A 144,179-nucleotide genomic window follows, 5' to 3' on the forward strand; every position below is an offset into this window, starting at 1 on the left:
AACGACCCGCCCTGTAAGACTGTCCAACTAGTCTACCCCTTTAGTGAACCCCTTAAAAAAATAAAAAAAAGCAAAAAACAATGTTTTATCATCATGCTGCCAAACAAAAAGTGCAATAACGCACAATCAAAAAGACCTAAATAAATAGACATGGTACCGCTGAAAACGTCATCTTGTCCCGCAAAAAACAAGCCACTACACATTGTCATCAGCGAGAAAATATAAAAAGTTATAGCTTGCAGAATAAAGCGATGCAAAATTAATTATTTTTTACATAAAATTGTTTTCATTGCAAAAAAGCGGCAAAACAAAAAAAAAAAAACAACGTAAATGTATCGCTGTAATCATACTGACCCAAAGAATAAAACACTATCAATTTTACCACATGTGGAACGGTGTCAACGCACCCACAAAAGAAATTCATGAAATGCTGGTTAAAGTTAAATGTTCATTTTTTTTAAAAACATTCAAAAAATTCCTGTGAAGCACCTGAAGGGTTAATAAACTTCTTAAATGTGGTTTTGAGCACCTTGAGGGGTGAAGTTTTTAGAATGGTGTCACTTGGGTATTTTCTATCATAAAGACCCCTCAAAGTGACTTCAAATATGATGTGGTCCCTAAAAATAAAATGGTGTAAAAATGAGAAATCGCTGGTCAACTTTTAACCCTTATAACTTCCTAACAAAAAAAAATGTTGGTTCCAAAATTGTGCTGATGTAAACATGTGGGAAATGTTATTAATTTTTTTGTGGCACATCTCTGTGATTTAAGGGCATAAAAATTCAAATTTGGAAAATTGCAAAATTTTCATTTTTTTCACAAATAAATGCAAGTCACATCAAAAGAAAATTTTACCACTAACAAAGTACAATATGTCACGAGAAAACATTGTCAGAATCATCGGGATCCATGGAAGTATTCCAGAGTTATTACCTCAAAGGGACAGTGGTCAGAATTGTAAAAATTGGTCCGGTCATTAACGTGCAAACCACCCTTGTGGGTAAAGGGGTTAAAGCTCTAAGGTTAATGATCATCCTGAAAGGACCATCCGGCTTTCGATTCAGAAAGAAGGGGGGAGTAAAAGCCCCTTTTTGGCCCAGGAACCTCCACCAGGACTGCTTTACGCCATAGTTCCAGGACCTCAGCCTCCAGGGCTCCCTGTTCTGAGGGGGATAACCGGGAAGGGGTTATGAACCTGTCCAGTGGGATAGAAGAAAACTAATTTCAGCCCTGATGATATCAGGCAACAAACGCAGTCACTATTACTAATATTTGACCAGGCTGGGTAGAAGGCCAACAGCCTACTGGGGCTGGCAGTCATTGTGGCAGTTTCTTACACTCTCGTGAGGCACCTCGTACCTTTCCTTTTCCTCTCATCCCACTTGGCTCAGTCCCTGGAAGGCTTCCTACGAAAACCTCCTCCTACTGAAGGGACACCTATAGGAAGAAGCCAACAGACTGGACCAGTCCTGGATGAGCTTCTGGAGAAGGCAGGGGATGATACAAAAAGAATCCCCAAAGAGGTAATCCCCCTCACATGGAATAGAACACAGTCTAGACCAAGCCTGAATATCCCTGGGCCAGGACTTGAGCAATTAAGCTCTCCAAGCCACATTTGAAAGGCCGGCTGCTCTAGCCGCCATCCTGACAGAATCTGCAGAGGCATCTGACAAGAACACAGCGGCACCGTGAATCACTGGTAAGGTGTTTAGAATAGATTCCCACGAGGCTCCTTCTAATTGGGTCTCTAGCTGATCTAGCCAGATCATCATTAACTTGCAGTACATGAAGATGCCACTGCTGGTCTTAGGACTCCTGCTGACATTTCCCATTCCCCCTTAAGAAACGTGTCCGCCTTCTTATCCATAGGCTCTTTTAGGGTCCCCAGGTCTTTAAAGGGCAATGAGGATTTTTTTTGGTGCTTTGGCCACTGCCTTGTCAAGTTTTGGAGCCTTATCCCAAGTGCTTGCTACCGGGTCCTTTTAAAATGCTGAGGGAAGGGAGCCCCTCTTCTCCGGCATCTTACATTCCTGGTGCACCAGAGAATGAATTTTATCATTTAAGGGGAAGGACCTGCGCTTCCTTTAGTCTAGCCCCCCCCAAACATGATGTCCTGCAAATAACACTCAGGCTTAGACTCTACAATCCCCATAGTGCTTCTGACCGCCTTAACTAATTTATCCACTCAGTCTATGGGGAAACAAACGGCCAGAGTCATCTTCCGAAGAGGATGCTGAGATAAAACTGGGGAAGGAAAGAGCGCAATAGGGTCTTATCTGGGTAACAGATGAAATAAATTCAAAAGAATCTACTCACCTTTTCCAGGAAGGATAAAAGCATGTAGGTCAATGTCAGCCTGCTGCACGCCCGAGGTACACGTCCGTGACCACAGAGAGAAATCCTTTTGGATAAATTATTTAGGCTTACTTGTGCGCTGCTGAGACCAGGATAAAGTCAGTCATGACATCCCCTGATGACATCCCCTGATGAAGAAGTGATTTTCCACTTCGAAACGCATTGGGAATAAAGAGTTAAAAAGTTTCTCATGTGGTGACTTTATCCTGGTCTCAGCAGCGCACAAGTAAGCCTAAATAATTTATCCAAAAGGAAGAGGATGCTGAAGGAGATGAATCGGAAGAGTCCTCATTCCCAAAAAAAAGTCAATAGAGGAGACTGACTCCAGGAGCTTAGTCCTCCGTCCTTTTTCCTTCCCCTTAGAACATTCTTCCTAGGATAGGCACATCATGGACTCCTTCACCTCCACACTAATAATTTCTTTTAGGCTTATGGCAAATTAGATGTCTCCTCAGCTACTGTCTGCTGGACACAGGACGGACAACATATTTGGACAGTAGTCCGGCAACGGGGACCTGCAAAGGGCACATTCCTTGTGTCTTGATTTCCCTGTGCACTTCTTTCCATGGCAGGATCAGGAGAAATAAGTGGAAGACCACATCACCGAGTGAACTTTCACGAAGATCACTTACCAGTGCAGCAAATGAATAGGTACCGAATTACGAAGAGGGCGCATCTCAGCTTATGCCGCCGACTTGTCCACTCCGGAGGAGCGCCTGCGCCTGGAACTTTCTGCAGACCGACTTTCACTTGCCTGGCTACCTCCCGTATCCTCACGGTCCTGCATGAGGCTTCTGAACGAGCTGCTGATGTTACTGCTGTGCAGGGTGTACCTGACTCCATCCTTCTTGAAACCAGATTAGGCCCAGAAGCACAGATACTTGTGCATGTGCTCATTTTAACCACCGGGCACGCACCCCCGGATATCCGGGTCTGCAAGTACCTGATCCCGGCGCCTTTTCTTCCCCCAGCGCCAAGCACCCGGACATGATGTGACCGCCCAAGTACACTGGCCCCTGATCACGCACTGACCAACTGCCCCGATGCTCCCCCGGACCCCAGCCACAGCCCGACTGGACCGAGCATGTGATCGCGGCGCACCCTTGAGACACCATCCAGCCTCACCGACCGTGACAAGCCCCCGGGATGTGCCCCCCCAGGCCACGCCTCCAACACATTGCCACAGCAATGCGGGCACGTGTGACCAGGGCATGCTGGCCATGTCATAGGGCCCGCCCAGGATGCGTCACGAGCCGAGCCCCCAGCCGGCCCCCTGGCCATGTCATAGTAGCCCCAGGAGACACCCCAGCTCACCACAGGAGACTCGCCTTATTCTGGCGCAGACCTTCTGGAGCTGGTAATCCTCCCCGGACACCATTCCACCTGCTCCACTCTGGACCCACCGTGGTGCTTCCAGGGATCCCGCACCAGCCGAGGCAGGGGATGCCAGATGCCTGAACCGACCGGCCGGCCGTGCCTAAGATCTGTTGATCTTCTTACAGTTATGTCTGATAAGAACAAGGTTCCACGTCAGAGACAGGAAACCAACTGATACATGGTAGAAGTGCCGCCCTTTTATATCTGTGTTTTTCCTGCCCTTGAAGGGCAGATCCCCTCTCTTGTGCTGTCATGGGAGACCGAATAAAAGTTAAGTTCCCATATATCACTTGTGTCCAGACAGTATTTTATGCAAGAGCCAAATAACAATGTTGTACACTTTGCATTGGTCCAATGGATTGTGGCTAGCGTCTAAGTGTGAGAATATCCCTTCAAATACATCTTGTGTTTGACTTGATGAACAGTTACGGTACATTGCTCATGTGTCAGTAAGTGAAGTCTTACATTATATCACCTGTAAACATTTGATGTATATCACCTGGAAACATTTGATGTAGATTACTGTTATTATGAATGGGTAAAATAAGTGTCATTTTATAAAATCGGATCTTTATTTGTAGTCTCAAATCAACCAATTGTAAAAATTGTCTTTCCTTTGTACAGGTGTCCAGTGCCATAATTAGAGGTCTAAGGGCCTCCCACCAACATGTTGGTCCGACGTACAGGCCCTTGTAATAGTGTCCTCCATTCTAGCCCCTTCCTATAATGTCCTCCATCCTAGGCCGCAATTCTTTAGTAATGACCCCATTCCTGGTGGTCTTTTCCAACACCTTAAATAAAATAAAAGGGGTGGGGATGGGGGAGAAATTGCACACCAAACATCAGATACCAAATCCTTAAATTGTTCAGTGGTATATGCTAGCTATTGCAGTGCAGGGAGCCAGCAGAAATTGATCTAGTCAGGTGATCCTCCACCAGCCGCCATTGTGAGGACAGGAGAACTGTGCCATCTGTGAGGAAAGCTGCACTAGCAAGAGCAGGACGAAAATTTGTCATATCTATATAATATGAAGTGTCACAAACAGAGTTGAGCGACTTTGGTTGGAATCGGGTTTCGTGAAACCCAACTAAAACAAAATTTGAGTCGGATGAAACTGGTCTGACTAGGGCAAAAAAAAGTCAGAGTTTCGTCTGAAACCCGACCCCAATGTAAGTCAATGGGGAATAAAAGTCGGAATTGAGTGGATGAATGTCATCCGCTCAATGCTGACTTTTATTCCCCATTGATTTGCTTTGGGGTCGGGTTTCGTATGAAACTCCGACTTTTTTTGCCCTAGTCAGACCAGTTTCATCCGACTCAAATTTTGTTTGTCGGGTTTCACGAAACCCGATTCCGAACAAAGTCGCTCAACTCTGTACACAACACAAGTGCCCAAACCTACTGAAGTTCATCCCAGCATTTGCCCATGTCTGCTCCATCACATTTCTAGATTTTTGCTCCATCCCTCTAGCTGGATCTACAGACAGATTTGAGCATGAGCAATCAATGGAGGAAAGACATGGTGATGTCAAGTAGGTAAAGGCATTTTTGTCCCTTTAATAAGATATTTATAAAAGGTTTTAGTGTAGTGGATGGAGAACAGGTTGAAGAGACTCCTGTCCTACAAGAAAGCTTTAATGTTAAAAAGGTACTATTAAGGATACACCATAACATTTATACGAACAAAGAAAAAAATAAAAAAAATCTACCAGATTGTTTTTTTTCCCCCCCATCTTGCTTTTTGTGCACACAAACAGAAAAAACTCATTTTAAGTGGAAGCAGCTTTGTCCAGGACTTGGGCCCAAGACACCAATGTGCATTTGAACCCAGTGCTCCAGGTACTATGGTCCCTTCGCTGGTTACATGACTCAACCACATCTTGTACAGCTGCTTTGGCCTATCAAATGACAGATTGAACTGCAGTACCAAGCACAGCCAGTCGTGTGTGTCACTTTAAACACTCAAGGGGCTGCGGCACTCAGCGCAGCTGATCGGTGGGGCTCATTGGGGTCAGATACACAGATATTACTTACCTGTAATGTGTTTTTTTGTAACCCATGATGGCACCATGAGAAAGGTAATCCACCCTTCAAGGACAGGAAACCTTCAAGATAGAAAGGGAGGCCCCTCTCTCCGCACCAGTTGTTTTACAGAGCACGAGTGAAAACTGCCAGGCTAGTGTACACACCTAAATCATACATCTATACTCCTATCTATCCACCAACACCAAAAAGGGTATATGAACAAAAAAAGATCCACCCATCAAAAAGAGTGATTTACCAGGGAGGGAATATAAGGGGTGCAGGCAGTCGTGGTTTACAAAAAAAAAAAAAAAAAAAACAACATTACCAGTAAGTAATATCCGTGTTTTTCAGTCACCCATAACAGCACCACAAGAGAATTATTTATATCTTAGGCAGGGACCACAGCTTGTAAAACCCTTCTCCCAAACGTGAGGTCAGAGGAATCAGACAGATCATGCCTATAGTGTTTACAGACGGTGGATGGAGAGGACCAAATCTGGTCGATGGAGACATCCGCCTTCTCTGCCCAAGATGCTGCCATGGCTCTTCTGGAATGTGCCTTCAGACCTTCAGTGATTGCCCTACCCGCACTCACATAAGCTACCTTAATAATAGCCTCTCTGACCCATCTCGCTAAGGTCTGTTTGAACACCTTAAGACCTTTTCTAGACCCATGGAAGGATACAAAAAGTGCCCTCCAGCTCCTCTAAATACCGAAGCAAACGTTCAACATCTAGGATATGCAATTTTTCTTCCTTAGGATTGCTAGGGTTAGAACAGAATGATGGCAATATAATCTCTTATAACCTGTGAAATTTTGTAACGAACTTAGGAAGATATGTGAGGTCTAACCTCAAAACTATCTGTTGACAAAGCTTGGATGTCACTTATTCTGTGGGCTGATGTAAGGGCTACTAGCAGAGATGATTTTAGTAAGATTATCCTATTTGAGGAAGAATTTAAGGGCTCAAATGGGCCTTCTGTCAAAACTAGACTTAAGTCCCATGGAGGGGATAATCTACAGGCAGGAATTGATCTAGCTCTACTACAGGCTTTGATGAACCTGGCATTCCTTTTATTACCCACCAGGTCACAACTGTATAGCGCCCCTAGCTGAGACCTGCACCTTAAGGGTGCCAAGTGAATGACTGAGCTCTAGCCTTTTCTAAAGGAACTCCAGGATAGATGTTAAAAGGGATCTCCCCCAATGCTTCTTCTCTCACCGCAAAAATAGTGAGGATTCCCCATCAAGGACAGGAAACTAACTGATGTAGACTGATCTTGATGGTTTCCTGTCCTTGAAGGGCGGAGCCTCTCTCTCGTAGTGCAGTCATGAGTGACTGGGAAAGTTAGAACTGTTTTTTTAACTTTCAAATTTGTTTTTCAAACTAGGGTGTGGTCAGAGCGGGATTAAATAAGAAATTGTTTAAATGGAAGTGGGGAATAGGGGAAAGAGACAAAACAGAGATAAAATATCTTGTTTTAATCCCAGAGCTCTGATTTTGCTGCTTTTTTTGGTTTTGCGCCATTGTACTTTTTTTTTTTTTTTTTTTTTTTTTTAAGCAAAATATGGTTGGAGGCCAACTTCTAGAAGGTATTTTCTGGGGGCCATGCACCTTCACTCCTCCCTGATACTACAGAGCCAATCTTAGATGCTGCATTGATTGACAGTTTTTGGTAGAGAGGGGTGCAACATCTACAACCCCAGGGAAAACAAATTGTTGACCACCTGGACATTCCGTCTAAAAAAGGTTTTACATCCTGTGCATTGATGTAACCGTGCAATACTGAAAAGAGCAGCATAACCAGGAGCTCATTGATTTTTAGAAGGTATTTAACGCCATTGATTTAATGTCATTGTTTGAGCAGGTGACAGGTCTCCTTTATAAAGAAAAAAACAAAACAAAAAACAACCCACCGATAACCAAATTTAGTGTTTGACAAAAGAAGCAGAATTATTCCATTGCACATGGTCTCAAATTTTTAAAGACGTTCTGTATTTCTCACAAAGTCATTGAAAAGTTTGTTTCACAAAGTATGAAAATATATATATTTCTATTCTTTTTACAATATAACATTGACTAAAGCTCATCGCTGGTCTTTGCTGAAGATATAGGGCTTCCTTCGCTATCCTGTAACACATGAAAGGCGACCAAAGGACATTTCTTCACATTGAGACACACCAGCTTCTCAATTGAGGCAGTCTTTACGATATTGAATCCCTCTTCTCCACCGAATGTGCTGGGTTTCCAGTATTCTGGAGAACATATAGGATTTCCCATAAGTCCTTTAAGTGAAAACGGTGCTCCAATTTCTATCATACTTTCCCCAAAAATAGAATTTGGATGCGTTTTTTCCAACATGAGCCCAGGGTAAAACTCCACTGCATCTATATCACCGTACAAGGATTCAAGTTGTGATGCAACTTCCATTTCTCCTGTGTTAAAAAATTAAAGAAAAAAAAAAAGCTTATTAGACCCAAAGAGGACTTTATTACGGTTTTTCACAGTCATGGATTCCTCGAATTGCCAAAATTCCCCTTCCATAATATCAGATTACCTCTTGTCCCAAAGTCAAGTTCTCATTTATACTCCCCTAGTTTAGGAAAATTGACAAGAGATCAGTCTCTGGTGGTCCCATTAAGAATGAATGGCGCAGAGATGTACGTGATCACGTAATGATCAAGACTGACTGCAGCATCCAAGCAATAAAAGGTGTGGTTCGTCCCATCACCATTCCTGTGCCGTCATCATGGTGCACCTTGCTACAGCGGCTGACATCTAAAAGTTATCCCCCAGGTCAGCAATGTGTGGCTTCCTATTGGACCTGCCACTACATTCATTCTTCATCTGGATGTAAAAGATGTTCATGGCTCTCCATTAAACATTCAGTCATACTAACAAGTTTGCGTGGCTTTTAAGATCATTAAAGGCCCAAACAAGCACGATCAACTTAATTTTTGCTAGACACATTTAGAAGGGATTAGGGGTTAATGTTGCATTTCTAATTAGTGTAGAGGAATTTAAATACAGGGTGGGCCATTTATATGGATACACCTAAAAAAGAGGATAATGGTTGGTGACCCAGATCGGCAAGCTAAATTTGCAGAATAGGCAAAACAAAAATTGGAACAGGACCCTCAGTTTACACAGATTATTATGTTCAGTGATGAGGCAAACTTTTTGGGGTGGGCCATTTATATGGATAGACATAAATAAAATGGGAATGGTGACCGTTTTCTTGCGTAGGGTGTGTTGCATTGAAATCTGCTGTAATGACCCGGGTACTGCGTTCACCAGACATCAACACAATTTCTATCCGCTCCTCACGTGTTAGCCTCTGTGACATTGTCAATGACTGTAAACAAAGAGAAACTCATAAATAACTTGTGAAAGAATAACGTTGCGTTAAAACTAAGCACACTATTGTTTTTCTTGTGAAATTCTCAATAAGTTTGATGTGTCACATGACCCTCTTCCCATCGAAAAAAATAAAGTTGGATCCAAAATGGCTGACTTCAAAATGGCCACCATGGTCACCACCCATCTGGAAAAAAGTTTCCCCCCTCCCATATACTAATGTGCCACAAATAGGAAGTTGATATCACCAACCATTCCCATTTTATTTAGGTGTATCCATATAAATGGCCCACCCTGTACTTGCTGGAACCTTGGGGGAAGATGGGACAACAGTGTAATACTGATCACCAAGTGACTTTGCCAGCTCATGCAGGGATCGATGTGCTACTTCCATGCATAAGTGCCTACGGCGCTTCAGAATGAGGCCTTCTAGACTTACATTGTGATGGCAGCTTCCAGTCCACATAAATCCGTGTGATAAGACTAGTCTGATGCAAGGTTAATGATCCAGAAGAGGAAAGTAGCAATGCTAAGAAATGGGCAAGATTGCGTTTGATGCAGATACACCATTTAGGCAAAAGGGATTAGGGAATAAAAGCCTTTGCTGGGAGTGCTTCTTTAAGAGAAGGGTGGGTGTTAAGGATAAAATAAGCCATGATTCACTTTAGAATTGTGACTGCTATATGTGATCACATGCCAACTAGACTCTCCAAGATTCTTTCAATGGAAGATAATTGCAGTCTAGTTAGCATGTGACTGCAAGTATAAATTACATCACATCCAGAGGCATTGTGAAAGTGCAGACTTCAGGTTGTATCATATGTGCACAAAGAACACCTGCTTTTTATTGTAGTGTGGACAAACAGTTTAAATGCAAGCGGAAAAAAAAAGGGTTTTATATAGATCACATTGATGATTTGTCCTTTGACACTAATGATTTATCCTAAACACCTTTTTATAATGCATATTTTTTTACTGGATTTTGCATTATGCTATTCTTTATCTTACCACACTATTCCATAACAATGTGCCCATTATACTCGCAGACTAGAGGCCAAAGGCAATCATTTGGCCTCCACCTGGCAATACAGGCCTCAGGACAAATTTAGAGTAGAAATTACCAAATATGTTTGGAACCAATCATAAGACATACAGTATTTTGTGGATTATAAGATGCATCACAAATTGAGAAAAATAGGAAAAAACAAAAAAAAAACAAAAAAAAAAAAAACTTTTTTTGATAAAATGGTGGTGCTGCTTATAATCCACCATCTTGGTGCCGAGATCTCCATCTGCATATGCGCCGGCAGCCATTTTTCTGGAGTCCATCACACAGTAAACCACGTAAGTGCGGGGACTCTGGGCTTTCACAAAATATCTGCAGAGCCCCCGCACCACCGAACACCCACAGTGGAGTACATCGGAACACCCCCTCATCCCTGTCTGCAGCAATGTTCCACTTTTGCCTCCTCCAGCAGCAACTCTGGGACCCTGCTCCACCGTGGCCGGTAAGGTATATGCGCATTATAAGACGCACCCCAATTTACCCCAATTTTTTTTTGTGAAAAAAAAAAAAAAAGTGCGTTTTATAATTCTAAAAATACGGTACATTCGATATTGTTTGAATATGGCTCGAAAATCAGATTCGGGGACAAAATCCGAACAAAATCGCTCATTTTTAGCCATGACATCAGATCCCATTCTGATCTGGATTTTGTTCAGTCTGGTCACAGCCTGACTTTATAAAACCACCATCTACAGGAATATCCAGTGTCTTAGAAGAATTGTCCACTACTCAGACAACCCACAAGTAAAGCAGCAGCTATAGTCACCTCCAGTGTGGGCAGCCTTGCCAAAGATGTCGAATATGAAAGAGGCTGCAGGGATAACTTGATATGTCTGGCTAGCCCCAGGAAAGCAAAAGCCAATACCGGAGGGGTAAAATAATATTAGCTTTAGGGCTTGAGAATGGATTGTTTGCATAGTGACACGGCCTTTAATCACATCATGATCTGCCTCAAGGTAAAAATTATAAGTGTTTAATTTCTCCTTAAAATCACATTCTTTTGAAAATATCTTTAAGTTGGTGTGCTAATGAGCTACAACTTTACAGTTGTGGCCAAAAGTATTGACACCCCTGTAATTCTGTCAGATAATACTCAGTTTCTTCCTGAAAATGATTGCAAACACAAATTCTTTGGTATTATCTTCATTTAATTTGTCTTAAATGAAAAAACACAAAAAGAAATGTCCTAAAGCCAAATTGGATATAATTCCACACCAAACATAAAAAAGAAGGTGGACAAAAGTATTGGCACTGTTCGAAAATCATGTGATGCTTCTCTAATTTGTGTAATTAACAGCACCTGTAGCTTACCTGTGGCACTGTTATGAATGAGTCACTGGAGGAGGGAAAAACAAAAACACAAGCTAAGTCCAGAAAACCGGAGAGGTTGGTAGCTAGCAGATTGCAGACCCCTGATCCTATTCACCACAACTAACAGTAGCCGTGGGGGGTTCCTAGGGTGCCCTAGACCCCTCGTCACAGCCGGAGAGCTAAATAAGCCTAAGGAAAGAAAGGGGAAATCTAAACCGCCCCAGAGCAGACCCCAAAGCAATAGACAGCCCCCCAACATGTATTGTCGGTGAAAAACGGATGAAAACACAAAACACAGACAGAAAAGACAGGCTGAGCAAATGAAGGGGCCCAACTAACTAGATAGGAAAGGACAGAAAAGATGCTGGCTGCAATCACGCAAAAAACCCTGCCAAAAATAATGTCCAACACGTCTGATAGAAAAGGCCCTGAAGTCACTAGACTTCAAAATCACTATATCAGCACTCAGGTATATTCTGAAGACAGAGCAAAGAGATCAACTGATCAGAGACAAAAATGGAGTTCAGCCCGTCCCAACCAGGGCAGGCTGAACACAAACACTAAGTAAACAGACAAAATCTCATGGAAAAATAGCAGAGCAAAAACTTAGCTTTTAGTAGACAGGAACTAAATTGGATGCCAGATCTCAGAGCAGAAACGATCACCAGCAACCCTGTAAGGGCGTCGGCTGCCTTATATCCACTCAGAAATTCCAGATGTCCAATCACACTCCACCTATTCAGATGACATGTTCTTCCCATCCAGATCAATTTCACTACCTCCTTTTACCAGCAGAGGGAGTTCATCAGACATCAGAGGTGAAGGAGAAAATGAACTCATAACAGGCACCTAACAGGTGTTGGCAATAACTAAATCACACTTGCAGCCAGTTGACATGGATTAAAGTTGACTCAACCTCTGTCCTGTGCCGTTGTGTGTACCACATTGAGCATGTAGAAAAGAAAGAAGACCAAAGAACTGTCTGAGGACTTGAGAAACCAAATTGTGGGGAAGCATGAGCAATCTCAAGGCTACAAGTCCATCTCCAAAGACCTGAATGTTCCTGTGTCTATCGTGTGCAGTGTCATCAAGAAGTTTAAAGCCCATGGCACTGTGGCTAACCTCCCTAGATGTGGATGGAAAAGAAAAATTGACAAGAGATTTCAACGCAAGATTGTGCAGATATTGGATAAAGAACCTCAACTAACATCCAAACAAGTTCAAGCTGCCCTGCAGTCCAAGGGTACAACAGTGTCAACCCGTACTATCTGCCGGCGTCTAAATGAAAAGGGACTGTATGATAGGAGACCCAGGAAGACCCCACTTCTTACCCAGAGACATAAAAAAGCCAGGCTGGAGTTTGCCAAAACTTACCTGAAAAGTCTTAGTTACTCACCGGTTAACGGTATTTTTCGGAGTCCATGACAGCACCACCTGAGAGAGGGGATCCGCCCTTTAGGAACAGGAAACCTACAGATACAAAAAGGGTGGCACCTCTCCCACACATCAGTTGGATTACAGAGCACAAGAGGACTTCCAAGGTTAATGCATGATTTATGTACAGTATTCTTTACAATTATAAACTTTTATCACCAGTGAGCATACAAGAAATAGATGTGCACACCCCAATTAAATTTAAGGGAGGGAATATACGGGTGCTGTCATGGACTCCGAAAAATACCGTTAACCGGTGAGTAACTAAGACTTTATTCGGTCGTCCATGACAGCACCACCTGAGAGAATTACAGAGAGTAATCACTACTTTAGGGGGGGGACTACAGCCTGCAAAACCCTGATACCGAAGGAGAGGTCTGCAGAAGCACCCAAGTCTAGCCTATAATGACTATAAAAAGTGCTCGGAGAGGACCAAGTAGCCGCCTTACAAATCTGGTCGATGGAGACTTCCGATCTCTCGGCCCACGAGGTCGCCATGGCTCTGGTGGAATGCGCCTTCAATTTCTCCGGAGCTACTCTACCTTTTGAGGTATAAGCTAACGAGATTGCTTCTCTAATCCATCTGGCTAGAGTACTTTTGGACACCCCAAGACCTTTCCTAGGGCCTTGGTAGGAGACAAAGAGGGCATTGTCCTTCCAGGGATCGGTAGCCGCTAGATACTCTAAGAGGCATCTCCTAACATCTAAAGTGTGTAGCTTCTCCTCCTTCTCATTAGTTGGCTTAGGGAGGAAGGATGGGAGGACTATTTCCTGCGACCTATGAAAGCTGGAGGCTACTTTTGGTAAATACACTGGGTCAGGTCTAAGTATTACCCTATCCTCTTTTACCTGAAGAAAAGGTGGGCGCCTAGACAATGCCTGAATGTCGCTTACCCTACGGGCTGACGTTATGGCTATCAGGAAAGCTATCTTGAGGGACAGGCTCCTAATAGAGGCTGACGAGATGGGCTCAAATGGCGCTTCTGTCATAGCTGTGAGGACTAGGTTTAAATCCCATGGCGTGAGTCTATTCTTTACTATTGGTCTGGACCTACTTGCTGCTTTGATAAACCTATTGACCCAGTAATTAGCCGCGATGTTGCAGCTAAAGAGGGCCCTTAAGGCAGATACCTGTACTTTAAGGGTACTGGTGGAGAGACCCAGGTCCAGCCCTTTTTGTAAAAATTCCAAGATCTGGCCTATAGGGACGGAATCGTCATTATTTATATTTGAGCTTTGGAGGAATCTTTTCCAAATTCTGACGTAAATCTTAGTTGTCACCACTTTCCTACTTTTTAGTAGAGTGTCAATTAGGTCTGGGGAGAAACCTTTACCCTTTAGGAGTGACCGCTCAAATTCCACGCCGTGAGATATAGGCCAGCCACCTGAGGGTGGAAGACCGGGCCCTGGGACAGAAGGTCCGGGAGAACCCAAGGATCGTCTATCGACATGATCCTGAGGTTCGAGAACCATGCTCTTCTGGGCCAGAACGGGGCAATGACTATGACTCTTGCCTTGTCCTTCCTGATCTTCCTCAACACCAGAGGAAGTAGAGATAGGGGAGGAAAGGCATAGGCTAGCCTGAAGTCCCATTTTATCAGTAGCGCATCTACTGCCAGAGGAATCTCCCTGGGGTTTAGGGAGCAAAACGGTCTCGTTTTTGAGTTCTTTGGTGGCGAATAGATCCACCTCTGGTTGACCCCATCTCTGTACGATCTGAACAAAAATGGAGGTGTTTAAGGTCCACTCTCCCTGTTTTAACAGATTGCGGCTTAGGAAATCTGCCGCGACGTTTTCTTTCCCTCTTATGTGAAGAGCCGTGAGAGATAAAAAATGCCGCTCCGCTAGCTGGAACAACTGTCCTGCCACATTCATCAGAGTTTTGGATCGAGTTCCGCCTTGGTGATTGATATAGGCCACGGCCACTCGATTGTCCGAGAGAACTCGTACGTGATGGCCCTGTAGATACATAAGGAGCTCTTTAGCTGCGTGTGCTACCGCTGTCAATTCTTTTAAATTAGAAGACATTTGTATTTGATCCCGTTCCCATAGGCCCTGGACCAGAATTCCCTCCATATGCGCCCCCCAACCGGAAGGACTTGCATCCGTGGTGACCACGCGGGTAATGTAATACTCCCAAGGGACCCCTCTAGACAAGTTATTTCTTTCTAGCCACCATTCCAGGGACTCTATTGTGTTTCTGGATAAGGTCAGTCGACCTTCTAAGTTATCCCCAAGAATCCTCTGATACCACAAAACTTCGCCCTGTAGAGTTCTCGTATGAACTTGGGCCCACTGGACCGCGGGAATGCAGGACGAGAGGGAACCCAACAGGGACATGGCTTTCCTGAGGGACATGGAGGGGTTGTTGAAAGCGTTCAGGACCCGGCCATGTAGGTGCAGCAGCTTCTCTGGGGGCAGACGGCATTCCTGTTTTTTAGAATCTAGGGTTAGGCCTAAAAATTGTTGAATTTTTAATGGCTGCAAACGGGATTTTTTGATATTAAGTAACCATCCCAACCGCTGTAGAGCCGCCGTTGTTTTCTGTAACTGTTCTAAACATTGCTCGGCTGAACTGCCTATTATAAGGAGGTCATCTAGATAGGGAACAACTAGAATATTTAATTCGCGCAGATGGGCCATCACCTCTGCCATCACTTTGGTGAATACTCGGGGTGCAACTGCCACCCCGAAGGGTAAGGCTGCGTACTGGAAGTGCTGGATTGACCCCTCCAACTGAACCGCCAGTCTAAGGAAAGGTTGGTGAGCTAGACATATGGGTATATGGTAGTACGCGTCTTTCAGATCTAGGACCACCATGAAGCAGTTTTGAAACAGCATTTTTATTGCGGTGTTAATTGTTTCCATTTTAAATGGTCGAACGACCAGAAATTTATTGAGGGCTTTGAGATTAAATATAGCCCTAAATGAGTCGTCCGGTTTACGGACCAAGAACAGGGGGGAATAGAAGCCTTTCCCCCTCTCTTCCTCTGGAACTCTCGTCAGGACTTTTTTGTCCAGTAGCTCGAGGACCTCGGTTTCCAGGGCAGCTTGTTCTAGCGGGGAAGATTTGAGCGGAGTTACCTTGAACCGGTCTTGGGGAACGCAGGAGAACTCTAGGTGCAGTCCTGTAGCTATTACCCCCCGTATCCAGCTGCTATTTGAGATTCTGGCCCAGGCCGGGTAGAAGGCAGATAATCTTCCTCCTACCGGAGCCACTAGTCATTGGGGCGGTTTCTTATTATCCCGTGATGGACCTTCTTGGCGCCCCCCTCCTCCGAACATGAAGCCCGTACCTCTGGTTTTCTTGTTGTCCCATCTGTTCTGATCTCTGGCCTGCCTCCTGCGGGAATACCCTTTCCTAGAAAAGGGACGTCTCCAGGATATATTCGGCAGACTTGGAAATTTCTTTTTCTCGTCCCCGGCTTTCTCTAACAGTTCGTCTAGGACGGGGCCGAACAAGTATTCACCCTCACAGGGGATAGAACAGAGATGGGACCTGGCTTGGATATCTCCCGGCCAGCATTTCAACCAGAGGGCTCTTCGGGCCGAATTAGACAAGCTTGCAGACCTGGCCGCCATTCTTACAGAGTCTGCCGAGGCATCTGCCAGAAAGGCAGCAGCATTTTGGATAATTGGAAGAGACTTACGGATGGAAGCTCGCGAGGTCCCATCCTTTAGCTGGGAGTCCAATTGATCCAGCCAGACCATCATGGATCTGGCTGCGCACGTGGCTGCTATTGCTGGCCTTAGGGCGCCTGCTGACATCTCCCAAGTGCCCCTTAAAAAGGAATCTGCCTTTTTATCTAGGGGGTCTTTAAGGGAGGCCATATCGTCGAAGGGTATAGATGACTTTTTGGAGGCCTTAGCTACCGCAGCATCCAGCTTGGGGGCCTTATCCCATCGACTTACTATTGGGTCCTCAAAGGGGTACCTCCGCTTGAAAGCAGGCGGCATAGAACCCCTTTTTTTCGTTTTTTTCCACTCCCTGTCTATCAGGTTCTGGACTTTTTCGTTTAACGGAAAGGTCCTCTGCTTTCTGGGGTCTAGACCCCCGAACATAATGTCCTGAGCAGACAGTTCTGTCTTTTTTTCTTCTACCCCCATGGTTGACCTTATGGTTTTAATTAATTTATCCATATGGTCCAAGGGAAAACAGAACCGGCTGGAATCTTCTTCGGAGGAAGAAGAGGAGGCCGAGGACTCTGAGGAGATATCTTCCCTCCTAGGGCCGACTGAAGAGTCTGAGCCTGAAACAGTAGCCCGTCCTCTTTTTGAAGAATCTTCTTTTGATAGGGCTTTTATTTCCGTCCTGATTAATTGCCTCAGGTCCGTAGCAAAGCTTGGAGCTTCTTCCGCTACCTGCATAAATAGGGAAGAGTGTAAGTCTGAAACTCCACTCACGTTCTACCCCTCATCTCCGTCCCTACCGTCTGTCTCACGCAAGACTGACAATCTCTTAGGGTGACCATCTGGTAAGGGGCAACTACGGAGGGCACATTCCTTGTGCTTCTGTTTCCCTGTGGCCTTCTTCCCCTGAGAATCAAAAAAAATATAAAGGGACACTGCATCAGGGTACATTCTCGCAGATCTCTTACCCTTGCAGATGAGGATAGGTACCGGATCACGGGGGGCTGCAGGAGGATCCTTTGGCCTAGAGGAGCTACTGTGGCTCTGTCCACTTCCTTCCGCCTCTTAGGCTGGTCACTGGGGTGCTTTGCCACGGGCTGCACCTCTTGTGGGTCCATGGGGGCTTCTGTTGTGTCCATCGCTGGGCCTCCAGAAGCACCTCAGCAGCAATGCCTTCTGCATCAAGAAGGCTTCCCCTCCGGATCAGCAGGCACTGCGTCCGGTGTTCGGGCCCCCCATTGGACCGCTCTGCGATCCTCCCCCTCCCCTTCAGGCCCGCCAGGCGGCGGGCGCGCATCGGCGCGTGTCCTCCACAACCGGAAGCCGACCGGCATCCGACTTCCGGTTTCGGCGCTAGGCCCCGCCCCCTCCGCCGCGTCACTTCCGCCGTGCGCGGGGACGCGCGGCAAGGGGCTAGCACCGCGCCGCCGGCTCAGAACCGTCGCTCCCTTGTGGGACACCACCGGCGGCGCCCGCCCGAACGGAGCGCTCCGGGGAAGGAGACACAGGGGGACCCCACTTACCTCACCGGTCCCATGGAGAAGGCATCCGCTGGACCCTGTCTCTGCCTGCTCTTACCACTGCCGTGGAAATCCTACCCGGACCCACCGTGGCGCATCCAGGGCTCCCAGCGAGACCGAGGTAGGAGAACCCCCCGCTACCTGAGCCGGTCCGCTGGCCTGGGTCTTCAGTTATCCATGACGGACAATCTGTAGGGAGTTCTGTCCTTGTTAGGAACAGGAAACCAACTGATGCGTGGGAGAGGTGCCACCCTTTTTGTATCTGTAGGTTTCCTGTTCCTAAAGGGCGGATCCCCTCTCTCAGGTGGTGCTGTCATGGACGACCGAATAAAAACCTAAAACGTTTTGGAAGAATGTTCTCTGGTCAGATGAGACAAAAGTAGAGCTTTTTGCGCAAAGGCATCAGAGTTTACAGGAGAAAAAAAAAAAAAAAAAAGAAGAGGCATTCAAAGAAAACAACACGGTCCCTACAGTCAAACATGGTGGAGGTTCCCTGATGTTTTGGGGTTGCTTTGCTGCCTCTGGCACTGGACTGCTTGACCGTGTGCATGGCATTATGGAGTCAGAAGACTACCAACAAATTTTGCAGCACAATGTAGGGCCCAGTGTGAGAAAGCTGGGTCTCCCTCAGAGGTCATGGGTTTTCCAGCAGGAAAATGACCCAAAACACACTTCAAAAAGCACTAGAAAATGGTTTGAGAGAAAGCACTGGAGACTTCTAAGGTGGCCAGCAATGAGTCCAGACCTGAATCCCATAGAACACCTGTGGAGAGATCTAAAAATGGCAGTTTGGGGAAGGCACCCTTCAAATATCAGGGACCTGGAGCAGTTTGCCAAAGAAGAATGGTCTAAAATTCCAGCAGAGCATTGTAAGAAACTCATTGATGGTTACTGGAAGCGGTTGGTCGCAGTTATTTTGGCTAAAGGTTGTGCAACCAAGTATTAGGCTGAGGGTGACAATACTTTTGTCTGGCCCATTTTTGGAGTTTTGTGTGAAATGATCAATGCTTTGCTTTTTGCTTCATTCTCTTTTGTGTTTTTTTCATTTAAAACAAATTAAATGAAGATAATAATACCAAAGAATTTGTGTTTGCAATCATTTTCAGGAAGAAACTGAGTATTATCTGACAGAATTGCAGGGGTGTCAATACTTTTGGCCACAACTGTAAGAGTTCACACACCAAATTCACCATGATTTATGCCACAAAAGGTGACAAATGACTGGCATACATTTCTTTTGCAGGATGATACAAGCTGAAAGGTGTGCCGCATTCCTCATGAGACAAAAGCCTTTTAGTGTGGTGCATTTTCCTCGGATGCACACTTAGTCTTGGTGAATCAGGGTTAAAATGATTAGAAAATAGACACTTACTAAAAGGGATTTTACCACTGAAAAGAACACATCCAGATCCCCCTATCCTCTGCAATGCACCACTGCGGCAAGGGGCCATAGTTGAGCATTGGTGCAGTAGATTCCCCAAGAGTCATGATGTACAGAGACACTACATCTTTTCTAATCATTGCACCTGTTAAATCCTGGAAAGACTTGTACGCTTTCAAGCCAAATCTTTTGCGATATTCATTGAAAGGTTGTAGTCTAAGTTTTCTGGATTCATCAATAATTCCGATAGCGACGTGCAAGAGACGAGGGTGCAAGTTCTTTCCACCACCCACCTGTTCAAGAAAAGAAAAAAAAAAAAAAAAAAAAAAAAAAAAAAGGTTGCGGTTACTGTTTGGGGTTTCCGTAATCACACACTGACCTGGTAAACCATGTTTCCAGTTCATTTTTACTACATAAAAACTATAAAACATGTTCCTTTTCAATCTCAGACTATGATAACACCATTGTTAATCCCTCATGGAATAATATAGCAAGTTGGATCCAAATCAAACCTACGACTTACATTACCGCATTCAAAATCTTACCGGTCATGTAAATCGTCTCATTAGGATGTAATTTGTATCCAGGTGTAACAAGATTTGCAGCCGAGGGCGACACATATACTGGGGTTGGATGATGAAATAAGTCTCCTCCCCGAGCAGCGTACAAACTATGAGTAGTGTGGCACGTGTATGTACTCGCTGCTGAGAAAAAGCCCACAGGGAATAAAAAGCAGCTTGGAGCATTGAAGATTAATCCTTAATGTATTGGCCAGGTAAGGGCGAGAACCATCCACGTTAGTAGGTTTTAAGAGGGTTTTCCCAGTAAATACAAGAATGTTCCAGCCACATGATCTGTAGACATCCCAATTGGTCAGATCCCCAGTGATCTGGAGAATGGTGTCCCCCATGTGAATGGAGCCATGATGCGTATGCTCAGCAACTGGGACTTGTCTACATTCAAGTCATAACGGGAGCAAAGATGTTCAAGCATGCGCGCCACCACCATTTACACAGGAGACCCTTGTTTTCTCTATGTCAGGCCCTCGGTGATCATACATCCTGTGGATAGCTGCAAAACCTCTAAAAAAAGGTGAATGATGTTGAGAAGGCAATGCCAGGTGGGAGAATATAGTAATTTTCTCTATCCAAGAGGAACACAATTTTATAGTGTAGGATCACTAGCGATGGCGATTTTGCCCACTAGTTACAAGCTGGTGTAGAGAATGTCGTAGACTTTTAATATCAGTTGGCCAAGAGTCGTTAATGTCTACCACCCATTACACATGCATGCTCAGCTCGGTTGAGCACATTTGTGTTCTTAAGGCCGGACCCCTCAGTCAGTAGGACAGTCCAATGAAGCGCAATTCCTAACTGGACAAATTACCCATCCAGAACATCTATCGATCCCAATTATAGGGCTGTGAAGTGCCCCATGACAAGAAACTATGACATATGCGCCCCACCGCTCCATTCACTGAAGGAAGTAAAGATATATTTTTTGGTCCCACAGGTCAAACCCCCAGCAATCAGGAAGGTATGACTCAATTTGTAGTTGGAAATGACCATTGTGTATCTGTAGATCGGTGCATTTACATACATGTCATCGGATAAGCAGTGTAGTCCCAGTTTACCTTTCCTGCTATCTGCTTTGTGAAGGATTCCACCAGAGCTTCCACCCCGTAATCTGTGAGCATTGTGGTGTTATAGATGAAGTTGCTATAGCTGTAATCCTGTCCAGAAATGTTAAAGCTGTCTGGCATGAGGGGATGCCAATGGTATAACTGGTTAAACTCAACAGCAATCCTGTTGCGGTACTGGAACTGGACGCCAAAGAGCAATTCAGGATCAAATTTCAGCTTTAAGTAATATCCACTGAGGTGTTGAACATAGTCTTCTATTACTATCTTAATGGTCTCTCCTACAAAGAAAAAACAAAACCATTTTGGAGTCTGTAGGACTAAATGTTCATGTCATTCTAGTCTAGTTTAGCAGTTTGTTTTAGGCAGGACATTCAGTTTATCTAAATAGGTCCAAAATGTTGAGATTACTTCCTTCTTAATTATACTCCTCCCCCCCCCCCCCCCATCTTAGGCAATGCCCCTGCATGGCTCTTCCCAGTCAGTCAGTCTCCCCCCCCCCCGCCCCCCCCCCCCGCCCCATCTTAGGCAATGCCCCTGCATGGCTCTTCCCAGTCAGTCAGTCTCCCCCCCCCGCCCCCATCTTAGGCAATGCCCCTGCATGGCTCTTCTCAGTCAGTCAGTCTCCCCCCCCCCCGCCCCCATCTTAGGCAATGCCCCTGCATGGCTCTTCTCTCCCCCCCCCCCCTATCTTAGGCAATGCCCCTGCATGGCTCTTCTCTCTGTCAGTCTCTCTCTTCTCTCTCCCCCCCCCCCCCCCTCGAGTCATATTTGGCTTCCCCTGAACCAGCTTTCCAAATTTTCCAGTGTGTTGGCAGTGCCCAGGGGGTTAGTCGACCCTTATAAAAACAGGAGGTTCATAACGAGTATAACTTGTAAAGACACTTAAGACCATTTTCCAGTACAGAGCTCCAGGTGCCCTGACTTGAGGGACCGCAAGTCAGCATTTCTGGTGTGTTAACACATACCCTTGCAAACTTTTTACAGCTATTAAAAACACATCTTATTCACTGCAGTCTTAATCTGTTAGAAAAATTAATTTCAGTCTGTCGAAGTGTGTCCAGTCTGTAAAGTGGAATGGTGTCCCCAGATGAAGCTGTGCTAGGCGAAACTAAATGGAATTAAGGGAACCAAATACTTTTAAATATTGAAAAAAAAAAAAAAAAAAAGACAGTGGATATCCCAACTTCTAAGATCCTGAGTAAATATTGCAGTACATAAATCCTTCATTGTTGCTGTAGGACATGTTATACAGTAAACTTATACATACATGATGTATCAGCACACTGACTAATACATGAACTCCAATATTGCTATTAATATTAAAAATGTAAGGTACATAGTAATGTACAGCACATAGTTAGCTTTTTTTGATCAAACAAAGAGTGCAAAAGCCTCCAACCATGTCAAGGTGTATCCAAATATGGATGGTCCCCAATCACTATATGTCACGTATTCATTAGTTGGAGTGTATGTATGCATATTGGCCACCCAGTACTTGGTGTACAGGTGCACAAACAATGCTTTTTTTCCCCCCTAGTACATCTGGATGGAGTGGGGGGGTGGTATCCTATAGGGCTCAGCATTCTTATCTACACATCTTTTCTATACAAGGTTTTAACTGCAATCTACACCTGGTTTACTTTCCACTCCCCCATTCAGAAGAGCCTGGTTTGGCACATGGAGAGGTAGGACTTAGTTGTTTGGGTCCTTCCATACTGAAGGTACACCTTGACATGGTTGCATGGCTTTTACATTTTATAAAAAAACAAAAACACGTTTTCTTTCTAAATAACCTCTTTATTTCGGAGATGTGCATGATGCTGATGTGAGGGGGCATTTGTACTCCTAACCGGATTATTTTCTTGCTTACCTATGAGGATAAGTCTTGCAGTCTGAAACAACTGTTCATCGCCCCACACGGGATGCTCCTTTTTTAAGACCTCACACACCCGATTGTGCTCACGAAGCCAAATGGTTGCGTACATCATTAGTCCAGGGAGAAGACCAAAGACCTCCTGTCCCATAGCCAACCTCTTCTCATTGGGAATAGTCTCCGGGTAGATCATGTGAACCGGAGCATCAACCACTGTTGGTGGATACACATCTCCATTTATTATCTGAAGTACAAAGACCCATGAAGAAAGGTGTTTTTTTTTAGCTCAATGTTACAAGTAAATTTGCAAAAAACCTAGAGAAAAATGGTATGAAAACACCGCAATACATATACATAAAAACAAGCGCCATCATGACAGCACTTAGACCAGGGTTTTTAAGTCTATTGCATTGATGGGGTGGGGGTGGGAGTGAAGAACTTTTCAATCTGACCAAAAAAAAAAAAAAACTTTTGAAGTGTGGGGGAATTTATATTATAAAATATAATTCTTATATGTCTGAAATTCATGTACCTTTTATACACCCAAGTTCACCCAACTCCCCCATGTCTACTTTGTGCATGATGCACACATTTATTGCTAGAAATCAGTTTCAAAACTAAAAAAGTGTTAGACCTGGGAATAAAACAAAAATTTGCAAATACCCCGCAGTATTTAGATGTAACGTGGTATTAATGTAGTTGACATAATTTTCATAGGAGGAATAAAAAAAAAAAAAAAAAAGTGTAAGTGCCATCCCACTGCAATCGGGTGTTCCCAACTCTAGTATTTCCCCTTACTATGTGCCAGCAGGTCTCACTAGATTGGGGCAGAGCAGGACCCAGGCCTGATTTTGCATCTCGTCTTTCCATGGGCAGCTATATCTGTGCATTGAGAGGTGGGTGGGGGTGGAACATGTCCCCAAATGTACAGAGAACAAGGAACTAAAGCAAAACAAAAACCCCTCAATTCTTCTAGATACACTTGTAGTTTTTGAAGGCACTCTGCAGAGGAGGTTCAAAACATCTTAACGAAAGAACCACAGAAGATGATCTGCGATTGGTCCACCAAACGCATCTAGAAGAAAATCGGTGATCAAATATTGATGAAATTTACATTTCTCTTTTGGTCACTTAACTGTATGTCATTAACTGATAAGAGACAACACTTCTATTTTTAAAACCTTACTTTGCAACATTTTTCCACACTCGAATATTGTCAAGTACTTTAAATCTGCATATTAGGTCATAAATCCAGAATCCCTTCCAGAAGCCAGCAGAGTTATTATACAGACCTGATACTTTAATTTGCCGTCTTTGAAAAGTCGCAGAGTATGTTGCCGCTCCAAAGTATCTCCATATACGTGGCTGAGGTCAACCTAGAAGAGATGAGCAAGCCCTTCATCATACTGATGCCACCAATTAGGAGAAGCATCATATTATGCTCCATCAGATTGTGAGAGTGCACTGTTAATGAGGATAAAACGGCCAGATAAAGCAAGCTAATAGATTTGGAGTGTCAAGACCGTCTACACAGAAGAGTGATCACAAATATCAGATGAACTTTCAGCATCACCGACTATGAAATATTTAACCATAAAAAATAAAGTGTGTGTGTGGTCCTCTTAACTGTTGGAATACTGCTTATTTTATATAAAAAAAAAAATCCTGCTCACACACTGGAGCACACTTTACTTTGCACAAGATTCTAAAGACCCTAAGCTATAAGGAACACTAGTTTAAAGCGGTGCTATCTTTGTTCCGGATTATATATTCAATGTTTCACGTATGGACAATACAGAGATTAATCTGCTGACAAGTTATATAAATGAACAAAGAAGTGTGGGAACAGCTGCAGAAAGTGCATGAAAGGATACATTTCAGCAATAAATTATTTAAATGAGAAAGTTTTCAGTCCATGCTAAAAAAGGGCCAAGATATGCAGGATTACATCAATGCTCTAGAAATTGTGGAGCACCTGTGGGGCATTGGGGAAGAGCTAAAGGATTTCCATGCTATGACACTTGTAAATGCACTAGATGAACGCCTAGATTATGAGTTTAAACTGGAGTAGGTCAGAGGAAAGCTTGTAGATGAGTATGAATGTAACACCTGCACAGGGAACTGTCAGAGCATCTACCGGCATACTGGAGCTTATAGACACTAAGAAGAGTTTTGCAGCGGCTGTTACAGGGACCTACAGACATTAATCGTTTTTCCCCTGAGTGGCAGTGGACTACAATTCCCAGGGACCCTTGTTTCAGTCAGATGATAGAAGGAGAGAGAGAGAGAGGATTGGAGGAGGAGGGACTTGGGGGAGGAAGCTGGGCAGAAAGTGAAAGTAAATGTGGAGAGAAGGAGAAGTGTGGCAGCTTGCTGTGAGAAACAGAGCAGTGGGGATCTGCATTCCACTACGCTGCAGAGTATGGCGGCCCCCGCTGAGAGACCCGCGCTGCTAGAGAGAGCAAAGATCCGGAGAGTTCTGCCAGCACTCCCACTGCATAAAGGCCTAAATCCTGCCGCCACAGCTGGTGTCCAGAGAATCCTCCGACCGTTTGAGACACACAGTGAGTGCCCTTCTGAGACTTGTGGTTCCACCAGCGCTATTTACAGTGAGTACACTACAACGCAGTGCACCGTGGTAGCCCTAAAAGGGGTGTTACAGTGGAGGCACTGCTGAGATTCCAGAACTAATACAGGAGTATTTACTATGGAGACCGTAACAGAGCAAGAAGTGTATTTGTGGTGCGAAGAGATGGATGTTACAGCTAAACAAAGCTTTGCAGTGAGTGGTGAGCTCCGTGATGCGTCTGATGAAGAGATACTGAAAATAGTTAACCGACTCACTGAACTTGCCCACTCTAAAATGGTCGACCGCAGGAAGGAAAAAGGGGGGACAGTTACCCACAGCCCTGATCTTAATCGGGCAGATCTCGAGGAAAGAATAATTTCCCATCCATGATAGCCGTGTCCCCAGAGTATGGTTGATAATGAAGGATCAAACGCCTTTCCGAGAGAGATCCCGAAGATGTCAGGCGGCATTTACGCGGTATGTTAGACACAGGAGTCAGAGTCTAGTAGCCCCTATGCTTCCCCTATTGTGATAGCTCAAAAAAAAAAAAAAAAAAAACACATGGAGCTATTCGGATGTGTGTGGATTATCATACTTTGCACAAATGTACGGTCCCTGACCAGTACACTGTGCCCCGAATCGATGAAGCTTTGGATTGTCTGCAAGGGAGCCAATGGTTTTCTGTGTTAGATATCCGGAGTGGCTACTATCAGATACCCATGTCAAAAGAAGATCAAGAGAAGACCGCTTTTATCTGCCCCACTGGGTTCTTAGAGTTTCAGAGACTGCCTCAAGGACTGACAGGTGCTCCGGCCACTTTTCAGAGATGTATGGACAAAGTAGTGGGCGACATGCATTTACGTGAGGTCCTGGTTTATCTAGATGATCTTATTGTTTTTGGGAAGACTCTAGAAGAACACAACCAGCGGTTGTTCAAGGTGCTGGAGCGGTTGAAGGAGGCTGGGTTGAAGGGTTGAAGGAGTCTGGGTTGAAGTTGTCCATTGACAAGAGCAGGATTTGCCAGACGACTGTGAAATATGTGGGGCACATAGTTAGCAGAGAAGGAATTTCCACTGATCCCGCCAAAGTGGAGGCAGTTGTAAACTGGCCTAAGCCCACCAAACTGAAGGAGCTTTGGTCCTTTTCAGGATTTTTGTGGATATTACTGAAGATTTGTACCCCAGTACTCTCGGATTGCGAAGCCGTTAACTGCCCTTACCCAAGGGTATTCCCCTTCCGGGAGGACAGCTCACTCTTCAAAGTCAAGAAAGAGGGTCTACTTCTGAGTTAATGAACTTTTTGGGGAAAGATGGACACCTGTATGCGATGAGGCATTTAAGAAACTGAAGTCTTGTTTGACCCAAACTCCAGTGTTGGCCTATGCAGACCCCAGTAAACCATATGTGTTACATATAGATGCTTCTCTCGATGGACAAGGAGGGGTTCTCTACCAGGACCATGATGGCTGTCTGCGTCCCGTTTACTACATTAGTCTAGGATTGACTCCTAGTGAACGCAACTACCCAGCTCACAAACTGGAGTTTCTGGCTCTGAAATGGGCAGTAGTGGACACGCTGCATGACTACCTCTATACCTCTATGGGGTACACTTCGTGGTTCATACTGACAACAATCCATTAACCTACGTGAGAACTACAGCAAAACTGGATGTCACGGTGCACCGGTGGCTTTCCGCACTCTTTGTACGATTTCAGCTTAAAATATCGACCAGGGATCAGTAACATTGATGCAGACACCCTCTCTCGCCTGCCTAGGGAACCCTCAATTGAGGAAGAAGAGGGAGGATTGATAGAGGTCCCCGCCTCGGAGGTGAAGACTTTGTGCCATGGACATCAAACTAATGCCCTCTCTATGCAGTGCTGTGCTAAATTCTTGGGAGCATCCAGTGAAGCGCACCCGTTGTTGTACTGCCGACTGACAAATGTAACCCCAGACTCTTCCTCAACTGACTCATAATCAAGTTAGAAAGGCACAGCAGGAGGATCGGTCGGTAGGGGTAGTCCGATGGTGGGTTAAGAGGGGCTGGAGGCCCGAAAAGAATGCATTAAGAACAGAGGAGTCTGTCCTGCTGACTCGGCAGCTAGAGTCGCTAGTAGTAAGAAATGGACTACTATACTGGGAGGCAAAGCGCCAGAAGGGAGGAGTCCTTAGACAGATGGTGTCCCCCCCTATTTCAGAGGATGGTCATGAAGTCCCTGCATGATGATCATGGACATCTCGGCATCGAGAAGACCACGGGTCTTGTGGCCGACCGATTTTACTGGCCTCGGATGGAAGCATATATTGAAGAATACTGCAAATCATGCTCCCGGTGTGTGTTGAGAAAAACCTTGCCTTTAAGAACAGCCCCCTTGTGAACATTACCAGCGATGGCCCACTTGAGCTAGTGTGCATTGATTTCCTCTCCATCGAGCCTGATGAAAGCAATGTCAGTAATGTGTTAGTGGTCACTGACCATTTCACCCGATATGCCCAAGCCTACCCCACTAAAGATCAAAGTGTAATTATCTTTGCAAAAACCCTATGGGAGAAGTTCTTCGCACATTATGGGCTGCCAGCCCGCATCCATACCGATCAAGGAAGAGATTTTGAAAGTAGACTCATCAAGGAGCTATGCGCCATTTGTGGGATCAAGAAATCCAGAACCACTCCATATCACCCCCCAAGGGGACCCTCAACCTGAGAGGTTCAACCGTACCCTTCTGAACGTTAGGCACTTTGGATCCCAGGAAGAAGGGACACTGGAGCAAGCATGTGAGTCAGTTGGTTCATGCCTACAATTGCACCACAAATGAGACAACTTGATACTCACCTTATTTCCTCATGTTTGGAAGACAAGCCCAGCTACCAGTGGATATTAGTTTTGGGGACATCCTTTGACAGTTCTAATGGGACGACCTACTTAAAATGTGTCCCAGCTAAAAGAAGATTTAAAAAAAAGCTTACAGATTGGCAGAGCTGGCCTCTGGTTGGTCAGGGTGGCGCAATAAGACTCGCTATGACTGTAGAGTTCGAGAACAAGTTTTACTGCCTGGAGATAGATTCCTTATCCAACTTCAGGGCCTTCCTGCGAAGCACAAGCTTGCTGATCGGTGGTGTCCTGACCCTTATGGTGTCCTGGCCTACAGAGTAAAGCCTGAGAAAGGGGGCGGAGCTGTCAAAACCTATCATCGACACCATCTGTTGCCTGTGGGGAAAAAACATCCCTTTACCACCATGGTCAAACCAAGGAGGTCATACCACCCTTCCGTGCAATAGGAGAAGTCGTAGGGGTGAACCACCACCCCAGCTTGGGGTTGCCTCAGGAGGAAGTGACAGTGAGTCTGGGGATGAATGGGAAACCGACAGTCAACGGAGCTACCGATGGACAGAGGACCCATGCCCCATAGGTTCGGGCCCTGTAAACCAGACTCCTGAAGTGGAAACACAAAAAAAAAAAAAAAAAAAAGGACATTTGTCAGGAGGCTAATGCGCTCTGCCCACAATTGGGGGAGAGTTCATGCAATAAATGTCCTTCTGAAGAGATCCATCCGGAGGGCCCGTTTTGGAGAGACAAGAGTCGGGGGCTCCCTCGGTACACACTCGTCCCAAACGGGACATTAGGCCACCCATGATTCTGACCTATGATAGAATGGGACATACCACTGAGGTCCCCAGGCTGATACACCCCAATTCAAATTCTGTTTGGCCTTATTTCCCGGTATCTCCCATGTGTCCAGGTGGTGGTTTGTGGGCATGTAAATTTGGTGTCAGTCAGGATGCCTTAACCCCCCTTCATGTTTCAGGTGGAAGGTCCTCATATCGTGACACTTTCAATGACTCACCTGGGGGAGAATTTAACACCTGCACAGGGAACTGTCAGAGCATCTACCGGCATACTGGAGCTTACAGACACTAAGAAGAGTTTTGCAGCGGCTGATAAACAGGGACCTACAGACATTAATCATTTTTCCCGCAAGTGGCAGTGGACTACAATTCCCAGGGACCCTTGTTTCAGTCAGATGAGAGAGAGGATTGGAGGTGGAGGGACTTGGGGGAGGAAGCCTAGCAGAAAGTGAAAGCAAATGTGGAGAGAAGGAGAAGTGTGGCAGCTTACTGTGAGAAACAGAGAAGTGGGGATCTGCATTCCTCTACACTGCAGAGTGTGGCGGCCCCCGCTGAGAGACCCTCACAGCTGGAGAGAGCAAAGATCCGGAGAGTTCTGCCGGCACTCCCACTGCATAAAGGCCTAAATCCTGCCGCCCCCAGCTGGTGTCCAGAGAATCCTCTGACCGTTTGAGACGAGTGCCCTTCTGAGACTTGTGGTTCTACCAGCGCTATTTACAGTGAGTACACTACAACCCAGCGTACTGTGGTAGCCCTGAAGGGGCGTTACATAAGTGAAAAACAAAGAATAAAATAGTGGGGTATCCAAAGCAGAATCTGCTTTGACCCCTTTCCGACATCTATGTCACACTCCCCCCGTTTGGTGCGGGCTCTGGCACCGAGTCTGCACCTTCCCGTGCACATGACAGCTGACATGTGCCCGCAACAGCCGCAGGTGGAATCGCGATCCACCCGCAGTTGTTAACCCGTTCAATGCCGCTGTAAATCTCTGACAGCAGCAGAGGCTTTTAACTTGCGCTTACAGCAAGTGCGCCGGAAATCCCGCATATCTGTGACCCTGTCACGTGATCACAGGTCACCAATGTGTTGGCATGATAACCAGAGGTCTACAGCACCTCTGATTGCTATGAGCGCTGCCCGGTGTGCCTGATAACCGCCTGTATGTAGCAGAGCCGATGAAAGTACTGCACCTTCTAGTCTCTCATGAAGACTAGTGAAGCATGCAAAAAGTTTTTTTTTTATTATATAACTTTAATAAAAAAAAAAAAAGTTAAAATCACCCCTTTCATCCCATTCAAAAAACACGTACATAGGCATTGCCGCGTTCAGAATCGCCCGATCAATATAGAAAAAAAATTAACCCGATCGTTAAAAGGCATAACGAGAAAAAAATTCAAAACGCCAGAATTACTTTTTTTGGTCGCTGCAAAATTGCATTAAAATGCAATATTGGACGATCAAAAGATCATATCTGCACCAAAATGGTACCATTAAATATATCAGCTTGGCGTGCAAAAAATAAGCCCTCACCCGACCCCAGATCACGAAAAATGGAGATGCTACAGGTCCGTTTTTTTTTTTTTTTTTTTTTTTATACTCTACACTACACAAAACTTTGGATTTTTTACCTCTTAAACAAAAAATAACCTAGACATGTTTGGTGTCTGTGAACTCGTAATGACCTGGAGAATCATGAATGGCTGGTCAGTTTTAGCATTTAGTGAACATGGTTTAAAAAAAAAAAAAAAAAACAAGCAGCCCTCGCATGGCCATTTTTGCCAAAAAATAAAAAAAAGTTCTGGCTCTGGGAAGAAGGGGAGCAAAAAATGAAAATGGAAAAACAAAAAATACCTCTGGTCGTTAAAGGGGGAAAAAACCCAAGCTCTTCCCAAAATTACAAGTCATTTGAAGGAACACATGAGCATTTTGTCTGCAAGAAATCAGGGCACCTAAAGGTTGACTGCAAAGACCAGAAAGCTAGAATGAACCAGTTGAAAAAGCAAAGGATTAATACTGCCATTACGGAATAATGCAACACTTCAGGCACTGAAGCTGAATTGTTAAAGCAAGTACATCAAAGCATATGTGACACCCCAGAGTCCGGTTGTCACAGTGACATCGCCTCCCTCTAAGAGGTGAAGTAATGCTTGGAGGCAGAAAAGGGACCCCCATGCCAGGCAGCATAGTTTTAATCACAATTTCCTGCTGCAGGTCAGAAAAGGGAGCTGCCTTATAAATTCTGGCCAGCAAAGGGGGTTGGTGAGTCAGCTAGAGGTGAGCTGAGGGGGTTGTCATGGAAACGAGGGGAGCTGTGAGGAGAAATAACAAGACAGTTAAAACGTGAGGACGTGAGGTAAAAAGACCTTTCTAGAATATCCTGTCAGATGAAGACAGGGAGCTGATCTGAGAGGAGCTCAATAGGCAGAGTTGATCTGTGAAGAGCGAAAGGACAAGAGCAGAGACTGAGAGACTCTAGGGAAGCTAAAATACTGCATATAGCAGACCCCTGAGTAAAGCGCTAATAAAGAGAAAAGGGACTTCAGAGTCCTAGGCTAACAGGAGCTGTATGTCCTGATAGCTGAATCTGAAAGTACAGGGGATGATAAATTCCTATGCACATTGAACACCTGAGGGCACGTCAGCGGATAAGGAGCCCGGGGCTGATGGTGAAAAGGACGGTACCCGTGGAATAGGCTCACACTGACAGCCGTACAGGTTAGTGAAACCATCACGAATAGAGGGTCAAAGCAAAGTTATATACAGCGTAGACCCACACACAAAGCGCAGAAAGGAAGGTCCTAAATCCCCACTTGGCAAGGTGGATCCCCTGAATGCCTCCAAGCGAGCCAGACTCATTCCATCACCTGTATGTTGTACTCCAGACTGCAACCAATTACCTGTAAAAGGTAAAGAAACTGCACCTCTCTGTGTCTCTCATTTATCTGCACCCCAACGTTCACAGCCATTTTTACTATTTATTTAACATCTTTGCCCTGGGACTACAGCCCTACCTGTGGAGGGCTACAACATCATAGCTGCGCCCAACATCCATCCCAGAGAAGCATCATCGCAGCGCTGGTCACCTCTGACTAGAATACCACAGGTGGCGCAACATAGTTCAACATCTAATAACTTTATTTTCATTTTTACCACATAAATACCACACAACTTTCCCCTATTTTATTACTGGATGCCTCTGGGCCACGGACCGGGTCGCCGTAGCCGTGACACCGTCCCCCATGGAAGTAGACGGGCCCGGTACCGAGTACCCCCGCAGGTCCCGCGGGGCGCTCCACATGCATGTTGTATAGACTCTGGGGCAACTAGCCATGACTAGAGTTGAGCGATACCGTCCGATACTTCAAAGTATCGGATCGGAATGGATCGGCCGATCTTAAAAAAAAAAGTATCGGTATCGCCGATTCCGATACCGGAAGTCCCATTCAAGTCTATGGGACTTCCGGTATCGGAATAAGAAAAATCCTGTTTTTCCCTTGTACAGCCTCTCTGGGGTCTGTACGGGCCTTTCGGGGGGCTGTGCCGGCATCGTCCGATGGGACTACAAGTCCCATCGGGCGATGCCTGCTACCATGACAGTGATTGACACATTAGCCAATGATGGGACAGTAGTAGTCCCATCATCCGGCTAATGTGTTGAATGTAAAAAAAAAAAAAAAAATTACATGCTACATATACATACAACATGCATACTACATACATGCTACATTCATACTACATACTACATACATGCTACATTCATACTACATACATACTACATATATACTACATGCATGCAACATGCATACTACATGCAACATACATACTACATATATACTACATGCATGCAACATGCATACTACATGCTACATACATACTACATATATACTACATACATACTACATATATACTACATACATACTGCATGCTACATACATACCACATACATACTACATATATACTACATATATACATACTACATGCATGCTACATACATACTACATGCTACATACATACTACATATATACTACATGCATGCTACATACATACTGCATGCTACATGCAAGCTACATGCTACATGCAAGCTACATACATACTACATGCTACATACATACCACATATATACTACATACATACTACATACAATACATTCATACAATACATACATAGACATACAGTACATATAACATAGAGTAACATACTTACCAATACTTGTCACATTGTTCCCCGAAGCCATTGTCTTTTACGGAATAAATATTAACATAACAAACCACAAAAATACTCACCCACGATCCGAAGCAGTCCACGAGTGTGTCCCACGACGATCTTGGGTAGAGAACTGCAGCATCAGCTGTTGCTGCCGTTCTCTACGGGCTGCAGGAATCCAATGACGGAAGGTAGGTATCCTTCCCACACAGCAATGGCATAAAGTGAGACTAGGGACTTTTTTTTTTTTTTTTTTAAGTGGCGGAGGAATACAGTGCGGAAGGATACCTACCTTCCGTCATTGGATTCCTGCAGCCCCTAGAGAACGGCAGCAACAGCTGATGCTGCAGTTCTCTACCCAAGATCGTCGTGGGACACACTCGTGGACTGCTTCGGATCGTGGGTGAGTATTTTTGTGGTTTGTTATGTTAATATTTATTCCGTAAAAGACAATGGCTTCGGGGAACAATGTGACAAGTATTGGTAAGTACGTTACTCTATGTTATATGTACTGTATGTCTATGTATGTATTGTATGAATGTATTGTATGAATGTATTGTATGTATGTAGTATATATGTGGTATGTATGTAGCATGTAGTATGTATGTAGCATGCATGTAGTATATATGTATGTAGCATGTAGTATGTATGTAGCATGCATGTAGTATATATGTAGTATGTATGTAGCATGTATGTAGCATGCATGTAGTATATATGTAGTATGTATGTAGCATGTATGTAGCATGCATGTAGTATGTATGTAGTATGTATGTGGCATGCATGTGGTATGTATGTAGTATGTATGTAGTATGTATGTGGCATGCATGTGGTATGTATGTAGTATGCATGTAGTATATATGTAGTATGTATGTAGTATGCATGTAGTATATATGTAGTATGTATGTAGCATGCATGTAGTATATATGTAGTATGTATGTAGTATATATGTAGCATGTAGTATGTATGTGGCATGCATGTAGTATGTATGTGGTATGTATGTAGTATGTATGTAGTATGTATGTATGTAGTATGTATGTAGTAGTATGTATGTAGTATGTATGTAGTAGTATGTATGTGGTATGTATGTGGTATGTATGTAGTATGTATGTAGTATGTATGTGGTATGTATGTGGTATGTATGTAGTATTTTTTTTTTTTTTTTTTTTTTTTTTTTTAACATTTAACACATTAGCCGGATGATGGGACTACTACTGTCCCATCATTGGCTAATGTGTCAATCACTGTCATGGTAGCAGGCATCGCCAGATGGGACTTGTAGTCCCATCGGACGATGCTTGCACAGACCCCCGGACATCAGCGCAGCCCCCCGGCAGGCCGGCACAGCCCCCCGGCAGGCCGGTACAGACCCCCACAGGGTGCACAGACCACCGGCAGGCCGGCACAGCCCCCCGGCAGGCCGGTACAGACCCCCACAGGGTGCACAGACCACCGGCAGGCCGGTACAGACCTCGGGCAGTCCACACAGCCCCCCCGGCAGGCCGGCAGAGACCCCCGGAAGGCCCGAAATGACGGCGCATCATGATGCGCACACACCGCGCATCATGATGACGTCAGGCTGTCAATCAACTTTGAACTTCCGATTCCGATGCCGACTTCCGATATTGAAAAAATATCGGAAGTCGGTATCGGAATTCCGATACAGCAAGTATCGGCCGATACCCGATACTTGCGGTATCGGAATGCTCAACACTAGCCATGACTCATGACAAATTTCTTCAGCAACTTTGAGCAAAGTCAGAGAAAGTGATATTGGCTAATGGTCAGTATATGAATTCAAAAGGAAAAAAATTTAAAAATTTGTAGCAGCTAAAAGGCAATGAAAGTGTATATACTGCTAAACATGAACAGCACAAGGATAGCATACATGTATGGCACAGGAGTTGTGCACATAGAGACCCAGAAGCAATAAGATAGTAAAAAACAATAAACAAAAAAAACAACAACAACTTGTGGATGCTATTACAGTAGATCTGTGTAATCAGACAATGAAATGTACAAGCTGTCTTAAAAGGGAAAATGTCAAGAAAACCACCATGGTTACTTACCGGTAGCCGGTTTTTCCGGAACCCATGACAGCACCACATGAGAGGGATCCGCCCCGCCAGGACAGGAACCTACTGAGACATAAGGGGCGGCACCTCTCCCCCGCTTCAGTTGGGTTACAGAGCATTGAGAGGACTTCCCGGTTAGTTACATGTTTATCCAACACCACAACACTCAAAACACCCTACTAATTGTGCACACCATACAGTGAAAAAGGGGGGGAATGTACGGGTGCTGTCATGGGTTCCGGAAAAACCGGCTACCGGTAAGTAACCATGGTGGTTTTCCCTTCACCCATGACAGCACCACATGAGAGATTTTTGGAGACTTCGAAACACCTTAGGGAGGGACCACCGCTTGCAGCACCCTTCTACCAAAGGTTAAGTCAGCAGAGGAGGATAGATTTAATCTATAGTGCTTAAAGAAGGTTGAAGGTGAGGCCCAGGTAGCGGCCTTACAAATTTGTTCGATTGATACCTCTGCCTTTTCAGCCCAGGAGGTCGCCACGGCTCTGGTGGAATGAGCCTTGATGCCGTCAGGAATCGGGATACCACTAGCTGAATAGGCTAAACTAATGGCTTCCCTGATCCATCTAGCAATAGTCCCTTTTGAAACCCCATAGCCTTTCCTGGCACCCTGAAAAGCTACGAATAGGGACTGTGACCTCCTCCACTGGCTAGTGGCAGATATATATTCTACAAGAGCTCTTTTAACATTCAGACTATGGAATTTTTCCTCCCCCAGATTTTTTGGATTTTCGCAAAAGGATGGAAGAACAATTTCCTGACCCCGATGGAAATCTGACACTACCTTGGGCAGATAACTGGGGTCTGTTCTTAACACTACCCTATCCTGAAAGACTTGCGTATAAGGAGGATTTACTGAGAGAGCCTGTAAGTCGCTTATCCTGCGGGCTGATGTGAGGGCTACTAACAGGATCGTTTTTAGGGTCAAAAACTTTAGGGGTAGCTGATGTAATGGCTCATACGGTTCTTTTGTAAGGGCTTCTAACACCAGGCTTAAATCCCAGGGGGCTATTCTAGGTATTGGAATAGGTCTAGCTCTATGGCAGGATTTAATAAATCTGGCTATCCACCTATCTGATGCCAGTTTGCAATTGTAGAGCGCCCCTAGTGCCGACACCTGAACCTTAAGTGTGTTTACTGCTAACCCCATCTGCAACCCAGATTGTAAGAACTCTAGGATGTCACTAATCGGAGGTTCTTTCCCTAACGGCTTACCCAAGAACTGTAGGAACTTATCCCATGTTCTGCCGTAGATGTTAGTAGTCACCGGTTTCCTGCTTTTTTGCAGAGTGGCCACCAGCCCAGGGGAGAACCCCCTATCTATTAAAAGCGACCTTTCAAATTCCACGCCGTCAGATGGAATCCTTTGACCTGAGCGTGTAATATTGGACCCTGAACTAGTAGGTCCGGGATTTCTGGCAGAACCCAAGGATCGGAGAGGGACATCTTCCGTAGCAGAGCGAACCAGGGCCTTTTTGGCCAAAATGGAGCTATTAGAATCACCCTGGCTTGATCGTTTCTGATTTTTCTTACCACAGTCGGGATCAGAGCTACTGGGGGGAACGCGTAAGCCAGTCTGAAGTTCCACTGGATGTGCAATGAGTCCACTGCCCATGGGTTTTCCCTTGGGTTTAGAGAGCAGAACCTGTTTGCCTGTTGTGCTTGTTTGCAAAGAGGTCTATCACCGGTTCCCCCCAAAGCTGAATTAACTTTTGAAAAATGGATCGGTTTAGTGCCCATTCTCCTTGCCTCAGGGTATTGCGACTCAGGAAATCTGCCTCTATGTTTTCTGCCCCTTTTATGTGTAGGGCTGTCACGGAGTGTAGGTGATCCTCTGCCCTGCTCAGAATGTTTGTTGCTGCTTCCATTAAGGAGTGTGATCTTGTCCCTCCTTGGTGGTTGATGTATGCCACTGCTACCTTGTTGTCTGACATGATGCGTACATCTTGACCCTGGAGTAGCGGAATGAAGTGGTTTAGGGCCTTGCCCACTGCCCACAGTTCTCTCAGGTTGGAGGATGCCTTCCTTTCTTGAGGTGTCCAGGAACCCTGACCTATGAGGCCCCTTAGGTGTGCCCCCCACCCCGAGGAGCTTGCATCTGTTAAAATTATATCTGTCGCCTGTCTGTCCCATGGTATTCCTAAGGTCAGATTTGTCTCGTTCAACCACCAGTTGAGAGAGTCTCTGGTTTTTAAGGAAAGCTCCAGCTTTCCTTCCAAATGCCCTCTTAGCGATCTTTGTGCTCTTAGTATCTCCCTCTGGAGTTGCTGGGTGTGAAACTGAGCCCACCTGACCGCCGGAATACAGGATGTTAGGGTACCTAGCAGGGACATTGCTTTTCTTAATGTCATACATGGTTGGTTTCGGCCCGCCAAGGCCAGATTTTGCACCTTCTCTATCTTGGACTCTGGGAGCAGACACTCTTGCCTTTCTGAGTCCAGTATAAATCCTAGGAAGGTCTGTTTCTTTAGGGGTTGTAATTTTGATTTTTTGAAATTGACTATCCACCCTAACTCTTGCAAGGTGTTGATCACCTGAGTCAGCTGTGCTGTACAGTGGTCCTCTGAACTGCCCACTATAAGAAAATCGTCCAGGTATGGTATTATGACCGTATCGTGAATCCGGAGAAAGGCTGTCACTTCCGCTATGACCTTGGTGAAGACCCTCGGGGCTATGGATATGCCAAACGGAAGAGCCCTGAACTGAAAGTGCCTTAGTGTGCCCTGAATATAAAGCGCTACCCTCAGGTATTTCTGGTAATCTGGATGGATAGGGATGTGGTAATACACATCCTTTAAATCGACTACGGCCATGAAGCAATCTTGATGTAGCAGCTTCACTGCCGTAGTTACTGATTCCATCTTGAAGGTCGGGTTCTTTATCCATAGATTGAGGCGTCTGAGATTTATGATTGTCCTGAATGACTGATCCGGTTTTTTTATTAGGAAAAGGGGCGAATAAAACCCCTTTCCTTCCTGTAAGCGTGGCACCTCGGACAGTACCAGCTTGTCTATCAGGCTCAGGATTTCTGTTTCTAAGGCCAGTTGTTCTTCGGTCATCTTCCTGATAGGTGTGATGACGACCACGGATTTTGGCTGACGAATAAAGGGGATTTTCAGGCCTTCTTTTAGGATGCTCAGAATCCAGGTGTTGGAGGAGATCTTTTCCCAGGCCTGGAAAAAGAGTGCCAATCTCGCTCCTACTGGAATACTGGCGTCACTGTGGTGACTTTTTGGAGGTGGAGGTGCCTCCACCAAACATAAACCCTGATTCTTTCTTCTTTTTATCCTCCCATCTTCTCCTGTCAGCGGGAGGACGTCCTCTATTGAATCTTCCCCTCCGAAAGGGCTGTCTCCTCTGATCCATAGGGAATCTGGGGAAGCCTTTTTTCTTATCGCCTGCTTTCTCCAGAATATCGTCCAAGTTTTTGCCGAACAGGAATCGGCCATCGCAGGGGAGAGAGCACAATTTGGCCTTGGACTGAAGGTCACCCGGACAGCCTTTAAGCCATAACGCGCGTCTAGCAGCATTTGATAGTGACGCTGCTCTGGCTGTTAATCGCATAGAGTCCGCCGAGGTATCTGCCAGAAAAGCCGCTGCCCCGTGCAAGAGATACATGTCTGATAAGATCTTCTCTCTTGGGACCCTTGACGCCAGCTTCTCTTCTAACTGCTGCAGCCAGATCATGAGGGAACGTGCCGTGCAGGTGCCCGCTATCGCCGGCTTAAGACCTCCTGCTGTTGCTTCCCATGCGTGCCTCAAATATGAGTCCGCTTTTTTGTCTAGCGGGTCTCTAAGAACCCCTGCGTCTTCCAAGGGCAGGGCCGACCTTTTGGAAGACCTGGACACCGCTGCATCTATTTTTGGGACTTTGTCCCATATTTCCGTATCCTTGTATTCAAAGGGGTATCGCCTCTTAGAAGCGGATGGAAGGGCCCCCGATTTTTCAGGCTTTTTCCACTCCTTCTCAATAAGCGCCTGGATTTTCGCGTTTACTGGAAAGGTTCGTTTTTTCCTCTCCTGAAGCCCCCCAAACATGACGTCCTCTAGGGTTTTGGCCGCCCTTTCTTCCTGTAGGCCCATTGTGGTTCTAATGGCCTTTAGGAGGGCATCTGTATCTTCTACAGGGAAACATGGCTTACCCCCTGTGTCACTATCTGAGGAGTCTGAGGAGAATGATTTTTCCGCCTGAGATGATACTGATGCGGAATCTGAGGGGGAACTAGGGAAATCCTTCCTGCTTTTTTTCCCTTTTTTCAATAAGGACTTAATTGAGCCTTCCATTTCTGACCTGAGGGCAGATATTAGATTGGCTGCGAAACTAGGCGCTTCCTCCGCCATAGTTCGCTGAATGCACGAAGCACAGAGATCTTTTTGCCAGTCTCTTGCTAGGGGAGATTTACATATAGCACAATCCCTATTGTTCTTCTTGCTTCCTGCTTTTCTGGGCCTTTCCTACAGGGTGAAGCATACAATAGAAAAACCCCCTATTAATATACTGCTGACATTCACGAAGATCACTCACCACCCGTAATCAAGGGTACCGGATTTGGAGGCTGCGTCGGAGCACCTGACCCGCGCTCTTTGGACCTTGAGGAGTGCCCCGACCTGCGGCTGGGGCGACTGCTGCTTGAATGGCTTCCATGCTTTCTGCCAGAGGGCTGTGAGGGAGGCAGGGACGCTGAACGTTCCTGCTCGGACTCCATCTTGCACCGCCGATCTACCGCTGTCTTCCCCTTTTAATTTGCATGCCTCCGCCTGGTGAGCGTCTTCCTCCCCTCCCCCCTGCGACCGCCGGCCCAGCGCTTCAGAAAGCCGGCCGGCGTCGCACCCGGCGCCATTACACCGTCGCCTTCTGCTGACGTCAGCCGGCGCACCCAGCATTCCAAGCGCCGCTGACGTCAGCGGCCGGAAGACGCCAGCGTCTCTCCCCTGCCACGGGGATCGAGATGCGGCGTGCGCGAGGGGAGGGCGGCGCGGTGGGGGCTTCCCGGAGCCACCAGGATCCCATCCACGCCCGCACGAACCCGGAGCCCCAGGGACCCCGGGGACTGCGCTTCCAGGACCCGACGGCCGGCGCTACAGGTAAGCTACCTGTTCTTCCCGCGCCGGGACGGGCCTGGGTCTTCTTTCTCTTCGCCCATGACAGGCACCGCCACAGTGGGATTCCTTCCAGGACAGGAACCCAACTGAAGCGGGGGAGAGGTGCCGCCCCTTATGTCTCAGTAGGTTCCTGTCCTGGCGGGGCGGATCCCTCTCATGTGGTGCTGTCATGGGTGAAGGGAAAATCCTTTTCCCAAGAATAGTACTAGAAAATCAGGACAAGTTCTGGACTTAATGCACACAGATGTTTGTAGTCCAACCAGTACTCAAACTCCTGGAAAGAAGAGATATTTTCTCACATTTATGAATCATGCAATATGTACAATAGTCTGATTCACAGAAAAGATAATAGTGGATATACAGAGGAGCAAAACAAATGCAAAAGTAGGATACTAACTGGTAATAGAGTTTTTTGTTCCCCTGATGGGATTGCAAAATTGCATCCGATTAAAAAAAAACAAAAACGCATGAGACATGAAAAAAAAATGTTTCAGTTCACCCCTTAGCATCCTCCAGATAGCAGGAACCACACGTCGCACGGAGCCGCCCTGGCCTGGCGGATACAAGTCCAAACACACAGTAATCTCCAGCGATCTCAAAACACATGAGACAGCTGCAGCAGGACAGTTCACAAGACCAGAGAAAAGCTTGATCCAGGTAAATGATGTATATACCGGCACTGCTGATACTTCCCGATAGCCTGGAGTTTTTCTTAAAGTTTTATTTATACAGGTTACACAAGACAAAACCTAATGCTAGCATTAGGTTTTATCCTGAAGAGGTACCATGTGACTTAGAAACATGTGGACTTTAAAAACCTGAATAAAACTGTTCAGGAACTTTCCGATATCCTAGAATCTTCATCAACAGCGTATATTTACCTGGATCAAGCCAACAGCAACAAATTAATATCTCACTGGAGTATATAACCAAATTTTGGAGAATAGTAAAAATTCTGAATGTAGATAATGAAACTGAATATACAAGTAATGACAAAGCATTTTAAAAAAAAAAAAAAAAAGACAAAATAGCAAAGTATTTCCGACCACTGTATCCTACAACCCAGAATAAAATGATATAGTGGATAGGAACTGGACACCTTGTGAAAGTGTGTCATTTGATTCAGATTTCCCAACAAATTGGGGCAAAGAATCAGGACAGCGTGCCATCTTCAAAACAGACTACCAGGTAAAGCTACTGAGAAAACTCCATCTGAGCAATGGAGCAGCAAGACGACTGAACTACAACACATAAGAATATTCGGAAGTAAAGTATTGATACGTTTTCCCTTAGGGAATAAGTACAAAGTGAGAATCTCACGCAAAAGGTATCCTGGTGGGCTCCACTGAAATCCAGAAATGAGCAAGGTCACAATAAGCAGAGATGCAATGATTGATGAGAACTTTGTGCAGCTCAAGTTTGACATCATACAATTAGTCCAGCTGAAGTAATCTCAGGCTCAAAAAAAAAAAAAAAAGGGAACCTGAAGTCAGATCATGAAAATCAAATCAAGGGTATACCAGCTAAGGCCGGTTTCACATTCGCGCTTTTGAGCGCAGCGACGGCCTGCGCACGGCCGCCGCTAAGCCCCGCCTCCACCGGTATCTCCGCCTCCGGGCGCATGACGCTGCATGTGTCGTGCGTCCCCGATCTTCATCACAGAGGGCGCAGGCTGCACACAGTCTGCGTTTGGCGGCGCATGCGTCCTTTTGACGGTGCGCCGAGCAGCGCCAAACGCAACCTGTTGCATTTTGGTTGTGCTCGGCGCACCGTCAAAAGGACGCATGCGCCGCCAAATGCAGACTGTGCGCAGACTGCGCACGGCCTGCGCCCTCTGTGATGAAGATAGGGGACGCACGACGCATGCAGCGTCATGCGCCCGGAGGCGGAGATACCGGTGGATGCGGGGCAGGGCTTAGCGGCGGCCGTGCGCAGGCCGTCGCTGCGCTCAAAAGCGCGAGTGTGAAACCGGCCTAAGTGTCTACCCTACTTTGTCAAAACAATAACCAGAGTGAGAGGTGCAGCCATGACCTGAGATTTGACAACTACCTGTCCATGAAAAACTGAAGTGGCTTAATGCTGCTAATGGGTTTATAAAGACCAATTAGGACTCTGAAGGCAAGATTTAAAGCAAGATTAGATGCAAAAGGATATTCTCAGAAATAATGTTGAAGATTATGAGGCCACATTTTCTCCAGTTGCCAAGCAGACCACATTTAGGACTCTAAGGGTGTGTGCACACTCTGCGGATTGTCCTGCGGATTTTTCCACGCGGATTTGTCAAAAAATGCAGATAAATCCGCAGGTCAAAAGACCTGCGGTTTATCTGCAGTTTTTCTGCGGTTCAGCCTGCGGGTTTCCCCTGCGGTTTGACACCTGTAATGGAACAGGTGCCAAACCGCTGCGGAATCCGCACAAAGAATTGATATGCTGCGGTTTTGAAACCGCAGCAAATCCGCACGGAAAAATCCACAGTCTGCACGGCAGTTTTCATTTTGCATTGATTTTAATGGTACTGTACACAGCAGCAGAAACTGCTGCGGATCCGCAGGACCAAAACCGAATCTGCAGCGTGTGTACACACCCTAATGGCTATAGCTGCTCTACAGAAGAGGCTCGTCAGATATTTGAACATAAAACTGCCTTTTTAAAAGGGCAACATTGAAAAGAACGTTCATATAACCCTTAGGCTATGTGCACACGTAGTTTGATGTCCTACGTATTTTTCCGCTTGGATTTGGAAAAATCCGCAGGTAAATTCTCAGGTCAAAAGACCTGCGGTTTCCCTGCAGATTAGCCTGCGGTTTAGTCCTGCGGTTTCACACCTCTACAATGGAGAAGGTGTGAAACCGCTGCGGATTCCGCACAAAGAAAAGACATGCTGCGGATTTGAAAGCGCAGCAAATCCGCGCAGAAAAATCAGCAGCATGTGCACAGCGTTTTTCAGTTTACCATTGAAAACAATGGTACTGTACAACGCACCTAAATCTGCTGCGGACCCGCAGGTCCAGGGTCAAGCAGATAGTGTTTATACACTAAATGTACAGATATAAAAATATACATCTGCTTTCTATTTGGATGATTTGATTATGGTTCATCAAGAGGAACCAAATTGCAAAGATGACATTCTTATCAGTGTTTGTAAAGTAAAGCAGTGGAGATGTGGCATATAGTAATTCAGGTCCAAAGAAAAAAGATTGAAACCTTCTTCTAAGCCAAAAGTGCAAAAATCAACTACAATTCTGAATCAGTTTGAAATATCAGAAGCCAAAAGGTATTAAATACCCAATGGAACCATCCTACGTAAAGTTTGAAGGAGAAGATTATCCGTTATTCAATGAGAAATACATACAGACCAGCTTCTATACATAGCAACTATGACTCACCCAGATATTACAGCAACAATTCAAATACTCTGCAGATATATGTGGAAAAACCATGCTAAAAAAGACAAATTCCATTGAGAGTTTTTATATTTAGATATTGAGTCTTACAAATATCATATATCTGCAATGAGATCTAAAACACAGACTATGTGGATGCAGACATGCAGTCTGGGCTGGTGACAAGTGATCGTAAAACCGACAAGTGGACATTTGTTCAAGCTTGGAGAAAGTTCAATTTCTTGATCTAGCTGAAAACAGGAGTCTGTAGCCTTGTTCTCTACAGAAGCAGAGTATGTGTCTGCAGCCAAAGCAAGTCAAGAGATAATTTGGTTAAACCAATCGTTAAGTGATCTTGGTAATCCACCAACTCAACCGACGGTGATTTATGAAGATAACCAAGGATGCATAAAACTAGCAGGCAGTGAGAAGAGCAATGAGACAACCAAAAACACATTGACATTAAAAGTCACCACCTGCATGATTTAATAAACTGTGGCATAATTGAGTTTGTTCATTTGAAACTGACCACAGATAACGGATTTTATGACAAAACCAGTTCGAGAGCCAAGTGTGAAGAATTGAGAACCTCTATGGGACTAAATGGATAATTAGTTTTAGAGTGAGGGGTGATGGAATTACACTGTGGTGTCATGTTCCTTTTGTTTTTTTTGAGCAGTGTACAATGGGCAATATTCCAAGTCAATCACACTTCTGTGAAATCAACCTGTCCAGTTAAGCAACACTGATTGCCTATCATTTCTACCTGTTGTCTGATGCATTTGCACAACAGCAGGAGAAATTGATTCACAATTAGCAAGACAACCCTAATAAAAAAGCGATGTCTCTTGGAGGTGGGGACCACGGAATATTTCTCGGGTCTCATCCTTTTAGGCTGTTTTCGTCACTTTTGCATTTTTGTCATTGCGCTCATCCCCAGAGGTATAGTAACATGAAGCAGTGTCTACATCCGACAGAAGTTGCTCAGGTAGTGCAGCTCATCCAGGATAGCACACCAATGCCAGCTTTGTCTAGGGTAGCTGTGTCTGTCAGCACTGTCCAGAGCATTGAGCAGATATTAGGAGACAGGCCAGGATATCAGGAGACAGGCCAGTACACCAGGAGACCAACAACCCAGCAGAAGAACAGCTACCTCCTCCTTTGTGCAAGGAGGAACAGTGTCAGAGCCCTGCAAAATGACCTCCGGCAGGTCACAAACATCCATATGTCTGATCAAACAGTCAGAAAGATTCCATGAGGGTGGTATGAGGGCTCTATGTCCACAAGCGGGTGTTATGCTTACAGCCCAACAGGTGAATGGACGATTAGACAATGGCACCCTGTGCTCTTCACAGAAGAGAGCAGGTTCATACTGAGCACATGACAGTCTGGAGACCATTCTGCAACATCTTCCCGCATGACTGGTTTGGCAGTGGGTCAGTAATGGGGTGGGGAGACATTTCTTTGAAGGGCCGCACAGCCCTCCATGTGCTAGCCATAGGAACCCTGACAGCCATTATACACTGGGAAGAGATCCTCAGACCCCATTGTGAGATAATATGAAGGTGAAGAGGGCCCTGGGTTCCTTCTGATGCATGACAATGCTAGGCCTCATGTGGCTGAAGTGTGACAGCAATTCCTGCATGATGAAGGCATTGATGCTATGGACTTGCCTGTCCGTTCCCCAGACCTGAGTCCAATTGATTACATCAGGTCTCATTCCAACCACTAATGCCATGTTGCACCACAGACTGTCCAGGAGGTGACTGATGCTTTAACCAGGTCTGGGAGGAGATCCCTCAGGAGAACATCCGCCATCTCATCAGGAGCATGCCCAGGCGTCGTAGGGAGGTGGAGGCCACACACACACACACACACACACACACTACTGAGCATCATTTCCTTGTCGAGGCATTTTCACTGAAGTTGGATCAGCCTGTAATTTGATTTTCCACTTTGATATTAAGTATCATTCCAAATCCAGACCTCCATGGGATACTAATTTTGATTTACATTGATGGTGTCATGGTCAGATTCGCACACCTTTACCTAGGATATTGCAGCAGGACTTAAAACACAAGAAAAAGATTTCTATAGGGCAAATATGATAAAGTTGGGCAGCAGGATTCAAGCAGTCACCTCTACGTTTCCGGGCCAGGTATCTACATCTTATCTGATGGTAACCCAAGGGCAGCATGTCCGACTGAACAGGACATCACTAGACTGGGGCGCTCAGGGTACTCCAGTCTGATGGCCAATTGCTTGCAAGACTTAATTACTGTAAATAATTTCCCCTCATTTTACATTTCATGGAACATCAGATTAGAGATGTCACTTACCCCATGACCAAATCCCTTAACGAAGCCTCGTCCCATCCTCCCAAAAGTTTTGAAAAACTGATGGGTAAAATGTTGAGCAAAGAAGGCAAACATCAAATTTGTGTTCTGTGGATCAGGAATAAACTTCTGTCTTTTCAGGAACGTCTCGACCAGCAGAGTGGGGTTTGGAAGCTCCAGTTTTCCTGCACAAAGAAAGGAAGATACAAGTGTTACATTGTTCCAGTGGTCTGACTTAAGTCTGAAGTATGAAGCACAACACAAATTTGCTACATTTGAAATGATACTTAAGGTAATCATCAACGTCATTATGCTGCTCTCAGAAGACCCAGATTCCAGCAATGTATCACTTACTGGGCTTCTTGCTATAGTTTTTTTTATAGTCTCCAGGCGCGCAGTTCATCACCTATAGGGCTGCCAAGCACTGCTCTCTGCCATTTCAAGCAGCCCCATAATAAATGAATAGGGTGGTTGGTGATGCATTCATTCTCTGCTCCATTTAGTAACAAAAAAAAACAAAAAAACAAAAAAAACATAAAATCACATTTTTGCAACCTACAGCTTACACTAGCGAGAGAAAAGAACGCAGTCCTCCAACCATCGCTAGCAGTCCCATTCAGAATTCAGCATCTTCAGAGCAAACGTCATGGGATCATAGGGAGGTGAGCGGGGGGGGCACAGCAGCAATCTGAAAGTTTAGCCCTACCCCATGCATGGAAGATAATACCCAGAAAAATATTGTGCACATGGTGATTTAGTGCCGACGTTGGCAGTTTCTCTTGCAAGCAAAGCCAGGTGCCAACATACCGTGATGCCATGCATCCATGTGAGGGAATCCAACAATAGAAAGGAGAATGGGTGGATTGCATAAATCCTAACCGCTCAGGTACAGACAAGTCGCACTACAGGTAGGAACATTGACTGAGGCTGGAATGGGTAGAACGAATAAAATTGCAATTTAGCAAAAACGGTCAGAAGGGTCCAGAAATTCCTAGACGATCTGGAACTAAAATTTGAAGTGTCCATGATTTGTTTTATAGCTGAAGTAACTTACAGATTATAGCCATATCATTTTACAGTGAGCGCAGCCGATATCTTCATATCAGCGTTATGGGCTGCAGATATGGATCACATTATAATATGCAATTTCTGTAACTTTATATAACAATTTCGATAACTTTATCTGTATCCGTCTATAATCCGCAGTAGTGTAGACAGGTTTTACTTATTTGAATTTTTAAGCTTCCTTTAAATACCTGAAAATTGGAACAAAATATTCTGCATCTTTATATTTGCAAAATTTATGTTTCAGCTTACTTCGAGTAGTCTCGAAAGCTTGCAATGTGTTACCATCTTTTCAGTTAGCCATTACAGGTATCAACCACTGAGGACTCTCAATTCTGAATATTTTTGTTTCAACTTACATGCATTAATTCTATGTGGAAGCAAAAGGAAAACGGATATCAGAAACAAGCAGCAACTAAAAATCATCATTGTCAGATTGAGATCCAGGAGGTCAAAATTAATAAATGGCTCATTACTAGAGTTGAGTGACTTTGGTCAGATCGGGTTTCATGAAACAAAATTTGAGTCGGATGAAACTGGTCCGACTAGTGCAAAAAAAAAAAAAACCTTGGCGTTTCGTCCGATACCCGACCCCAAAGCAAGTCAATGGGGAATAAAAGTTGGCATTGAGTGGATGATTGACATCCACGTGTCCAGGGAGGAGAAGACAATCATTTTTTCCTTGTACCCACTTTGTCATCCAAGGGGACGCATGAAAGAACAGATGAAGCTCTTCTCCTCAGTGGACACGTGGATGTCAACCACTCTGCTGGGTGTGACGGCAACGCACTTTAGGTAATCATTGACAGCGGTCCAGGACTAGTTTGGGTGTCTACACACTGGGAATTGATGAAAAATCATTACCACAAGGTTTAAAAAAAACTCATCATACAGGGATTAAAAATGTTATTAGAAGGTAGAAAAAAATGCTCAAGGAGCAAATCCTCTTGTCAATCTCCCTTTAAAATGTTAGATTTGGCCTTTAGTGACTGTTCTATATTCTTGGGTACTACAAATACAGAAACCTTATAACGGTGTGTGCACACGCTGTGGATTGATCCGCACGGATTTTGCAAAATCAACAGGTCCAAAGACCTGCGGTTTATCTGTGGATTAGGCTGCGGTTTTGCCCTGCGGTTTATCACCTCTACAATGGAGGAGATGGTAAACCGCAGCGGAATCCGCAGAAAGAATTGACATGTCAATTCTTTCTGCGGATTAGAAACCGCAGCAAATCAGCACCGTCTGCACTGCGGTTTCCATTTCCCATAGGATATTATGGTACTCTACACCGCAGCAAAACTGCTGCTGATCTGCAGGACCAAAACCACTGCGGATGCACAGCAGAATCCGCAGCGTGCGCACACCCTAACAATTCATTGAGTACAAGCCCTGAATGACAACATTCCTCTAACCTAATACTCTACATTAAAATAGCTCAATATTTTTGTCTCATCCATGAATCCCAGAGCTCAGGATGAACAGACCGGTAAGCCATTCCTGACAATACTACACAATTGTGGCAGCACACCGGAGAACTGTTCTAGATGATTTCCATCCAATGCTTTATCTGTGACCATTTGACCTGAGAACATTCCTTTAAAACTTTGTTTTACTTGTTTGACTGCCCAATAATATATTTTCCAGATATCTGCACATCAAAACTCTAGTAAAAAAAAAAAAAAAATAATCTGAAGTCATCTCCTTGTGGAACACAAAGCTCCCACACCTTACAGAGTCAGGGGGGAAATGCAAGTATCTGCAGATTCCTGGGCTGCGAGATCAACAGTGATCTGATAACCTGGATATAGTCGGCAAGAAGAAGCCGCACTCCCAGCAAACGTTACATATTTCTCTTATTGCATCATGCTTGGATAGTCAGGAATTGTGCGCTACAAATGGAGGAAAGAATTAGCACCCACAGAGGCCAACTTTGATGTATAAACACCAGTGGGTGTCATCTTAAACTTCTGTCTGGACCTGTGCACAAAAATTAGACCTCAGTGTCCCACGGTAACTAAGACTCAATCTAAAAAAAAAAAAAAAAAAAAAAAAAAAAAATATTATTAAATTAAGTATATGTTGTAAAAGTCTACAGAAAAAAAAAAAAAAAAAATTATAATAATGTCATGCAGAGGCTTCCACCTTCATACATACCAGTGTGGAAATTCTGTTGCCATATTTAAAATACATCCTAGAACAAAGGCTGATCAATAAGCAAATTTAGGTAATATGTTACTTTGTCTTCTTTGGCCATCTTTATGCTGAAAGTGCTGGTTTATCTGCCAAGCTCATGCTGTTTTAGTTGCTGATTTGAACTGCAAGTGTAACAAAATCTGTTCTTGCATTACTCTTCCACATTTATACCATTTACAAATGCTCTCCTGTCTGAGCATGGGGAGGGGAGCCGAGGACAGATTATGGCAGACTAAGTTCAAATCAGCTACCAAGACAGCATGAACTAGGCAGGCAAGACAGCACGCTATTAACATAGTAGGAAGCAAAATAAATTCAAAAATTTATGTCTAACCAAACGCCCTCCTTAAGATCCTAGGTTCTGCTTAATATAAAGGCTGATCAATAATTACTCATTGACAAGTTCCCCCAGTGGCTTTACCAGGGAGCTGAACAACAATCCTCATGAAGTAGTCAAATAGCTTCGTTCTTGAGAACCACTCAGTGTTCTATTATATAATATATATAATTTTTATAAAAAAGTAAAAAAAGGTCTGGTGATAATTGCACCAAAATTATGTAGAGATTTTAGCCACATTAACATTATTGCACCAAGAAAGAACAGTTGTTGCAGCCTTGTTAGAGACTTTCCAGACTTTTAGAAAAGCGATTTTCATGGTTATATGCAAGACGCACCAGATTTTAGGCTCCGGTCACACGTTTACAGTTTGCTATTTGCATCTAATTTTTGCCAAATCTTCCAAACTGGAAGACCTTTGTAGACCAGGAAATCAGAACATAGTAACATAGTTATTAAGGTTGAAGGGAGACTAAGTCCATCTAGTTCAACCCGTATCCTATCCTAACATGTTGATCCAGAGGAAGGCAAAAAAAACCCATGTAGCAAACAGTAAGCTTCACATTGGGGAAAAAAATTCCTTCCCGACTCCACATACGGCAATCAGACTAGCTCCCTGGATCAACGCAATATTAAGGAAACTAGTGTATATACCCTGTAATATTATACTTTTCAAGAAAGGCATCCAGTCCCTTCTTAAATTTTAGTAGGGAATCACTCATTACAACATCATATGGCAGAGAGTTCCATAGTCTCACTGCTCTTACAGTAAAGAATCCGCGTCTGTGAGTATGCTTAAACCTTCTTTCCTCCAGACGTAGAGGATGCCCCCTTGTCCCCGTCACAGGTCTAAGAGTAAAAAGATCATTAGAAAGGTCTTTGTACTGTCCCCGCATATATTTATACATTGTAATAAGATCACCACTAAGCCTTCGATTTTCCAAACTAAATAACCCCAAGTGTAATAACCTGTCTTGGTATTGCAGACCCTCTAGTTCCCTAATAACCTTGGTCGCTCCTCTCTGCACCCGCTCCAGATTCAAGATTAATGCCACTTGAACTTTGGTTCTAGTAAAACCGGACCCAAAAAGTTTTTTGTAAAAAAAAAAAACAAAAAAAAAAACCACACACCACACGTTGATGGCTTGGTAAGGGATTTTTTTTTCAGGATTCTTTGTCAAAGAAGTTACCAAAAGTACTGGACATCATTTTTAACATGATTATATTGCATTAACAGAAAGTCACAAATTGCCTCTTGAGGACAACAACCATTTATTGTTTAATGATGATGGGCGACTCAATGGGACCAACCGTGTTCATACAGACACATATGGGTCGCCCTCCCAGGGCTGTGGGGTGCTCTGTACCGGGCTGGTATCTCAGAGGGTAGTGTCACAGTAGCGGTGACCCGGTCCGTGGCCCTGGGCGCCCATGTAAAAGGGGTTGAGAGTGGCTGATGATTAAAGTTTATGAGTGGATGAAACGTGACGCCACCTGTGGTGTTCGGCAACGAAGGTGTTAAGCCGACGCTGCAGACAGATCCTCTGGGACAGATGGTGGGGTGCAGCAATGATGGTGTAACCCTCCACAGGCAGGGCTGTAGTCCCAGGGCAGAGTAGATGAAAAGGGTAGGTGTTGAGGAAGAGGGTGTAGTGTTTGTCCCAGAGATGTAGCAGTGCTGGAGAGTTTGCAGGAAGAAGGCAAGGACACAATAGGGTGCAGTTTATTTTACCTTTACTTTGCTTGGTAAATGCAGTCCAGAATTCCAGAATACAGATGGAACAGAAGCTGGCCGGCCTGGAAGCAACTTAGGAATCTCTCTATGCAGATGGGTTGTGTAGTCTCCTTTCTAGCACTTATTTTAGGTACTTGCAGTACTGTGTTACACTGAAGTTCCACTTGCTTGTTCTCATTTTGAACTCCCTCGTATGGCAGACAGCTGTAGCCTTCCTCGTCTGGCTCACACGTCGCTGTTGTGCCTCCGAGTCTTATGTGGGAATAGAGCATTTACAGCTTCCTATTCCTCTGATTTCTGTTGCAGGACCATCAGTGTCCGTACAGCCTTGGAGACAGGGCTTCAGATCATGCGCTATAGCTGGGAATGAGCCTGAACTCTCTGCTCAATCTCCCAGCACTTCTCCTCACATCCACACACATTGCCCTCCTCAAACGAACTCCTTCTCTTCCCTCCTGGCCCCCAGAGAGTAGCTCCTCCCCCAGGTTTGGTTCAGAGCTCCCTCTGCTGACCTGGAATGGAAAACTGTGTTGTGTGTTGTGGTTAACTGCCAGAGAGATCCTTTATTGCTTCCAAGCATGACATCACACTCCCGACCCTAGGAAGAAGGCAATGCCATTGTGGCGACCATACTCCTGGGGGCGCCACACGTACACCTCGCTTCTTTGTGAAAGTTAGATATGAAAATGGCCGTGACGTAATGTATATTTTCTAATCTTAAGGTGACAATATAAAAATAGCACAAGAAAATACAAAAGCAAAAAAAGATGAAAGGCTTTTGAGCATCTTACCTTTGGTGCCCATTGGAGTCAGGCAGCCGTCCGGCACAGGAGGGAGCACCCTTGTGAAATAGCTAACATTGGCATAGGCTTCCCAGCTGATGTAGCCATATGCTGAATTATACGTCGGGGGACTTGGTATCAAGTTGGATCGAACTGAAAGAAAAAAAAAAAATATATATATATTAATTTATATTTTAAGAGCTTGTTACACATTTCCATTAAAAACCTTCCTACACGACTATGGCAAAATCATTTTTGCACAGGTGTCAAAAACAGAGGATGAGGGAGAAACCCAGGTGGGAAGGTGTAATTAGACAATTGGCCACGTCGTGAAGCACTGAGCAGTGGGATATTGTCAGCACAGAATGACTGTTCAAACCAAGTCCCTTTAATAGATTGTGTATTGCAATGTACACAGATGCTCGTGGTCTACAATGACGAGAGAGCCCTTACCTGTTAGAACAAGTCTCACAATCGTATCTCGGATAAAAGTGTTATTTATAATATTCCAAAACCATTTAAACCGGGTGAGGATGTAGTGGTAGAAGGACGGGCTTGGACGCACAAAATCTCGGATTCTTGTCAATAATTCAGCTGCAAAGCAAACAAAATGGTGTTACTGACACTAACATACAGGACAGATACATGTATAGCTGCACATTCAGCTGTGGGGCAGATACAATGGTGACAGATTGGGGTGATCACCCACACAGGAGTTGGGGCAAGCTGTAACAAGTGGAACAACTTCTAGCTCTGGTGAAGGCCCAAGTGTAAAGATGGGGTTTATAAACCTTACATCAAAACACTGCAATAACTAATAATTTAAAAAAAATTCCACTTTTAACCCCTTTACAACATCTGCCATAAATGCACATCTAAAGCGTGTGTATGGTATGGAGCCCTGTCCCTGGCAAGTGATGGACATGTGTTTCTGCCAGGACGTGCCTCTAATTGGAGAGCTGCCTACAATTTTTAACCTGTTAAATGTTGCTGTGAACCCACAGCGGCATATAACTTGTACATACATTGGGACACATCATTACATGCACCCATCGGTGCCCCCATGGGTCACTGTGGGTGGCCATGACAGCCAGGACCCTGCTAAAGTCTTCCATGCTTGTCATGATGGAGCTCCCCTAAAGTTCAGCCTGTGGCTGGGCTGCAAAGGAGATTTATTTTTGTGATATTTAAATAGATGCTGTGGCATTACTGTATAAAGAACAAGCTGTCAGACAATCGCAGACTATTATGAATAGTGATAAGCAACCCCCCCATCAAGAACACCCAGATTGTTTTGTTTGGGATTTTTTGGGTTGCTGTACTGGAGCCAGTAATTTTTAAAAACAAGTGTGTATATTATATGTACAGTTGTGGCCAAAAGTATTGACACCCCTGCAATTCTGTCAGATAATACTCAGTTTCTTCCTGAAAATGATTGCAAACACAAATTCTTTGGTATTATCTTCATTTAATTTGTCTTAAATGAAAAAACACAAAAAGAATTGTCCTAAAGCAAAATTGGATATAATTCCACACCAAACATAAAAAAAGAGGGTGGACAAAAGTATTGGCACTGTTCGAAAAATCATGTGATGCTTCTCTAATTTGTGTAATTAACAGCACCTGTAACTTACCTGTGGCACCTAACAGGTGTTGGCAATAACTAAATCACACTTGCAGCCAGTTGACATGGATTCAAGTTGACTCAACCTCTGTCCTGTGTCCTTGTGTGTACCACATTGAGCATGGAGAAAAGAAAGAAGACCAAAGAACTGTCTGAGGACTTGAGAAACCAAATTGTGAGGAAGCATGAGCAATCTCAAGGCTACAAGTCCATCTTCAAAGACCTGAATGTTCCTGTGTCTACCGTGCGCAGTGTCATCAAGAAGTTTAAAGCCGATGGCACTGTGGCTAACCTCCCTAGATGTGGATGGAAAAGAAAAATTGACAAGAGATTTCAACGCAAGATTGTGCGGATGTTGGATAAAGAACCTCGACTAACATCCAAACAAGTTCAAGCTGCCCTGCAGTCCGAGGGTACAACAGTGTCAACCCGTACTATCCGTCGGCATCTGAATGAAAAGGGACTGTATGGTAGGAGACCCAGGAAGACCCCACTTCTTACACCGAGACATAAAAAAGCCAGGCTGGAGTTTGCCAAAACTTACCTGAAAGCCTAAAACGTTTTGGAAGAATGTTCTCTGGTCAGATGAGACAAAAGTAGAGCTTTCTGGGCAAAGGCATCAACATAGAGTTTACAGGAGGAAAAAAAAAGGCATTAAATGAAAAGTACACGGTCCCTACAATCAAACATGGCGGAGGTTCCCTGATGTTTTGGGGTTGCTTTGCTGCCTCTGGCACTGGACTGCTTGACCGTGTGCATGGCTTATGTAGTCGAAAGACTACCAACAAATTTTGCAGCATAATGTAGGGCCCAGTGTGAGAAAGCTGGGTCTCCCTCAGAGGTCATGGGTCTTCCAGCAGGACAATGACCCAAAACACTTCAAAAAGCACTAGAAAATGGTTTGAGAGAAAGCACTGGAGACTTCTAAGGTGGCCAGCAATGAGTCCAGACCTGAATCCCATAGAACACCTGTGGAGAGATCTAAAAATGGCAGTTTGTAGAAGGCACCCTTCAAATATCAGGGACCTGGAGCAGTTTGCCAAAGAAGAATGGTCTAAAATTCCAGCAGAGCATTGTAAGAAACTCATTGATGGTTACCGGAAGTGGTTGGTCGCAGTTATTTTGGCTAAATGTTGTGCAAACAAGTATTAGGCTGAGGGTGCCAATACTTTTGTCTGGCCCATTTTTGGAGTTTTGTGTGAAATGATCAATGTTTTGCTTTTTGCTTCATTCTCTTTTGTGTTTTTTTCATTTAAGACAAATTAAATGAAGATAATACCAAAGAATTTGTGTTTGCAATCATTTTCAGGAAGAAACTGAGTATTATCTGACAGAATTGCAGGGGTGTGAATACTTTTGGCCACAACTGTATGGATCTATGAAACGACCCAGTGTGCGGTCTATAGAACACACACAATGTTGAATTTTTAAGATTTTTTCTCCAGAAATCATGCAGAGAACAGATGTTAATCTCCTATTGATCAATTCCATCTTAGGCTGCTGCCCCCCGAGCTGCCATCAGGGCATTACTGCTCTTACTGCTGTCTAGGGTCCAGTGAGAAGAAATACAAAGGGGGGCCTGGACCCAATCTAGGCCTCCTTGTCCACTTCTGCTCACCGGGCCCCAGGGGTGTAATAAAGTGCTGTGCGCCGTGACTTTCCTGAAGCTCCAGCCCCCTCTGCCTTTTCTGGACATCTGATAACAGCACGTATGTAATGACAAATTGGGTACGCGCGCCACTGGCAGTTGCACTTGCCTCACTAAGGATGCAGGGCATAGTCAGTGGGGCAAGAATGAAACTCTTTATAAAATTAAATGGGTGGGGGTGCAAAGGATGAAGTGACGGTGCCCCCCCAACCATCAACACAATAGAGGGGCCAATGGTGCACGATTAATACACAAGCATTGACCCTACTAATGAATAAAGGGCAAGGATATCAGTATCTCTTGCTGAGTAAGGAATCTAGACAAAAAAAAAATAAATAAAAAACCTAACACTCCCATAGACAAAAGTGACTTGACTGAGCGTTCCTGCAACTTGAGGATGTGGGGCAACAATGCACAGGGCGGAAGGAGCAGATAGCAAAAACACGCGTCAGGGAGACACTTGATTTGCCCTGTGACCATTTTGTCTCTCAGGGCTGCCATCAGGGCATTACTGCCCTGACTGGTGTATGGGGCCCGGTGGGCAGAGGGGGCCCGCATCGGGCCCCATCTCATCTGCTCACCGGGCCCCCACCGGCACACTAAACCGGGCCTTTAGCGGCGCTGTGGCAGCTGAACGCTATTGACATGCGGGCCCGTCGACCCGCACGTCAATAGTTAACAGCCGCCAGCCAATCAGAGGCTGGCAGCTGACGTCAGCCGCAGCGCGCCCGTCGCCAGCGAGTGCGCGCTTCAGCAGCGTGGAGGGAGCGCGAGCGTCACCGCTGGAGCGCGGCCAGGTAAGGAAGAACTTTTTTTTTTTTTTTTTAAATTGAAAGCGGCGATCCGGGGGGCCCGGGGCAGATTGCTGGACATGATGGGGGCAGAATGCAAGACATGATGGGGGGCAGAATGCAAGACATGATGGGGGGCAGAATGTGACAGTGAGACACAGGAGGGGGCAGAATGTGAGGCACTGGGGCAGAATGTGGCAGTAAGACACAGGAGGGGGCAGAATGTGGCAGTAAGACACAGGAAGGGTGCAGGATGGATACGATGGAGACAGATGGGGATATCATATGGGGCACAATGGATACTCATGAGGGCGGGATGTGAGAACATATGGCTGAAGCCAGGAATGAGACACACATGAGCCAGGATGGGGAATATTATTACCATAGGGGCTAGTTAAGGGATATTATTACTGCAGTGATGTCTATTTTCTGACTATACTTTTTAAATGGGGGGATGGTCCTGTTACTGTGTAGAGTGACACTGTCACCTTTTTTTCTTCACGTGATGTAATGTAGAAGTTGGGAAAAAAATAAGTAATGTGTTCTGCAAGCGGAGCTCTAGATAACTGTTATTTCCTGCTGAGACGAGTCCTGGCTGGAAGACATGATGGCAGTCTGTGCTGGGTGAAAGATGAAAAGCAAAGATGAAGGACTTCACCTAGATACATCACTGGTGAGTTAGTGTGTTACCTATACACTGACACTATATACAGAGGTCCTGTGTATAATGTCATTGATCACTGTATTACCTGTACATGGACACTGCATACCAAGTACAGATCTCCTGTGTATAATGGCACTTATGGTGATGGTATTGTGTTTTTTATTACTGATCAGCATTGTAGTATTCAGTCACTATATGGTGGTAATATGTGGTCTGGACATGGTGTTGTGGTATTTGTCCCTTGTATGTGCTTTTATTTGGTCACTTTGCGGTGGTAATATGTGGTCTGGTCATGGTGCGGTGGTATTTGTTCCTTGTATGTGATATTATTCGGTCACTATGGTAGTAATATGTGGTCTGGTCAGGGTGTGGCGGTATTTGTTCCTTGTATGTGGTATTATAGGTCGCTATGTGGTGGTAATATGTGGTCTGGACATGGTGCGATAGTATTTGTCCCTTGTATGTGATATTATTGGTCATTTTAAAAATTGAAAAATAAAAATATACTGTACCTAAGCTGTATTGCATATTTTAACAAATATTTAATAGGCTACAGTAGAGTAGGGCTCGGCCAAAAGAGTCTACAGTGTTGTGATGGCGGCTTAAAAAAATCTTTTGTCCAAAGCAAAAGCTGCCGGCTATATGTGTGATCTGGTGATGGGAACTGTTAATGTGCGATTGGTGAGAAGTGGAGTTTTTCCAAGAGAGCAGTGGGACTGTGGACAGCTTGAGGAGTGGAGGCGAGGCTGGGGTGGAGCCTGGGTGGAGTCTAAAGGGGGCCCCGAAAATTTTGCCAGTATGGGGCCCCGAAATTCCTAGTAGTGGCAGCCCTTTTGTCTCTACTCATGCATACAGGTAATATTTATTCTAATTAATCATGCTAGTTGCTTATGTACTGTTAATTTCACTATCTATTAAGTGACAGCAATTGATAGTAGTTTTTCTTGCTTTTATGTCAATACTTTAATATATGGGACTAGATAGTTCATCCCCAGCAACTGCCTCCACAAGGTTTTTGTCAGTTGATATTTTCCAGGATAGGAGTAGACTTTCTATGTTGAAAGCACATGTATTCTAGTATAATTAACAAAATGAGTCCGATTAGCATTATATTGTTAAATGTGAGGTCACTAGACCCTGATCGTACACTGTATATATTTCTCTGTTTACGCCATTTACCCATTTGGTAATTCATAGCACTACACAGTAGATTGATAGGGCAGATTGGTGTCCCCCTACTGGGCATTGTTAAATCATATAGTTTGTATTTTATTCTTTAAACTGCTTTGAATAAAGATCTATTTTACATTTTATGGTTCTCTTCATTTAGCCAAAAGTCATTAGTCCACTCGAGTGACTACATAGTATTAGATGACACTTTGCCAGAAGTTACTTCTATATCCCCTCCCCACATAACACTGTCACCCCTAGTGCACCAGACTTAAGTAGGAAAGTTAAACTCAAAACTAAGTCTTCAGATTCCTCAGGAAGACATGTGTTGGTTGCGGGGGTGAAACAAAATGTTATTGTGAGATCCGGCAGGGCCCCATTGTTATATCTGGAACGGAAGCGACGCTTTATGAACCCACATACTGGAGTTTGTTTAAATTCTGCGATATCCAAAAATTGCAGCATTTCTCAGCAGCTTCTGTTTTTACAGGAAACAAGTGTTAGCTATGATAAAGACATTTGCTTCATAACTTACGGATTGTGCAATTTCTTCCATAATATCCAGTCCGAGTGCAGTCACATTCATATTGGTCCAGGTCATACGTCACACACACGCCTCGGTGCTGGCATGGGAAGTAGCAGCATGGGTTCACTAAAATGTAGAAAGGATAGGACACAAATACAACTTGTCATAGGCTTAAAAATAAAAGGTTTATGGTGTCATGTCAGCAGAGTACAAGACAACTTTACCAGCCGTGCAAATATAAGGCTAATGTATTCTCCCCCCATGAAATACTTAGAAATGTATAGGTGCGTTGATACCTAAAGCATAGGCAAGGCCTCAAGGGATATTTGATTTTTCCAGAAGTTATCAGGCTTTGCCCTTACATGCCCCAAAAGGAAAAAAGCATCCAAGGGTCAAGTGCCGCTTTCCAGGAGGTTACACCAGTACCTGGGAGTTTCGAAAACTCTTCCTGGAGGTTTAATGGTGCGACTCCTAGAAGAACCAGTAATAGCTAGCAAGCATGTCTTAGGGTCAGATGATATTCCCATTGCACATGTAAATACCTGCACATGTTTATAGGTTCCCTACATCTTGCAGTGGGAAACCGGTGCTTCCATGGGCAAAAAGCAGGCAGTGGCTCTTTAACCTCTCCACATTGATAAATTTAACAGTTGGATACTGAGCAAACAAGCAGTCAGCTGAAGACCACCGAAGGCGTTTGGACATATTTAAGACAAGGACGCAAGGATCATCACAAATGTGAAGTTGGATACTTAATTTCTGACATGAGCTTGATATTTATGCAAGAAATGGCTTTGTAATACCTTATAGACATTAATAAAGCCAAAGACGTGAGCTGGAGTACAAGTCATGTAATGCAGAAGAGCATGTTTGCACTGTGGCCATTTAACAGACAATCAAAGACAGGTACAAACGTCGGCAGATAATCTGCAGTAAGTAAAAAGGTGCATATAAATAACAGGGGACTTGGAAAGCTTTTTTTTTTTTAAATCACAAACAAAAGGCGTAAAAGCCATCCCACCACGGCAAGGTGTACCCAATTGGGACAGTTGTAGCTTCTAGTATAAACACCCTCACCCTAGTCAGACATCCTAGTGTAGGTGGGGCAGAGCATGACTGTAGTGGGATGGCTTTTACACCTTTTTGATCAAAAATGGTTTTAAAGAACTCCCTGTTATTTATATGCACCAATACCATTTAGTTACATGAGGGTATATGCTCATTTTGTATAATAAAGAGCAACGTAACAAGAAAATAATGGTGTTTATATCAGACAAAAATACCCCACTCTTAACTAGTCCACTCCTAAAATGAGATTCACCTAGATACAATAGAAGTTCTACTAGACAGCACAAACCTGGGCACACGTGTTACAGTGGAACATACGGCAATGAAAATTGAGATAATGAGCAGAAATCCCATCTCCAGAAGTGTTGGAGTACCACCATTTCCCCAGTGTTGGCAGCAGATTATTGAGGATACTCTCCAAGTGTGTGACAACAGAACTTGTTTATTCAGGAACAATAATAGCTTAATAGATCAGGAATAAATTATTTGTGTGTCTATCTGTGCAGTATCTACAAATGGCTGCTTCTCTCATACACAGGAAATACAGTCACATGCTCTCCCTGTGTGAGCCTCTAGGAGTTTTTTTGTTCTAACTTTATGAACAGCATACAAATCTAGCAACTAAACACTCATACAGGAATGGAGTTGTTGCACCAAACATATTCCAACACCCAGAGACCTGGGACTTGCAGAGAAACCTTTCACATAGTAATATTAGCCACAGTAGAGATAGGTATACTGTAACTGTGGAGACACAAGGGGTCACTGGGTGCACTCGTCCGCTGACCCGAGACGGCATAGACCAAAGCTCATCCCACTGAACGATTGCTTTCCTTTCTCTGTGGGCAGAATAAAACTCAGTGTCTTGTGGCGCAATGTGTTACCTCACCCTGTCTCTAACATAGCACAGTCCCAGGAAAATACCGAAGATGGTGCAAATTCAGTCTCACTCTTCTGCTGACTCGCCAGGATTCGATCTGCTGCGACTTCCAGAGCCGCCTACCCCCACCTGTGACACCCTGCTTTTCGCAGGCACCCACAAATAGGAGGTAACAACAAGCTTAGGAAGACAACAGTCCATTGAACACATTGCCAGGTGACTGGAGGGTCACAACATGGCTTCCCCAAATGTATCCATGCATTCAGTGATTGTGATTGGAGAAGATCTGTATTCTTCCCACTAGGGCCATGGTCCTGAAGCTGGCATCCTGTAGAAATTCAAATATGTGTCCCACTTGATGGAGCCATAGGGTCCTCACAGCCATCCTGTAGAGTGTTCCTGGCTATGTTTTTGTAGAGAGCCAGTTTCCCCTCCCCCCTGCTTGAAGGATAGTCATCTTTTAAACCCATATCTGTGGTTCAGGTCATCATTCAAAAGGTCAGGGAGGTGGAGAGTGGGATTCGTTTAACTCATTATTTGAGTATTTAAATCAATCTGCATAGTTCATCCTTCTCTATGAAGTAGTTCAACAAGCTACATGGCCTGGTACAATGGGTAAATCAACATATGAGCAAAGAGGTAAACAGCAGCCAAATCAACAAATTCAATAGTCAACTTTAAGACTCATATGACAAGTGTATGGTTCTTGATTCACTGAAGAAAAACACATTCAATAGTCAACATTAAGACATTAGCCTACATGTTTCCTGGGCTACTGAAAATAGATATCTGGCAAAATTAAGATTAAATGCTGTGCAGTCACACTACCCATAATGAGCTTACTCTGACCATATTGTACCAGTCTACACAGTGAAACAGGAATGGGAGCCGCATAAAAACCAGTAAGTTACAACCTATTGTGCTTTCTGTACTAGTTTTCAACTGGAGTAGTTTCTCAACTGGTTAAAAACTACGGGGGGGGGGGGGTGGGGGAATACTGCTTAGGCATTGAGTAGAAATACAAGGATTATAAGGTTGTTTTTTTTGTTGCCATTTTTTGTATCCTATATGAAAGGCTAAATTTTAACGACTTACCTTTGGTGCTGAGAACATCTCCCCTTTTGAACTATTGAGTTCTACAAATCGGCAGTGTTTCACTCATAGTGTGAAAAAGCTCAATGCCCAGGGAGAAGTGTGGATTATGTACTGAAAGAGGATCAGGCCCACAGTACTTACAAGATGCATATGTCTGCGGATGCATTGTTATTGTAGGAACACCTGCAAAACACAAGCCGCGGAGACACCATCACATGTTTCTCAACGCAAGCAATGACTAGCCAGGTCTTTCCCCGGGAAGGAACAACCACGGGAAGGGCATTCTCCAATGAAGGAAACCACCTATGCCAAAACATGATATCCATCCACAGACAGCTGTTTCGGGGTATTGCCCCTCATCAGTGTCACAGTCTTCTACTAGACATTGCCCCTACTGGTCAGTTTTTACATATTTCCCATAAGGGATGGGGGCATTGCTCTAGAATCACTAGATCATTGAGAAACATGTGATGATGTCTCTGCAGTGTTGGATGTTGATCTCCATGAGTTCATTCATCCTCATTTTCACAGTCTTCTACTAGACATTGCTCCTACTGGCTAGTTTCCTACTCCACACTGATGAGGGACAATACCCCGAAACAGCTGTCTGTGGATGGATACCATGTTTTGGCATAGGTGGTTTCCTTCATTGGAGACTGCCCTTCCCGTGGTTGTTCCTTCCCGGAGAAAGAACTGGCTAGTCACTGCTTGCGTTGAGAAACATGTGATGGTGTCTCCGCGGCTTGTGTTTTGCATGTTTTTACATATTTCCCATAAGGGATGGGGGAATTGCTCTAGAATCACTGCGTTGAGAAACATGTGATGGTGTTTCCGCAGTGTTGGATGTTGATCTCCATGAGTTCATTCATCCTCACTTTTCACATTGTAGGAACACCGACATCACGTGCAACATCGTAATTCATCGCAGACAGTAATTTGACACTTCAGAAATGTGGATTGTGAGAAGCATTTGTCATAGTGGTAACATTTCCTCTTCCAACAGCTGTTGGAGCAGCTGGAAAGTGAAAAACGGCCTAATTGTACAATTCAGACCTAATCCATTGTAGAGCATTGTGTGTATAAAGTTCCCAGAACACTAAATCTATTCTCTGCAGGACTGCACCGAATCATTAGTGATCCATACCACACCTGGGACGTTGATATTACATTTCAATTATTCACCTTAATAAAAATAAATAAAAACTGTAAAGTTATTTTTTCCAAAATCCACAATATGGACATGAACCCATCTGCAGGACTAGTATGGGGACCACAGTGTGTTGGGGTGGTCTACTCTTCTAGCAGAAGAGGAAGGGAGTAGGTATCAGTTTAAAGAAGGGGGGCAGAAGTTTAGGACAGTGATGAGAGCCAGTGTGCCGAAAAAAAAAAAAAAAAGTTTATCCTGTATAAATGAGAATCATTGGGGAATGGTCAGGAAAGACACGGTCAGAAGAGATTTCAAAGCAGAAACCAGATGTAGTTGTGTTCTCATAAGAGCTTTGTAATTTCCAGTACAAGAAAAGAATGTTTGTTAGTGACAGTGTCCCCCAGAACTGTAACAGGGAGAAGTCAGATGGATGAAGGTCATCCAACAACTATGGAAGCTGGATGGGCAGTCCTAGACAGGGAGTAACACAATGCATGTAATCAAGTCACTGCATAGACCTAATCTACCCAAAGCATACTGCTCTGCCCTACTGAGGGCAGAGTAAAGTACTGCAGTGCACAGGACCTCTCTGACCTTTCCCAGTGCCTGCACACTGCAGTACTCTGCCCTCAACAGGGCAGAGCAGTATGCCTGCGCCGGAGCCGCGACGGGAAGCAAAGAAGAGGAAGTCATGGCATGAAGATGGGAGGCGCCGGACCACGACACCCATCGGACCCGGACCGCCCCAGTGAGTATAATATAATTCGTTTTTCTTATCTTTCAGGTTACATCGGGGACTTATCTACAGCATTTCAGAATGATGTAAATAAGCCCCTGACGGCTGTGGCCGCAGCTTATATATAAAAAAAATAGGTGACAGATTCCCTTTAAAGAATAGGAGCTTAGCCATTTGGAGTCTATAGAACAGAAGTTTGGTGTCAAGCAGCAGGATTGCAGCAGTTCATAGCTGGAGAAAGGAAGCGGTCCAGGAAAGTACAGGGTGCAGATTGTTCAACATGTGGCAGATAGTTGCTTGGGCTGATGCTGGAGCGCCCGCCAGGCCCAGGGAGTACTCAGTACCTGGCCGGTTCTTAAGGGGATGTGTCACGGCAGCAGTGATCCGGTCCGTGGCCCTGGGCATCCAAAGAAAATAACATTTATGAAAGATAGTTTGCGAATTGTGACGCCACCTGTGGTATTCGGCAATTAGATGTTAGCCGACGCTGCTTGAAGAGACTGTTGGGACTGATGATGATGCAGCAGAGTTGGTACAGCTCACCACAGGTAGAGCTAAGCCCCAGGGCAGTAATAGTGTAAAATGATCGTGATGATGGTTGTAGTGCAGGGCTGAAGTGACGCAACTAATAAACAGGACACAGCGGGGTACAGTCTTCACACTTTTACTCACAGTTTGAGGTGTAGACCAAGGCACTGAGTACAGATGGTAATGGAGATCCAGCCAGTCTGGAAGCAACTTAGGATCCACTAAGCCAGATGGGTTGGAGGCCTCCTTTCTGCGCTGTCCTATGAGGTCCTTGCTGCCTAAAGCTATGCTTGGTCCTCTGACCCTTATTGTCCTGTGGTACTTGCCCGTATGGCAAGCAGCTTGAGCCTATTGTAGGTGTCGCTCCTCTATTGTGGCTCTGGGCTCTGATCTGCTGCTGTGCCTTCAGGCGTATGATGTGGCCAGGAGGCATGCAGTCTATTGCCCTCTGAATTTGGCTACTGAGACCGTAGTTCTCTGCAGCAATGGATTCCGGTGTCCAGTTCTCGCACCGAGCTCTGAGATGAGCATGGTCACAGCTCCTCTTCCCAAGCTTCCCTATCCTTTTATCTTCCTCTCTGACTCAGAATGCACTCCAGTCTCGGGACAAGCTCCTCACTCGTCCAGTTCCCCAGCACTGACTGACAAACTAACTTCCTCCTCCTGACCAGAGAGAGCAGCTCCAATTTAGTTGGGTTCAGAGCTCCCCCTGCTGGCCTGGAGAAGGAACTGTGTTGCATGCTTTGTATATATTGTATATGGAGCGCCCCCTGTGGGTTTACTCGGTACCGGGCCGGTGTCTTAAAAGGAATGGGTCACGGCAGCAGTAACCCGGTCTGTGGCCCTGGGCGCCATTGTGGCAACTGGACTTCTGGGGTGCCACAATGAACTCAGGACCAGGGCGAAACAGGCTAGAGAATCCCCAAGCAGAGGAAGTCTGAATAGGGAGAACGATACGGTACCGCCTAAGGTGCCATTACCCTGTAATGTACTCAAGGATGTGGAACTGAGTACAGGGAAAGAACAGAATGAGAATTGCATGGAGCTTGCTGTTGATGTTGTAACTGACTAGAATGTGCTGCCAAGTTGTTCAAATAAAGTTTCACTTGTTGCATTTGAACCAGACGGTCTCAATTCTCACAAAACCAATTGCAGGAAGGCTTCAGCACCACAGTGGTATCTCTGATGGCGCAGTGAGAGAAGACAGGTATGCTGGTGAGAGAATGCTGTTTTCAAGTAAGAGGAGGCCAGGGCACAGAAGCGCAAGAGTGCTCGACCATGACTACGGTCCTGGACCTCCCTTACAAGTGCACCACTCAGGAGGAGACAATGGCTTCACCATCACACCAGTCTCCTGCAGCAGCTTATCCCCAGGGTTAGTAACAGGGACAGAGCCGACCCACTGTCTGCGCATCAGAACACACTCATTTGGAGGACAGATCTTAAACTGGCTGGGGAAGAGCAGCAATTTGGAAGCCACTTAAATGCATATTTTTCCCCCATACATAAGAAACAGAAAAAACAAAAACAAACAAAAACATACAACTTAAATATTCCAGGGGGTGACAATTCCCATTAAGTCATTAATATGGACGTACAGGTAATAGGACCATTTGAACAATTCTACCTGTATGCCTCATAGATGCAGTCTTGTTGAGAAATCATCTTTTAATCCTTTGTTAATCAGTTCTTCTAGGCTCCGGGGCGTGTGGTGCCTTGAAGGAAACTCTGCCTCCGGTGTCCATTTGTGTACCACCTCCCACCCATTAGCATTGGTGCCCTGTGACATGTACTGGTGGCCCTGGGAATCCCACGATTATTCTTAACTTTTGCCCCTTTCTAAGGGGCATTGGCCTAGTTCTTCTGCGCAGCCACCAGCGAGTCACTGCTATCGTGGTGCTCAACCATCATAGTCTGAGCTGTGCCAAGTGGCTTCTTAAGATCCTGAACTTCCATACAGCATTTTGCCATACAACACTCCATGTAAGTATTCTTATACTCCACACCAAGACATGGCTAATCTAGTAACTTTCTATGAACCTTCGAGACGAACTTTAAGAAAAGCCCTAGCAAGCGGTATGTATACGGATGTCATCTGTACCTGAAGTCAATGACGCCATTCCTTGCACAGTGGAGAAACATCTGCAGGGAGTTTGTCTCACGTTCACTTTAATTAACCCAAGCAAGTTAAGCCATTAGCAGCAATTAAGAAGATCGTTGACCAGTGACCCATTGTTAAAACATTTGAAAATCCCCAAATCTTGCACTTTTCTCTGACCTCAGATAAGTCCTACAATTCCTGATCACAGGTAGGATTACAGCGAGTGACATCTACACTAAAGTTGGAGGCAAAAGCCAAAAGGACAGACAATAAGAGATGCCACAATTCAAGAAACTATTCTATGCATGCAACAAGCAACTTCCAAACCACCACACATTAGATGTTCTCCCACCCACTAAAACAGGTAGAATCAATGGGGAAGAGTTGATAGACCTAGTAAAGAACGGCTAAATGACAGATGGAAAACTAAAAGTACAGCATAGGTTCTTCAGGTTGTATCCTTCTTAAATGGATCTCCATAGCCGTTAACGACAGGCCGATCCTTACAGCTTATACTAGGACATGTGCAGAGTCAAGGATCACAGATGGAGCAGTTTTTAATTTTTGTATGCAGGCCTCAAGTGATAGTCTCAGGGCCGAAACTTGTATTTTTCTATTTTAAATTAGGCAAAAAAAAAAAAAAAAAATAGCGAACAGCTGAGAATTTTCTGAAAACTGGCAAATTCACCAAAACCACTCCTTTATCAAGACCAGATTGCTTTGGCAGCGTCTGTCCCATTAGTTCTTCTCACTGGTCATTAACAGGACCACCCCTCTAGAAAGGTTTCTTGAGATCCAGTTACATATTTAATTGCTCCAATCCACCAGCTAGATCAGAGAAGGCAGGTGGACATTGGAGCGTTCATGTGTAGCCGGAAAGCCTTAATAGCTGGACGAGATTGGTAAGTGATTCACTCCTTTTATCGTTTATAGTGACTCACATTTAACCTGCACAGAACAAAATAGATTTCTGCCATGTTCCTGGAATTCACATTTCACTAAAGAGCACGGCAGACGGCAGCAGGAAATGAATGTGAGGTCAGAAACACGCCATCGCTAGAGTTACCCACTCATGAGAATTTCCACTGCCAGCAAGTTACTCAATGAGCTCTCGATTAGCTTGAAGTGTCTTGAAAGAGAATACTGCACAACTCGAGAGACGCAAAGCACTCAACAGAACCGCAATGCCATATTAACCCTTTAAGAAAAAGGTTATTAAATGGCAGTCTGCATTAACATTCTGGCAGCACTATAGGTACTGAAACTCTCCCCTGCATGCATTGGTCAAGTCAGTGTCCAATCCTATGTGCCACGCATCTGATTACGCTCAACTCTTGCTCTCACAGTTTTACAGACAGGAGAGGAGAAGCAGAAAGTCAAAGGTCAAAGACCCTCCTCCACTTCTTGACAGCCATTAGCTCTGCCTCAGGCATTGCATTGGCCATCACATGAGATTAATGAGGCTCATGCGTTTTGTGATAGGGAAGCTGAGCAAACCACTGCCGGATGCATTTGGCGGGAGCTTTCCTCCATAGAGAAGAATTAGATATTGATGTACAATATGGTTCTGACCAATTAAAGGTCCATGCTATCCATAGCACTATATATCAGTTTTGGTAAAGACATTTTGGTGAATACATTGGGCCAGGTTCATCAAGACCAAGGCAAGTGTAGAGGAGGTCGTGCTGAAGTGGTTCATAAGTGGTGCAGGCCTCTCCATGAATCTGGAGCGTTTGACAAGTGGCATGTGCTGCACAAGATTTCTGACATATTGTACACCACAGCTTGTCCCACTTATTTTGGCAAAACTTGGATAAACCGGTGTAAAATACGCCAAGTCACCAACTTTAGCGGCACCTCAGATTTGCGCCTAAATATTACAACTTTTCAAAAGCCTTTATGCCAGAGTACTGGTGCAAAATCCTTGGTAAATGATGACATAGAACTTAGCACTGGAAAATTCACCCTCAATATTGGTTGGCCACAACTTTAGTGCCGATTTATTCTACGGATAGGCTATCAATACCAGATCGGTGGGAGTGCGACAATTGGCACACCCGCTGACCAGCTATTACTAGAGTCGGCCAGAAGTGCTCAGATGCAGTTATCCTCAAGAACATGGAGGAGTTTGACAGACTTTCATTGCTGTCCTATAACAGTGCCAAAAAAATTCTGTATGTTAAGGGGAATTTAGGTGCAGGCAAAAAAAAAAAAAAGAAAAAAAAAAAAATTATAAGATGTACACAAGGGCAGACATATCATTGGTGCAACATTTTGGCTACTTTACCTTTGGAGAAATTGTACAAACTCTTAAAATTTAGTGGAAAGAAAACAGACTTCATTTTATATAAATAAGATTATTCCCTTTCCTGGATGAACAATTAAGGCAAATTATTTTTTTGCTATGTGCTTAGAATTTCTGAAAACTGGGATTCCTGCCCAGTATAGCATTATATAGCTGACTTACTGTGGTGATCTTTAACAAATGAGATTTGGCATTTTCATTTCAAAATGGAAAAGGTTCGTAATCCTGCGATCAGAGGAAACACAAGCCCCAGTCTGGATGACTAATATGAATAATTCAGTTTATTAATTTCACAACAGTTTAGGAAATACAGGGATAAACATGGAGTACAGGAGCTAGCTAGTGGAAAACTTTCCAAAAATTAAAGTGGGTTATTGAGAAAATGTGCCATTTGGCAAGACTGAAGAGACTGCAAAGTTATGGCGACTGGAAGGTAGACTAACAGTATATAGCAATAATTACTACCCTTTAACCATGAACTAAACATATGGTGGGTAATAAAACAGGCAAGTATACAAAATAATCAGGTATTTTAAGACCATTTTGGAGTAGCCACCAGATCGGCCTTTGTAAAATAATTGCAGAAGCCAACAGGATAGGAGACATGGTTTGCAAATCGTAAACCATTGCATATCAGGGGGATTTACGTGTATGGGTGATCCCCACGTTTCCGGTAGATGATGCTGAATTTGTCATGCGGTGGGAGGGGGCGTGTGCTGTATGTTCTAATGTCCTCATGCAGCTTCTAGTTGGTCATAATAGTAAATTGATTTCTGAACTGGATAAATCCATTGATGAAGCTCAAAAAATTTTGAAGGCTAACTGTCCTTCTGATAAGAATGCTGAATTTAAAATCACGGAATGACAAGAATTTGGATATGTGTGTCAAAAGAATTCATGAGACTCAATCTATTAAGATGCAGAGGGATACTAAGGATTTTGCAACAAAAAAAAGAAAAATATATCATTGGAGAAAATCTCATGTACAGACCCATCGTCCATCACGTATCCCCTCGGAGAGTTCACTCTCTTCCGTGAGTGACTGAGTGGTCTACATCCTCCATGATGACTCGGTCTGGATCTCATTTGAAGAGTATGAGAAATGTCAACTTTCATCCCTATAAACGGATGCAGTTTAAAACAATCTGAACATAAAGGAACCAATAATAAGGTAATTAATTTCAGTGGTCATAAACTTACAGATACTGATCTGTCCTTGTTTGGTAAACTGTTGACCTTTTCCCCTAAAGCTAAGTTTGACACTTTTACTGCCATTAAAGATTTGCATGATCCTTACATTGTCAAAAAACATTTTTTTGACCCTCAATTGCATACTTTATTTCCAACAGAGGAGGAACAACTAGCCCTTCAAGATTTGGAGGACTTGTCTTCTGAGCAAAATGAAGGAGGTAAGATTCCCTCCTCTATTAGGCCGGGGTCACACTGCCTTTAGGCAGTCCGTTAGACGGACTGCATTACACCGTGGCATAACGAGGTGTAACGCAGTCAGTTAGCGCTGCCATTGCCCTCCTATGTCGGGTGCATCGCGACGCATGCCGTAAAGTGGCACGGGTTCACGATGTGCCGTCAATCAGTGACGGAGCCTCGGATGCGGGCTGCAGCGTCCGAGGCGCCGTCACCGCTAGCACTGACTGACTGTTAACATTTAACCCCTTGTCATCCTTTGTTGCTGAGCTATACAAGATTTTGAAAACTGCCGTTGATTTGAAATAATCTTAAGAACTGGCTTTGGCACTTCAGGTTCAGGAACCGTCGATTTCTACCATGTATTTGTTGCCCAAGATACATAAAATTCTTGAGGCTCCTCCGGGGTGCCCAATCATCTCAGGGAACTTCTTGGAAAATATTAAATTGTTGGATTGATTCAAAATTGCAGCCATTAGTTGAGGGTCTTCCTTTCTTTCTGTTGGATAATGGTGAGTTCTTGAAGAGGGTGGACGGTCTTCATGTGGGTCAGGACATGTTGCTTGTAAAAGGAGATGTGGAATCATATACTAATATTAGACACACTGATGGTCTGGCAGCTGCCAGTTACTTTTTCGGCATGTCCAATTTACCCAAGGGGATCGTCCGCCTTATTCTCAAGCTCCTCGAGTTCTCTTTGACGCACAATTTCTTTACTTTTAAGGGGTCCTTCTACCTGCAGCTCCAGGGTACAGCTATGGGGGCTTCCTTTGCCCCCGCCTATGCCAACCTGTTCCTGGGGCTGTGGGAGAGGGACCTCTGCCTGCCAGATTGGATGTAGTCGGTGGACTGTGTCCTCCTTTGGGCGCGGTACATCGACGACATCTTCATGATCTGGCAGAGTTTAGCCGTAATGCTGCATGAGTTCATGACTAGTCTTAATGTGAATGATAAGAATATTCATATTACATACAACTTTAGTATGGATAAAAGACTTTTTGGATGTCTCGGTTCTGAGAGAACTGATGGTCATCTGCAGACTACTATATTCAGAAAAGAGACATCAACAAATATGCTCCTACATGTCTCCTCTGTCCACCCCAGGCCAATGATCAACGCTATACCAACTGGCCAGTTTCTCCACTTGTGCAGAATTTGTTCCAACGATCATGATTTCGAGACTCAGGCAGGTGATTTGTGGAGAAGGTTCCGTGAAAGAGGTTATAGTAGACAGGTTATCAAGAGGGCTTATCATAGAGCTAAGTACTCTACAAGTAAGTCTTTATTGTACAAACAGGAGAATTCTAGGTCTGGCAATCAGGTCTGATTTATTACTAATTACTATACTTAAATTGCGAGAATAAACAATGTCTCCAGAGAGCTTGGCCCATACTTCAAACTGATCCAATTATCAATCAATTCCTTCTTCAGAAACCTAGCGTCACATTAGACGTTCCAAAAATTTGCGTGATCTCCTTGTTAGGCGTCACTATGAAGGTGAACCTAGATTGAGGTTTGATGGCATTGCTCCTGAGTGTGGTTGCGCTCCTTGTGGCCGGTGCGTTGCGTGTCCCAACATAGATCGGGTTAAAACATTTTTAAGTTCTTCAGGCAGACATTAGGAGTCATATAACATGTACTTCTAAGTGTCAATTATTTTGCAGTATGCCCATGTAACCTGATCTACACATCAACTCAAGGTATGTGTTCGGGAGCACATTTTGGGTATTGAAGCAGTGGCCAGTCGGGAGGACGTTTCCACACTTAGGACTTCGCCTCGACACTTTAAAACATATCACAATTGTGATGGTTCTTTGTTGAGGGTTAGGGAAACTTATGTGTTAAATCAGGGTATTCACGGGGGGGGGGGGTGGGGGGGAACAACCAGAAGTTGGCCCAACATGAAACCCGATGGATTTGGTTACTTGACACTTTTCATCCTAAGGGTTTGAATGAGAATATTAGTTTTGCCCTTTTTATATAACTGCTGATTCCACATGTATATTTTTAGTTTTTATTCACTACTTTTGTCATTTTATTCAGTCCGCCACTTTCTGTGGGATATACACATTTTCTGCTGTTCTTCCATCAAGACATGAATCAACTCATGATGATGAATTGAAGACATCTCTACTATTTGGATCAATATTAGAATTTTCTTTTTATTATTGCTAAAAAAAAAAAATAAAAAATTGTGCTTTGATTTGTTATGCTATATATTTATGTTTGCATGCATATATATTTCTTGGCTGTCATGTTATATGTTATACTAGCTGAAGAGCCCGGCGCTGCCCGGGCATAGTAACTAACTATGGATAGTTATAACAAATAATTATCCTCCATCCCATAGGCCCGTGCCTATATACGCAACATACCCATCCTCCATCCCATAGTCGAGTGCCCATATACCCATCACACATCCTCCATCCCATAGCCCCATGCCCATATACCCATCATACATATTCGCCATCTCATAGTCGAGTGCCTATATACCCATCACACATCCTTCATCTCAGTCCCATGTGTTATGAAGGAGTCACCGTAGGAGGCAAAAACAGAAATACTAGCTAAGTCCAGAAAACCAGAGAAGTTGGCAGCTATCGGATTGCAGACCCCTGAACTTAACAACAACTAGCAGTGCCCCAGACCCCTCGATCACAGCCGGAGAACTACATAGCCTAAAGACAGAAAGGGAAATCTAAACTGCCACAAAGCAATAGGCAGCCCCCAACATATAATGATGGTGAAGCAAGATGAAAAAACACTAACACAGATAGAAAAGATAGGCTGAGCAAATGATGGGGCCCAAGCTAACTAAATAGGACAGGATAGAAAAGCTGCTGTCTGCAATCCGCACAAAAACCCTATCAAAACATGAGCCAACAGACTGATAGGGAAAAAAGCCCTGAAGACGCTAGGCTTCAAAAAGACCATCAGTACTCAAGTATTTTCTGAAGACCGAGCAAAAAGGAATTCAGCTCACCCCAGCAGGGAATGGCAGAAATCCTGAAAAACAATGCAAAACAAAGCCAAAACACAAATGCAAAAAGCTGAGCAGAAAACTTAGCTTTTGAGGAGCAGGAATCAGACTGGTCTCCTAGAATCCCTCAGAGAAATCACCAGCAAGGCAGAAGGGCTTCGGCTGCCTTATATCCAGTCAGCAATTCCCGTCACCCAGTCATCATCATCCTGCTCAGGTGCTTGGTAATCAGCCTCACTACCTTCCTTCACCAGAAGAGGGAGTTCATCAGACCTCAATGGTGAAGGAGAAAATGAACTCACAACACCCATGCCCATATACTCATTATACATATCCTCCATACCATAGTCCCGTGCCCATATACCCATTATACATATCTGCCATACCATAGTCCCATGCCCATATACCTGTCATACATATCCTCTATCCCATAGTCCAGCGCCTATATACCCATCCTCCATCCCATAGTCAACCATTATGACATCATGAGCGGCGCGGCTTGCAACCTATGATGACATCAGCGTCGCCATGGCAACCATTGTGACATAATGAGGGGCGGGGTTTGATACACTTTTTCCCCATTATGTAGATATGGGCAAGATTGTTTGGTGAATTGGAAGGTGCGGGGTTAAAATTTCGCCTCACAACATAGCCTAGGATGCTCTCGGGGTCCAGACGTGTGACTGTGCCAAATTTTGTGGCTGTAGCTGCGACGTTGCGGATGCCAATCCCGGACATACATACATACACTTGAGCTTTATATATTAGATTTCATGGACGTGTGTAGTAGGACCTTTTTATTTTTTTGCTTAACTCATTTGCGGTCTTGGTGGATTCTTTTTCTTATAATTTATTCTCCCCCTGTTCGTCATGTCCTTACATGTCTTGTGCTACGTCTTATTTATAGTAATGGTGCCCATTTGTGACTGTGCCATACTAATCTGGAGCGCCTACACACAGCTTGTATTACTTGCGTGCTTACACCAGCACGCATGCGCTCTGCGATTCCGGCGTGTCCGTCGGCTCTCGGCATCTCTTCCTTGCTGTCGAGCACGTCGGGTCACGTGATGCCAGTGCCGCCAGGGATCCTAGGGAACTGCGACGGCGCGTGCGTCATAACAGTGGACGTGGCAAGCTAATACTTATAGCGTCAGACGCGGTGTTTTCATTGGTGGTGGGCGCCTTTTAAACCCATCCTGTCTTTTTCCTAACCCTTGACAAAGGCTTCTGCGGACCAAAAGGCGCGTCGGGGAGGGCTCACTGCTGCTTACCATTCCCGGCCATCCACCAGGTATAATTATGGTGATTACCGTTTTGATTTGTATATACCTGTACTTCAGCATTCACTGTGTTTTTTAGGCCATGTTGGGAATGTGCAATATTGTGGGATTACATAGGGTTTTTGATACCGGTAAAATGGCCATTATATAAATCCCTTCATTTTGCAGAATGTCCGCCCCTTCTTTTCGTGTGTACATGTGGTCATTGTGTTTCCTTCCCCTCTTTTCATGTACCTGCATGTAACTAATAAAAGGAGTTTCTATTTTGCATTTGTATGGATCTGGGATTTCCCTGATTGTATGTCTTTTGTGGTTTTGCTAGCAAACGAGGGGCAGAGACAGCGAACGGGGTCCCTGTCAGCACACGGGGCCCCCAGGCAGCACACAGGGGGTCAGAGACAAAGCCCAAGGGGGGGTAGACAGCGTGAGTCTAATTCTATATTCTCTAGCAACCTTCCACGACAGCATGGGAGGCATATATTGCACTGGGGGGGGGGGGGGGGGGGGACAACGGCCTGAAGAACTTTTCAGCCAAAGACTAAATCCCTGTTGGACACAAGGTCTAATCTATAGTGTTTAGTAAAAGTATGTAAGGAGGACCAGGTTGCTGCCTTACAAATCTGCTCTGAAGGTGCGCCTGCCCTCTCAGCCCATGAAGTAGAGGTAGATTGTGTTGAATGCACTTTGATCCCTGCAGGGGGAGTGATGTTTTGCGCCAGGTATGCTTCAGAGATAGCCTTTTTAACCCCTTCATGACCAAGCCTATTTTGACGGTAATGACCAGGCCATTTTTTGCAATTCTGACTAGTGTCCCTTTATGAGGTAATAACGCAGGAACGCTTCAATGGATCCTAGCGATTCTGACATTGTTTTTTACTGACATACTGGGCTTCATGGTAGTGGTAAATTTAGGTCGATAATTTTTACGTTTATTTGTGAAAAAAAAAGAGAAGTTTGGCGAAAATTTAGAAAATTTTGCAATTTTCAAATTTTTTATTTTTTTTTCTGTTAAACCAGAGAGTTATGTGACACAAAATAGTTACTAAATAACATTTCCCACATGTCTACTTTACATCAGCACAATTTTGGAAACAAAATATGTTTTTGTTAGGAAGTTAAGGGTTAAAAGTTGACCAGCGATTTCTCATTTTCACAATAAAATTTACAAAACTTTTTTTTTTTTTAGGGACCACCTCACATTTGAAGTCACTTTGAGGGGTCTATATGGCAGAAAATACCCAAAAGTGACATCATTCTAAAAACTGTACCCCTCAAGCTACTCAAAACTACATTCAAGAAGATTATTAACCCTTCAGGTGTTTCACAGGAACTAAAGCAACGTGGAAAGAAAAAAATGGACATTTTAATTTTTCCAACAAAAATTTTCATATAGCATCAATTTTTTCATTTTCACATGGGCAACAGGATAAAATGGATCCTAAAATTTGTTAAAAAATTTCTCCTGAGTACACTGATTCCTCATGTGTGGTTATAAACCACTGTTTGAACACACGGCAGGGTCCGTTAGGGAAGGAGCACCATTTGACTTTTTGAATGGAAAATTAGCTCCAATCGTTATCGGACACCATGTCGCGTTTGGAGAGCCCCTGTGTATCTAAACATTGGAGCTCCCCCACAAGTGACCCCATTTTGGAAACTAGACCCCCTAAGGAACTTATCTAGATGTGTAGTGAGCACTTTGAACCCCCAAGTGCTTCACAAAAGTTTATAACGCTGAGCCATGAAAACAATTTTTTTTTCCTCAAAAAATTATTTTTTAGTGCGCAATTTTTTATTTTCACAAGGGTACAAGGATAAATTAGACCCCAAAAGTTGTTGTCCAGTTTGTCCTGAGTACGCTGGTACCCCATATGTGGGGGGAACCATTGTTTGGGCACATGTCGGGGCTCGGAAGGGAAGTAGTGACATTTTGAGATGCTGACTTTGATGGAATGGTCTGCTGGCATCATGCTACATTTGCAGAGCCCCTGATGTACCTAAACTGTGGAACCCCCCACAAGTGACCCCATTTTGGAGACTAGATCCCCCCCAAGGAACTCTAACCCTAATTCCAACCCTAACGGAAAAATAATTCTTTATTTTAATCAGTTGATCCTGCCTATGGGGGGTGATAAACGGGGGGTCTATTTACATTTCATTCTATTTTGATCACTTTTCCAATATGGCGGTGCCCATGGCCCGGGACCGCGGGACACCGGGAGCCATAACGGCACTCGGTGAGTACCGGGAGGTGGGAGAGGGGAGATCGGAAGCCGGGGGGGAGCAGAGGGAAGGCAGGGGGGGGGGGGGGGGGGGGAGATGACAGCGGCGGCACATCGCCAGTGGCAGGGTGCAGATCGCCCCCGTTAACGGGTGGGGGGGGGGGGGGGGTCGGATCGCTGTCACCAGCCATGTCACAGTAGCGTCGGACATGGCTGGATTGTAATATTTCATCAATTTTCATTGATGAAATATTACTATCGCTCTGATTGGCTGTTAAAAGTGAAACAGCCAATCAGAGAGATCGTGGTCACGTGGGGGCGAAGCCACGCCCCCTATGCTGAAGAACAAAGCCCCCTGTATCTGCGGGTTGGGTGACCTTTCAGTGACCTAGGTCACCCGACCCGCAGGGGGGCTTTAAAGTCATGACGCCACATAGGTGTCACTGGTCAGATTTGCACCAGTTTTCATGACGCCTATGTGGCGTCATTGGTCGTGAAGGGGTTAATCCAATTGGCAATGGTGTTCTTTGCCATCTTCTTTCCTCTGTTTGGACCAGAGGTATGGATAAATAGGTTGTGGTCGATTCTATATGGTTTGGTGGACTCCAAGTAGTAGAGAATTATACGTCTTACGTCCAGCGTGTGAAACACCTCCTCTTTGGGGTTTGCTGGGTTTTGACAGAATGAAGGAAGAATTATATTCTGAGACCTATGAAAGTCAGACACAACCTTTGGTAGAAAAGACGGATCAAGGGAGAGAACTATGGAATCGTCTCTAACTGTTAGGTAGGGTTCCTTGATTGAGAGAACTTTGAGCTCTCCTACTTGCCATGCTGAGGTTATTGCTATAAGGAAGGCCAATTTGTAGGTGAGGAGCTGAGAAGTACAGGATGACAGAGGCTCAAAGGGTGATTGAGTAAGTCCCGTAAGCACCACATTCAAGTCCCATGGAGGAACTGAAACTAGTTTTTTTGGATGTAGCCTAGCCGCTGATGTCATGAATCTTTTTATCCACCTGTGGTTAGCCAAGTTACAGTCAAACAGAGCTTAATGCTGATACTTGTACTTTTAGTGTGCTAGATTTTAGACCTAGTTCCATCCCCGTCTAAGAAATCCAGGATACGGGAAATGTTAGGGTTGTAATGGTCGGGCAGGTCTGGCAGACACCATGAGGAGAATCTCTTCCATATTTTATTATATATGGCAATGGTGACCGGCTTCCGAGATTTCTGGAGGGTTTTAATTACCGCCTCTGATAGCCCCCTGGCCCACAATATCTGGGCTTCAGAAGCCAGACCGCTAACTTCATTCCCCTGAGGTTCGGGTGATGCAGAGGGCCCTGTATGAGGTTGTCTTTTATGGGTAGGATGAATGGCCCGTCTACCTGTAGTTCTGTTATTAGAGAGTACCAGCTCCTCTTTGGCCATAGCGGAGCTACTAGAATTGTTGGAGTCAGATCCTCCCGGATTTTCCTCAGGGTTGCAGCAAGGATGGGAACTGGCGGGAAGGCATATGCCAGATGGAACCTCCACCTGTGGGCGAAGGCGTCCACTCCCAGGGATCTGACCCTGGGGTTCAGGGAGAAGTAGTTTCTCACTTGAGCATTCTCCCCTGAGGCTAGTACGTCCACCTCCAGGAGGCCCCACCTGCTGACTAGTGTTCGAAAGATTCTTCCATTCAGGGCCCACTCGCCAGGCTGGATGCGTTTTCTGCTCAGGAAATCTGCCTGAAAATTGTCCGTACCCCTCAGGTGGACCGCTATCAGGGAATGAAGGTGTCTTTCGGCCCAGCAAAATATTCGGCCTGAGAGGTCCTCCAGGTTGCTGGATCTTGTGCCGCCCTGGTGCCTGAGATGTGCCACTGTTATCTTGTCCGAGTAGACTCGGATATGTTGGTCTTGGACCAGGTGTCTTGCTGCCAGGAGAGCTTCCTCCACTGCTTTCAGCTCCCTGAAGTTTGAGGATATTGCACTCATTTTCTGGCTCCATAACCCTTGGAATGGCTGTCGAGACACTACAGCTCCCCAGCCTTTTTTGCTGGCGTCTGTAGTTACCATAACAAGGGGGATCTGGGACCAGTTGATTCCCCTGCACAGGTTTTTGCGGTCCATCCACCATGCTAGTGAAGCTTTCACTGTTCCTGGGGTCTGGACCCTTTTGTTCAGGCAGGTGTGATCCCTGTTCAAGCTTCTTAAGATATGAGACTGGAGTGTTCTGGAGTGGGCCTGCGCCCAGGGCACCGACTGGATGCAGGAGGTCATTAACCCTAGTATGGACATGGCTGCCCTGAGGGTCGGGGGATCTCTGTCCTCTGAAATCTGAGACTCTTGACATTATGGACCCCTGATGTTCCTCCAGGAGGAAGGACATTGTCCTCACAGTGTACTGAGCCAGAATCTGACCCAGATGAAACTCAGGAGTCACAGGACAGCTTGGCCAGACAGTCAAAACAGCACAGCGTGCAAGGCCTCAAAATGTCTTCCATAGTAGGAAGAGTGCAGTGTGGCACTTTTTTGAACAAAATCCTAATGATCAGGCCAAGGTTATCTGTAAGAAGTGCGCAAAGACCTTTAGCCGAGGGAAAAATCTGAGAAATTTGAATACCAGTTGCATGCTAAGACATTTAACCACCATGCACTTGCAAGCGTGGACGGACTACCAAAACTCACGTACCACATGTGCACCTGCTCCCAAAGAAGGTATTCAGCAACGCTACATTGTTTCCCCCACTGTAAGCCCACCGGTTAGCACACCACCAGCAGCAAATGTTGAGGTGTCGTCGCAAGGCCAAAGCAGTCAGGGAATCACACTGTTATTGCAACGAAAGACTGAATCTAGGCCATCAGAAAGAACACCAACTCCATCACCATCATCAACCCTCTCAGTCCGCCATGTCCACCTCTAGTTCCACCATATGCAGCTCTCAAGTCCAGCTCACCCTCCCAGAGACTATGAGTAGGACAAGAAAGTTCTCATCCTCTCATCCGCGTACACTGGGTTTGAACGCCCACATTGCCAAATTAATCTCGTTAGAGATGATGCCCTACCGGTTGGTTGAAAGCGCAGCTTTCCGCGAACTCATGGCCTACGCAGTACCACGCTATGACCTACCCAGTCGCCACTTTTCTCGCAAAGCCATCCCAGCCCTCCACCTTCATGTGAAAGACTGCATTGTCCATGCACTCAAGCAATCAGTGAGTGGAAAGGTGCACCTCACAACTAATGCATGGAACAGTAGGCATGGCCAGGGCCGTTACATGTCCATCACTGTGCACTGGGTTAATGTGGAGGATGCAGGGTCCACAGGGGACAGCGGCGGTGGGACAGTGCTGCCTAGCCCATGGTATAGGAAACAGTTGGCTGTACTCGTTCGACCCTCCTCCTCCAGAAGTGATAGCTCATCCACAGAGCGCAGTCTCACGAGCACTCCATCCGCAGCTGCCAGTATTGCACACGAGGTGTCCCCCTATCGATCAGCTAGTGGAAAGCGTCAGCAGGCTGTGCTGCAGATGATGTGTTTGGGCGACAGACACACCGTGGAGGTACTGGCCGACTACTTTCAGCGACAAACTGAGTCATGGCTGGGCAGTCTACATCTTGAGGCAGGCAAGGTAGTTAGTGATAACGGCCGGAATTTTGTGGCAGACATAGCCCTTTCAAAACTCAGCCACATACCTTGCTTGGCTCACACCTTGAACCTGGTGGTGCAGTGCTTCCTCAATTATTCGGAGTTAACAGGCCTGCTCCATAAGGTTCGAAGACTGTGCTCGCACATCCGCCGGTCGCCGGTACACTCCAGTCGTATGCAGAAGCTGCAGCGATTGCTCCACCTTCCCAAGCACTGCCTAATTATTGACCTTGCAACAAGGTGGAACATCACCCTGCACAATGATTGAACGGCTGTGCGAACAGAGGGAGGCCATAATGCATTTGTGGGAGGATACACGGGCAGGCACTTTGAGGGCAGACATGGAGTTGACAGGTGTGCAGTGGTCAAAGCTGAAAGACCTCTGTAAAGTCCTTCAGTGTTTTGAGGAATGCACACGGCTGGTAAGCGCAGACGATGCCATCATAAGTATCCCACTTATGCGTCTGCTCATGCAAACTTTGACGCACATTAAGGAGCAGGCGTCTGCAGCCGAGGTAGATGAGGAGGAAGAGGGAAGCCTTGATGACAGTCAGCCATTGTCTGCTCCGGGACCTCTCCTGGACAGAGGTGGAGGAAGAAGATGATGAAGAGGAAGATGATGATTTAGGGGAGGAGGATGCTTCTCGTGGGGCAAGAGAAAATGTTGGCGTGCCAAGGTCTGGTACAGGGTTTGTGCGTGACTGGAGGGATGTGGATTTGCCAGAAAATGCTCCTCCTCCACCCAGCACTCGCAGTGCATCATTGACACCGGAAACATTGGCCCACATGTCAGATTATGCCTTGCAGATCGTAAAAAGGGACCCCCACATTGCCAAAATGATGAACGATAACGACTAATGGTTGGCCAGCATCCTGGATCCACGCTATAAAGGCAAATTCCAAAACATAATGCCACAGGAGAACCTTGACCTAATGTTGGCTAACAAGCATGCAACTCTGGTAAACCGGGTGGTTGAGGCATTCCCAGCACACAGCAGCGGTGATGGTTCTCACATGAGCCGTAGGGGCCGGGGGCAGCTTGGAAGAGGTGTTCGTGGCGCACACAGCAGAAGTGGCGTTGGAGACAGGGGTTTCATGACCATGTTGTGGACTGATTTCTCAAGTCCCGCTTGCACGACTGGTAATACTGCATCGATTGAAAGTGACAGGAGACAGCAGTTGTCAACTATGGTTACAAACTACTTCTCCTCCCATATCAATATTCTCCCTCACAGGTCATTCCCCTTTGACTATTGGGCCTGTAAACTGGACACCTGGCCTGAATTGGCACAATATGCCTTACAGGAGCTCGCTTGCCCAGAAAGAGTCTTCAGTGCAGCTGGATCAATCCTGACAGAAAAAAGGACCCGTCTTCCGACCCAAAATGTGGATGATCTAACCTTCATTAAAATGAACCATGCATGGGTTTCCAAGGATATTGTCCCACCTTCCCCTGATGACACCTAGGTTGTCAGAAAAATGACTTGCTTTGGTCCTCCTCTTCCTCGCACTTGCCCAATTTCACCTTTTGCAGCAGCTGAATGTCCAGTATCAACATATGCCATTTTGTAAACCTCCCTAACTGGGCTGCCTCCCCCCCATGGCTGGGGTCACCACCTAGCGCACCCAACCGTGCGAGTGCCGTTGCCCTGGACAGGTGGGTGCGCCGACTCTTGGGTGCGGGCACTGGCACAGGCTCCCTCATAGTGCAATCAAGTGTCTAACGGTGGGGGTGCACACCCGCCGTCAGACACACCGCCGTACTATGAGGGGCCCAGTGCCAGTACTGACACCCACGAGTGTGCCCCCTTGCTTAGGCAGGGCCACAGCATTTGCAATGTTTACCTCTCCCTTCTCCTCCGCTGTGTAGTCTGGGCTGTCAAATCCTTCACTGGGACTGCCACTACAAATTTGTTTAACTGATAGATGATGGTTAAAACGTAGCTATGCCCTGTCCCGCTGGCCGGGCTCTAGCTTCAGATGATCAATGGCTTCCATTTCTTATTGACCTCGACTCACAGTGGTGGTTTATCATCAGCTTTCACAGTTTTCCTACTCACAGACGCGTGACATTCCGGCGCACATTTTTAAATGTGCCCTCTCATGCCAATCCCCTACGGCCTACGGCCTGTGGCTTCTGTCTTTTGCACTCCAAAGTTACGTGACAGATCATGATAGGCAGTGAGCAACATGTTTACATCTCTCCCGGTGATTAAAATTTGATGGAGATGAGTAACGCTGATGGGATCAATGGTACTGCGATACAGCAACACTTTATTCACAAAGTTATGTTTTCGCTGTCTCCACACACAAATTAATTGAGGGTCAGCATCGCCTCAGAGAATTGTGACGGCAGTTTTTCCCGTGATTATTAATTCCTAGATTTCTGCAATCACTAGACTTTATGTCAGTAATTGTATGCATCTCATTTCCTATGTCGGAGAGGGTGGACTGTCTTACTGAGACAGAAATATATATGAAGATTAAAAAATACCACCAAAAGTGTATACTGGTGTACTCTTCAAAAACATTTCCTTTTTTCTACTTTATAGATTGTTGTCTAATCCGTACTGAGAACACGGAGATTTTAAATGTTTAAACTATGCAATATACACACACCTGCTATCCAGTGATAATGTACCATTTCTCACCTTTGTCCAATCACGTCTAATCCATACTGGGCCTGAGACCGTCTGAGCCTGCCTCCTGATCTATAGACATAGGTTTTTAATGTGTAAACTATGCTACATATATACGTGTTACCCGGTGAAACTGTATCCTTGATCAACTTTCTACAATGTTGTCGAATCGATACTGGACCTGAGAACGGCTGCCGAGCTGTTAAGCAAGCTACAGCACCTGTGGTTTGGACACGTAATTTTTTCATTTTGTCAGGAATGCCGGTTAGGCCTAATTCCGTAATTGCGGTTGACCTGCACTTACTGGGAAATCATCGTTTGCGGGGACTAATTGGAATCCCAGATCCCCATCACTAACGGTGTTCAGCGGGTTATCAGCACCTGTAAGCGACAAAAGCTGGTCCTTTCAGTGTAGCGCGCATGCAGCCCCGGACATGTAAGGGCATGATAGCCCTGTTATTGCTCGATCTTGCATGCCAGAGCCTCGCGATTCCCTCGAGCAAGCTTGACGCGTACTGCGGGGGAATGCCGGAGTCTCGGTCGTTAACGGAATAAAGCTGAGAAGTCGCTAGCACAACTACAAACGGACATACTACACCACACACAGAAACGACAAAGCTTGCAATCTGTCCATCTTTTCTGTAGCTGGTATGGTTGTGGTTTCCCAGGTGGAGTCCAATTAAGCCACAGGCTCCACTCCTGGTGGTGCCCTTTTGGACATTCCTTTAAGGTTCAGCTTTGCAATCATACAGCCCCCGGAAACCAAACACTTTGCCTTCATGGACGCTGTTCGGAGGTTTGTGGGAATAACGCAGCCCCATCGGCAGTTGCCATAATTTATTGGTGGGCAGTTCGACGGTATATGTTAGTGTTCGATTTCAGAATTTTTTTTTTTTTTGGGGGGGTTTGTATTTTACATTTTTATTCCAGCCTTTCTTGACTTAATAAGGGCATGACAAGCCTATATCTGTGTCTCCTCCACCTCTTCCTTTTACTCCTACACCTCTTTTCTAAATGTAGTTGCCCTTTTCCATATGTTATTTTTGTCTGAACATTTTGTCAGTTTGGGACACCTTTAAAGGTGTTTTGTAATTGTTTTCTATGTGTTTGTATGCGTTTGTGTTTGCCTGCCATTGTTTTGAATGGGGCTCGACGGTGTTCTTCGAACGTTCGACGAACTTGCCTCCTGTGGGACGACCCAAAACACTAGCGGGGTTGCTCAAAACTTCTGATATATCGAAGTACATTGTTAATGTTTAAACTACGCTATATATACACACACCTGGTATCTGGTGATACTGTACCCTTTCTGCCAGGAAGTCCTCCAACCAACACTCTAAGTGTATCATTGACACCTGGAACATTGTCCCACATGTGTGATTATTTCTTGCGGATCTTCTTGTTATATTGTGGTGTGATCCATCCCGAGTGTCTATGGGTAACTCCTGCAATTTAGATTTACATTTAAAAATTACCCCAACACTGTATACAGCTTTACGCTTGTGATACATTACCCATTTGCTTGTTATATTCTGGTCTAATCCAAACTGACCAAGAGAGTTATTTTCTGACTGTGGAAATAAATACTGAAATTGACAACAATGACACCTACACTGTGTACAGCTGTACTCGAGATCCATTACCGTTTTATGGCTTTTTAGATTGTGTTGTAATCCAATACTGAGCCTGAGAGTGTCTGTGTGTGCCTCCTCAAATATCTATGGAGATTTAGAATGTTTAAACTATACTATATACCTGCTATCTGATGATACTGTACACTTTGTCTAATTTTTATATTTTTGTCTAATCCATACTGAGCCTGAGAGCGTCTCTGTGTGACTGATTGAATATATAGGGAGATTGACAATTATCCTTTGACGGAATAGAGCTGTACGCTTCTGATACAGTGCCATATATCTGATGTTATTTTGAGTCTATTTTCTGCAAAATTTTGAAGTTTGGTGGAAGAGGCCGTGGACGTGGGCGTGGAGGGGCCAGCTGGTGCTGATGGTGGTGCATCTGCTGGAAGTGGCAAAAGCACAATAGCAGCTAAGGCAGGAGGTGTTGAGCCTGCGTCATGGTCTGGCTCCAGAACGCCTGGATGGCTACCTTTTCTGGGAGTAGGTTAACCGCTTTTAAAGGCGGAGCATGAGGAACTGGTTTTGGCTTACATTGCCGAAACAGACTCCAGCAAATATGCCCTCCTCTTCTGAAGTTTCAAAAAATGCAAGCACTAAGTGGTCAAGTGCTGGCTCCTGGTCAGGAAGAACCCCTTTCCTTGTGTCCTTCACCCCCACCAAAAGTGAATGATGCAGCAGGCCACACTTCACATAAGTCCATGTAGCTCTTTCTATCATACCATGCCTGGGTTATCAAGTCAAATCGTGAATACCCCCAAGTCCAAGATGAATCAGACATGGAGTGTGGGTGACCAGCCAGGGTAGTGGGGTTAATTGGTACCGGGCCGGTGTCTCACAGGGATGTGTCACTGTGGTGGTGACCCATTCCGTGGCCCTGGGCGTCCATGCAAAGGGGTGAATTACGTTTATAGATGAATGATACATGACGCCACCTGTCGTTTCTGATTAGATTGACCAGCGCTGCAGTGTCGCTTTTCTGAGACAGATGTTGTGGTGCAGCTAAGATGTAGATGCCCTGCACAGGTAGGGCCGTAGTCGCAGGACAGATGAAAGAGTTGGTAGATGGTGTGCAGTGCAGGATGTAGCAGAGCCGTGCGCCAGAAACAGGAGAAAGATGACAGACACAGTCGTGCAGTTCCTTTACCTGTACTTGGTAAGTGCCGTCCAGGACCCAGAGTACAGATGGAGAAGGAGTTGGTCAGCCGGGAAGCCAATTTGGAGTTCTCTCTCTGCAGATAGGTAGTGTGGCCTCCGTTCTAGTGCTTATCTGAGGTATTCGCAGTGCTGAGTTCAATGAAGTTCCCCCTGTTGACTCTCTTTTGGAACTTTCTCGTATGGCAGGCAGCCGTAGCTTTTTCCTTCTGGCTCCCACACATCGATGCTGGGGCCTCCGAGCCTTAGTTGGGTACAGAGCATTTACAACTGCTACTTCCTCCGGTTTCGGCTGCAGGAACGTCAGTGTCCCTACAAACTCGGAGACCGGAATCCGGACCATGTGCTCCAGCTAGAAGTGAGCCTTAACTCTGCTCAACCTCCAGCTCCCCTTCTCATGTCCACACACTTCCCTGCACAGAGTGCCCTAACTTACCTCCTCCCGACCACAGAGAGCAGCTCCTCAGCAGTCAGGTTCAGAGGTCTCCCTGCTGGCCTGGAGTGGGAAATGTGTTGTGTGTTGGTTGAACTGCTAGAGAGATCCTTCGTTGCTCCCAAGCATGACATCACACTCCCTAGGAGGAAGGTAATGCCACTGTGGCGATCATACTCCTGGGGACGCCACAAGTGCACTGATGCCCAGCCACTGCTAGATGATTCTGCTGGTACATTGACCCAGACCACTACATTCCCCTCACACTCTACACAGCCAGAATGTGACCCTGAGGAAACTCAGGTTCCCCTTCCCGCATACTATACCACCTTACAAGGTGACAAAGAGGAAGGTGCAGATGGAAGTACAGGTTCCTTGAGCAGGTGGGGGGCATACTCATGGGCGATGGCACTGGCACAGGGCCCCTCATAGTACGCAAAAGTGTCTCTGCCGGTGGGAGGGCCCTCCACCCGCCGTCAGACACACCGCCGTACTATGAGGGGCCCAGTGCCGTCGCCAACGAGTGGGCCCCCCCTGCTTTCTCTGGATCACAGCATTTGCAATGTTGAAATACTTACCACTCCCTGCTCCACCGCCATGACGTCTTCCGCATGTCCTGACAGTGATATTCTGATCAGAGAGTGCAATGACATCACTTCTGTATGCCCTCTGCCTAAACAGCAAAGTGCAGTGAGATGGAAGATGGGGACGACGAGGAGTCCAGACTAGTACAGGGATTCCCTAGCGAGGAGAGACTTATTTAATTTGTTTTCAATGTTGGGACAGCAATTTTTGGGAAGCACTATACTCTGGAGAATGATATATGGGGCCACCATACACTGGAGCATTCCAAAGGTGGACATCAGACACTGGAGCAGCATTTACAGGGCCCATTATACACTAGAGCATTAGAAATGGGGCCCATTATGTTAGGAGCATTATTTGGGCCCATAAGACAGTGGAGCTTCATCCATGGGGACCAACATATACTGTAGCATTATGTGGAGCTCATCATATACTGTTTCAAACATTATATGGGACCAATGATTCTGTATGGAGAAATATATGGGCCTCATTACTCTGTATAGTGCACTATGCGGTGCCCATAATACTGTATGGAGTAATATACTGTCCATTTTTGGAGCTATTGGAGAATATAAAATCGATATCAGTCATGAGATGTAAAAAGTGAAGTATTTTTCATTGTACTATACCGCCATTTCTCTACTGTATCGGAGCATCATGAGTTGTGGTATGTGTTAAAGGGGCGCTCTTTGGCCCTGGGCACAAGAAAACCTGGAGCCAGCCCTACCCCTCCACAACTTTAGTCAAATAACCCCCAGTTTTCAGTGCTTAACTATTATGAAGTAAATTAAGGTTGACAAGCTTCAGTAATAAAAATTGATGTTTTTGCCATTCAAATGGGCACTGTAGGCGTGTTTCCTGTCCTACACTCCCTGCCGACTGCTTCCCCATTGACTTCCATTGGGTTTCGTGTTTCAGTCGGCCTTCGACTTTTCACGATAATCGGCAGATTTCGTTCGACCCGACTTTTGAGAAAGTCGGGTTTCATGAAACCCGACTCGACCCGAAAAAAGGCAAAGTCGCTCATCTCTACTCATCACCAATAAGGAGTCCTAAATATATCGTAATCCACAGTAAACAACCTGAAAAGGCGCAAGCTGAAGGTTTTACAGTGGCCCTCACAGTTCCCCGATCTTAACATCAATGAAAATCTGTGGCTAGACAACCCAGAAATCTCAGAACTGGAAAAACAGATGAAAATCCCTCAAACTAGAACTGAAAGACTACAAAAAGAGTGTTTACAAGCCGAGATTTGTAAAGTGGGGGGTGCTAATGGGTACTAACATTGCAGTTTGTTTAAGCTTTTGCATTGGCCCATTTTCCAGCTTGCAATTCTTAAAGTGTAAAAGATGATATTTTTTTCCTAAGATACAATGGAAATTTGTCAACTATAAACTTTAGGCCTTAGAAATTTTGTAAACGGTTAAGCCAGTTGAAATTAACTAATTTTGACCAAGGGTGCCCAAACGTTTACATGCCGCTGTATAGTGCCCTGTCCAGACCTGTGAATGCTCATTGCACGCTGTCTGGATTCTCAGGTGCATGACTGAAAGTATGCGATTTGCATACATGTGGTCACATGCAGACTAGATGTGCATGGTCTTACTCGATGCAAGTGAATTATTGGAGGCTGGACAAGTCTAGTCTTAATGTGGTGGGAAAAATGTGAATTGAAAAAGTGACCACATGCTGTTAACACCAGAGAACCCTGCAGCATGCAGTCAGGATTTGTGAGTCTAAGGGTGTGTGCACATGCTGCGGAATGATCTGCGGATTTTTCCGCGCTGATTTAGCCTGTGGTTTTGCCCTGCGGTTTCACACCTCTACAATGGAGCAGGTGGCAAACCGTAGCGGAATCCACAGAAAGTTGACATGTCAATTCTTTCTGTGGATTTGAAACCGCAGCAAATCCGCGCAGAAAAATCTGCACAGTGTGCACTGCGGATTTCATTTTCCATCGGCTAAAAGGGTACTGTACAACGCAGCAGAAGCTGCTGCGGACCCACAGGGCCAAAACAGCTGCGGATCTGCAGCGTGTGCACATACCCTAATAAGTCTGGTCTGTCCTTAAAGGATTTGTGGCTCTCAAGCCTGCAGTGACCAAGCTGTATTGTACATGAAGTGGTTTGGTTAGGGCAAGCTGCACAGAATTCATAGAGTGGCAATGTGCCTCCGTGCCCCTCATCAGAAATGGAACAAGATTACTAGTGCAACTGATACTACTAGAGTGCTATAACTTATGAACTTGAAGGGCACCACCACACCAGTTCATGAGAGAGAGAGAGAGAGAGAGAGAGAGAGAGAGAGAGAGAGAGAGAGAGAGAGAGAGAGAGAGAGAGAGAAAAAAAAAAAAAAAAAAAAAAAAGAGCGAGTGCAAAAGAGAGAGAGAGCAAAGAGAGATTCTTCTGCCGCCAGAACAGAATTTGGGCTTATATTTCTAGCAAGGAAATCCTTCCGTGCATGCTCAGTGTGAAAAAGCTGATCCGTTGCCGGATTTCATAATAAAACGGTTGGCAACGGATATGCTGCCCATAGACGACCATTATAACGAATGGCGGATAGCGGCGGATCCGTTGCTATCCGTTATTTTGACGCAGCCAAAAAACGTTTCATTGTCCGTCCACTCAAGTCAGCAGACGCCAAAATTTTAGCGGATCCGTCAAAAAACGGATCCAACGGATGACCACCTGTCAAAATCCGCCACTAGTTCAAGTCAATGGGAAAAAAAAAAAAAAAACAGATCCGTCAAAAAAAAAATGGCGGATCCGTTTTTTTGCCAAAACGACGGTTTTTTCACTGACGTAAAAAAACTGAAGTGTGAAACAGGCCTTAAAGGGGTTTTCCCCACGAACAAAAGAACATGTTAAATCAACAGAACTTTGAATTATAATATTTTCCACAATTGGATGTGCTTAAATACACATCCTGTGCTGAGATAATCTTGTAAATGCTGTGTACTGTGTAATGGCCGTGTCTTGCAGTGCATCAACATGGTCTAATCATACCACAGCTCCTGGGCGGGTAGCAAGAGAGTTTACAGACAGGACAGAAAAGGATGACAGCGGATTCTTTGTTTTAACCCCTTCCTGACATGAGACGTACTATCCCGTCCACGGTACCCGGGCCCGTATGACCGGGGACGGGATAGTACGTCTACCGCGATCAGCGGCGCCCACGTGGTGAGCGCCGCTGATCACGGCCGGGTGTCAGCTGATTATCACAGCTGACACCCGGCACAATGTGTCAGGGGCGGTCACGGACCGCCCCCGACACGTTAACCCCTTGCACACCGCGATCAAACATGATCGCGGTGTACCGGGGGTTAAAGGGAAGCATCGGCAGGGAGGGGGCTCCCTCCGTGCTTCCCTGAGCCCCCCACGGCAGCGCAATGTGCAGCGCTGCTGCGGAGGGCTCCTTTCCTCCAGGCCCCCGAATCAAAGATGGCGACGGGGGCCTTCGGGGGCCTGGGGAAGCTGGCTTCCTCAGTGCCTGCAAAGCGCAGGCATGAGGAAGCCTTGTGCACTGCCTGTGACAGATTGCTGATCTGTCACAGTGATCTGTGATGTGACAGATCAGCGATCTGTCACAGGACAGTGATGTCCCACCTGGGACTATGTAATAAAGTAAAAAAAAAAAAAAAATTAAAAAAAAAGTGTAAAAATAAATAAAAAAAAAAAAAAAAAAAATCGCCAAATAAATTAGTAAAAAAAAAAAAAAATATTCCCCAATAAATTCATTTTTTGAAAATAATAAAAAAAAAAAAAAACAATAAAAGTACACATATTAGGTATCGCCGCGTCCGTAACGACCTGCCCTATAAAACTGTCCCAATAGTTAACCCCTTTAGCGAACCCCTTAAAAAACAAAAATAAAAAACGAAGCAAAAAATAATGATTTATTATCATACCGCCAAACAAAAAGTGCAATAACGCGCGATCAAAAAGACGCATATAAATATCCATGGTACCGCTGAAAACGTCATCTTGTCCCGCAAAAAACAAGCCGCCATACAGCATCATCAGCGAAAAAATAAAAAAGTTATAACTCGCAGAATAAAGCGATGCAAAAATAATTATTTATATAAAATAGTTTTCATTGCATAAAACCGACAAAAACATAAAAAAACGACCTAAATGAGGTATCGCTGTAACCGTACTGACCCGAAGAATAAAACCGCTTTATCAATTTTACCGCACGCGGAACGGTGTAAACGCACCCCCCCCCCCCCAAAAGAAATTCATGAAACGCTGGTTTTTGTTCATTCTGCGTCACAAAAATCGGAATAAAAAGCGATCAAAAAATTTCACGTGTCCGAAAATGGTACTGATAAAAACGACAACTCGTCCCGCAAAAAAATAAGACCTCACATGACTCGGTGGGTCAAAATACGGAAAAATTATAGCTCTCAATATGTGGTGATGCAAAAACTATTTTTACAATAAAAAGCGTCTTTTAGCGTGCGACAGCCGCCAAACATAAAAACCGCCATAAATAGTAAATCAAACCCCCCGTTATCACCCCCTTAGTTAGGGAAAAATAATAAAATAAAAAAAATGTATTTATTTCCATTTTTCCATTAGGGTTAGGGCTAGGGTTAGGGCTAGGGCTAGGGCTAGGGTTAGGGGCGTGTTGGGGTTCGGGTTGGAGTTAGAATTGGGGGTTTCCACTGTTTGGGCACATCAGGGGCTCTCCAAATGCAACATGGCGTCTGATCTCAATTCCAGCCAATTCGGAGTTGAAAAAGTCAAATGGTGCTCCTTCCCATCCAAGCTCTGCCATGCGCCCAAACAGTGTTTTACCCCCACATGTAGGGTATCAGCCTACTCAGGACAAATTGCAAAACAATTTTTGGGGTCCAATTTCTCCTGTTACCCTTAGGAAAATAAAAAATTGGGGGCAAAAATATCATTTGTGTGGAAAAAAATGATTTTTTTATTTTCACGTCCGAGCGTTATAAACTTCTGTGAAGCACTTGGGGGTTCAAAGTGCTCACCACACATCTAGAAAAGTTCCGTGGGGGGGTCTAGTGTCCAAAATGGGGTCACTTGTGGGGAGTTTCAATAGTTTAGGTACATCAAGGGCTCTCCAAACGCACATGACACCCGCAGACCATTCCATCAAAGTCTGCATTCCAAAACGTCACTACTTCCCTTCCGAGCCCCGACGTGTGCCCATACAGTAGTTTTCTCCCACATATGGGGTATCAGCATACTCAGGACAAATTGGACAACAACTTTTGGGGTCCAATTTCTCCTGGTACCCTTGGGAAAATAAAAAAAATGGTGACTAAAAGATCATGTTTGTGGAAAAAATACGAATTTTTTATTTTCACGCCCGGGCGTTGTAAACTTCTGTGAAGCACTGGGGGGGGTCAAAATGCTCACCACACATCTAGATAAGTTCCTTAGGGGTCTAGTTTCCAAAATGGTGTCATTTGTGGGGGGTTTCCACTGTTTTGGTACATCAGGGGTTTTCCAAACGCGACATGGTGTCCGATCTCAATTCCAGCCAAAAACGTCAAGTGGCGCTGCTTCCCTTCCGAGCTCTGCCATGCGCCCAAATAGTGGTTTACCCCCACATGTGGGGTATCAGCGTACTCAGGACAAATTGCACAATAACTTTTAGGGTCCTGTTACCCTTGGGAAAATAAGAATTGAGGGTGAAAAGATCATTTTTGTGGAAAAAAAATATGATTTTTTAATTGTATGGCTTTATGTTATAAACTTCTGTGAAGCCCATGGGGGTTCAAAGTTCTCACCACACATCTAGATAAGTTCCTTGGGGGGTCTAGTTTCCAAAATGGGGTCACTTGTAGGGGGTTTCCACTGTTTAGGTACATCAGGGACTCTCCAAACGTGACATGGCGTCTGATCTGAATTCCAGCCAATTTTGCATTGAAAAAGTCAAACTGCGCTCCTTCCATTCTGAGCTCTGCCATGCGCCAAAACAGTCGTTCCCCCCCACATATCAGGTATCTGCGTACTCAGGACAAATTGCACAATAACTTTTGCAGTTCAATTTCTCCTGTTACCCTTGGTAAAATAAAAAAAATTGAACCTGAAGTATTTTTTATGAAAAAAAGTTAGATGTTCATTTTTTTTTTTAAATATTCAAAAAATTTCATGTGACGCACCTAAAGGGTTAATAAACTTCTTGAATGTGGTTTTGAGCACCTTAAGGGGTGCAGTTTTTAGAATGGTGTCACTTTTGGGTATTTTCTATCATATAGACCCCTCAAAGTGGCTTCAAATGTGATGTGGTCCTAAAAATAAAATGGTGTTGTAAAAATGAGAAATCGCTGGTCAACTTTTAACCCTTATAACTTCCTAACAAAAAAAAAATTTGGTTCCAAAATTGTGCTGATGTAAAGTAATCATGTGGGAAATGTTAGTTATCAAGTTTTTTGTGTGCCGTATCTCTGTGATTTAAGGGCATAAAAATTAAAAGTTGGAAAATTTTCAAAATTTTCGCCAAATTTCCGTTTTTCTCACAAATAAACGCAAGTTATTTGAATGAAATTTTACCACTAACATGAAGTACAATATGTCACGAGAAAACAATGTCAGAATCACCGGGATCCATGGAAGCGTTCGAGAGTTATGACCTCATAAAGGTACAGTGGTCAGATTTGTAAAAATTGGCCCGGTCATGAACGTGCAAACCACCCTTGGGGGTGAAGGGGTTAAAAATACTGCTTTTTCACAAAAAAATATCTGACCTCAAAGAATTAATTATTTGCGACCCTATGCTGTAATGTCTGCATAGTTTTTTGCGTCCCCCCCTGCCCAGGAGATGTGGCATGATCAGACCATATTCCTGCACAGTCAGACACAGCAGAGGGTGAAGCACATTTAGAAGATTATCTCGGCAAAGGAACATTTTTTTTTTGTTGTTTTTTTTTTAAAACACATCCAATTGTGGAAGTCATTACTATTCCACGATCTATTTAATAAAGGGAATCTGTCACCTCTTTTTTCGCCTATCAGCTGCCGTCACCGCCATCAGGGGCATATCTAAAGGATTCTGTAATGCTGTAAATAAGCCCCCGATGTTACCTGAAAGAGAAGAAAAACTAGTTATATTATACTCACCCAGGGGTGGTCTGGGTCTGGTTTTGGTCCGATGGGTGTCGCGGTCCGGTGCCTCCCATCTTCTAGCGGTGACATCCTCTTTGCTTTCTGTTGCAGCTCCTGCGCAGGCGCACTGCTCTGCCCTGTTGAGGGCAGAGCAGAGTACTGCAGTGCGCAGGCACCGGGAAAGGTCAGAGAGGTCTGGTGCCTGTGGAGCGCCCCGCAGGGCCTGGGGGTACTCGGTACCGGGCCCGTCAACTTCCATGGGGGACGGTGTCACGGCGGTGGCGACCCGGTCCGTGGCTCAGAGGTGTCCAGTAATGGAATAGGGGAAAGTTGTGTGGTATTTATGTGGTAAAAATGAAAATAAAGTTATTAGATGGTGAAATACGTGACGCCACCTGTGGTATTCTAGTCAGAGGTGACCAGTGCTGCAGTGTGGTTCCTCTGGGATGGATGTTGGGCGCAGCTATGATGTTGTAGCCCTCCACAGGTAGGGCTGTAGTCCCAGGGCAAAGATATTAAATAAATAGTAAAAATGGCTGTAAACGTTGGGGTGCAGATAAAAGAGAGAGAAACAGAGAGGTGCAGTTTCTTTACCTTTTACTGGTAATAGGTTGCAGTCCGGAGTACCACATACAGGTGATGGAATGAGTCCGGCTCGCCTGGAGGCATTCAGGGGATCCACCTTGCCAGGTGGGGATTTAGGACCTTCCTTTCTGTGCTTTGTGTGTGGGTCTCCGCTGTATATAACTATGCTGCAATCCTCTATTCGCTATGGTTTCACTAACCTGTACGGCTGTCAGCGAGAGCCTATTCCACGAGTACCATCCTCTTCACAGTCGGCCCCGGGCTCCTTATCCACTGCCGTGCCCTCAGGTGTTCAATGTGCACAGGAATTTACAATCCCCTGTACTTTCAGATTCGGCTATCAGGGCGTACAGCTCCTGTCAGCCTAGGACTCTGACTTCCCTTTTCTCTTTATTAGCGCTTCACTCAGGGGTCTGCTATATGCAGTATTTTAGGTTCCCTAGAGTCTCTCAGTCTCTGCTCTTGTCCTTTCCCTCTTCACAGATGAGCTCCCTGTCTTTATCTGACAGGATCTTCCAGAAAAATCACTTTACCTCATGTTTACCTGTCATTTTTCCTCACAGCTGCTTCGTTTCCATGACAACCCCCTCAGCTCACTTCTAGCTGACTCTCCAACCCCCTCTGCTGGCCAGAATTTATAAGGCATCTCCCTTTTCTGACCTGCAGCAGAAAATTGTGATTAAATCTATGCTGCCTGGCATGGGGGTCCCTTTTCTGCCTCCAAGCATGACTTTACCCATTAGAGGGAGGTAATGTCACTGTAACAACCAGACTCTGGGGTGTCACACCTGCTCACTGCAGGACTCTGCTCTGCCCTCAGAGCAGTGCACCTGCACAGGAGCCACAACGGGAAGCAAAGAAGAGGACGTCATCGCTAGAAGATGGGAGGCATCGGACCGCGACACCCATTGGACCAAAACCAGACCTGGACCGCCCCTGGGTGAGTACTGTATAATCCAACTAGTTTTTCTTCTCTTTCAGGTACATCGGGGGCTTATCTACAGCATTACAGAATGCTGTAGATAAGCCCCTGATGGCGGTGCCGGCAGCTGATAGTCTGTCACCTATTTTTTTTTACTACCTTTAAAATGATCTTTTAGGAAAACCCCTTTAAGGCTTCCTTGTCCATCTGTATCCCAGCTTGGTTTTGCTACTATTATCTAGTGAAAGTGGCTTTTAGCCCCCCCACACACACACACGAAGCTAGAGAGATTACAGCACGTACCACTGAAGGGAGAGACTTGGATCACGTTCACATGTTCATTTGTAAGCCAAAACCAGGAGAGGAGCAAACAGAGGAAACGTACAACAGAAACACATCACCATTTCTGTATTTACTAGCTTGACCCATGCGAAATCTTCGCACATTGGTCGTCGGGGGTGCAGGCAATTTCAGAAAAAGCAAGCTGGTCAAATGTAAATGTATTTCATGAGCTGATGAACACAGACAGGTATTTATATGTAGATTGGTAATATCAAAACAATTTATTGTAATTAGAGGCCAAAAAATGTCTTCTGGTTGAGGTGCCACCTGCAGGTCATTGAGTCTTTCTGGAGGTTTATGAAAATGAATGTTTAAATTGTATTTAGTGATAAAATCGTGAATGTGTTGTTTGTTTGGCTGTTTTCTTGCTGAAGGGAGCAAGTTTACCTTTCAAATGGTGTATCGTGTGTGTGGGGTGAAGTAATCAGTGAAAAAGCAGTGCATGTGTTGGTAGTGTGCTTTGGGGTACTGTGGTGCCACCTGCAGGCCATTTTTCCTTACTGCAGGTTTATGAAAATTAATGTTTAAACTGTATTTTGTGATCAAATCGTGGATGTGTGCTTTGTTTGGCTATTTTCTTGCTGAAGGGGGCAAATTTACTGTGTGTGTGTGTGTGTGTGTGTGTGTGTGTGTGTGTGTGTGTGTGTGTGTGTGTGTGTGTGTGTGTGTGTGTGTGTGTGTGTAGTTTGAACGGGGATAAAAAAGGAATCACCAAAAAACAGCATTTCGAAATAGAATAGATCACTCACTCCTGGTTTTGGCTTATAAATACTGAACACATCTTTTAATGCAGCATTTGAGCAATTTTTCAAGCGTAATACAACTTTTAAAGATTAGTCTGAAAAAAAAAAAAAAAAAGTTCTAGGTACAAATTTAAAGGAATCTCACTTGTCGGACAGCATGATCCATGACTATACATTAGCGTCACGCATGCCATACATTGCCCAGCAGAACGTACTAGTTACAGCCTGGTACTGCACACATTCTCATTGGCTCTGGAGATCCTCTACCTCCAGAGAGAAATCAATGAAAGGGGATCAAATACAGATTAGTGGAAGTTTAAGATTTATCTTATCCTTGTCAAATTATATTGGACAATAAAAACCAATCTGTAGATTCAGTGCACCCCCACCTCTTAAATTTCCACGATCACTTGACCCCATTGTGTCTCACTAGTTGAAACCGAGAAATGTATAAAAGAAAATCTCAGCCCTCTTCTGTTCCTCCAGCCCACTGTCTTCTATGTGTATAAGAACTGACTGCACCAGAAGCTTCCCATCTGCAGCAGGAGCCTCCCCCCTTTGCCCCATCTGCAGCAGGACTACAGACTGCTTCACCCGAATTTCAGTTGAAGACAAAACTTATCTGCAGAATTTCAAAATCATCTGGTTCCTAGAAAAACACTAAGATAAGGCATCAAAACCCAACGCGCCTGACCCATTATTCCAGCCACAGCCTTCATAGGCAGAGAACCAACATGTAATGTCTATTGGTAACTCGTCATGGATTGTCTGCAGGGAAAATGATGCGATATTGCACATAAATGTAGGAATAGTTGATATTTCTCAAATCTGTTTTTTGTGGGTTTGGTTGGAATTTGGGTGCATCACTGGGGTTATTATAGGATCATGCTTTAGACTGGTTCATTTTTTTATTTTAAGGAGCGGACTTTCAATATTTTGTCATTACAGCTCTATTGCAAGAGAATGGAGCTGGCAATGTGATGTAATGAGAACGCCCCATCTACAAGTGCCTTTACATAACTATGCACCCCTTACATCCCCCATTTCCACACTCTACATTAATTTGCATCTGTACATTGCGAATCCTGTTGACATTCTTCAGGCCTCTTGCCATGATGCTTTTGCAGTGCCTGGGAGACGCGCTAGCTTTTCTGAAGTCTAGGCAGAGGCACAGGGCAAGGCTGGTTTCACATTTGCGTTTTTTTTGTGCATACGTTTTCCCCTATATTTAACATGGGTGCGCATACGTGCGCGTTGGCATGCTCACGTATGCATTTTTCGTGCGCTGCATTTTTTTATGGTGCGAGTCCTTAATTTCCAGATGCTACATGTTGCATTTTTTGGTCCGGCCAACGGCTTAAAAAAATAACGCATGCGCAAAAATACAATTGTGGTCTATGGGTGCGCATTGGCATGTATGCGTTTTTTTGGTGTCCACTGGTTAGACTAGTTATAAAAATCCCCACCAAAAAAAAACCTCATGTCTATATAAAAGAAGGTGTCTGCCAGCACTGTACCATAATTATAGAGACATCAGAAAGACTGCAAAAGAAGACCCCATTTTCAATTCCAGATTCAGCGGCAAGAATATGAGTATTATTACATCTAAAAATCTATGCCTGCCCTTTTAAATTGTATATGTACTAATGCCTTGTAGGATTTTTACATGCAGTATGTCATCGGAATATTCACCATCCCGGCAGGAACTGGCACAAGCAGACCGTGAGGTGATTATTTTGGTGCGTTTGGTAAGTATATCTGCTGCTTCTCAAAATCTCTAACGTTTGTTGTTTTTTTTTCCCCAGACATCGTCATCTTCAGCGGACGCGATTAGTGAGGGCGAACAGCATGAGCAGCCAAGCCAAGTCCCGGTGGTGATACGGAATGCAAGTATCAAATGATTTGTAATGTCCTTTATTTTTTATCTTCTATATTTCCTCTTTTCTGGATTTTTTTTGTAACTTTTTATTCACACAAAATTCAAATATTCTAATGAATGTGTTTTGTCTAGGTTCCACAATGGGAAGAAGACGTCTACCTGGATAATGAGCACCTTATCCGCCTTGTCCAGGAGCGTGCCCCATTGTGGGACAACGGTGACCGGCTGTACAAGGACAATCTGGTGGCTATGGAATGAGGTGGCAGCAGCGTTGATGGATGGCTGGGACAGCGCCACTGCATCCTCGAAAAAGGCGTTTAGTAAGTATTTCCCTGCTCTGTTATGCCGCAGAGACTATTGTCCTTGATGGCACTGTTGGGTTTCGTGCTAGATATATTCTAGCACGAAACCCAACAGTGTCATCTGGCTCAACAGTGACTGCTTTGAGTATTGTATTGCTGTATTGTGCCGCAGTGACTATTGTCCGTGATGGCACTGTTGGGTTTAGTGATCGCATGTGTCGTGCATCATACACAATTGTTAAATGTCGTTTGTTTTTCCAACAGTGAGCAAAGTCAGAACACGTTGGCGCTCGATCAAGGACAGCTTCAACAGTGATGTTCGTGCTGAGGGCCTGGTTCGCAGTGGTTCTGCGTCAAGGACAAGAACAAGATACCGGTACTATCAAGCGTTGCAGTTCCTAAGACCGGTCCTCGCCACCAGATAGTAAGTATTATAATTTTTTGTTTTTTATTTTTATTAATCTGTGTTTTTCTAATCCACAGCTGATGCTTCTTGTAAAGGCATGATAGTAATGGTTTTCCTTTCTTCCACAGCACCCTGTAACCTGGCCCTGGAGCGGTCCTTCATCGGACAACCTCGGACCAATCTCAGCCATCCGACAGCCAGGAAGCACCTTGCACGTCAGCAACACAAACAGCTGCTGACCAGGAAGCTGGTCAATCAGGTGTTCTCCTGTCCCAGGTCTCTGCCACTGGTTATGCGGGCACCACCTGCCAGCGGCAGAGGGCCTTGGACAGGAATGTCTTGCCCGAGTTTATGCACTTGAGCGAGGCCTTTAATGCCAGCCTCAAGTCGCTGTCAGACAGAGTGGAAAGCGGTTTTTCACTCATGGAACGTGGTTTTAAACCACATGGAACACCGCTTCCATTCTGTCGAACAGCGCCTTGACCATCTGGAGGCCGATCTCAACAGACCAGCGCACCATTTTTTTTAGTAAGATTGAAAAGGGCATGGCGGAACACCTTAGTCCTGAGCAACAGCTGAGTGTGCTGCAGGCCTGCAACAATGCTTTCTTGCAGGCTATACAGCATAATCGGTACATGCAGCAGTCAGTGGTGTCATTTCCAACTGTGCCACTATTGACTCGCTTCACCTCACTACCGACGTGTGCTGCATACCACTGCATGGACACTTCTATTCAAAGGCAGGACACCCACCATTACACCACCACAAGTCTGAGTGCTGCTGGTCACTTCACCTCCACCATGGCAAGCGCTGCTCCTGTCTGGAGCACCACCGCCACCCCCATGCATGCTTGGAGCACAGTCACAGTAACCACTCCTCAAACGTGGAACAGCCCTGCCACAAACACTACAACACTAGCTCTGCCACCACCACTCTGCAAACCTGGACCATCACTGTCGCCACCAGTCCTCCTGCAAGGACGAGCACTGCCACCACAGAGCAACAGCCACAACAGCAGCAGCAGCCGGCGGGGGACCCACATTCCTTATTTGCTCCAAGTTCCAGGTGGTGCCAACAATCAAAGCGGGCATTGGGCCCAAGTAGGTCCAGGCAGGCCAGTTTAAGGAGACAGTTATGATTACTGTAGCTGAACCTCTGTCCTCTCCTCCTAGTGTGTCTAGTTCCATTCCCATAACTGGACTCCCTTCCCCCCCCCAAGTTTTGTTGCCCCTTCCCCTAGAACACCTTCATTGACTATAAAGCTGTTCATCTTCACTGCACACCCCCAACTTGCAATCATCTGCCCCCAAACGCAGAAATAAAAAAAAATAATAAAAGTTTTATTTTTTTTGGTTAAAAATAAATTTACATTTCTGGTTCACCATAACAAAGTTTGATTAATGTTTTTGGCACCACCTACACACACTGCGCCGTACACCCAATGCGCCTTAAACTTTGCAAGGTGTCATAAAAAGTGTTTTGAGGATTGGCTGTTTTTACCATCCTCATTTCACCTATTGTGATACTAGGCAAGGGGGTTTATAGATATACCTTGTAATTAACAACATTCTCTTATTACGTGTGTATTGAATCTACTGATGGGTAAAATACACGTCATATGTTCAATACCAAGGCCTAGTATAATAACTAGAGTTGACCGACTAGGATCTGGTTTCATGAAACACAAACTGGTCAAACTAGTGAAAAAAAAAGTCGGAGTTTCGTTCGAAACACTACCACAATGTTAATGGGAAATAAAAGTCGTCATTGAGTGGATTACATTCATCCACTCAATGCAGACTTTTATTCCCCATTGACTTGCATTGGGGTCAGGTTTTGAACAAAACTCCGACTTTTTTCCCCACTAGTCGGACCAGTTTCATTTGAAACAAATTTGGTTTCATGAAACCCGATCCTACCAAAGTCGCTCAACTCTAATCATAACTAGATATGAATCGTGGTCTGGTTAATACACATCATATTTAACCTGCAGCGTTGCTTACGTACCAATATATTTCACGCAGACTAGCGATGCTGCAGTTTAACTCATGTGTATTTACCTGCCCAGGTGTGAGAACATCATGAATTCACAGGTATACATGGGAAGTTTTTTATTTTATTGGAGTGTAAAAAACATAGTGCACTCGGTACTGGTATCAAAACAGGTTTTTTATTAACATACACGAAAACATTTTTTTTACACCATTTCATCTTGCCAGTGCACCCATCCTACATCAGAGATAAAGTAGGCCGCAAATTGGTCCCTCATTTGGCCAACTTCAACGGATGACCTGAGCAGGTGCTGAGTGAATTCAGGCAATGGGTTAGGAGCAGCATCATAGAGTTCAAAAGTCAGGTGCTCTTTAGCCATCACAAAATTATGTAGAACCACACACACCTTCACCACCTCATCCACCGTTTCAAGTTTAAGATTAATGGCTGTGCCGAGAATTCGCCATCTGGAGACAAAAATCCCAAAAGCACACTACAGTTCTTCTGGCCCTGGTCAGCCTGTAATTAAAGATTTTTTTGGTGTGGTCCAAGTCACGGCTGGAGTAGGTTTGTGCACATTTGAAAAGCCTCATCCCCAACCATTACAAAGGGCAGTGGCGGAGCTTCGGTGTGGGGAAGAGGCCGTGGCATAGGGAAATTAAATTGGTTGCCATACAACCTCCGGCCCATGTCTGAGTTTTTAAAAGCCTGGGAGTCATTACCACGGCCAAATGCTCCAATGTCTACTGCTACAAACATACATCCGGCATCCGCAATGGCCATGAGTACTGTAGAAAAGTACTTTTTGTCATTATAGTACTCAGATCCAGTTCTTTTGGGTTTGATGATCCGTATGTGTTTACCATTAACAACTCCCAAACAGTTGGGGAAATTGCAGACTGTCCAGAATTTGTCAGCAATTTCCATCCACTTTTCAGTGGTGGGCAGGGGCATAAATTCTGGACAAAGAACATTCCAGAGAGCCCGGCAGGTGTCCGCAACAATTTCAGACAAGGTGAAGATTCCAATATGGTACTGGAAGTGTAGTGAAGATAGGGTTTCTCCAGTCGCCAGGAATCTGTGAAACAGAGAAAGAAGTAAAAATAATATTTCTGTATATTGTTTTTTTAAAACTATAAAATAAAAAATTAGTACATTCACGAAAAATAATTAGCCCAGGTTTTGAATAGTACAAGTAAAAAAAAAAAAAAAAAACCATCAGACCCCACCCCTTGGTTTTTAAATATTACGTACCGTAATGTGACCAGGAGCCGTTCCTCAAGAGGAATCGCACGACGGAGCTGTGTGTCCTGTCTCCGGATGGATTCTTAGACACGAGCCAGCAAATCCCTGAAGCTTTCTTGGGACATCCGGATAGAATCTGTAAATTTCTCCGGGTTTGCCTGTAGCTCACTGTAGAGGGTGTGGTATGCCCCACGGCTCTCCCGGAGTTCAACAATCGGATGTATCCACATACGCCGTCGCTGCCGTCTCTCTTCCTTTGTTCATGGCAAGCAACTGCATATGCCCTAGCCATCGCGATGTCCATATCCAAGTTGAAGTGAAAACTCTTCCAGCGCAGATCCATGTTGACACGAGAAAAATCAAGCAAGTGTGAATACTGTAGACAGGGTCTATATATTAACATACCACACCACCACATTGGGTGTGTGTGTGTGTGTGTGTGTGTGTCCACAAAAAAACGCAAGTGTGAAAGTAACCTAAAGGGTGCCCACCCAGATCCCAGAGTAGGCAGTGCTTTACCATCATCTGCATCATGGAACTGTAAATCCAGTTTGACACTGGTGGAGAAGGGAGCCTTTGGCTCTCGCCTCTGCTCTGTCACTAGCCGTTTACAGCCTGTGGCCTAAAAGAGCTCAGTAGAGGACATCACATTGTGCTGCCTGTGCCTGGCTGCAGGGAGAAGGAGCTCAGTAATCATCCTGGGGGGCTGGTGAGACTAATGTTAAAATGGCGCATTGAAGGACATTAGTTTGATGGGGCATGAACAAAAATTATAAAATATATTATATAAATTGCATGGGTTCACACAGAAGGCATTTTTTTTTTTGGGGGGGGGGGGGGGGGAGCAGCTGGAACATTTATTATAGCGCCATTTATTCCTTGGCGCTTTACATGGGAGGACGTTTATACATAAAAAACAAGTGCAGTAACCAATATGGAATTATTAATGTTGAGGGCACCATTTAGTTTATTCAGAAGAGTGTAAGAACGAGGAGCCTAATGTATGTGTAATCTTCGGCAGAAATAAGATGTGGATGCAAGAAGTGGTCATGGACAGATGGAAAGAAGAATTTTATTTTTCTATCTTTTATCAATTGTGGCAGCATTATTGGGTTGCTATCTGGCGGTATGTGTCCCTATTACAATATTGTAAGTCAGTATATTGGGTTTTATTCAGTATTAGCATGGCGGTACATCTACTTTTATAGTGGTAGTTTCTACCAGACTCTCGCTTACAGATTTGTGTTCTTTTTTGTCCTGTGTTTGAGAGGTAGGAATGTGTATCCTAATAAGTTTTAGTACTCTGGGGCCCATGCTTTAAAGCCAACAGCCTGGTAGTTGTGGAGGCTGTGGTCCAAAACTAGCCCCCGTGCCCATAGGTCTCTAGTTACACCCAAGTCTGGGAGGTCATCCCAACATTTTCAAGGAGTTGGAAGCCATGTCATGATATTTATTTCTTTAATAACTAACCCATTAGTAGAATACAGATGTTTCTCTGGTTAAAGAACATTTTGAATGGGAACAACAAAGCTCCAATAAAATAGCATCATGCTGTGAAAAATATGGTACCATTTCAAGCTTGTGGCGCATGGATGAGGGTAAGATATTTTAACCACTTTTTTGGCTTTATCTGACCATCTCCTGTTGGAAGTGTTTTACAAGTAGAGTATGGCTGCTTGTGCATGGACGTCTGGTTCTCTTGTTGTGTTTGTAGTATTGGATGCCTTACACTTTTTGTGCTGTTCCATCTAAGGTTATGATTGTATGCTTATATAATTGTTATGTTACCTTCCTTTCTATTCAGTTTTGCATTCGGTCTGCTGCCACCTGCTGTCCTTTTCTGTATAGCAGACGGCAGCTAATTAATTCTAGTACATTCCCACTTCCAGTTCAGTGACTCCTTCTCTTCCTGCCGGTGGCCATTACTAGTTTCTTTTTCACCCGGGAGAGACACGCTAACCAGGCTGTGGAAGGCATCGGTTTTTTATCACAATTTGCTAAATTATCTTGCTACACACATCTTGCTGTACCACCTGGGTTGATACACCTGCATTTCTGGAGAAGTACTGCATTACCAGTCCAGATTGCCAATAAACAAGTCTAGACTTCACAATATCTAGTGTGTATCATCTCTCCGGACGCATGAACAGCAAAACAGCAACAATGGTCCTGTCTGCTCTGCATCGAGGAAACGGAAGGTAGGACTCTCTCCCAGCCCCACTCAACCACACCTCCATTCGCCTCATGTGGGGACAGAACACTTTTCCCCTTCCATTAGAAGGCCTTAGTGTTCATAGCCATTTATGCTGCTCCCTTGAAAACCATAAAAAGTTATGGATAGTAATTTGTACACCAAGAACAGATGTGTCTGGTATTTGACCTCACACTTTTGCAAATGTTCAATTAAAGCCTTAATATTGGAGCAACAAAGAAAAATCTAGAGACCGTGGGAGTCATGGAGGAGCAAACAAGTATTTTGCCATTACTCATTTGTATTCAGAAAAAGAAACGAAAAAAAAAAAAAAATATTCCATAAACAATTCTTGCAAATATTTCTACAGTATCTGGACAGTCTCTGCACTAGAGATATGCAAGACAGTCTGAAAACCATCTATTTCGGAAAAAAAAACAAAAAACAAAAAAAAAAACAAAAAAACCCACCTGGTCCTTGGGTGGAGAAATAGAGAAGTTTCTAAAAAAAAAAAAAAAAAAAAAAAGTGGTCTCAGTACCAGAGATAATCAGCTGATTTGTATGGTTTTATGTCCCTAAAAGCAAAAGACTAGAGGATGGATCTCAAACACGTGGCCTGCAGGCCACACGCGGCCCCTGAGGCTGCTTCATGCGATCCTTAGCCTTAGGAACCGTAGACCCTTCGACATCCCTGCCCGGTTCACGAGGCACCTGAATGTGCGTCGTTAGATGCACATTCAATTGAAATGATGTACATGCTGTGGTGGGGAGGGAGTGGAGAGCATTGAATATTCACTCTCTTTAGTAGCAGACACACATTATCACCCGGCTGCTGCAGGAAGCCAGGGACTGAGCTTGCTGTGCCCGCTATTAAAGGGGATCCGTCACCCTTTTTATCCCCCATTAGCTGCCGGCATAGACATTCTGTAATGCTGTAGATAAGCCCCCGATGTGACCTGAAATAGAAAAAAAAAAAAAAAAAAAACATGTTATATTATACTCACCGAGGTGGGCGGTCCGATGGGTGTTGCGGTCCGGTGCCTCCCTTCTTCATGCGATGACGTCCTCTTCTCCCATCCTGAAATGGCTCTGGCGCATTGCTCTGCCCTGTTGAGGGCAGAGCAGAATTCTGCAGTGCGCGGGCGCCAGACCTCTCCTGACGCCTGCGCACTACAGGACTCTGCTGTGCCCTCAACAGGGCAAAGCAGTGCACCATTACAGGATGGGAGAAGAGGACGTCATTGCATGAAGAAGGGAGGCGCCGGACGGGATGGCGACACCTATCGGACCGGACACCTCGGTGAGTATAATATAACGTGTTTTTCTTCTCTTTACATCGGAGGCTTAGCTACAGATTTACAGAATGCTGTAGATAAGCCCCCGATGTCTATGCCAGCAGCTGTAAAGCCAAAAAAAGGGTGACAGATTCCCTTTAAACAGAAATTGCCGTAACATTTCACTGCTCTCCACTCCTATAGTCTCGGCGTGGAGAACAGTGAGTATTCTGGCAGCTGTCTTCTGCTTGCAAGCAGCACATGACGTACCTACAAAGCATAAATCAGCAGCTGCAGGCATCAGAACAAGACTCTGCAAGTAGGATGATTTTTTTAATGTTCTACTTATGGGGGGCCCATGCATACCAGGATTGGGGGACATACCTTAGGATGGGGGATATTAGTTCAGAACTGACCACTTTTTTTTTAGTGCATCACTAAAAATGTCACTTTGTCCTTCATAGAATAAGCCCCCCCCCCCAAAATTCAATTTTTATCTATATGCAGCCCATATACCCAGCAGAGTTTGAGACCCGTGGGTTAGAGAATACTGCAGTGTTCCTAGACTTACGCTCTTCGTGTTGACGTTGCCCCTGGCTGGTTTGGGCTTATAATTCTTTTTCTGAATTCCCTGTGTGGAAATGGTTTCCTAGAATCTTATTGTCAGACGACTTACAACTCTGGAGACTTTTTGAAAACAGTTTTCCCAAAATAATTGCCTGGGAAAGTTTCTGAACTTTTTCCCATGCTGGCAGTTCATCTCCTGTCAGCCGGGGACTCCGTGCAGCCTCAGTGATGTCAGTGAGGCTGCGTGGAGTCCCCAGCTGACCTGAGAATAACTGATGAGCATGAGAAAAAGTGAAACTTTTCCACGCTTATCAGTTCATCTCCGGTCAGCCAGGGCGCCTGCGCAGAAATGATTCCATTCATTCTGCAGTGGTTTACAGCAGAGCGGGCAGCATTAGCACTGGTGTAAACTAGTTAACTGGATTGCAGCAGAGGACCTGACTGAACGGCGGAGAGGTATGTATATTGATGCCTTGTTTTATTTTTCTTTTTTTTTTTTTTTTTTTTTTACAGAACAAGGGCTTTTGTTGGATTAGCAGAATAATAAATTTAGTCCAAAAATTTGTGTGATTAGGTCATTAAAAGAGAGTGAGAGTGTGTGTGTGTGTGTGTGTCTCTCTCTTTAACCCTTTACTACTATAGGATTAATAATGGAGAGGTGTCTTATTGACACCTCCATTATTAACCCAGCTTAATGTCACGTTTCAATAGCAAGGTGACATTAACCCATTATTAACAACCCATGACTACCACTAAAGGCAATGGGAATAGAGAGTCCAAGTGCCAGAAGAGGCACATCTTATAGATGCGCCTTTTCTGGGGTGGCTGGGTGCAAATTTTTTTTTTTTTAGCCGGGGGGGGGGGCAAAAAACAATGGTCCCTCTCTAGGCTATTAAAATCTGCCCTCGCTCACTGGTTTTCCTTCTCTGGCGGAGAAATTACCGCGGGAGCCCACGCAATTTTTTTTTTCAATGAATCTACCCATTAAATTTAACACCTACATGTCCAAAATTTTACACACATACCGTAATCTAATTATTAGTCAAAGACATATAAAAAAAACTAAATTAAATGGTTTACTGTATGTAAACCATGTGTAATTTCACATCGGGTTTTGTAATGATTTTACAAAAGCCGGCAATTGATTTAGCAGCTATTATGCTATGTAGAACTCTATGAACTAATATATATGACATGCATATGTATATATCTATTCTTTAGTTTGTGTTTTAACCTGTCACTGGGCCCCATTATATGTCCACTTTGCAAGCCGGCGAGAAAATTTCGTCATACGGATGCGACAAAATCTGATCCTCGCATGACAAAATCGGATGACATATGGATCACTGTTCATGAAACATTTGTGAGATTCTGGTCCGTGAACAGACCTATTTTTTTTTTTTTTTTTTTTTTTTTTTTTTTTTATACGTTGTGTGTGACTCCAGCCTTAGGGTTTTCAAGACGCGACACAAGATAGAGATTGCTGTACACATTCTATGTTCTTTTGACATTGCTGTGCATCATGATCATTTTATGGAGTGCATTTTTAAGGGAATGTCTGTGGCAGAATCCACATGAAACCTAGTAGGCAAAAACACACAATCTACAGAAAGTGGGAATAGGCCAACAAAAAAAAAAAAAAAAAAAAAAAAAAAAAAAAAAATTGGGGCATTTCACCAACATTGTGCTTTGCATTCGTCTGCTAGATAAACAAGCGATCTAAGCAGCAAGCCATCAACCTTCCCGTTACTTCAGCTTGAGGTCTCCTCTACAGGCTTCTCAATCGTCAGATGCCATACAACGGGTCCAAGCACAGATCCCCAAATCCTGACACTATGTACCCCTTTAATAGAATATGGCAACATTTGCAATCTTCTTGTTTCAACAAATTACATTTTCCCCTAGCAGAAATGTTTTAAATAAAGTATGGCGCACTACAAATTTCCATTGGCTACCCCTCTTTATAACTACAGGGATACACCGGTATCTAACTTGCAACTCTAGGAAGAGAGTCTAAAACTAGAGATGTGCCAATATTTCAGTGTTCGGATTATGATTGCCAAATTTGCAATATTCGTCAATTAGTCTCCAAATATAATCGAATGCCATTCAGTTCAATGGGGAGGCAAAAAACAAACAAATGCACAACACCTTAGAATGGTCCCAAATGCTGCCAAAACACATCAAATGAGGGACAGACACCATGAAAGTGGCCTCAATTCACCCACAGTACAAATTTCAGCATGGAACTGCAGCAATCAGCCAGACATGAGGTTTCAGGGTCTAGAACAGCATTTACAGTTTTCCAATGAACGTCTCAGTAAGACGAGGTGGGTGAGGGATCGGTGTAGGGCCCCTTTGCTGGGAGCCCTGATACCACATGCAACACCTCTACCTGCTTTCATGCTGCTGACCAAACTCAGGTGGCACACATATATGTTTTGTAGACTACCATTGTCAGAAAAATGTAATGATAGTAACACGGGTAGTTGAGTCCAAGGAAGTGGAGGTCTGACAGTCTACTGCTACAGGCAACACGCATGAAGGAGAGCTAACCAGGAGTGTTCACATTTAAACAAATGATGGCTTTACACCACAGAAGTGGCATGAATTTAACGATAGGAGAAGTAGTATAATAGAGCCCGACAGGTCTTCCACTACACCCAATCCAGCAGATGGACACCCAACCTGGAGTTTCCACATTTTACAAAAAAAAAAAAAAAAAAAAAAAAAAAAAAAATATAATAATGAGGGCCTGACACCACTGAAGTGGAATAACTGTCACGAAAATAGAAATAAAGTAAAAAAAGTAGTTTGGTACAGTGTTAACCAGTAGGAAAAAAAAAAAAAAAAAAATAATAGAATAAGAGAATAAAAATAGTATAATTGGGACTGAGATGTCTTCCACTACAGCTAACCCAGCAGATGTAGACCAACGAGGACTGTTCACATTTCTACAAATTTGAAGCAGCAGCCACAGACGCCACACTAAAGATATCACAGAGGGAAGTTACGTGACATTAATGCATAACACAAAAAAAAAAATATAATATATATAATGCGATATCACTTAGTCTTTACAGTCTGCAATTGGAGTGCAAAGGTCTTTGGAGATCCATGACTTGTTCAACTTGATGAAAGTTAGGCAGTTTACACTTTCAGGGGACAGCTGGATGCGATTATCCATCAGGATGCGATTATCCATCAGGACACCACCAGCAGTGCTGAAGACACGTTCTGAGAGAACGCTGACTACCGGGCACGATAAAACCTCCAAGGCATGTGAGGCGAGTTCAGGTCACTCATCCATTTTGGAAGACCAAAATGTGAAAGGGTTCAAACCCTCCTTGATGGAATTGATATTTAGTTCTAGATACTCATGCACCATCCTCTCCATTCGTTAACCACGTGTAAGACTTGGACTCTGTTGTGCTGGTGCACGAGTTGGTCTAAAAAGTGTCAAAAGGACTCACAAATTGCTTCTTCCACTTCCACCACTGCTGCTGCTGTTTTGGTGTTGATGCCAAGATGCGAACTGTGTGCTTCACTGCGGTCTTGGGGAAAAGCTCTTTTAAGATTGTATAAAAGCACGTTTCAATGTTCCAGCATTCACAGTCCCTTTCTAGGGTGGGAAACATCTGGCAAAATTTGGTTTTATAACATGGATTTAATAAAGTGGCAACCCAGTAGTCAGCATTATTCATAATCATTACTAAACGGGGATCATGTTGCAGATAGTGAAGCAAGAAGGTACTCATGTCAGGCTCTACCATGAGGTCCAAGCCCATGTTGTGTTGGTGGCTGAGTAACAATGAGGCTCGTTTCCTCCATCTCCTCCTGTCAACCACGAATAGAGAGGGAGGATTATCCTCTTCTGACAGTTGTTCAAAGATCACCTCTTCCTCCTCAATTTGTTCCTCGAATCTTGCACCTTCGATAAACTGTTATCACCAGCCCCTCTCGAGCGCAGTAATCCACCCTCCCTTGGCACCCACCTATGCGACGACAGTCTTGAACTTACAGACAATGCTATCCCTTACGCAGACTCCTCTCCCTGCTTGCTCCTATCCTTCTAGGACCACCATCTCTTCCTGCAGGCTATTCAAAGTCTGCTCCAGGATATAGATGACCGGAATAGCGATGCTGATGACTGCTTCGTCAGCACCAACCATCTTAGTAGCCATTTTGAAACTGTGCAGAAGGGTGCAAAGGTCCTTAATCTGTGCCCACTCTGTAAAGGTGATATGCGGCACGTCCGTACTGCGTTGGGCCAGGCTATACGACATGACATACTGCATGAGGGCTCATTGCTGCTGCCACAGTCACTGCAAAATGTGCAAAGTGGAATTCCACCATGTCAGCACATCACATATCAACCTGTTAACTGGCATGGACAAAGACCTCTGTATCAATGATCAGAGAGGTGTGAACGGCAGAAATGAGCACACAGCTTATGTATTTTCTGGAGCAGCTCACCTGCCAGGATAATGGCAGAGAAAACACTGTACCACCAGGTTGAGGATATGAGCCATGCAAGGCACGTGTGCTAGCTTGCCTCACCGTGGGGCCCCCCACCAGCAGAGACAGCCATTGATCAAACTCAGCCGGGAGAGCTGTCCACAACTCTTCAGCTGTATGACTGCGATCTCAAAGGCATATCAATTTTATTACTGCCTGGCTGCGCCGTATGGAGGTGGTAAGGATTCACTCTGCACTGTTGGAATGCGTGTTTCGATAAGACAGAGGTTGAGGGTGCAAGTGGAGACCCTAGAGGAGATAGGAGGCAGATGCAGTGGCGGCAGTGTTAAATGCAGAGGTTTGTCCTGCAAGCCTTGGGGATTCCTAGACTTGTGGAGCAGAGCCTTTCCTCACTTCCACTAGAGTCACCCAGTGCGCAGTCAGCAAAATGTAATGCTCCTGGCCATGCTTACTTGTCCAAGAGTTTGTGGTGAAATGCACCCTGGCAGACAGAGATTTTGTCAAGGAATGGGTAATGTTGTATGCTACATGCTGGTGTAGCACAGGCATAGCTTTCTTAGAAAAGTAATGGCGACTGGGTACCTGGTAAATGGGGACGGCAACGGTCATCAGCTTTCAGAAACAGTCTGTAGCTACCAGGCAGAAAGGCAGCATTTCCATGGCTAACAGATGGAGATAGTGGAGTTCAATCTCTTAGCTTTGTCACGCGTAGGAGGAAACAATTTTTTTTTTGTGGCCACAACTGCAGAACCATGGACTGGCTACAGTGCTGTGAGAGGGCAGAGTACGGTGAACTGGACAAACTGCTGGACCGTGAGAGAAGTGCAGGCGGAGATGTTACAGCGGATTGAGAAACTTGTGCTGTGCTTGTTCTCTGAGATTGGTCAAAAACAGCAGGCATGTGAGAAAGTTCCCATGCCGCTTTTGCCATAAAGTGAGACCAGGGACTATTTTTTTTACAGTGGCGGAGGAATACAGTGCAGAAGGATACCTACCTCCCGTCACTGGATTCCTGGAGCCCCGTAGAGAGCAGTCGCATCAGCTGATGCTGCCGTTCTCCACGGGAGATCAGCGTGGGACACACACGCGGGGATTTCTGCTGATTCTGGAGTATATTGTTTGTTTTTTTCATATTTTTCCACAGATGACACTGGCTTCAGGGATCAAAGTGACAAGTGATGGTATGTACTCTATGTTATATGTACTGTATAAATGTATTGTATGCAGTATGTTGTATATATGTAGCATGAGTGATGCTATATTATATATATAGCATGTATGTAGTGTATATATATATATATATATATATATATATATATATAGCATGTACAGTATGTATGTATATGTAGTATGTTTTTTTTTTTACATTCAACACATTAGCCGGATGATGGGATTACTACTGTCCCATCATTGGCTAATGTGTCAATCACTGTCATTGTAGCAGGCATCGCCCGATGGGACTTGCAGTCCCATCGGACGACGCCCACACACACGACCCCCGGCAGGCCCGCACAGGCCACCGGCAGCCAGCACAGGCCCCCCCCCCCCCCCCGAGAGGCCCACACAGACACGCACAGTGTCCGCCCACACTCTTCCCCCCCCTCCCCTCCCGAACAGGATGAACAAGGAAAGAAAGGGGTGGTTTTTTTTTTGTTTTTTTTTTTTAATTCCGATATTTCTGTCCCATTGACTTGAATGGGACTTCCGGGATCGGAATCGGCGATACCCGATACAAAAAAAAAAAAAAGTATCGGGCCGATCCAATCCGATCTTTCTGAATATCGGATGATATCGCTCAACACTAATTATCAGGTTATTAGAGCGGTTAAACTTCACCAATAAGAGAAAATAAGAAGTGTACTTCCTTCAATGAATGATGAGCTCTTCTGTGGCACTGTCTACATAACCTGTGGATAGTATAAAATATTTTAGATCTGAAGTTTGCGAGAGCTTGCATGTACAATAACACGAACCATGCCCTGTAAAAAAAAAAAATAAATAAATAAGAGTGGGTAATGGGGTAAAGTGTGGAAGGAACCTGTGCAAAACATTACTCAAGAGTAGTCATTAAACAGAACCTTACAGAGATATGCATCTGGAACTCGTTAGATTATGCACAGGGAGATAAGGGGCCCTACTCTAATTTATTTTTTGAGGCAAGAAAGTAAAATTACTATATTTTACTCAGTTCTTAAGCTACTTGGCCTAGATTAAAAAAAAAAAAAAAAAAAAAAAAAAGGTACATACATATATTCCTAATCTCTGATGATCCCCTGAAGAATCATCAAATCCATCATCAACAAATGGAAAGAACATGGTACCAAAAACCCACCATGAGAGGGCGCCCACCAAAACTCTCAGCCTGGGCAAGGAGGGCATTTATCAGACAGGCAGCAGAGACCAAAGGTAACCCCGAAGGAGCTGCAGAGTACCCAAGCAGAGACTGGAATATCTGTCATATGACAACAATAAGCCATACACTCCATGGAGGTGTTCTTTATGGAAGAGTGAGCAGAAAGAAAAAAAAACAAAAAAAAAAAAAAACCTTTACTTACACAAATTGTAAGGCTGAGTTCACACGTGGCTTTTTTTCGTGTTTCTGTGGCGGTTTTAACCGCACGATTTTGCCGCGAAAAATAAGCATCCCATGCATTCCTAAGGGATTCCGCAATGCTGTGCTAATGCTGCGGTTTTTACCACAGCGGAATCGCTTCGCGGTAAAAACTGCAGCATGCTCATTAGTTTTGCGGAATCGCGGCGATCCCGCACCCATAGGAATGCATTGTTCCGCTTACTTCCCGCATGTGGCTGTGCACACCATGCGAAAAGTAAGCAGAACAATTGCGGATGGTACCCACGGTCCGGAGGAGAGGAGACTGTCCTCCGGGCTTTGGGTACCATATCCCTTTTAAAAAATAGAATTTAAAATAAAAAAAAAAAAAAAAAAAAAAAAAAAAAATTGTTATTCTTACCTTCCAACGTCCCGCGCAGCCTTCCTACCTCTCTCCACACTCCCATTCCCAGTAAGCCTTTGCGAAAATGCCCGCGATGGCGTCCGTTCTCGCAGGATCACGAGGTCTCGCGGTCATTGCGAATGACCGTGAGATGTCACAATCCCACAAGAATGGACATCATTGCGGGCATTTTCGCAAAGGATTACTGGGAATGGGAGTGTGGAGAGAGGTAGGAAGGCTGCGCAGGACGTCGGAAGGGTTTTTATATTTTATCTTTTACTACTGAGGCCGCATAGGCGGCCTCAGTAGTAAAAAGTTGGTCACACTTGTCAAAACACTATGTTTGATGAGTGTGACCAACCGGTCAGTCAGTTCTCCAAGCGATGCCACAGATCACTTGGAAAACGCTAGCATTTTGCAAGCTAATTACGCTTGCAAAATGCTAGTTTTTTCGCGGGAATTTAAAATGCAATTTTCCTGCGGAATGGAATTCCGGAACTCTCGCGGTAATTTCCGCTACGTGTGAACCCAGCCTAAAGCTCATTTTGAGTTTGCTCAAAAGACATGTGGGAAACTCCCCAAATGTATGGAGGAAGGTGCTGTGGTCGGATGAGACAGAAATTAAAAACTTTATGGCCACCAAGGCACACGCCAAGTCTGGCGCCAAACCCCCACAGCTTGTCATCCCAAGAACACCATCCTCACAGTAAAACATGGTGGTGGCAGCATTACGCTGTGGAAATGTTTTTTCAGCGACAGGGAAAATGGTCTCAGTCAAGGGGAAAAATTAATATCTCTGTATTTTGCACCATCCTTGAGTAAAACTTGTTTCAGTCTGTCAGCGATTTGAGATTGGGACAGAAGTTCACCTTCCAACAAGACAATTACCCAAAGCATACTGCTAAAGCAACACTCGAGTGGGTTATGGGGAAATATGTAAGTGTTTTGGAGTGACCAAATCAAAGCCCAGACTTTAATCCAATGGAAAAATCTGTGGTCAGACTTGAAGATTGGTGAATGGCAAAAGAAGCCATCTAACATGAAGGCACTGTAGCAGTTTTGGCTTAAGGAATGGGAGAAAAGTCCCAGTGACAAGATGTGGAAAGCTCATAGAGACTTATCCAAAGTGACTTGCAGCTGTCAATGGCGCAAAAGGAGGAGCTACAAAGTACTGACTTTAGGAGGGGGGGGGGTGAATAGTTCTGCACACTTAAGGTCTCAGAAATGTTGTCCCATTTGTGTGCTTCACAGTAAAAAGAAAAACAAATGTGAAGAACATGTCTACAACGGAACATGAAATGAAGCAAACCCCAAAAAAAAAAAAAAAAAAAAAAAAAAAAAAGTGAAATTCCAGATAGTGAGGTAGCAAAACAAATAATGCCAGTGGGGGGTGGAGGTTGTGAATACTTTCAAGCTACTGTATTCTCCGCTAGATGCAATCCATCCCTTCTCTAGAGCCGATTGTCTCCATCAAGTGGTATTTGTCCCATTATAACAAGTTGCTCCAGACCATATTGGATCTGTGACAAGACGACATGTACGAGTCTCAGTTGGCCAAGTTATTTTTGTGGTGTCCTTTTGATTTTTGGTACACACTCCTGTTTTTTTCCCCCCCTCCCTCTGCAAGCCCTAAACCTCTTCAAATTTAGTCAAAATGCAGAAGGAGTAGTCCTGATTTTTTTTTTTTTTTTTGCCTGGAGCTTTTCTAAACTAAAGTTTACGTGCAGATAAACAGACACGCTCCATCCTGCCCCCACCTGAAAACCAAGAATAACATAACTTTTAAGTTTTCATTAACGCAAGCACTTTAACAGCTTTTGGATGCTTTTAGGGAAAAGTTCTTGATGTATTCACCCATCTGCATCTAAAGAATTTGCACTAAAAGGGTTCCCCATTTAAATGTTTAGTAAAGTGAAGCAGGGAAGTAATGGGTGTTGGAGGTGGGGGTAAGACTTTGTCAAATGGCCAATTTGACCTAACGAATGTAGTAATTTTGTTTATTATTGTGGGGGGGTGGGACTAAATAAGACTACCCCAATATTGCTCGATCTAATATGATAAACTGGTAAAACACTGGCAAACTTTGATTAGATCTTCGAGGCTTTTCCAAGACAACAAAAAAAGTTCCTTTTTCATACAAGTGGAGATAAAGTTATAGAGCTAAAGACACACCATGTTTATTAAATATTGGGCAACAGTATGATAAATTTGATGCAATGCAACAAAGCTAGCTTCAAAGATTGCCCTTATGATAAGTTACCTAAACATATAGATAAAATAAGGGGGGGGGGGGAATGAGGGAGCATCAGTCCTGTAGCTTCCCCCTCCCCCCAAAGCTGCACGACCTCTAGCAAAAGTCAGAACTGCTGTACAGACTGCTGCACTCTGCATAGGCAAAGCACAAAGTGCTCCGTATAACCGTTGTACAATGCATCTCATTAAACTGAGCGCTTTGTCATCTTAGTTGCTCGCTATCTATGCAGAGTATAACTGATGACCAAAATCATTTCTACATTAGGTGCTGTAGTCAGAATGCCGCCTTCCGTTACATTCAAAAGGAGATATTCTATGTGCTGTTCGATTTTTTTTTTTATTCTTAAGCAACACCGACTCCTGGCATTTCTTGGCTCTATACACACATTCGTGACAAATGATGGATCCAATTCAGATATCCGTGAGACTGAGCATGTCCTATTGTGATCGGAGATTCCAGATAAGACTCGGCCACACGATCTGAGAGAAGCAAATCAGAAGGCTTTTTAATTGTGTCGGCATCTCATTGAGCTGTGGTCTAGTGATGTTTAAGCACAAACCTGTGACCTACTAAGGGGACTTTTTACTGGCTTGAGTACAACACACTCCATTAGTGAAAAGAAGTGGAAGAAAAAAAAAAAAATAATAATTTCTTCATGTGAATGATGAAGCTCAATTATGAATGCAGCTACTGCTTCAGTCTCTTCCTAGTAGAAATGGCACCTAAATATTATGTATAGATTGACCCAGACACGCTATATCATATCGACCATGGGACTGGGGTGAAACATTTTTCATCCAAAAACAATTTAGGCACTTGGCGCAACTACCCTTTTGGCCCCCCATACTACTCCAATCTGGAGATTAAAGCTTTAAACAACATTAGATTTAGAGCGACAGAGACAAGGAGCTTATAGGTCCTTTAACCGCTTAATGACCAGAGATATTTCACTTTCTGCATTTTCGTTTTTTGCTCCTTTTCCCCAGAGCCATAAATTTTTTTATTTTTCCGTCAATATGGCCATGTGAGAGCTTGTTTTTTGCGGAACTAGTTGTACTTTTGACCGACACCATTGAGTTTAACATATCATGTACCAGAAAAAAAAAAAAAAAAAAAAAATCCAAATGTGGTGAAACTGTAAAAACAAAGTGCAATTCCACAATTGAATTTTAGATTTTCGTTTTTTATCATGCTCACTAAATGCTGAAACAGACCTGCCATTACGAGTTCATAGACACCAAACGTGTCTAGGTTCTTTTTTTTATTTAAGTGGTGAAAAAAAAAAAAAAACAAAAAAAAAACAAAAAAAAAAAAAAAAAACACGTAATTCTGTCGTTTTGACTTTTTTCTCGTTACTCTGTTTAACGATTGGGTTAATTCTTTTCTTATAATAATATTAATAGATGGAGTGATTCTGAATGTGGCAATACCATATATGTGTAGGTGTGATCTTTATTATCGCTTTATTTTGAAAGAGGCGAAAGAGGGGTGATTTTAACTTTTTTTTTTTTTTTTTTTTTTTTTTTTTACTTTTCACTTGCTTCAATATTCTCCATGGGAGACTAGAAGCTGCAATACTTTGATCTCTTCTGCTACACACGGACGATGATCAGATCGCCTGTGTTAAAGAAATACTTGCTATGAGTGTCGGCAACCAGGCGGTGCTCATAGCAATCTGACTATGACAACCATAGAGGCCTGCTTAAGGGTGTGTGCACACGCTGCGGATTCTGCTGCGGTTCCGCAGCGGATTTGGCCGCTGCGATGTACAGTACCATTATTCCCTATGGGAAATGGAAGCCGCAGTAGAGATGCTGTGGAATTTTCAGCGCGGATTTTCTGCGGTTTCTAAACCACAGAAGAATTGACATGTCAATTCTTTCTGCGGATTCCGCAGCGTTTTACCATCTCCTCCATTGTAGAGGTGATAAACCGCAGGAAAAAAAAAACCTGCAGATTTTGAAAATCTGCGCGGATCAATCCGCAGCAGATTCCACAGCGTGTGCACACAGCCTTAGACCTCTGGTTGTCATGCTGACCCATCGGTGACTAGCGATCATATGACAGGGTCACCGATGGGCGGGATAAAGGACACGCTTCAGGTAAGCGCGAGTTAAATGTCGCTGTCAGAGATTGACTGCGGCATTTAACTAGTTAACAGCCGCAGGTGGATCGCGATTCCACCTGCGACTGTTGCGGGCACGTTAGCTGTATAGATCAGCTCTTATGTGCTTGGAAAGGTGCATGCTCTTTTAGAGTAGAATCTTAAGTGCAAAGAAAAAAAATATGTACTGCAAATATTTCTAAAGGTATATCTAAGGGCAATTTTTAAACACATACTTTGCAGCACTGGGGTCCTGGGTTCCAAATCCCACCAAGGAGTTTGTATGTTTTCCCCATGATTGCGTGGGCTTCATTCTGGTAGATAATGTAGAGTGTGAGCCCCAATGGGGACAGCGATGAGATCTGTGAAGTGCTTCGGAATAGGATATTGCTATATAAAGCAAATACGAAGTATCAAGACTCCAATAAAGCCTCATTCATACTTTGTCTATGGCTGGAAATTCCTCGAATACAAGTGTCCGTATTCTATAGAACTAGACACAATCATGCCAAGCGACTCAATTTTATACAGAGTGTATATAAAATGTAGACTTATAGTTGCATAATATACAGTGTCGGACTGGGGTGCTAAGGGCCCACCAGTAACTTTTCACTTGCATACAAATATTACACGACCCTCGTTCACAAATTTATCTATATCTCTATATAACAATAAACCGGGTAGTTTGGTTAATGAATGATGAGATGCTGCTTTATGTACAGAGTGAATCAAGTGAATTATGCCAAGTACTGCCCATATAGTGGGACTGGGGGCCCACCGGGGGATTCCCCTGTTACCCTGTGGGCCAGTCCGAGCCTGATAATATAACTATACTATAAATACAGGCAAAAATCATTGCAGGAATGGGACTAAAAATAAAAAAAAAAGCTTGCATTCCAACTAGAAGAGTTCTTTCTATAGGCGTCTCATCACCGCAATGATATTATGTAATAGCACAAAGTGGGGGAAAGAGCGGCAGCCCTTAGGAAGACAGAGCGCTCACAGCAGAACTGTGCAAGTCCCGACACCTCTCCGGAGAGGAATGCAGCAGTCACTGCAGCGCCAACATATACTACAGTGGAGTACAGAGACCCCACAATAACTCACAAGAAGCCCAATAACCTGAGAAAGTTGTCAGAGTGCAGAAGATGTCACTGACCTGAGCTCGGGGTCTGGAACGACGAGGAAACATTCAGGATGATGATGATTAAGAGCAGAAACAAGTGTCCTCCTGGAAGACAGAAAGAGTCCATGAAGGAGAGAAGTAACAGCCTGAGTCCAGGAGAAGCCCCATAGAGGAGCTGAGGAGCCTTGCCAGCCCCATAGAGGAGCCTTGCCAGCCCCATGGTGGAGCTGAGGAACCTTGCCAGCCCCATAGAGGAGCCTTGCCAGCCCCATGGTGGAGCTGAGGAACCTTGCCAGCCCCATGGTGGAGCTGAGGAACCTTGCCAGCCCCATGGTGGAGCTGAGGAACCTTGCCAGCCCCATAGAGGAGCTGAGGAACCTTGCCAGCCCCATGGTGGAGCTGAGGAACCTTGCCAGCCCCATGGTGGAGCTGAGGAACCTTGCCAGCCCCATAGAGGAGCTGAGGAGCCTTGCCAGCCCCATGGTGGAGCTGAGGAACCTTGCCAGCCACATGGTGGAGCTGAGGAACCTTGCCAGCCCCATAGAGGAGCTGAGGAACCTTGCCAGCCCCATAGAGGAGCTGAGGAGCCTTACCAGCCATCTCCACTGTCCGGTTATATCCTTCATAAAGAACACTTCACATGTCAGGTCGCAGTTCTCAGTTCTCAGCTTATAACCCCTCCTTTGCTCCCAGACCTTCCTCCTCACTCACAGTGTAGGATTGGCACTGGAGCGGCCAGTCCTTCCGATTACTCCCCACCTGCTCGGCTCTCCCACACAGCTGGCCGTATCATTCTAGGGTGCATTCACACTGCTGCTGAGCGGTTTTCGGTTACTTTGGGGGTTGAGGTATGGACGCTGCGTGTGATAGAAGCCTGAAAAATACTGAGGCTGCAGGTAGTCATTATGTTTGCTAAGGTAATTGCCAGAGAACATCAGCAAAACCACAATGTAACCAGTCTGGTCTTACCCTCACCATGAGCTTTTGGTCAGTTTTCGATGTGCAGATTTTCTGCATCTATTAAGTAAAATAAGTTACTTGCACTTTTTCTCAAAAAAAAAAAAAAAAACAGCATAACTTACTCACCAAAGACTCATTCTGGGAATTGTGGACATTCTTTGTGTTTGCTCATGTGAATGTAGTCTTAGGTTTTATATACACATCAGTATTTGCCAAAACCAGGAATGTCTCCAAAACTCAGGTGTCGATCTTTCAATTGTAGTTTTTGGGTGAGTTCACACTGGGCGTTTTTTCAGCAACAAAACCTGATCTCGTGTCAGGAAAGAAGCTGCAGAAAAAAACATTTTTTCTTGCATTTTTTTGTGGCATTTTTGTTTTTTGCGGCGGTTTTGGCACACTAGATTTGCCTCTTGTGCATGCTGTTAAAGTTTACTGGTAAAAAAAAAAAGTCCTATTCTATAGAATCAGGTTTTGGCACAAAAAACGCAGCAAAATCCGATGCCTGAGTTTTTCTGGCTGATTTTCAGCATTTCTTTCCACCACCCATTCATTTCAATGGGTAAAAAATGCTAAAAGAAGTGACATGCTCTATGTCCAAAAAAACACTGCAAAGCACAAAATACTGATGAGAAGAAAACCATTGTGTGTGCATGAGATTTCTGAAATCTCATAGACTTTGCTGGTACTGTAAAACGCAGCTGAAAAATTACCTTAACCCCTTCACCCCCAAGAGTGGTTTGCACGTTCATGACCGGGCCAATTTTTACAATTCTGACCACTGTACCTTTATGAGGTCATAACTCTGGAACGCTTCCATGGATCCTGGTGATTTTGACATTGTTTTCTCGTGACATATTGTACTTCATGTTAGTGGTAAAATTTCATTCAAATAACTTGCGTTTATTTGTGAGAAAAACGGAAATTTGGCAAAAATTTTGAAAATTTCGCAATTTTCCAACTTTTAATTTTTATGCCCTTAAATCACAGAGATACGGCACACAAAAAACTTGATATCTAACATTTCCCACATGTTTACTTTACATCAGCACAATTTTGGAACCAAAATTTTTTTTTGTTAGGAAGTTATAAGGGTTAAAAGTTGACCAGCGATTTCTCATTTTTACAACACCATTTTATTTTTAGGACCACATCACATTTGAAGCCACTTTGAGGGGTCTATATGATACAAAATACCCAAAAGTGACACCATTCTAAAAACTGCACCCCTTAAAGTGCTCAAAACCACATTCAAGAAGTTTATTAACCCTTTAGGTGCGTCACAGGAATTTTTTTGAATATTTAAAAAAAAAAATGAACATCTAACTTTTTTTCATAAAAAAAATACTTCAGGTTCAATTTTTTTTATTTTACCAAGGGTAACAGGAGAAATTGGACTGCAAAAGTTATTGTGCAATTTGTCCTGAGTACGCTGATACCTAATATGTGGGGGGAACCACTGTTTCAGCGCATGGCAGAGCTCAGAATGGAAGGAGCGCCGTTTGACTTTTTCAATGCAAAATTGGCTGGAATTCAGATTGGACGCCATGTCACGTTTGGAGAGTCCCTGATGTACCTAAACAGTGGAAACCCCCTACAAGTGACCCCATTTTGGAAACTAGACCCCCAAAGGAACTTATCTAGATATGTGGTGAGAACTTTGAACCCACAAGGGCTTTACAGAAGTTTATAACGTACAGCGGTACAATTAAAAATCATATTTTTTCCACAAAAATGATCTTTTCACCCTCAATTATTATTTTCCCAAGGGTAACAGGGCCCTAAAAGTTATTGTGCAATTTGTCCTGAGTACGCTGATACCCCATATGCGGGGGTAAACCACTATTTGGGCGCATGGCAGAGCTCGGAAGGGAAGCAGCGCCATTTGACGTTTTTGGCTGGAATTGAGATCGGACACCATGTCGCGTTTGGAAAACCCCTGATGTACCAAAACAGTGGAAACCCCCCACAAATGACACCATTTTGGAAACTAGACCCCCTAAGGAACTTATCTAGATGTGTGGTGAGCACTTTGACCCCCCCAGTGCTTCACAGAAGTTTATAATGCCCGGGCGTGAAAATAAATAATTCGTATTTTTTCCACAAACATGATCAATTAGTCCCCAATTTTTTCATTTTCCCAAGGGTAACAGGAGAAATTGGACCCCCAAAAGTTGTTGTCCAATTTGGCCTGAGTACGCTGACACCCCATATGTGGGAGAAAACTACTGTATGGACACACGTCGGGGCTCGGAAGGGAAGCAGTGACGTTTTGGAATGCAGACTTTGATGGAATGGTCTGCGGGTGTCATGTGCGTTTGGAGAGCCCCTGATGTACCTAAACTATTGAAACTCCCCACAAGTGACCCCATTTTGGACACTAGACCCCCCACGGAACTTATCTAGATGTGTGGTGAGCACTTTGAACCCCCAAGTGCTTCACAGAAGTTTATAACACTCGGACGTGAAAATAAAAAAATCATTTTTTTCCACAATCGATAATTGACATGTCAATTCTTTCTGCGGATTCTCCTGCGGTTTGCCATGTCCTCTATTGAGGAGATGAAAAACCACAGGACAAAACCGCAGAGCAATCCGCAGGTAAAACCGCAGGTCTTTTGACCTGCGGTTTCACCTGCGGATTTTACAAAATCCGCGCGGATGAATCCGCACCTAATCCGCAGCGTGTGCACACAGCCTTACCCTAACGGGAAAATGGAGATAAATACTTTTTTTTAAATTTTATTATTTTTCCCTACCTAAGGGGGTGATATCGGGGGGTTTGATTTACTATTTATGGCGGTTTTTATATTTGGCAGCTGTCGCACGCTAAAAGACGCTTTTTATTGTAAAAATAGTTTTTGCATCACCACATATTGAGAGCTATAATTTTTCCGTATTTTGACCCACCGAGTCATGTGAGGTCTTATTTTTTGCGTGACGAGTTGACGTTTTTATTGGTACCATTTTCGGGCACGTGACATTTTTTGATCGCTTTTTATTCCTATTTTTGGGACGCAGAATGAACAAAAAACAGCGTTTCATGAATTTCTTTTGGGGGGGTGCGTTTACACCGTTCCGCGTGCGGTAAAATTGATAAAGCGGTTTTATTCTTCGGGTCAGTACGGTTACAGCGATACCTCATTTAGGTCGTTTTTTTATGTTTTTGTCGGTTTTATGCAATGAAAACTATTTTATATAAAAAATAATTATTTTTGCATCGCTTTATTCTGCGAGCTATAACTTTTTTATTTTTTCGCTGATGATGCTGTGTCATGGCTCGTTTTTTGTGGGACAAGATGACGTTTTCAGCGGTACCATGGATATTTATATGCGTCTTTTTGATCGCGCGTTATTACACTTTTTGTTTGGCGGTATGATAATAAATCATTATTTTTTGCTTCGTTTTTTATTTTTATTTTTTAAGGGGTTCGCTAAAGGGGTTAACTAATGGGACAGTTTTATAGGGCGGGTCGCTACGGATGCGGCGATACCTAATATGTGTACTTTTATTGTTTTTTTTTTTTTAATTATTTCCAAAAAATGGATTTATTGGGGGAATATTTTTTTTTTTTTCTAATTTATTTGGCGATTTTTTTTAAATTATTTTAACACTTTTTTTATTTTTTTTTTTACTTTATTAAATAGTCCCAGGTGGGACATCACTGTCCTGTGACAGATCGCTGATCTGTCACATCACAGATCACTGTGACAGATCAGCAATCTGACACAGGCACTGCAAAAGGCTTCCTCATGCCTGCGCTGGAGGAAAGGAGCCCCCCGCAGCAGCGATGCACATTGCGCTGCCGTGGGGGGCTCAGGGAAGCACGGAGGGAGCCCCCTCCCTGCCGATGCTTCCCTTTAACCCCCGGTACACCGCGATCATGTTTGATCGCGGTGTGCAAGGGGCTAACGTGTCGGGGGCGGTTCGTGACCGCCCCTGACACATTGTGCCGGGTGTCAGCTGTGATAATCAGCTGACACCCGGCCGCTGATCGCGGTAGACGTACTATCCCGTCCACGGTCATACGGGCCCGGGTACCGTGGACGGGATAGTACGTCGGATGTCAGGAAGGGGTTAAAACAACACAGCAAAAATGTCTAATGTAAACTTAGCCTTTCTCTGTAAATTCTTCTCCTGGTTTTGGCATTCAAATACTGATGCAAAATATTGAAAAAGGGCAATGATGGGGTGGTGGTGCAGAAGTCAATGATGGGGGGTGGTGGAATGGGCAATTGTGGTGGTGGAAAGGACAATGATTGTCATGGTGGAAAGGGCAATAATGGGGGTGTTGGGGGAGGAGGAAATGATGGAGGTGGAGGAATGGGTAATGGAAAGGGTAATATATATACAGTACATGCATATTTGTGTAGCTATATTCTGTATAGATATATATTATATATAATGTATGTAGCTTTGTTGCCATAGAAGGGGAGGGGCCCAGACACATTTCGTGCACATGGGCCCCAAGCTGTCAGTGTCTGCCCCTGCTTTGGAGTATTTGGGGCACCTCAGCAGGAAATGGGCCTCGTCCTTCATGGACTCATGGGGGCACGGCTGGCAGAGTCTGCTCTTGTAGTTCTGTCGGTGCCGCCACGAATTAGATGAGTGGGCTGTGGGCGCTCAGTCTGTACCGGCTCAGGATCTGTCGCTCTTTTCAAGTTTCTCTAGTTATGGGGCCAGTTTGTACTCCCTCTGCAGGTTCTGGCATATTGTCAGTTCCTGGCATTTGTTTATGTTGTTCCTCCAGATGCTGAGATATTCCTCTTTGACTTTGTGTACCATCTTCGGGTTTTTGCCTTTTGTCAGGCCATGTAGGTTGATGGCTTGGTCAGGCTGGCTTTGGGTACTTTGTGTTGGGAGGCTTCCAGGGGCTTCCTGGTTTAGGAAGGCTTTGTGATAGTAGGAGCTGAGACTACTACTTTGTTGATGAGTCTTGAATCACAGGGCCTTCTTTTGGATTGTGAGGTGTAGTGGGAATCTGCCCAGTTCTGCTCAGCAAGCGCTGTTTGATGTGCTCTGATGTACTTGGAGAAGATGCTTGCAGAACTCTAGGTGGAATATTTCAGTTGACCCAGCGTCCCAATTTGACCAGTTTGGGTATGAGACTGGGCCACAGACCTCTCTGCCATATAGAAGTATTGGGGCAATGATGAAGTCAAAGATTTTTAGCCAGACGGTTACTGGTACCTTGAGATGGTACAAACGTCTTCTGATGGCATAGAAGGTTTTGGATGCCTTTGTCTTTTAGTAACTTTGTGGCTTGCGTGAAGCTCCCTGACTGGCTGAGTTCTTGGCCCAGGTAGGTGTACTTGTTGGTTTCTGTAAGTGGATAGTTGTCTATCATGAAGGTAGGATGGCCAGTAGGTTTCTGCTTTCTTTTCTGGAACACCATGATATTAGTTTTCTTCTGATTGTTTGGCAGTGTCCATGTGCTGCTGAAGGTCTCTAGGATTTTCAGATGCTGTTGGAGGCCTTTCTCTGTTAGTGATAACAGCACAAGGTCATCAGCATACAGCAGAAATTTCACCTGGGTGTCATGGAGGGCGAGTCCTGGTGCTGAGGAGGACTGTAGGGCCCCTGCCAGCTCATTGATGTAAATGTTAAAGAGCGTTGGACTGAGGCTGCAGCCCTGACTCACTCCTTGGCTCTGTTGGAAATAGGCGGTCCTCCTTCCGTTTACCCTCATGCTGCAACTGTTCTCAGTGTAGGAGCTTCGGATAACATCATATGTTTTGCTTCCTATTCCACTCCCCAGCAGCTTTAGGAATAGTCTTCGGTGCCACACTAAGTCAAAGGCCTTCTTAAAGTTCACAAAACAGGCGTTTATTTTCCCATTCTTTGTATTGTGGACATGTCTCTTGAGGCTGTGCAGAGTGTAGATGTGGTGCGGTGGTTCGGCATGAACCCTGCTTGGCTCTTGCTGATGTTGTTGTGCTCAGTGAGGAAGGTGAGGATCCTCTTGTTCAGGATGCCAGGATGCTGTTAAAGAGTTTACCCAGGTTGCTGCTGGCACATATCCCCCGGTAGTTTGCTGGGTCGTACTTGTCCCCGGTTTTCTGTACAGGGGTTATGAGACTCCAGTGGTTCCAGTTTTTGGGGAAGCAGTCAGCCTGCAGTATGATATTAAATGCAGCCAACCTGGATGTTTGGAGGGCTGTATTTTAGCATTTCTGGGAGGATCCCATCTGGACCGCTGGCTTTTTTTTGCCTTTTATCAGTGCAATCCTTTCTGTTATTTCTGTCAGTGTGATTGTTGTATCCAAAAGATTTTTGAAATCCTTGACCTTTTCCTCCATATCTTTCAGTTTTTTCGCAAGTTCTTTTTGTGCCAGGTTCAGGTCTTCACTTGGGATGTCTTTGTAAAGGTCCTTGAAGTACTGGAGCCAGATGATGCTGCTCTAAATGTGGAGGCTGTTGCTTTTCTGGTTGGATCCAAGGTGATTCCACAGTTCCCAAAATTCGTTGTCTTCAAGGGCATCTTGGAGTTGGAGGAGTTTGGTGGAGATGTGGTTTTGCTATTTCTTTCTGAGGATAGTTTTGTAATTTCATATGGTGTGGTAGTCTTCTCTCAGAGTGGGGTTGTTTGGGTCTGTGATTTTTATTTGAGGCCATTATTAGGGCCTTCCGTATGGTCTTACATTCTTTGTCAAACCACTTGTTGGGATTTTTTTTTAGCCTGCCTCTTGTTGATGCTTCTTTTCAGGTCGGACATTTCTGCCATGGTATAGAGAATGTCGCTGAGGCCTCTTACCGCTAGGTGTACTCCTTCTGGGTAAAGTTCATATACATTATTATGGAAGCATTGGTGCTTCTCCTTGATCTCTGGTCTGTTGATGGCATCTTTATATTTTGGGGCCGACATCTTGGACCATTTGAAGGATGGCGGCAAGCTAAAGAGGATGTTTTTTTTGTGGGGTTTGGGAGGGTGATTTGTTTGTGGATTTGATGCATAGGAGCAGTTGGTTGTGATCTGACAGATGTATTTGTGGGTGACTATAAGGGCATCACTATTTGTAGGGTCCATATCTGTGATGGCATAGTCTATCACATTGCTGCCTACATGGGAGTTTAGGGTATGTCTTCCAATGAATCTCCCTTGGTGCGGCCATTGAGGATACAAAGTCTGAGGCTTCGGCATAGGTTCAACAATGTTCTGCCGCTTTTATTAACTGTGCAGTCGTAGCTGTTCCTGTCAGTGTGCACTGGATTATCACAGTCGGTATCTGCTCCAAATATATAGATGTTTCCATCAGTGGTCAGGTAGTCTCTTTCCCTTTCCGTTCATGCGTTGAGGTCTCCGGAGATGAGAATATTGCCCAGAGTCTGGAAGTGGGCAGCTTCAGTCTTTAGGGTCTGCATTGAAGTATGGAGACTCTGGAGGAGCTACGTACGCTGCAAAGAGGTAGACGTCAGCCCGGGAGGTGAGGATGGAGTGGCTTATCCTTATCCAGATGTGGTTGTCTCCTCTCTTCACTGCTCTGATACGTTCATGGATATGTTATGTTCTCTCTCTCTCTTATGTTCTTTCTCTCGTTCTGCGTCTCTCTTTCTCTCCCTTTCACTTTGTCACTCAATCTTTGTAAATCTCCTCTTTCTTTTCATTTTGCTCTCTTTTCAGTCACATCCTTGCCATACATTACCTGTAATTAACGCACTGTATTATTCTGTTATTGATGTGTGTAACACTTATTAATACAACCATGACTGCGCTATTGTGGAGGTTTCCCCTTTTTTCCCCTTTATCTACCCGTTTTGCATTCCTCCTTTTCCACAACCCTTTCTCCTTGACTCTTTCCCAAATAATTAATTCATTTTGCAATAAATTGGCCAAATCGCCCTTTATTATAACAAAACATCACAATTATTAGATAACTTAGTTGCGGTAAGGAGGTTCTGGGAGCTCCAAACCTTGGCGGAATCCAGCATCACCCCCAACCGTAACCGCAGGCTCAGTGGCACCTCTGTTGCTGGAAAACCATTTCCATATCATCGACTTCCAGAGACCCCACCATGAAGAGCCTCAAAATTCACTCGGCAATTATCAAAATTACTAGCATAATGGGAGGTTGCCATCTACACAATGTTCAACCCTCCCACATCAATTTTGCCACCTGCCCCAAGAACCCCTTCTGCACCGCCTGACGGAATGACCCAAAGACCCACCAAACATTTCTTTAGTAATTCAACTTTCTCACCTCCCAAGTTAACAGGGTGGGAGGACGGGACCATTCTCAGTGGTAACTACTGAAGTTTAGCAGGCATCTCACTAACTATATATATGAACACTCTTTCCTCCTGCCTCCCCCATGTCACCAACCCTTAAACTTTGAACCCCAAACAACACCCACCCATAACACATTATTTTAATTAACCCCTGCTTTGCCCTACAAATTTACTCATGGATCACTACGCTTATGGCTCTGCTGGGGCTTCGGTTTTCCTTACTTTAAGAATAAACCACACAGAATTGTTCTGACGCGCCCCAGAGGCTGTGGGATACTCAGTACTGGGCCGGTCATCTTAAAGGGATGTGTCACAGTGGCAGTGACCTGGTCCGTGGCCCCAGGCGGTCATGTAAAGGGGGAGTATTGATTATGGATAAAGTTTATGTAGTGATTCGTGATGCCAGTTGGAGTGTTCGACTGTAGTATAGCCGGCACTGCAGATGATCCCTGGGGGAGTAGATGGTGATGGCAGTGCAGATGTTTAACCCTCTCCAACCAGGGCTGACCCCCAGAGATTGTTATGGAAGTAGAAGGCATGGAGTAATAAGGCAGGAGACTAGGGAAGTCACTTTACCATTTACTGTAGTTCAGGTGCAGTTCAGAGGAGATATTACAACTCTCACCAGGTTACAGTCTGCTCTGCAGAATGGGAGTTATCCTTCACTCTACTGTGACTCGGTGTAAGCTTCCTGATATTCTAATCCCTTCTGGGACCAAGGCTTCCCGGAGTCTAGAAATTTCCAGTATAGCCACTACTCACTGTGTTTTCCTCATCTGGCAACTTGCAGCTTGGATCCTGCGTGAAGCTCATGTTCCTTCTTGCACAATCCTCACTGATCCTAGTTTGCTGCTGTCTTCCCGGGGAAAACACTCAACTGTTGGTTGTATAAACTCATACAGTCTCTCAGCTTACCACCCTGCTTTGAAAGCATGGATGGCCTAGGGGCTGACTCCCTGATGCTTCTTAGCTTTACTCCTGGAGGGAGCATATGGCATGGCATCCAAGAGCGTTCTGCATCTTCTCAGCCTTCTCCACTGAAAACAACAACTCTCGACTCCTCCCAGATAGGGTATGTCTGCAAAGCTCTGAGCTTCAGACAAGAAAGGGAGTGAGGTAAATTGTGTGTGTGTGTGTGTGTGTGTTGTGGTCTCTAGCAGAGAAAGCATAACTCCCATTGCTCACAAAACACATACAAAACAGTATATATTTAACTCTTTTGTCGCGGTAAAGACGCAGGGCGCCACATTCCCCGGGCCATCAGCACAGTAGGTCTGCTATCTGAATAGACTGATTCAAGGAGAGCTTGGTAGTCCCATCCTCTGATGCCTATGGCTGCTCTGCACCAGATGAGGGTCTCACTCCTAGGAGGAAGCATAATGGAGTGGGGATCAGTCACCCTTAGGCCTCTTTCACACTTCAGTTTTTTACAATCAGTCACAATCCGCCAGGTTTTGAAAAAAACGGATCCGCAATTTTTTTTTTGAGGATCCGTTTTTTTCCCCATTGACTTTCATTATAGGCGGATTGTGACGGATTGCCGTCCGTTGCATCCGTTTTTTTTGCGGATCCGCCAAAAGTTGCTGTCCGTCACCATCCTCAAAGTTTTCAAAACGGAGCTTGCAACGTTTTTTTCTCTGGCGGATCCTCCAGACACTGATTTAACCTGAATTTCTTTCTGGTTGCCGGACAAAAAAAAAAAATTCTCTCTCGGCCAGCGGTTCCTTTAAATTTCCTCATTTTTCAGGATCCGTTACATCAGTTGAGAACGGATCCGCTTGTCTACCTTTTTGGCGGATTTGAACTGATGCAAAAAACTGAAGTGTGAAAGAGGCCTTACGCTACCAATCTGTCCATCAGTTAACACAACCTGCTATTGCTGTACAAGGGCCTTGATATCTTCATTGAGGGCATGCTGTTCTTTGTAAGGGGCCGACTCGGCTATGTCTTTCAAAATGGTGATGATCTCACTTAAACAATTTTCAATCACATTTGTGCCCAATGTTATGATAGGTGGACACTCTCCTTTTTCCACCTCTAGGTAAATTGTGTGTTGTGGTCTCTAGCAGAGAAAGCATAACTCCCATTGCTCACAAAACACATGCAAAACATTACATATTTAACCCTTTTGTGGCGGTAAAGATGCAGGGCGCCACAGTTCCACCTAAAAAGAAATCTATGTGTGAACCGAGCCTATGAGACATATGCAGTAAAGAATTTGCTATGGAAATACAGGATCCTGCACATTTCAGACTTTACAGCACAAGAGGTGAAATCAGTAATGTCACATCTCCTCCAGGACTTACTCCTGCGATGTCTGCTTCTGTCACCAGGCGCTGTCGCTCTCATTCTGCGGGCGGCTCCGGTGATGGAGGAGACGTAGGAACCAGAAGATCTGAGCAGCACAGACTCTGTCCAGGTACTAAGACCTTGGTGTTTGAGACCTATGGTGCCATCCAGTCTGGCAGTACGGGTGTATGTGGAGCGCCCCGCGGGGCCTGGGGGTACTCGGTAGCGGGCCCGTCGACTTCCATGAGGGACGGTGTCACGGCGGCGGTGACCCAGTCCGCGGCCCAGAGGCGTCCAGTAATAAAATAGGGGAAAGTTGTGTGGTATTTATGTGGTAAAAATAAAGATAATGTTTATAGATGGTGAAATACGTGACGCCACCTGTGGTATTCTAGTCAGAGGTGACCAGCAGTGTGGCTTCTCTGGGATGGATGTTGGGCGCAGCTATGATGTTGTAGCCCTCCACAGGTAGGAAGGTAGTCCCAGGGCAAGGATGTTAAATAAATAGTAAAAATGGCTGTGAACGTTGGGGTGCAGATAAATGAGAGAAAGACACAGAGAGGTGCAGTTTCTTTACCTTTTACTGGTAATTGGTTGCAATCCGGAGTACCACATACAGGTGATGGAATGAGTCCGGCTCGCCTGGAGGCATTCAGGGGATCCACCTTGCCAGGTGGGGATTTATGACCTTCCTTTCTGTGCTTTGTGTGTGGGTCTCTGCTGTATATAACTATGCTGCAACCCTCTATTTGTGATGGTTTCACTAACCTGTATGGCTGTCAGCGTGAGCCTATTCCACGGGTACTGTTCTCTTCACCGCTGGCCCCGGGCTCCTTATCCGCTGACGTGCCGTCAGGTGTTCAATGTGCACAGGTTTTTACAATCCCCTGTACTTTCAGATTCGGCTATCAGGACTTACAGCTCCTGTCAGCCTAGGACTCTGATGTCCCTCTTCTCTTTATTAGCGCTTCACTCAGGGGTCTGCTATATGCAGTATTTTAGCTTTCCTAGAGTCTCTCCGTCTCTGCTCATGTCCTTTTCCTCTTGTCAGATCAGCTGCCTGTCTTGAACTCACATGATCTTCCAGAAAGATCTCTTTACCTCACCTCCTCACGTTGTAACTGTCATTATTTCTCCTCACAGCTGTTTTGTTTCCATGACAACTCCCTCAGCTGATTTCTAGCTGACTCACCAACCCCCTCTGCTGGCCAGAATTTATAAGGCATCTCCCTTTTCTGACCTGCAGCAGGAATTGTGATTTTTAATCTCTGTTACCTGGCATGGTGGCCCCTTTCTGCCTCCAAGCATGACTTTACCTATTAGAGGGAGGTGATGTCACTGTGACAACCGGACTCTGGGGTGTCACATATGTGCTGTCCAGCAGTAGTAATCAGCTCCCTGCCTTGGCCAATTGAAAAGCAACACACCCTACTAAACCTTTCAGTGCTGCCAGATATAGCTTTGTCTTCTCTGGTTTAGTCCTTTGGCTACCTTTTGTTTGCACGTGGCCCGTTTCCTGAGAATTCTTTTGCTTGTTGATTTTGTACTGTTCACTCTTGCACCACCGGCCAATAGCTGACTTTGTGGTCCCACTGGCCCAGCCTAGAGCTTCTGTGTAAGGCCAAACTCGCAAAAAGGAGCACAGGACAACCCCTGGGATCCGATAAACAGGGTATCTAACACTAAGGCTACTTTCACATTTTCGGATTTTAAATCCAGCGGGCTGCGGCGAAAAGTTGTCAAACCGGATCCGGTAGAAGCTGCAGCCCACCGGATCATCTGTTTTTGCCAGATACGGTGCAGGAGAGGGAGAGGAAAAGAGAGTCTTCGCGCATGCGCTCTGCAAAAAAGCGGTCCGGCGCTGTCAAAAAACGTTGCATGGAACGTTTTTTTGCAGACGCCGGACAGGCATTTTTTGCCGTTTCCGGCTAAAGCCGGACACGCCGCATGGCCATCAGGCGCAATGCGGCGATAATGTAAGTCTATAGGAAAAAAGCCGGATCCGGTGGCAGCAGGCGTCGGATCTGGTTTTTCCATTTTTCGCCGCATCGCGCCTGATGCTTCAAAACGGAAATGTGAAAGTAGCCTGTCTATCATTTGTAGCCATTTTTAAAACTGCCAAGCGACTGCTGATGAAGCCACGTTGTATGTAAGCGGTGGCATTCAGAGCAGAAACAGACATGCTGAAGATTTCTAATCCACAGCTTTGGTAAATTACATATATATATATACAGTTGTGGCCAAAAGTATTGACACCCCTGCAATTCTGTCAGATAATACTCCGTTTCTTCCTGAAAATGATTGCAAACACAAATTCTTTGGTATTATTATCTTCATTTAATTTGTCTTAAATGAAAAAACACAAAAGAGAATGAAGCAAGAAGCAAAACATTGATCATTTCACACAAAACTCCAAAAATGGGCCAGACAAAAGTATTGGCACCCTCAGCCTAATACTTGGTTGCACAACCGTTGGCCAAAATAACTGCGACCAACCACTTCCGGTAACCATCAATGAGTTTCTTACAATGCTCTGCTGGAATTTTAGACCATTCTTCTTTGGCAAACTGCTCCAGGTCCCTGATATTTGAAGGGTGCCTTCTCCAAACTGCCATTTTTAGATCTCTCCACATTTGTTCTATGGGATTCAGGTCTGGACTCATTGCTGGCCACCTTAGAAGTCTCCAGTGCTTTCTCTCAAACCATTTTCTAGTGCTTTTTGAAGTGTGTTTTGGGTCATTATCCTGCTGGAAGACCCATGACCTCTGAGGGAGACCCAGCTTTCTCACACTGGGCCCTACATTATGCTGCAAAATTTGTTGGTAGTCTTCTGACGTCATAATGCCATGCACAGGGTCAAGCAGTCCAGTGCCAGAGGCAGCAAAGCAACCCCAAAACATCAGGGAATCTCCGCCATGTTTGACTGTAGGGACCGTGTTCTTTTCTTTGAATGCCTCTTTTTTTCTCCTGTAGACTCTATGTTGATGCCTTTGCCCAAAAAGCTCTACTTTTGTCTCATCTGACCAGAGAACATTCTTCCAAAACGTTTTAGTCTTTTTCAGGTAAGTTTTGGCAAACTTCAGCCTGGCTTTTTTATGTCTCGGGGTTAGTGTTGAGCATTCCGATACCGCAAGTATCGGGTATCGGCCGATATTAGCTGTATCGGAATTCCGATACTTAGTTCCGATACTTTTTTCATATCGAATACCGGAATCGGAAGTTCCCATAATGCTAGGAGCCCGCTCGATTTGATTCAGCCAATGGGGATCCTCAGAAGTGTGGGCACATCCTGTTAGGCATGTAGGCATGTTAACTACTGGCATGGCTGTGATTGGCTGCTGAAATGATGTCATGATGCACTATAAAAAGCGCTGCAGCCGCCATTTCTGGTCACTCTGCTGTGAATTCAGTTAGGGACAGGCTGCTGTTGAAGACTGTGAGGGACAGTTAGAAATAGCGATTCCACAAAACATATAGTGCTTAACCCAGGCTACATAAACCACCACTGTAGCTTGCTTTTCCCTAGCAGCGCTGTTTTCACAGCTGTCTGCAAGGGCTGTGTGAGTGCAGACCCACGCTGTGTAGTGTGTCCTGCAGGCACGTCTGCTTGTAGGCCGGCCAGCGTGTGTCTCTGCCTCATACACATTTTTCTTTTATTGCTGCTTTTTTTTTCTCCTGTATAGTGTGCTTCCATACGTATCCATATACGTTGGTTGCAAACACTAAAGGAGTGGACAGCGGAGCCTTTCAGCAGCCTTTCAGTGCTATAGCCCATTTCTCTGCACTGTTTTTGGCTGTCTGATAGGTCTCTCTGTGTGTGAGTGCAGCTCATGTTGCAGTGTGTTCTACAGCCCCCGCTAGCTGTAGTCCGCTCAGCGTGCGTCACTGCCTCATACATAGTCCTTTTTTTGCAGCTAATTTAGCCAGATTTTTGCTCCTATATTGGTGTGCTTCCAACCGCATCCATTGTCATTGGTTGGTTGCAAACACTATATAGGATTAGATAGAGGAGCCTTTTTGCTGGCTTGTGCCCTTCAGGGCCAGCCAGGCTAGTATCACCCTATTTTTTGGAGCCTCATCAATTGCATTGTAGGTTAGCTTCCTGCATTGTAATCGCTTCAAAAAGTTTGTGATACTATAGCTTTCAAACTTTGGTCACATCCTTTCCTTTCCCCCCACCCAAAAAAAAGGAAATAAAGTTCACCAAACACTCCACTTTACAGTTGTCTAGGCCACATTAGATCATATTAAAGTGTAGTACACACACTCTTAGCCAAATTAGTGTTTCTTATACTGGTTAGCAGGTGTTCAGGAATAAGAACACTAAGCCAACCCTTTTTTACTTTTCTGCCTATCTTTATCAGTCTACCAAGATGAAGAAGGCAGGGAGTAAGGCACGTGGTCGTGGCCGTGGAGTTTCAGCAGGGAGAGGACGGGGGGATTCAGCAGGGAGAGGACGTGGGGATTCGGTGTCTGCTGCGGCCACCAGTGACCCGGCATCCCCCACTTTTACCAGGCAACAGTCCTTCATGCGCAGCTTTGTAGGACCTCGCCGTACCCCACTGCTGCGTGACGAACAAATTGAAGCCGTTGTCGGATGGATGGCAGCTAACGCATCCACTTCAATGACTTCCGCATCCTCCCAAGGCCAGAGCACTGAAGAGCAACCATCTGTCTCTTCACCACCTGCCAAATTGCCCAGGCAGTCTGAGAGCCCTGGACAGGAGCCATCTCAATCTTTACTTCTGTTCTCAGAATCTGTTGGCTTGGAAAGAGGTGGCCAGCCAAGCAGCATTCTAGAGCGTGAAGAAGAGGGAGTATGCAGTGATGCGCAACTGCTTTGTCCCTCTGAATCTGAAGAGGCGGGTGGGCCAGTGCCTATTGTCAGCACACCTCAGTGCTCATCTGATGATGATGAGACTCAGTTGCCAATTTCTGTTGTGTACGGTGCTGGCGAGATAACCCAGGACCAGCCGGTGCTTGAAGAGGGGAGTGGAGATGATGAGGTCCTTGACCCATCATGGCGTCAGCCACAGGAAGGTGGTGGGAGCAGCTCTGAGGAAGAGATTCCCCGAATGGCCAAAAAAGGAGGGAGAGGGTGGGGGCAGACTTGGTTGCCTGTAGCCTCCACTTTGGCACCCGTGAGGAGCAATCCTCTTCCAAAACACAAAACGGGCGCTCCCAGGACTTGCAGTGCGTGGTCTTTTTTTGACACAGTTGCAGATGACATTTGCTTTGCTGTGTCATCAGAAAGTGAAACGAGGGAAAAATGTGACCAACCTCAATACCACAAATATGTGGAAACATGTGCGTACCAAGCACGAGGTGGAGTTACACAGACACACTGAAGATGTAGGACAACCTTCAGCAGCACCTACCACCTCTTCAGCTCGTGTTGGGGCCTCTTCCTCCAGCTCACACACAGCTGGTTCAGCTTCCTCACTGGAACGCCATGGAAGAACCACTGCCACTGTTGTCCAGAGACCCAGTGAAATTCCACCCACTGAACCACGTTCGCAGTCATCAGCACACTCCCAGGCCACTCACCAGCAATCGGTAGCACAGGCACAGGCATGGGAGAAAAAGCGGCCATACTCGGCAAACCATCCCCGAGCACTGGCTCTGAATGCCGGCATTGCCAAACTACTGGCCCTTGAGATGCTGTCATTCAGGCTGGTGGAGACTGACACCTTCCCGAACTTTATGTCATTGGCAGTTTCACAATACAATGTGCCCAGCCGCTTTTATTTCAGCAGGCAAGCTGTCCCTGCCCTGCAAAAGCATGTGGAGGGAAAAATTAAAAATGCGCTACTAAATGCCGTCAGTAGCAAGGTCCACCTGACCACCCATGCGTGGACCAGTAGCCATGGACAGGGACGATACCTTTCCCTCACTGCCCATTGGGTCAATGTTGTGGAGCCGGGTACAGATCTGGAGAGTGGCTCTGTACGTATTCTGCCAACTCCAAGGATTGCAGGAATGCAGTCTGTACATATTGAGTCCTCCTCCTACTCTAGTTCCTCGGAATCAGCACTGCGTGAGCCTGTTAGGCCAGATATGAGCACAGGTGTGGCCAAACGTCAACAGGCCATCCTTAAATTAATTTCTTTGGGGAATCGGAGCCACACAGCACAGGAGCTCTGGAATGCCATCAAGCAGGAGAGCGATGTGTGGTTTGTGCCAGCGAATCTCCAGCCAGGTTTGGTAGTGAGTGACAATGGCCGAAATCTAGTGGCAGCTCTGGGCCTAGGCAACCTCACTCACATACCATGTCTGGCACAAGTGCTCAATTTGGTCGTGCAGAGCTTTCTGAGGGACTATCCAGATCTTGATGCACTGCTGCACAATGTTCGCCTAGAGTGTGCTCACTTGCGGCGTTCCAGCATGGCAAGATCGCGCATTGCATCTCTGCAACGCCGATTCCGCCTGCCAGAACATCGCATCATATGTGACCTCCCCACCAGGTGGAATTCATCGTTACATATGTTGGAGCGGTTGTGCGAGCAGCAGGCAGCAGTAATGGAGTATCAGCTGCATCAGGCGCAAACAAGTCGCGCTGTGCGCCGGACACATTTCACCACCACTGAGTGGGCCACTATGAGGGACATCTGCCAAGTTTTGCGTGCCTTCGATGACTCCACGCGGATGGCCAGTGCAGATGATGCACTAATCAGCATGACTGTCCCCCTCATCTGTCTGCTTCAAAAAACCTTACAAGCACTAAGTGAGGAGGTTTTTGAAGAGGTCGAGGATGAGCAGTCAGAAATGCCATCTGCTTCTGGCAAGCCTGCGCAACGTGCTTCCACACAAAGGCCCAGGCAGGGGACACTTAGTGAGGAGGATGACGAGGAGTCAATGGAGGAGGAGGAGGAACACATCTCTCCAGAGGAGGGAGGTACACAAGGCTCTAGTAGTCAGTGTGTACAGCGAGGGTGGGGTGATGCTGAGCAGGCAGAGATGCTGCCTCAAGCTGGGGACAGCGTTTCCGGTCCAGTTGGCAGTCTGCAGCACATGGTTGATTTCATGCTGCAGTGCTTGTTAAATGACCGCCGCATTGCCAACATTCTCCACACGGCTGATTATTGGGTGTACACCCTCCTAGATCCTCGCTACCGGGACAACTTACAAAGCCTCATACCACAGTTGAACCGGGAGCGAAAAATGCGGGAGTACCAAGAAACACTTGTGCAGGCCATCATGTTCTCCATTCCCCCCACAAGTGTTGCTGGTAGTGCTTTTCAAAGCAGCCATGTGGGTAGAGGCAGTGGAGGAAGCTCTGCACAAAGAGGTAGCAGAGGCAGTGCCGCAGGACAAGGCAAGGCCAGTATGGCCCAAATGTGGAAAAGTTTTGTGGGACCGCCACAAACGGCTTCACCATCACAGACGGCTCCAGTCAGCAGGAGGCAACGTTTCCGTCAGATGGTGACAGACTACTTGTCTTGCCCTCTTAGTGTTCTCCCAGACGGCTCTTCCCCGTTCAAGTATTGGGTCTCTAAGCTGGATACATGGCCAGAGCTTAGCCAGTATGCATTGGAGGTGCTGGCTTGCCCTGCTGCCAGTGTATTATCGGAACTTGTCTTTAGTGCTGCAGGTGGTGTGGTAACAGACCGTCGCACGAGACTATCCGCCGATAATGTTGACCGGCTTACTTTTGTGAAAATGAACAAGGCCTGGATCTCACCTGAATTTGCCAGTCCTCTTCCAGAATAAATAATTGGCTGGCAACAGGATCCAGGTCTCCTGTTGTGTTCATGTTTCTATGACCTGAACTTTATTTCCTGGGCTACAGCAACGCCCGTTGTTGCTCAGAAGTGCTGTCCACACAGACAAAACACTCGCTCATGTGTAAGTGGGGTTCGGTAACGTCAGCTGATCCCCCCCTGCTGTGTGTACGGCAAACTCTCCTGCTGCCTACAACTTCTGACTACCTCTGATTTAATATGTTCTCTGATTTGCCCTCTGTCTCCACTCTGTTTTGAGTATTTCCTCCGGCCTACAACACCGCCTGTTTCTGCTCTCAAGTGCCGTCTGCACAATCCACACTTGTTCCTGTGGTACCTGGGTCCTGTAACATCTGCTCATCTCCAGAGTTGAGCACGGCAATGTCTCCTGCTTTGTCTACATTCCCACTACTTGTAGTGGAAATGTGGACAGAGCAGGAGACATTGCCTGACTCACCTCTAGGGAGAAGCTGCTGTTACAGAACCCCAGTAACACAGGAACAAGTGTTGGTTGTGCAGACGGCATTTCAGAGCAGCAACTGACGTGGTTGGAAGCCAGAGGAAATACTCGAAACAGAGTGAAGACAGAGGCCTAATTGGAGTACGTTGACAGTTAGTAGTAGTCTAGAAACAATCGCAAACTGCCACCAAGTAGGCCTCGGCCTACTACCTGATTTTCCCTGGGCTCCGACACCGCCAGTTGGTGCTCAGAAGTGCTGTCCGCACAGACAAAACACTCGCTCATGTGTAAGTGGGGTTCGGTAACGTCAGCTGATCCCCTGCTGTGTGTATGGCAAAGTGTCCTGCTCCCTCCACAGTCAAACAACCTCAGATTTACACCTGGCTCCAAGTAGGCCTCGGCCTACTACCTGATTTTCCCTGGGCTCCGACAACGCCAGTTGGTGCTCAGAAGTGCTGTCCGCACAGACGAAACACTCGCTCATGTGTAAGTGGGGTTCGGTAACGTCAGCTGATCCCCTGCTGTGTGTACGGCAAACTGCTGCTGCCTCCAAATTGTAACTACTTCAGATTTAAACATTCTCTGATTTGGCCTCTGTCTCCACTCTGTCTCTAGTATTTCCCCTGACCTCCAACACCGCCAGTTCCTGCTCACAGTTGCCATCCACGCATTCCACACTTGTTCCTGTGTTCCTGGTGTTCTGCAACGTGAGCTGATCCCCCAATGTGTGTCTGGCACTGTCTCCTGCGCTGTCCACCTTCCCACTGCAAGCGGTGGGAATGTGGACAGAGCAGGAGACATTGGCAGACAAACATCAGGGGATCTGCTGACATTACAGAACACCAGTAACACAGGAACACGTGTGGATTGGGCAGATGGCTACTGTACGCATAAACTGGCGGTGTTGGTGGTCACGTGAAATCCTGGAAACAGAGTGGAGACAGATGCCTAATTGGAGCACGTTGACAGTCTGTTGTAGCCTACAAACAATCTAAAACTGCCACCAAGTAGGCCTCGGCCTGCACCCTGGTTCTCGCTGGGCTCCAACAATGCTAGTTGGTGCTCGGAAGTGCTGTCCACACAGGAAAACACACTAGTTCATGTGAAAGTGGGGTTCGGTAACGTCAGCTGATCCCCTGCTGTGTGGAGGGCAAACTGCTGCTGCCTCCAAATTCAAACAACGTCTTATCTTAAACTGCCTCCAAGTAGGCCTCAGCCTACAAAATGACTATCCCTGGGCTCCAACTTCATCAGTTGTTGCTCGGAAGTGCTGTCCACACAGAAAAACACACTCGTTCATGTGAAAGTGGGGTTCGGTAACGTCAGCTGATCCCCTGCTGTGTGGAGGGCAAAGTGTCCTGCTCCCTCCAAAGTCAAAATACCTCAGCTTTACACCTGGCTCCTAGTAGGCCTCGGCCTGCACCATGATTGTCCCTGGGTTCCAACAACGCTAGTTGGTGCTCGGAAGTGCTGTCCACACAGAAAAACACACTCGTTCATGTGAAAGTGGGGTTCGGTAACATCAGCTGATCCCCTGCTGTGTGGAGGGCAAACTGCTGCTGCCTCCAAATTGTAACTACTTCAGATTTAAACATTCTCTGATTTGGCCTCTGTCTCCACTCTGTCTCTAGTATTTCCCCTGACCTCCAACACCGCCAGTTCCTGCTCACAGTTGCCGTCAACGCATTCCACACGTGTTCCTGTGTTACTGGGGTTCTGTAACGTCAGCAGATCCCCCAATATGTGTCCGCCACTGTCTCCTGCGCTGTCCACCTTCCCACTGCAAGCGGTGGGAATGTGGACAGAGCAGGAGACAGTGGCAGACACACATCAGGGGATCTGCTGACATTACAGAATCCCAGTAACACAGGAACACGTGTGGATTGGGAAGACGGCTGCTGTACGCATAAACTGGCGGTGTTGGTGGTCACGTGAAATCCTGGAAACAGAGTGGAGACAGATGCCTAATTGGAGCACGTTGACAGTCTGTTGTAGCCTACAAACAATCTAAAACTACCACCAAGTAGGCCTCGGCCTACACCATGATTGTCCCTGGGCTCCAACAACGCCAGTTGGTGCTCGGCAGTGTCTTTGGCATGGGTAGTCCCTGTTGCCCAGCCTGGTTCCAGCACGCCTGCTTTTTCCGGGTAGTGTCAAGGTCACTATGCCACCAATCCGTTGTCCTGTCGTCTTGCGGCCGGGTTAGCCGACTCTACGGTGCCTGCAGTTTAGGTGACTCCTATGTGGGCTGCGGGAACTGGCACTGAAGGCTGGATCCGTAGTGCCAATGGGACATGGACCCCCTGTAGGACTGTGGGTTTCGGTAACTGCGGCCGGCTTGCGACCTGGCTACTTTGCTTTAAATGGGTACCTTCTGCTACCCACCCGGGTTCCAGCACTGTCTGCTGGTTCTCGCCACAGCCTTTGGCCTAGGTGCCTCCATCTCGGTATCCGAGGTCCAGCACCTTCAGCTGGTCCTTGGTAGTGCTTTCTAGCACAGGTACCTCCTGCCTAGTAACCGTGGTCCAGCACCGTCAGCTGTTCCTCGGTAGTGCCATTGGCTCTTGTAGCTTTTGCTACCCATCTGGGTTCCAGCACCGTCAGCTGGTTCTCGGCAGTGTCTTTGGCACGGTTACTCCCTGTTGCCCAGCCTGGTTCCAGCACGCCTGCTGTTTCCGGGTAGTGTCAAGGTCACTATGCCACCAATCCGTTGTCCTGTCATCTTGCGGCCGGGTTAGCCGACTCTACGGTGCCTGCAGTTTAGGTGACTCCTATGTGGGCTGCGGGAACTGGCACTGAAGGCTGGATCCGTAGTGCCAATGGGACATGGACCCCCTGTAGGACTGTGGGTTTTGGTAACTGCGGCCGGCTTGCGGCCTGGCTACTTTGCTTTGAATGGGTACCTTCTGCTACCCACCCGGGTTCCAGCACTGTCTGCTGGTTCTCGCCACAGCCTTTGGCCTAGGTGCCTCCATCTCAGTATCCGAGGTCCAGCACCGTCAGCTGGTCCTTGATACTTCTTTTTAGCACAGGTACCTTCTGCTTAGTAACCGTGGTCCAGCACCGTCAGTTGGTCCTCGGTAGTGCCATTGGCTCTTGTTCCTTCTGCTACCCATCCGGGTGCCAGCACTGTCTGCTGGTTCTCGGCACAGCTTTTGGCCTAGGTGCCTCCATCTCGGTATCCGAGGTCCAGCACCGTCAGCTGGTCCTTGGTAGTGCTTTTTAGCACAGGTACCTTCTGCTTAGTAACCGTGGTCCAGCACCGTCAGTTGGTCCTCGGTAGTGCCATTGGCTCTTGTTCCTTCTGCTACCCATCCGGGTGCCAGCACTGTCTGCTGGTTCTCGCCAGTTTCTCAGCCTTCTTGTACCTTCTGCTACATTTCCAAGATCAAGCTTTTTGAAATTGTCTTTGGTAATCCTTATTGATCTCCATGACGACGACCCTGATGACGACGACCTTGAAGACCACACCAAAGAAGACCAGAAATATGACCCTAAATAATAAGACCAAGAGGACAAAGAACATGAAGACAACCACCAAGATACAGAACAAAAGACAGAAGAACAAGAAGCAGAAGAAGCAAAAGCAGAAGAACAGAAAGCAGAAGAACATTAAGCATAAGACTAAAAATCAGCATAGAAGAAATCAAAATTATAAGCAGAAGAAGACTAAGCAGTAAATGGGGGTGAGTCCGTTCCTCCTCGTGGTGCCCCTGGAAAATGCCTGCTGCTGCAGGCCAAACTGAACGCGGACAAATCCTGTTGTAAATCTTTAGTGACAGGCAGAACGTAAGGTGTAATCTTATAACTTTTATTGATAAGTACTACAGGAATGCCTGTCACCATAAGAAAATGAAGACAAAGAAGAATAGGAAGAAGATTAAGAAATAGCATATTAAAATTGATAATAGCTGAATAAGAAGAATATGAAGAATGGAAAAAAAAATTAATGGGAAGAAGATGAAGAAGAAGATGAATAAGGTGAAGAAAAAGTTGATGAAAAAAATGCTACTGCTGCGGATCATGAAGGAGAAAGTGTGGGAGAAGTACAAAAGAACGTGAAGAGCATGGAAGTTGTGAAACATACATATCTGACAAAATATAAAAAAGGTTAACATAGTCAATATCTTTTTAACTCCGAACGTACTGAAAAAAAAATTGGAATTAATGCTATGCCATGTGATTTGAATAAACCACTATGCTTTTAATGTCTCCTCCACCTCCCACAATACATTCTACATGATTCTTATTTGTTTTCAATTATGTAGAATTAGCCAACAAGGAAATAAAGGGCTTTTTTTAATTCCGATACCGGAAGTCCCATTGACTTGAATGGGACTTCCTGTATCGGAATCGGCGATACCCGATATTTTTTTCGTATCGGGCGATACCATCCGATACGATATTTTTGGGTATCGAACGGTATCGCTCAACACTACTCGGGGTAAGAAGTGGGGTCTTCCTGGGTCTCGTACCATACAGTCCCTTTTCATTCAGACGCCGACGGATAGTACGGGTTGACACTGTTGTACCCTCGGACTGCAGGGCAGCTTGAACTTGTTTGGATGTTAGTCGAGGTTCTTTATCCAACATCCGCACAATCTTGCATTGAAATCTCTTGTCAATTTTTCTTTTCCGTCCACATCTAGGGAGGTTAGTCACAGTGCCATGGGCTTTAAACTTCTTGATGACACTGCGCACGGTAGACACAGGAACATTCTGGTCTTTGGAGATGGACTTGTAGCCTTGAGATTGCTCATGCTTCCTCACAATTTGGTTTCTCAAGTCCTCAGACAGTTCTTTGGTCTTCATTCTTTTCTCCATGCTCAATGTGGTACACACAAGGACACAGGACAGAGGTTGAGTCAACTTTAATCCATGTCAACTGGCTGCAAGTGTGATTTAGTTATTGCCAACACCTGTTAGGTGCCACAGGTAAGTTACAGGTGCTGTTAATTACACAAATTAGAGAAGCATCACATGATTTTTCGAACAGTGCCAATACTTTTGTCCACCCTCTTTGTTATGTTTGGTGTGGAATAATATCCAATTTGGCTTTAGGACAATTCTTTTTGTGTTTTTTCATTTAAGACAAATTAAATGAAGATAATAATACCAAAGAATTTGTGTTTGCAATCATTTTCAGGAAGAAACTGAGTATTATCTGACAGAATTGCAGGGGTGTCAATACTTTTGGCCACAACTGTATGTATATATATATATATAGTTTTGTACTTGCGTTTTCCTGCTGTATTTCAAGTCCTACAGAAAAGTTTGTAAAAAAAAAATGCTATAAAAAAAAAAAACACTGAAAAAAAGCCACAAACCACAATGCGTTGTGGTGGTGCATTTTATGTTCCTATGTAAACTTTAATGTCACATCTGACTTTCTTAATAACAATGCTCCAATCCTAGATCA

At 45.0% G+C, this 144,179-nt stretch overlaps 1 protein-coding gene across 2 annotated transcripts; it reads right to left on the reverse strand.

Annotated features, from left to right (window-relative positions):
• Positions 1-7,733: 7,733 nt before the first annotated feature.
• Positions 7,734-119,851, reverse strand: PTGS1 (prostaglandin-endoperoxide synthase 1). 2 transcript variants are annotated; one of them, XM_073573143.1, is made up of 12 exons: positions 119,700-119,851; positions 119,140-119,211; positions 104,819-104,849; positions 58,832-58,948; positions 52,853-52,993; positions 52,409-52,552; positions 46,288-46,469; positions 24,267-24,350; positions 22,972-23,218; positions 21,093-21,379; positions 19,605-19,752; positions 7,734-8,195 (listed from the first exon to the last, which is right to left on the reverse strand). In XM_073573143.1, the coding sequence occupies exons 2-12, from the start codon at positions 119,170-119,172 to the stop codon at positions 7,840-7,842; spliced, it is 1,770 nt and encodes a 589-aa protein (XP_073429244.1). In that variant the 5' UTR covers positions 119,173-119,211; positions 119,700-119,851; the 3' UTR covers positions 7,734-7,839. The 2 variants fall into 2 exon arrangements, with proteins under 2 accessions (XP_073429244.1, XP_073429243.1); XM_073573142.1 differs by lacking the exon at positions 104,819-104,849 and having other exon boundaries at positions 119,700-119,850.
• Positions 119,852-144,179: the final 24,328 nt, after the last annotated feature.

This window comes from Dendrobates tinctorius, unplaced genomic scaffold (genome assembly GCF_039654945.1).
Source record: "Dendrobates tinctorius isolate UK_male_01 unplaced genomic scaffold, ASM3965494v1 ptg000034l, whole genome shotgun sequence".
Classification (NCBI taxonomy): domain Eukaryota; kingdom Metazoa; phylum Chordata; class Amphibia; order Anura; family Dendrobatidae; genus Dendrobates; species Dendrobates tinctorius.

Coding starts and splice junctions, on each gene's coding strand:
- PTGS1 (XM_073573142.1), bottom strand. Junction 46,470..52,408: donor GACTCCAATGGGCACCAAAG/GTAAGATGCTCA, acceptor TTCTTTGTGCAG/GAAAACTGGAGCTTCCAAAC. Junction 21,380..22,971: donor TGCAAGACTTATCCTCATAG/GTAAGCAAGAAA, acceptor TTTTCTTTGTAG/GAGAGACCATTAAGATAGTA.